This window comes from Salvelinus namaycush, chromosome 38 (assembly GCF_016432855.1).
Source record: "Salvelinus namaycush isolate Seneca chromosome 38, SaNama_1.0, whole genome shotgun sequence".
NCBI classification, from domain to species: domain Eukaryota; kingdom Metazoa; phylum Chordata; class Actinopteri; order Salmoniformes; family Salmonidae; genus Salvelinus; species Salvelinus namaycush.
This window is the reverse complement of record NC_052344.1, coordinates 17,505,786-17,649,964: the sequence shown is the minus strand read 5'-3', so window position 1 is coordinate 17,649,964 and position 144,179 is coordinate 17,505,786. Positions and strand designations below refer to the sequence as shown.

The window sequence follows — 144,179 nt, the reverse complement described above, 5'->3', positions numbered from 1 at the left end:
ATAAAACTGGCCTCTTTTAGACTAGTTGAGTATCTGGAGCATCAGCATTTGTGGGTTCGATTACAGGCTCAAAATGGCCAGAAACAAATACTTTTTTGTGAAACTCGTCAGTCTAATTCTTGTTCTGAGAAATGAAGGCTATTCCATGCGAGAAAATGCCAAGAAACTGAAGATCTCGTACAATGCTGTGTACTCCCTTCACAAAACAGCGCAAACTGTCTCTAACCAGAATAGAAACAGGAGTGGGAGGCCCCGGTGCACAACTGAGCAAGAGAACAAGTACATTAGAGTGTCTAGTTTGAGAAACAGACACCTCACGAGTCCTCAACTGGCAGCTTCATTAAATAGTACCCGCAAAACACCAGTCTCAACGTCAACAGTGAGGAGGCGACTCTGGGATGCTGGCCTTCTAGGCAGAGTTGCAAAGAAAAGGCCATATCTCAGACTGGCCAATAAAAAGAAAAGATTAAGATGGGCAAAATAACACAGACACTGGACAGAGAAACTCTGCCTAGAAGGCCAGCATCCTGGAGTCACCTCCTCACTTTTTACATTGAGACTGGTGTTTTGCGGGTAAATTTCCAATCAATTGAATTTACCACAGATGGACTCCAATTAAGCTGTAGAAACATCTATAAGATGATCAATGGAAACAAGATGCACTAAGCAAAATTTCAAGTCTCATAGTAAAGGGTCTGAATACTTAAGCAAATAAGATATTTCTATTTATTTGTAAAAATGTCTAAAAACCTGTTTTTGCTTTGTCATTATGGGGTATTGTGTGTAGATAGTTAAGGACATTTTATATTTAATCCATTTTAGAATAAGGCTGTAACGTAAACAAAATGTGGAAAAAGTAAAGGGGTCTGAATACTTTCCGATGGCACTGGGTACTGAATATTTACTGTCATAGAATAATGAGTTGATTTTTGTCAGGGACACTCTGAGGTCACATATAGATGTGTTTACTAACAGTACAGGGAGTACAATGCCTTCCCCACTAACATCTGAGTAGCAGAAGGACCACTGTGTGATGAGTGATCGCACCACCAGGCATGTACTGTACAGCTTTCTCTGGATGGTCTATCTCAGTGAAGACAGAGGACTATTTGCCTTAGCACATAACCCTCCCTGGAAAAATGCATATAGACCCAGAGGGACCAGATAAAACAAAGCAATGGGGGGAAACCCTGAGCACTCGGCCCCAGGGCCTCTTTTTTTGTCACTCCTTCTCTCTCTCTCTCTCTCTCTCTCTCTCTCTCTGTCTCGCTCTCTCTCGTTTTCTCTCTCTTTCTATCACTCTTTTCTCTCTCTTGTTTTCTATCACTCTTTCTCTCTCTCTCTTGCTCTCGCTTGTTTCAATTACCCCCCCTTTCTCTCTCACTTTTCTCTCTCCCTCGCTCCCTCACAAAACCTCAAACGGGGCCCAGTAATAGACCAATTTCAGCTCTGCCTGGAGCAAACCAATCCCTTTATTCATGTACCGGGCCTATTCCCGCACAGTGAGATTGCCCCCTTCACACTGAGATGAGTGGGAAGACGCCTCCCCGGTGGGGCGCGATGAACGGCCATGAGCCATGGGGTGGCCGGGACAGGGAACATTCACCACTACCACATTACAGATGGTTATAGGCTGTTTGTATGCAGGGGCGGACTGCGCAAAAAATGTATTCAGCCCTGGCACTTCAGTCACACCAGCCCACATCACCGCTACTTACACACACAGACAGTAATGCTACTGACACATAATGTAGGCAACTATAGTACAACCTTTACTGTACCAGTGACCGGTGGAACATAGTCCTTCTTTTTTAACCAGCTCTTTCCAGGTCATGTTTAAGACAAATGTAACATGTAAAAACAACACTGGAGTTACAACTCAACAATATAACTGTGCCTCTGTTGCCTCCCGGTTGTGCAATCTGTCTCTGCATATTCTCTGTCACTTTGTTTGTCTGTTTGTGATTCTCTTTGTTCGCCTTTGTTGTCACTCTGACTTTGCTTCTGCTTGTGCTCCTCTGTCTTCACTCTGTACATCTGTCTGTGTCTGTTACTCTGTCTGTCACTCCTAAGTGTTAATTGCTATTACATATACAGCAGAGTCAACATATTAAGGAACTGGAAGTACATCTGTGTCTCTCTGTTTTCTTCCTACTTCCACTGCACTCACCTCTGAGCTGTCTCTGCTCAGCCTAGCATCCTTTCCCTCAGCACTGGTACCAGCAGGCCAGGGGACCACAGCAACATCTTAGATGTGAATGAATAAACACATTTATTAGAAGAAGAAAGATTACTGAATAAATGCCTAAAAGATGGCCATTGGCCTATACAGTAATATCTTATGAAAGCCTAACTACTGTACTTATGTAACGGATGTGAAATGGCTAGTTAGTTAGCGGTGGTGCGTGCTAATAGCGTTTCAATCGGTTACGTCACTCGCTTTGAGACCTTGAAGTAGTGGTTCCCCTTGCTCTGCAAGAGCCGCGGCTTTTGTGGAGCGATGGGTAACGATGCTTCGTGGATGACTGTTGTTGATGTGTGCAGAGGGTCCCTAGTTCGCGCCCGTGTCGGGGCGAGGGGACGGACGTAAAGTTATACTGTTACATTGATGCTGTTGACCCGGATCACTGGTTGCTGCGGAAAAGGAGGAGGTCGAAAGGGGGGTGAGTGTAACGGATGTGAAATGGCTAGCTAGTTAGCGGTGGTGCGCGCTAATAGCGTTTCAACCGGTTACGTCACTCGCTTTGAGACCTTGAAGTAGTGGTTCCTCTTGCTCTGCAAGAGCCGCGGCTTTTGTGGAGCGATGGGTAACGATGCTTCGTGGGTGACTGTTGTTGATGTGTGCAGAGGGTCCCTGGTTCGCGCCCGTGTCGGGGCGAGGGGACGGACTAAAGTTATACTGTTACACTTATACTGCATATGTAATTGCCTGGCTATCATACATGCCCCCCCTCCCCCATCCTAAGTGTTAATTACTATGACATATACAGTGTTCATATAGAGCCAAAATATCACAAAACTGGCAGTACATGTGTCCGTGTCTCTCTCTCTCACTCTGTCTCTGTCTCTGTCTCTCTGTCTGTGTTTTCTACCTACGTCCACAACACTTGACTGCTGTAGCAGCAGCTGAGATGTCCACACTGCCTGTGCTGGGCCCAGATACCCACTAGGATAACACTTTATTTTAAGGGTCCATAATAAACCATTTATAAGGCATTTGATCATTACTCCCACATTTGTAAATGTTAGTAAGCTAGTTATTCACACACGTGTATATATATTTCCTTAAACATCCGGTGTTGTGTGCTTGTTCTTTTACCAGGTACAGCAGGAATGTCCACCATCTTTTTGTGAGAAATTACACTGGTCCCTCAAAACATTTCTAAAGTATTTATAGAGTACATAGCACTCACTTTAGGGACTGTGAAAATCCTTTACTAATGATTAGTAAATGGTTTATTAATGTGGGAGTAATGATTATTAATAAATAGTCAACACACAATTTATATATGCCTTATAAATGGTGTATTACGGCCCCTTAAAATAAAATGTTACCGATCCTCGTTGTGAATGAATAAACACATATATTAGACAAAATAAGAAAATCCCTGAATAAATGCCTTATAGATGACCATTGGCTTAAATAATACCTTATGACAGCCTAACTAGATATTTCAAATGAGTGCATGTCAAGTGTTCCCCCCTGCCCACTTTAGATAAGTGTTTAAATATTAGGCTACATGTAATCCATTAAATAGAAGAAAACAGAGAAGGAGAGAGAGAGAGAGAGAGAGACTGCCAGTTCCTTAATGTTTTGGTTGTAACCAATGGCTACATTAAGTAAATGGCAGTCTCTCTCTCTCCCTCTCTCTCTCTGTTTTCTTCTATTTAATTAAATATACATCCTTCTGTGTTTGTCAAAGAACGATGCCGGGACTAGTTTATGTGGATGCGGATACATTTCCTGTGATGTGTTACGTTTGACAGTGCCACGCGCTTATGCTTGTATCTTTCTGCCAAGAAGTGACGGGCCTATCAGTGAATTAAATAAGCGGGAGATAGGTGGGACTTTCCAGCCTTCAGTGAGGTGGCTAAGTAATATAATCTGACACCAGAGTCACTCGTTACTACAGCTCGTAAACTCACTCGCTGGGCTGAGATTCAGAAACAAATAAACATTGATTAAACAATTAAAATACCCAGTCCCCGAATTGACCTTCATGGTAATACACCAGTGGTTCCCAACCAGGGGCACTAGGACCTCTGGGGGTACCTGACCTATCCACAGGGGGTACTTGAAAAGACTCATGAGACCATAGGTCTACTGGTAAAATGCAAATGAGGGGGTACTTCAGAGCAAAATTCAGTTTGTGGGACGGTAACCGGAAAACGTTAGGAACCACTGTAATGCATGATGACTTGTGTTTAGTAAAAAGCACTGTATAAATGTGTGGTAGATGGCTATTGCCTTACCTATGTGTTATAAAAGCCAATCTAATAGCACAAAAGTCATTAAAAAAACAGGCTCATGTGCTGCCGGCCGTGTCCATTATATGTTTTTGTATTTATATCAATATTTTTTTATCCATTTGGACAAGCCCACCATGATAAAATATGGTTTGGTCCTCCGGCATTTGCCAGAATTGTCAGACGGCCAATCCGCCCATGTTTGTACCCCGCCTTCCTGTGTCCAACTGGCCGTATGTGTCCTGTGAAGTGGAACATGACCATGGGCAGGTTGCAGAGTAGTGTGAACTCCCCTGGGTCTGGGTGAGACTGGGAGTGTATTCTGTCTGACTGTCGTCAGCGGGTGTCCTGTATGTCTGTGTGATGTGATTTGACCATAACCGGACACGACCATAGCCGGAGCTCCAGAGTCTAAATGGGATGCTATTAAATCCAAAATGGCCCGCTGTGGATAAATGGCCCCCCTCCCTCCCACTGTTTACCATAGAGGAGCATTATCGTAGCAGTCCACCCAGACTCACATTGTTATATCCAATCATTCAAATTTCTGAATGGCACTAAGGCTTGCTTAATTAATTAAAAGGCTAATTTAAATTTCCCACTGTTTGGCTTGGTGGAAGACATTTAGAAATATCAGAGCGGAAAGCTGCTAATGTGCAGACTGTAAAAAGAGAGAGAGGGAGAGAGGTTAATGTGCAGACTGTAAAAAGAGAGAGAGGGAGAGAGGTTAATGTGCAGACTGTAAAAAGAGAGAGAGGGAGAGGGAGAGAGGTTAATGTGCAGACTGTAAAAAGAGAGAGAGGGAGAGAGGTTAATGTGCAGACTGTAAAAAGAGAGAGAGGGAGAGAGGTTAATGTGCAGACTGTAAAAAGAGAGAGAGGGAGAGGGAGAGAGGTTAATGTGCAGACTGTAAAAAGAGAGAGAGGGAGAGGGAGAGAGGTTAATGTGCAGACTGTAACAAGAGAGAGAGGGAGAGGGAGAGAGGTTAATGTGCAGACTGTAAAAAGAGAGAGAGGGAGAGGGAGAGAGGTTAATGTGCTTAATGTGCAGACTGTAAAAAGAGAGAGAGAGAGAGGGAGAGAGGTTAATGTGCAGACTGTAAAAAGAGAGCGGGAAAGAGGTGGTTAAGCCTCCTTTTCTTATGATTCATTTGTTTAACGTTAGTGTGCGGATCTATTCAGAAGAGTGACACGTTGAAAACACTCGGGTGGGTTGCCAATGGACCTTCACTCCATATCAGGTTTGAGTCTCCTCATCTGGCCCTGCTCTGCTGTGCATGGGGATGCCAGGTGCGGAGGTCAATGCTGAGAGCCTGAGGAGGTTAACAGCATCAGTGTGGGAGACTAAAGTCAGTGAAGGTTTCTGCTAGTGGTACTACCCACCCCTGACACGCTATCCTCCATAAGGGGTGAGTAATTGGCCTGTGAGACGTCTCTCACCATGGTGACCCCATCCCCTTGCTCAGTTTAAGACTATGTGATGTGGCCACCAATCTCCAACCTCAGTGTCAGACCCTGTGATGTGGCCCCCAACCATGAACAAAATGCAATGCTTCTATTGCTCATCTCTTTCCCCCTCCTCTCTTCCTAAAGGAGGGAGTCTAAGCAACATTAGTCAGCTCTCATCAGGCATACACTCTTAGAATAAAGAGATCCAAAGGGGTACTTTGCAGAGGGACAGGGTTCTACCAAGAACCGTTTTGCTCGGAAGAATCCTTTTTGGAAGACAGGGTCCTTAGATGATTCTTTGGAGGGCAAGAAGGATTCTTTGTAAGACAAGAATGATTCTACATAGAACCATATATAATATTTCCCAGCATGCTCTATTGCATGGAGATTTTCAGAATTGTTTGTTTTACTGTAATATTTGTGTTTTTGCAAGTACATTGATAGGTTGATTTTCATTTTATGTTACAGAAAGATAAATAACATAGACTTTTCTAAACTAATCGAATCTGTTAGTAACTGTATTTATTGCACCCGTTACTGAGATGGTTGTTCCAGTTTAGATGATTGAGGTCGTCTCAGTGTTCAATCTTACCTGCCTGTGACGTCTGCTTCCAATTTACACTCTCAAACGGATAGATCCCCTGAACGCAGCTCACTCTCCAGATCCCAATCACCTGAATTCTGACCACCTGTTCACACACCTGTATGTCATTATCACACACTATTTAGTTCAGTTCTTTGCACCCCATAATTGCGAGGTATTGTTTGTTTTGTGACACACTTCTAGTCGGAGCTCTGTTTTTCCCGTAATTTAATCCTCCTGTGTATGATAGTTTTTGCCTGCCTCACTAACGATGCCTTTTTGCCTATTCCCTGCATGTACCTTGGCCTATTGGATTTCCTGTTATCAACCTATTGCCTGATCTCCCGGATGACGTTACTATCCTTTTCCCTGCCTGTACTGTTGCCTTGTTGGACCCCCCTGTGTACGGCCTGCCCCTGGACCCAGCTACCTCCTGTGGTCCTTTACAAATAAACACCTTCTGCGCCCTTCACTTGAAACCAGCTCTCTGTCTCCCATCGTGTTCATTACACTACCTTGGCAGTTATTCTGAATGCAGGTTGCGGGTGATTAACAATTCCACTTGTTGGTTATCGTAACTCTGGCTGGTTTCCAATAAGAATTATACATCACTTTGCAAACCAGCATAATGTGACTTGCAGGCCTGAGTTTTTAAAATGGCACCGGAAGAAATGGCAGCAGTTTTACGGGCGGCCAACCAATTGTGTTATTACGTGTTTTTTTCGCATTATTTGTAACTTATTTTGTACATAATGTTTCTGCAACCGTATCTTATGGCAAAAAAGAGCTTCTGGATATCAGGACAGCGATCACTCACCTCGGATTAGACTGAGCTTCTGGATATCAGGACAGTGATCCCTCACCTCGGATTAGACTGAGCTTCTGGATATCAGGACAGTGATCCCTCACCTCAGATTAGACTGAGCTTCTGGATATCAGGACAGCGATCACTCACCTCAGATTAGACTGAGCTTCTGGATATCAGGACAGCGATCACTCACCTCGGATTAGACTGAGCTTCTGGATATCAGGACAGAGATCACTCACCTCGGATTAGACAAAGATGTTTTCTACAGCAAGGAGGACATTCTCCAAACACCCCACAGGACCAACATCACCGTTATTTGCAAGAGGAAGCGATGCAGGTACAGAGGATAAATAGCCGGATGCCTTGTCAGGACCCAGAGAAAGCGAGTGGGAAAGCTGCCGTTATCGTCAATACTACTCGCCAACGTGCAATCATTGGACAATAAATTAGACGAGGTACGATCACGAATATCCTACCAACGGGACATCAAAAACTGTAATATCCTATGTTTCACGGAATCGTGGCTGAATGACGACATGGATATTCAGCTAGCGGGATATACGCTGCACCGGCAAGATAGAACAGCACATTAAGACGAGGGGGGGCGGTCTGTGCATATTTGTAAACAACAGCTGGTGCACGAAATCTCTAGATTTTGCTCGGCTGAAGTAGAGTATATTGTGATAAATTGCAGGCCACACTACTTGCCTAGAGAGTTTTCAGCTATACTTTTCGTGGCTGTTTATTTACCACCACAGACATATGCTGGCACTAAAACCGCACTCAGTCAGCTGTATAAGGAAATAAGCAAACAGGAAACCACTCACCCAGAGGCGGCGCTCCTAGTGGCCGGAGACTTTAATGCAGGGAAACTGAAAGCAGTTCTACCAAATTTCTATCAATATGTTAAATGTAAAACCAGAGGGAAAAAAATTCTAGATCACCTGTACTCCACACACAGAGACGTGTACAAAGCTCTCCCTCGCCCTCCATTTGGTAAATCTGACCACAACTCTATCCTCCTGATTCCTGCTTACAAGCAAAAATTAAAGCAGGAAGCACCAGTGACTCAGTCTATAAAAAAAGTGGTCAGATGAAGCAGATGCTAAACTACAGGACTGTTTTGCTATCACAGACTGGAACATGTTCCGGGATTCTTCCGATGGCATTGAGGAGTACACCACATCAGTCACTGGCTTTATCAATAAGTGCATCGAGGACGTCATCCCCACAGTGACTTTACGTACATACCCCAACCAGAAGCCATGGATTACAGGCAACATTCGCACTGAGCTAAAGGGTAGAGCTGCCACTTTCAAGGTGCGGGACACTAACCCGGAAGCTTACAAGAAATCCTGCTATGCCCTGTGACGAACATCAAACAGGCAAAGCGTCAATACAGGGCTAAGATTGAATCACACTACACCGGCTCCGACGCTCGTCTTATGTGGCAGGGCTTGCAAACTATTACAGACTACAAAGGGAAGCACAGCCGCGAGCTGCCCAGTGACACGAGCCTACCAGACGAGCTAAATCACTTTAGCAATACTGAGGCATGCATGAGAGCATCAGCTGTTCCGGGCGACTGTGTGATCACGCTTTCCGTAGCCGACGTGAGTAAGACCTTTAAACAGGTCAACATACACAAGGCTGCGGGGCCAGACGGATTACCAGGACGTGTGCTCCGGGCATGTGCTGACTAACTGGCAGGTGTCTTCACTGACAATTTCAACATGTCCCTGATTGAGTCTGTAATACCAACATGTTTCAAGCAGACCACCATAGTCCCTGTGCCCAAGAACACAAAGGCAACCTGCCTAAATGACTACAGACCCGTAGCACTCACGTCCGTAGCCATGAAGTGCTTTGAAAGGTTGGTAATGGCTCACATCAACACCATTATCCCAGAAACCCTAGACTCACTCCAATTTGCATACCGCCCTAACAGACCCACAGATGATGCAATCTCTATTGCACTCCACACTGCCCTTTCCCACCTGGACAAAAGGAACACTTATGTGAGAATGCTATTCATTGACTACAGCTCAGCGTTCAACACCATAGTACCCTCAAAGCTCATCACTAAGCTAAGGATCCTGGGACTAAAACACCTCCCTCTGCAACTGGATCCTGGACTTCATGACGGGTTGCCCCCAGGTGGTGAGGGTAGGTAGCAACACATCTGCCATGCTGATCTTCAACACTGGAGCTCCCCAGGGGTGCGTGCTCAGTCCCCTCCTGTACTCCCTGTTCACCCACGACTGCATCCAACACCATCATTAAGTTTGCAGATGACACATCAGTGGTAGGCCTGATCCCCGACAACGATGAGACAGGCTATAGGGAGGAGGTCAGAGATCTGGCCGGGTGGTGCCAGAATAACAACCTATCCCTCAACGTAACCAAGACTAAAGAGATGATTGTGGACTACAGGAAAAGGAGGACCGAGCACGCCCCCATTCTCATCGACGGGGCTGTAATGGAGCAGGTTGAGAGCTTCAAGTTCCTTGGTGTCCACATCAACAACAAACTAGAATGGTCCAAACACACCAAGACAGTTGTGAAGAGGGCACGACAAAGCCTATTCCCCCTCAGGAAACTAAAAAGATTTGGCATGGGTCCTGAGATCCTCAAAAGGTTCTACAGCTGCAACATCAAGAGCATCCTGACTGGTTGCATCACTGCCTGGTACGGCAATTGCTCGGCCTCTGACCGCATGGCACTACAGAGGGTAGTGCGCACGACCCAGTACATCACTAGGGCTAAGCTGCCTGCCATCCAGGACCTCTACACCAGGCGGTGTCAGACTAAGGCCCTAAAAATTGTCAAAGACCCCAGCCACCCCAGTCATAGACTGTTCTCTCTACTACCGCATGGCAAGCGGTACCGGAGTGCCAAGTCTAGGACAAAAAGGCTTCTCAACAGTTTTCACCCCCAAGCCATAAGACTCCTGAACAGGTAATCAAATGGCTACCCAGACTATTTGCATTGTGTGCCCCCCCAACCCCTCTTTTTACGCTGCTGCTACTCTCTATTTATCATATATGCATAGTCACTTTAACTATACATTCAGGTACATACTACCTCAATTGGGCCAAACAACCAGTGCTCCCACACATACACTACTGCTACTCTCTGTTCATCATATACGCATAGTCACTTTATCCATATCTACATGTACATACTACCTCAATCAGCCTGACTAACCGGTGTCTGTATGTAGCGCCGCTACTTTTATAGCCTCGATTCTGTATATAGCCTGTCTTTTTACTGTTTATTTCTTTACTCACCTATTATTCCCCTAATACATATTTTGCACTATTGGTTAGAGCCTGTAAGTAAGCATTTCACTGTAAGGTCTACACCTGTTGTATTCGGCGCACGTGACAAATTTGATTTGATGTGGCCTGTTAATCAGGAGATTCCTAACACACGACTGTCTTAGGTTATAACTAGGCCCTCAAAGAAAGACCTTATGATATATGTAATATATTGTCATAAATGATTGCATTTTAAAGGCTAATAAGGCTGCTGGAACCATTCATAAAGGGTTCTAGGAAGAACCCTCCAAAAATAAAAGGGTTCTCGGTTGAACCCTTCATAGATGATTCTAAGAAGAACCTAGATAAAATTATTATTACCTAGAACCCTCAATGAAGGGTTCTAGGTAATAATAATTTTATCTGTAACCATATACAGGGGGGTTCTTTGAAGAACCCTGTATAGAGGGTTCTAGATAGACCATCAAAAAGTGTTCCCCTATGGCAACAACCCAAAGAACCCTGTATGGCTCTACTTAGCAACTTTTTTCCTAAGAGTGTAGTATTAGTCATCAACATGATGAAAGCCTTCATTGCCAAACAGACGTTCTGCATCCGTATGAGCAAACGCTTGATTCGACACCCATGCTTGAAATTAAGTCTTGATAGAGCTGCTTAGCGAGGCGATCCAGAGCAGTAAATCAGGAAGCTTACCACAAAGTGGCTTATAGGAGAGGAGTTTAGGAGCCCTCTTGAAATGAAGACATCCAGTAAAAGTGGATGTGTTGGAGCCTAAGTGTGAGCCACTGTGGCATACTGTAGCCTAGGGATCATCAAGATGGTCGAGGGCCCGGAACATAATTACATTTCATTTGTAGATGGCAAATTGACCTCAAGAAGCCAAACACATATAATATTTGACTAAAACATAATTTCAAGCCTTGAAAAACCCAGCAGCGTTGCAGTTCCTGACACAAACCAGTGCGCCTGGCACCTACAACCATACACCGCACCAAAGGCGCTTAAATCATTTGTCTTGCCCATTCACCCTCTGAATGGCACACATACATTACACAATCCATGTCTCAATTGTTTTAAGGCTTAAAAATCATTATTTAACCTGTCTCCTCCCCTTTATCTATACTGATTGATGAACGAGAAAGAAAGGCATTTCACTGTACTTGTGCATGTGACTTTAAAAAGCTTGAAACTTGATTGAAGTTGTTGTGTCTTTGGCTATACCGGATTAAGTGATATGACATGCTATTCTATAAAATCATTTCTCTGTAATTAATATTACCTGATTAAGCTAATCAGGTAGATAATTAACTAGAAAGTCGGGGCACCACGAAAGCATGTTTATAGAGCTGTTATCTTCCGAATAAACTCTTAAAGACCTGGTAATCTTTTACATCAATAGCAGTCAATATTTAATCGTCACCTTGTTAAGTCTCATCTGAAAGTTGTAAATTCTTGGTTATCTTCACGAACCCTGGCTAACAAGTTGAATCAGCCATACAAAGTTGGGTTTAATTATTTATTTACTAAATACCTAACTAATCACACAGAATTACATGTTCACAGAATGAATCATACATTGATTACAAATTATGTCATAAAGGAAAACGTCCCTAGCGGATGGAACAGATATGACGACTGGTTACACAAAGAGAGGGGGTTGGGTTTGAATGAAAGAGCGGGAAGACTGAGGAACAAAGGGAGAAGCTATGTCTCTATCGGGCCGTAGGCAGCTATGCTATCGTAAATACAGTATCTTATGCATTCTAAATAACCGCCCATTTGAAAAAGGAAAATGCAATAAATATTTACTCTGAGCTGCGCTTCGGTAGGTTGGCGGTAGATGCTGGCCGTGTTGCCCAACAGAAAGCTTCCTTGTCCTCTGAAGAATGTCTCTGGTGGTAAACTGGATACTTGGTAGTATTGTTGTTTGTTAGAACAGGCCCTTTGTCTGTCCTTTCCTAGCCCACGTTTACAGCTGCTGTTGCTAACTCAACGGCTAGGATGTCTCACTTCTTTAGTGAATAAGAGTTCAAAGTTCATACCATTCGCAACCAAAGCTCACGCTGAGGTTGGCTTAGTTCTGTAGTTGACATGTTAGTCCTTTTAACGTGGAAACGTCATCCTCACGTCCTCGGAACAGCTTATTATCTGAACCTTTTAACATAGGACGGTCGCCCTAATGTCCTCGGAACAGAAAGTTACATTTTCGTCAAGGGCTTTATATAGGAGGGGAGAGAAGGGAGTGTTTCATAGTTTATAACCAATGTCTGTTCACATGTGCAGGGCCACTGAGTTGAGCATAGTTCACTCATGAAAACCCAATTCTCTCATTTGGAAGCTAAAATTACATTTAATCTTTTCACAAATAGTTTCATATTTAAACATTTCAATTGCACAACAATAGACTTTCCAAGCTACAGTTCATGTCATCCTATCATTAGTAATAATGTCTCAGATGACAACTGATCTGTCATCATATTCTTTAAGTACCAACGCATATTATCAGCTGGTTGGATTACCGAAATGTGGTTCCTTTCCCCACCCTTTTGATTTTATAAGACTCTCTCTATGTTAACAAAGGACTTTCCAAGAGTCAGTCTGTAGAGTAGGGAGAGAGAAAAGGGGAAAGGTATTTATGGGGGTCATAAACCTCCCCCATCAGGCCAACATCATGACAAAGTGGATTTAACAAGTGACATCAATAAGGGATCATAGCTTTCACCTGGATTCACCTGATCAGTCTATGTTATGGAAAGACCAGGTGTTCATAATGTTTTGTACACTCAGTGTACATCAGTATACCATTGATAATGTCTAACTCTACTTCTCTCAAAAACACAGCCTGAACATATCGCTTCCAAGTGATTCTGCAGCGTATCACAGTTATCGATGCGCTATAGCCTTAGTTATGCCAGCATTGATGCTACTCCACCACTGGCTCTGTCACAGCCAAAGCCTGTCATTAACAGTGTTGAGGCAGGGGTGGGAGCGTTGCCTCTGTGTTGTGCCTGAGGTGCCACAGAAGCAGATGTCAAGGTTTGGAACTGTACTCCCTCTCCCAGCGTCTGGCGTTAATGTAATCATGATTATGATCCTGAAGCCAATTAATAGGACCTGTGTCAGGGCCAGTCAAGTAACTGTAGTGGGGCTGAGGAGGGCTGTGTTGTGACTGGGGTGAGGTGGGCGGTGGGGTGAGTGGGGAAGGTGGAGTGAGTGGGGAATGGTTGGGTGAGGATGACGGTGGGGTGAGGGAGACAGTGGGGTGATGGTGGGGTGAGGGGTGATGGTGGGTGGTGGGGTGAGGGGGATGTTGGGGTGATGGTGGGCGGTGAGGTGAGGGGGGCGGTGGGGTGATGGTGGGGTGGGAGGGGCATTGGGGGGGCGGGGGGGAACGCTAATTTAGCCTGATTTAGACCTGGACTCCTCCCAGAATGCAACAACATGATTACTCACAACTGTTTTTGTCGTTTTTGTTTCTTGGCCAGCAGAACACATTGTTCATAGGTCGGGAGACAGAAAGAGAGTGAACGACAAGGAAATTGTGAGAGAGAAAGAGGGGAGCGAAGGAGCTGGAAGGGAGAGAAAGAGATCTGGGAGAGAGAGATAGACTGAGAGAGGGGTAAAGGGAGCTGGAAGGGAGAGAAAGAGAGAGGGGGAGCTGGGAGAGAGAAGGTGAACGAGGGAGTAGTAGGAGAGGGAGAGAGCTGTTACAGAGCTGTTACATGAGAGAGCTGTTACATGCAGCCAGAAGAGGTTAGAAGACATCACTCAATGTTATTTTGCTGTCCGTTCAGATCAGGGAAGAAGAGGATCTGAGACAAAGAATATTCATCATGGTGTTATAGACTACAGGAGAATAGACTTTAGCATCTGCCTGTCTGTATGGAGAGGACCACTGCACTGTCCCACTTTGAAACCCATCAACCAAACCCATCTTGGTTCTACATCTCTATCTCGCCATTACAATGTGGAGTATATTATTCAACAGCAATTTCAACCCAAGTCCCAGCTGTGCCTACCCACTGTGCACACACTGGTTGAGTCAACATTGTTTCCATGTCATTTCAATGAAATTACGTTGAACCAACGTGGAATAGACGTTGAATTGACGTCTGTGCCACGTGGGTACAGCCCACTGTTTGATCTGACAATTTGATGGTAATATTTTGGGTTGGTAGTAGTAGCGGTAACTTTAATATTCTTTGATGCTTTCCAGAGTGAAAGTAGGTTCCATTGGTTCCCAGTAAAGGACCGCATGCCTAATCATGGAATTACACATAGAACCCCTATTAATTCAAATGGATCTCTGTGTGCCTAGACCTAAAGATGTGCCATCTAACTTGTAAAATGTATTACCTTTATCATCTGATTGTCAATCACTTCAAAGGTCTCCTTTACTAGGCTAGCCGCTCACGTTCATCCACTCGCAACATTTAGTATTTCCAGCCTTCAAACAGGCGGGAAAAGAGACAGAATTTATGCGTCCACTGCTGTCGGTGTTCGCCACTCATCTCTGCCTTGGCAAAATGTCAGTGTTCTTGTCTAACCACATGGCATTTTGGAGCGTAGGCTATACCACCTGTTTTCATGTCCATTTGCAAATTGTTCATGCCTCTGACATGCGGTAATGATAAATAATTGTGTAAAAGCTTACAGTTTTATTGACATTTTGTTTGAATTATTATGGTAGGCTCATGTTCCACAGGTACGGCGTATCCCCACTATTTATTTTTCCAGGACGCCATACCGGACCGTACCGACTTACTTTCACTCCTGATGATTTCTACTTTGGTTGTGTTGAGTATGTATGGAAAGTACTGTGTACTGCTTCTTTTTGTCACGGATGCCATGTCATTTGTCAAATATTTCCCCTCGCTCTCCCTATCTATCTATCTCTCGCTCGGTCTCCCTCTTTCTGTCTCCCTTTCTCATGCTCCCTCTCTCTCATCCTCCGGAGATTTGTCTAACCTTAGGGCTGCGGTGATAACAACAGCTCGCTTTGCAAATGAGAAAAACCTCCCCCATATGAGAGCATCTAAACTCATATTAATGCAGTGTCAGGGGCGCCTGATGGTGCCCGATAAGCAGCTGAACGATTGTCGCTCTCCTCGCTACTTTATTTCAATGTCACCCACAATGTTATCTACCCAGCCGCTGCCACACACTGAGAGTTTAGAGCTTCACAGTAATGCTCCCATCGGGTTACGATGCCACAGCACTCTGAGAAAAAATACCTTCTTACTGGCATCTGTGTCACCTACTACAGTATGGGCATTATCTCTTACCTCTTGAGTCGGGGTTTTCTGAAAACTTCAGTGTCCCTGCTTGGAACAAAAGGATAGTTTATAATCGAACAGTTATGAAGATGGGAATTCAATGCAATAGCATGATGAGTCTGTGGATTTACTGTGGATGATGAGGATCTGTAATGGATCCTCAGTATACAGTAGGAGAAACATCATGTAACATCAGGTAACATGTTAGATCCTCAGTAAACAGTAGGAGAAACATCATGTAACATCAGGTAACATGTTAGATCCTCAGTATACAGTAGGAGAAACATCATGTAACGTTAGATCCTCAGTATACAGTAGGAGAAACATCATGTAACATCAGGTAACATGTTAGATCCTCAGTATACAGTAGGAGAAACATCATGTAACATCAGGTAACATGTTAGATCCTCAGTATACAGTAGGAGAAACATCATGTAACATCATGTAATGTTAGATCCTCAGAGTACAGTAGGAGAAACATCATGTAACATCAGGTAACATGTTAGATCCTCAGAATACAGTAGGAGAAACATCATGTAACATCAGGTAACATGTTAGATCAGACATGGGCAAACTATGGCCCGCGGGCCACATACGGCCCGTTAGGCTTTTTAATCCGGCCCGCCGAACTTGTCCAAATTATAGTAAAAACCTCCTTTTTTTCCCCTTTCCCTGCAATGCCCACGTTTCCCCAATAGATGGCGCACTCAAAACACATTGACCGTTGTTGGAGTGGCGCGTATTTCTCTTTATTTCACTTTAATTTTCACTTCGTTTCACGTCACCATTAAGCCCTTCTGTGAAAATGAGCGGACCAAAGAGAAGGAAAGTGGACAGCGAATGCCGAGTGTTTAATAAGGAGTGGACAACAAAATACTTCTTCACTGAAGTCCGATCAACGGCTGTATGTCTGATATGCCAAGAAGCTGTTGCGGTTTTCAAAGAGTACAATATCAGCCGTCACTTTGCCACGAAGCATGCAAACTATGCTAGCAAGCAGTCAACACAAGAACGGGCGGCTACTGCTCAGAGGTTGGCAGCTAATTTACAGAGTCAACAGAACTTTTTTCACCGACAAACTGCAATTCAAGAGTCAAGTACCAAGGCAAGTTATTTGCTGGCATTCAAATTAGCAAAGGCTAGCAAGCCTTTCTCCGAAGGCGAGTTTTTGAAAGAGTGCATGGTATCGACCTACGTGTGTGAGCAGACGTTTAGCGTCATGAAAATCAACAAAGCCCATCACAGATCCAAGTTAACTGACCAACACCTCAGATCTGTCCTGAGAATTGCCACAACAAAACTAACTCCAGACTTTGATGCACTGGCAAAAAAGGGAGACCAACAACACTGTTCCCACTGAAATGGTGAGTTTTTCTGCTGTGTTATGAAAAAATGCATATGGAAAGTTTGGAAGTGCGTCTTTTAATTAAGAGCAATGCGCATTTACGCACAGCAGCGGTACAGTAGCTTTATTAACACGCCGCACATCGCTCTTAATTTAAATTTAAATTTTCAGCTGCAGGTAGGATATTTAATACAGCCTATGTCTGTGTGCTTGGCAACGATACACGTGTACTGTTTGCGCGTGAAGGCGAGGGCGTCCGTGGCGAGTTTGTAGAGCGCGCGGTCAGGACAATCCATCCATGATTTTGCGGAGTTTAACACAAGTAGATATTATTGAGCTTGAGTATTTCGTTGTGTAATAATATGTTTTGAATGTTGAAAGTGATTCAATTTTTCAATAAATGTTGATTTCTTTAACTTTGCACCTTCGATTGAAACTTATTAAAAACAGACGCAATCTTGATAAATCACAGTGCGTATGTTATTTTAATCTATTTACATTTCCTCATCCCGGTATCTGCGAAATAGTATGTAAATGCCATATCTTGCATATTCCTTGAGACAAATGTATTAACTGATAAGGGCTATTTTTCACATTTGAAAGACAGTTAATAAATTGGGTTGTAGTGTTCTTACTGTGCTATGAGGTTTGCACACACTACATTTAATGCTTTAGTATATCCGGCCCAAACACTCCCTCCAAATGCTCCTGGCCCGGCCCCTCTGTCAAATTTTAGAACCCATTGTGGCCCGCGAGTCAAAAAGTTTGCCCACCCCTGTGTTAGATCCTCAGAATACAGTAGGAGAAACATCAGGTAACATGTTAGATCCTCAGTATACAGTAGGAGAAACATCATGTAACATCAGGTAATGTTAGATCCTCAGAGTAAAGTAGGAGAAACATCATGTAACATCAGGTAACATGTTAGATCCTCAGTATACAGTAGGAGAAACATCATGTAACATCATGTAATGTTAGATCCTCAGAGTACAGTAGGAGAAACATCATGTAACATCAGGTAACATGTTAGATCCTCAGAATACAGTAGGAGAAACATCAGGTAACATGTTAGATCCTCAGAATACAGTAGGAGAAACATCAGGTAACATGTTAGATCCTCAGAATACAGTAGGAGAAACATCATGTAACGTTAGATCCTCAGAATACAGTAGGAGAAACATCAGGTAACATGTTAGATCCTCAGAATACAGTAGGAGAAACATCAGGTAACATGTTAGATCCTCAGAGTACTGTAGGAGAAACATCATGTAACATCAGGTAACATGTTAGATCCTCAGTAAACAGTAGGAGAAACATCATGTAACATCAGGTAATGTTAGATCCTCAGAGTAAAGTAGGAGAAACATCATGTAACATCAGGTAACATGTTAGATCCTCAGTATACAGTAGGAGAAACATCATGTAACATCATGTAATGTTAGATCCTCAGAGTACAGTAGGAGAAACATCATGTAACATCAGGTAACATGTTAGATCCTCAGAATACAGTAGGAGAAACATCAGGTAACATGTTAGATCCTCAGAATACAGTAGGAGAAACATCAGGTAACATGTTAGATCCTCAGAATACAGTAGGAGAAACATCATGTAACGTTAGATCCTCAGAATACAGTAGGAGAAACATCAGGTAACATGTTAGATCCTCAGAATACAGTAGGAGAAACATCAGGTAACATGTTAGATCCTCAGAGTACTGTAGGAGAAACATCATGTAACATCAGGTAACATGTTAGATCCTCAGTAAACAGTAGGAGAAGCATCATGTAACATCAGGTAACGTTAAATCCTCAGAATACAGTAGGAGAAACATCAGGTAACGTTAAATCCTCAGAATACAGTAGGAGAAACATCAGGTAACGTTAAATCCTCAGAATACAGAAGGAGAAACATCATGTAACATCAGGTAACATGTTAGATCCTCAGAATACAGTTGGAGAAACATCAGGTAACGTTAAATCCTCAGTATACAGTAGGAGAAACATCATGTAACATGTTAGATCCTCAGTATACAGTAGGAGAAGCATCATGTAACATCAGGTAACATGTTAGATCCTCAGAATACAGTAGGAGAAACATCAGGTAACGTTAAATCCTCAGTATACAGTAGGAGAAACATCATGTAACATCAGGTAATGTTAGATCCTCAGAATACAGTAGGAGAAACATCATGTAACATCAGGTAACATGTTAGATCCTCAGAATACAGTAGGAGAAGCATCATGTAACATCAGGTAACATGTTAGATCCTCAGTATATGGTAGGAGAAGCATCACGTAACATCAGGTAACATGTTAGATCCTCAGTATACAGTAGGAGAAACATCATGTAACATGTTAGATCCTCAGAGTACAGTAGGAGAAACATCATGTAACATAAGGTAACATGTTAGATCCTCAGAATACAGTAGGAGAAACATCATGTAACATGTTAGATCCTCAGAATACAGTAGGAGAAACATCATGTAACATCAGGTAACATGTTAGATCCTCAGAATACAGTAGGAGAAGCATCATGTAACATCAGGTAACATGTTAGATCCTCAGTATATGGTAGGAGAAGCATCACGTAACATCAGGTAACATGTTAGATCCTCAGTATACAGTAGGAGAAACATTATGTAACATGTTAGATCCTCAGAGTACAGTAGGAGAAACATCATGTAACATAAGGTAACATGTTAGATCCTCAGAATACAGTAGGAGAAACATCATGTAACATGTTAGATCCTCAGAATACAATAGGAGAAACATCATGTAACATGTTTGGATAATGGGAGGAAGAGAGAGGAAGATTGAGAGAAAGAGAGAGGGAAATTGAGAGAGAGTGAGGGGGATTGAGATAAAGTGATAGGGAGAGGGAGATTGAGAGAAAGAGACGGAGATTGAGAGAAAGAGAGAGGGGGGTTGAGAGAGAGAGAGAGGGGGGGGGTTGAGAGAAAGAGAGAGGGAGATTGAGAGAGAGGGAAATAGAGGGAGTGCGTTAGGGATAGAAAGAGAGGGTAAGGCGAAGACAGATGCAGGTAGAGATTGAGTGAAAGAGTGCCACACCGGCTGATAAAAGGAACGTTGAATCCTCAGGCAAGATCCAGCAGCACACTGCATCACTCCTGACATGTGCCCATAAAAATCAGAGGACTGGAGAGAGAGCCACCAGAAGGAATGCCAATGACCAATCCAGCCATCTTCCTCTCACCTTCTGTTCCTTTCTTATACCGTACCTTCCCCCATATGTCTTTCACCTTCTTTACCTTTCTCTCCTTGCTTCTATTATCTTGTCCCTTTCTCCACCTTCTCTCTCCCTCCTTCCCTCCCTCATTGCTAATCTAACCCATCCTTCATGAGAAAGCACACCACAAAATGTCAGATCAGTGACACATTTGAGGATCAGATCAGGGTGTTATTTGTCATCACCTAATCACCCCCTTCGCACTGTAGCTCTGTTGATGATGGGTGGACAGGCTGTCAAAGGCATGCACAGTGACAGGACAGCTGTATGACGCTCACATTTTCCATGGAGGAAATGATGTGGCGCCGTGGAGGAAGTAAGGTGGAGGGAAGGGGGGGGGGGGGGGGGCATATGTTTGGGAGGTCTGGTGGGGAGGGGACGTCAATTCAGAATGGCAGTCCGTCAAGCCAGCCTCTTCATAAGTGTCAATTAGATTCAGGGACCGTGGGAGGACAGGAAAAAAGCAATGTCCCTCTAAATGTATATCTAACGGCGTTGGACAGATGATGTTTAACAACCCTGCTCAGACACGTAGGCATGCACACACAAACACACACATGTGCAGGCATACACACAAACACACTCATTACACACATATAAGCACACACAGGCACACACATAGACTTGCATGCGCACACACACACACTGAGAGCACTCACACAGGCTCACGTACAAACAATTACGTGTGTGTGTGTGTGTGTGTGTGTGTGTGTGTGTGTGTGTGTGTGTGTGTGTGTGTGTGTGTGTGTGTGTGTGTGTGTGTGTGTGTGTGTGTGTGTGTGTGTGTGTGTGTGTGTGTGTGTGTGTGTGTGTGTGTGTACCGAGAGTAGGTGAGGAAGGGAGCTTAAAGGGGTGTCTGTTTGTGAGCAAAATCAACAGCTCGGATGACATCTCTCTTGACACGGGCACCACGGAAAATGACAAACAACACACTGTCAACAAGTTCTCGCCACCGGTGGCCAGGCAGGCCATGTCTCAAAGTAACTTTTGGGGAACCGTTCGTTCCACCTGGTGCCTGATTTGTAGCTAATGGAACAATGTGGTGTGGGTGACTTTCTGTAAAAGCCCGATTGGTTGACAGTATCCATGACTGGGTGCAGTACCATGGGTGTGAAGTTTCTATCCTGCGTCACTGCTTGTGTAAGCCGAAGTCAGACAGTGTGAGAACTGGGAATAGGGAATGTCTCTAGGCGGCAGTTCAGCTCCGACTCAATGCATTTAGACCTCAGGGCTGAGGAACTGGGCCCGTATCCACACAGCATCTCACAGTAGGAGTGCTGATCTAGAATATGTCCATATAATATTATTCATTATGATTGAAAAGGCTAAACTGATCATAGATCATCACTCCTACTCTGAGATGCTTTGTGGATACATGCCCTGACCTGACTGCAACTAACAAGTCTGAAATCCCCCAATGGTGTGTGCGTGTGCGTGTGTTCCTCTCACAAATGTAACAGTGTTGAGCTTCTTATACCATGCCTGAGTTGGTGTTTGGGTCATTGGGTTCCCTCTACCTACAAATCTGTTTGATTCACCGTGTTTTATTATGTAACATGTTCTTCCTGATCACGCTTTGCTAGATCTTGTCACTTGTGATCTCTGTGGCTGAGCCTTGTGGGAGTCTGGGTACGGCGGGGGAAGTGAGAGGGAGGAGAGGGAGGGAATTACGTTAGCTATTGCTTCCCTCTCTCACTTTCTTCTCTCTCTCTGTCTTTCTCTTTTTTCTCTTTCACATCCAGATTCAGTCACTTCCGTCCACCTGCAAAAATAGAACATAACTTGAGGAATCTCTCTGCACAGAAAAAAATACAGTTTTTAGATTATTGTAGTCAAAAAATAGAGAGTGAACAAAAGTTAACGATCAAAATATAAAATCCTCCTCCAGGTCATGCCCTCTCAGACACCCCATGAAGTCCATCACGCCTGCCCCCTCTCTCAAACCTCCGGCTGGAACTCCTCCAGAGGGGTCAGTCTAACTCCTTGACCATTAGAGTCCTGTCAATATCTCCCCACTTCTCTTCTATTCTCTCACCGTGTCACGCCTCCAATGGTCTTTGGTCGCCGGGCAGATTTCCCAGTGGGGTGCTCTCGGCCCGGGCAGTGTTCTGAGCAAATAGCCCCCTCTTGACCGCATGACTCACCTGTCTGCATGCAGTCCCTTACCCCATGTCCCTCTCCCCTCCCTTCCTCCCACATCAGCCTGATTCCAACAGACACCGTTCTCCACAGGGGTTGTCTATATTAACCCGGGTCCCCAAACACCCCCAGCCGCCTCCTCCCACCACCCAGCAAGCCTCGCATGCAACCAGGGGTAGTAGGGGGTAGCATTGAGGGGGAGGACATACTGGGTCTGTCCTGTGTCTCCTATAGAGGAGAGTTATTCATTCTTCCAGACAACTCATCATCTCTTCCTTCTGTTCTATATGAAAGCGTAGTAGCGAGGGTGGACAACCCAAAAACAATGGGCTGTCCCGGTTTTAAAAGCAGAGTGTGAGTAATTGAGCCTAATGGTCCAAAATGAGATACACCAGACACACGCTCTAACACTGTTGAGCATTTAGGAGTATTACAGCGCAATACACCATGCTATGTTGCTGTATGGGGCCATTTTTCCTGTGAAAGCCCTGTTCGAAAACATACAACTAATGGGTTGGTAGACCACTAGCAGGGAACTGGGAAGGTTTGAAAAAAGTAATCTGTCTGTAGAGAAAGGACAGAGGAGAGGTGTGAATCCCCCAGTTCTAAGAGCTCTACTCTCACAGCTGGAGAGGAAGGAAGGTAATGAGACCCTAGGGGTGGTAACCACTAACATCACTGCTGCTCTGTGACTGAGCTCAGCACAGGGAGATATGTGCAAGCTGGAGTGGTCGTATCATTAGCCAATTAGCCCTGGAAACCTCCAGATTGTCCCAGAAAACCAACATCGTAAAGGGCTGATATTGACATCTGGTGGCTCTACCCAAACACCTAAGTCCATCCAAGCTTGGCTAGACTCCTAGATCCCCCCCAGGGCTCTGCTCCTCACCCAAACCCCATGAGGATTCAGAGCCCTGCTTAGCCCCTAGCTGACAGGCTCATGTTTCAGGGTGCAGGAGACACAGACATTCCAATATTAGTGAGATGAATAGGACCAGGGGGGTGACTGGGAGGAACTGGATTGGAAGATAAGAGGGAGGTTTTGAGGCCAACTAAAACCCTTCTCCGTCAGGTTCTGACTAACACGGCTGCCTTATTTCTCCTTCATAGACCTTTCCTCTGTGCCTTTGCAAGCAGTAATTGAAAACGAGGGATCTTTCTGCATTGGCTTAATAGAGCTGTCCCTGCCTCGCCGCAAAGCGGGGTTAATCACTTTTTCCAGTTCCATTACCCCTAGAGATTGCCTGCAGATGAGTAAAGACCCATGCAGGACAGGGGGGGAGCTGGGCTCTGGGCTTTCTACTCACACTGCTCATATCGCCCCTTGCTGCAGGCTGAATCATTTGCACCGCTATTACATACACAAGAAACTCTCAGAGTGCGTCTGTGTGTGTGTATGTGTGCGCGCGCACCAGTGTGTGTGATTGTGGGTGTGCATGTGTGTGCACGCGCGCATGCATGTGTGTGTGTGCGCACTAGTGTGTGTGTGTGTTTGGGTGTGCGTATGCGTGTGTGTGCGCTAGTGTGTGTGTGCGTGCTAGTGTGTGTGTGTGTGTGTGTGTGTGTGTGTGTGTGTGTGGGTGTGGGTGTGCGTGTGTGTGCGGAAATGTCTGAAACTGTTTGAAAGGCAAATAGCATAATCCAAGATACACACTTTTCATGCAATTATCTAATGATGAAACACTAGTAAGGATATTCACCATTAATATTTAGTACATGGCCATGTTATGTTTCCCGTTCACTCAGCTCAAGTGATAGTGAATACAGTACCTGTATCTAAAGAATGGAGGGGGGAAATGTACGGCACATTGAATCAAAGTGAGCAGTAATCTGTTGTTTATACTTTCTTGTATTTTCAAAGCTTCCTCTCTAGGTGGTAATGAAGCCTTTGGATGAAGTAGAACTCTGAAATACACAACATTTTGTTACGCCCCCGTTTCCTTGAAGATAGCACTAAAACCATTATGTTGTTTGATCATGCAGGCGAGCTATCCACACATTAATGGAATGGGTTTTGAAGCAGGGGCATTACTTTAATATTTTTAATTGGTATGTTTCAGATGAATATCTCCCTGGTTTAAATATAGTGAACTTAATTGTTTTATGTTGCGCCACCTGTCTCAACCCTATTTATGCACGCAAACACAGGCTTTCATTTGGTTTATTTCATTTCATTTAATTTATTGTAATTACACTGTTAGTGTTCCGTTAGTGTTCCCCTCAGATCAAAACCAGTGTTCTCACTCTGATTATTAGTTTATCCGTGTCTGTAAAGCAATTGCAAGTGTCTCGCCGAGGATTACTTTAAATGGTCGGAATGTCCTGAGCATTCAAATGTAATCAAAACGGGAATTAATTTGAAACCACCAAGCACCTGTTGATAGCAGCGGAATGATGGACGGCTGCCAATTCGCAGTTGGACTTTAGTTATTGGGTGTTAAGAAGCGCTGTAATAGATGGTAAAGTGGATTCATACAGTAGCCATCAGAGTTGTATAAAGTGAGTCTGTTGGAGCCACTCTTTTTGTCACTTCCTCCACCATAACAGACAGACATCAGACTTTTTTTATTTATTTATTTAACCTTTATTTAACCAGGTAGGCAAATTGAGAACACGTTCTCATTTACAATTGCGACCTGGCCAAGATAAAGCAAAGCAGTTCGACACATACAACAACACATAGTTACACATGGAGTAAAAACAAACATATAGTCAATAATACAGTGAAAAAAAATAAGTCTATATACAATGTGAGCAAGTGAGGTGAGATAAGGGAGGTGAAGGCAAACAGATATATATATAAATAAATAAAAATATAAAAAGGCCATGGAGGCGAAGTGAGTACAACACAGCAAGTAAAATAAAAACTAAAAAAACACTGGAATGGTTGGTTTGCATTGGAAGAAAGTGCAAAGTAGAGATAGAAATAATGGGGTGCAAAGGAGCAAAATAAATTAATAAATAAATACAGTAGGTAAAGAGGTAGTTGTTTGGGCTAAATTGTAGATGGGTTATGTACAGGTGCAGTAATCTATGAGCTGCTCTGACAGCTGGTGCTTAAAGCTAGTGAGGGAGATAGGTGTTTCCAGTTTCAGAGATTTTTGTAGTTCGTTCCAGTCATTGGCAGCAGAGAACTGGAAGGAGAGGCGTCCAAAGGAAGAATTGGTTTTGGGGGTGACTAGAGAGATATACCTGCTGGAGCGCGTGCTACAGGTAGGTGCTGCTATGGTGACCAGCGAGCTGAGATAAGGGGGGACTTTACCTAGCAGGGTCTTGTAGATGACCTGGAACCAGTGGGTTTGGCGACGAGTATGAAGCGAGGGCCAGCCAACGAGAGTGTACAGGTCGCAGTGGTGGGTAGTATATGGGGCTTTGGTGACAAAACGGATGGCACTGTGATAGACTGCATCCAATTTATTGAGTAGGGTTTTGGAGGCTATTTTGTAAATGACATCACCGAAGTCGAGGATTGGTAGGATGGTCAGTTTTACAAGGGTATGTTTGGCAGCATGAGTAAAGGATGCTTTGTTGCGGAATAGGAAGCCAATTCTAGATTTGACTTTGGATTGGAGATGTTTGATGTGGGTCTGGAAGGAGAGTTTACAGTCTAACCAGACACCTAGGTATTTGTAGTTGTCCACATATTCTAAGTCAGAGCCGTCCAAAGTAGTGATGTTGGACAGGCGGGCAGGAGCAGGCAGCGATCGGTTGAAGAGCATGCATTTGGTTTTACTTGTATTTAAGAGCAGTTGGAGGCCACGGAAGGAGAGTTGTATGGCATTGAAGCTCGCCTGGAGGGTTGTTAACACAGTGTCAAAAGAAGGGCCAGAAGTATACAGAATAGTGTCGTCTGCGTAGAGGTGGATCAGAGAATCACCAGCAGCAAGAGCGACATCATTGATGTAAACAGAGAACAGAGTCGGTCCAAGAATTGAACCCTGTGGCACCCCCATAGAGACTGCCAGAGGCCCGGACAACAGACCCTCCGATTTGACACACTGAACTCTATCAGAGAAGTAGTTGGTGAACCAGGCGAGGCAATCATTAGAGAAACCAAGGCTGTCGAGTCTGCCAATGAGGATGTGGTGATTGACAGAGTCAAAAGCCTTGGCCAGGTCAATGAATACGGCTGCACAGTATTGTTTCCTATCGATGGCGGTTACGATATCGTTTATGACCTTGAGCGTGGCTGAGGTGCACCCATGACCAGCTCTGAAACCAGATTGCATAGCGGAGAAGGTGTGGTGTGATTCGAAATGGTCGGTAATCTGTTTGTTGACTTGGCTTTCGAAGACCTTAGAAAGGCAGGGTAGGATAGATATAGGTCTGTAGCAGTTAGGGTCAAGGGTGTCCCCCCCTTTGAAGAGGGGGATAACCGCAGCTGCTTTCCAATCTTTGGGGATCTCAGACGACACGAAAGAGAGGTTGAAGAGGCTAGTAATAGGGGTGGCAACAATTTCAGCAGATAGTTTTAGAAAGAAAGGGTCCAGATTATCTAGCCCGGCTGATTTGTAAGGGTCCAGATTTTGCAGCTCATTAAGAACATCAGCTGACTGTATTTGGGAGAAAGATAAATGGGGAAGGCTTGGGCGAGTAGCAGAGGGGAGGGCAGTGCTGTTGTCCGGGGTAGGGGTAGCCAGGTGGAAAGCATGGCCAGCCATAGAAAAATGCTTATTGAAATTCTCAATTATAGTGGATTTGTCGGTGGTGACAGTGTTTCCTATCTTCAGAGCGGTTGGAAGCTGGGAGGAGGTGTTCTTATTCTCCATGGACTTTACGGTGTCCCAGAACTTTTTTGAATTTGTGTTGCAGGAAGCAAATTTCTGCTTGAAAAAGCTAGCCTTGGCTGTTCTAACTGCCTGTGTATATTGGTTTCTGGCTTCCCTGAAAAGTTGCATATCACGGGGGCTGTTCGATGCTAATGCAGAACGCCATAGGATGTTTTTCTGTTGGTTAAGGGCAGTCAGGTCAGGAGAGAACCAAGGGCTATATCTGTTCCTGGTTCTAAATTTCTTGAATGGGGCATGCTTATTCAAGATGGTGAGGAAGGCATTTTTAAAAAATGACCAGGCATCCTCTACTGACGGGATGAGATCAATATCCTTCCAGGATACCCCGGCCAGGTCGATTAGGAAGGCCTGCTCGCTGAAGTGTTTCAGGGAGCGTTTGACAGTGATGAGTGGAGGTCGTTTGACCGCTGACCCATTACGGATGCAGGCAATGAGGCAGTGATCGCTGAGATCTTGGTTGAAAACAGCAGAGGTGTATTTGGAGGGCAAGTTTGTTAGGATGATATCTATGAGGGTACCCGTGTTTACGGAATTGGGGTGGTACCTGGTAGGTTCATTGATAATTTGTGTGAGATTGAGGGCATCAAGCTTAGATTGTAGGGTGGCTGGGGTGTTGAGCATGTTCAAATTTAGGTCGCCTAGCAGCACGAGCTCTGAAGATAGATGGGGGGCAATCAGTTCACATATAGTGTCCAGAGCACAGCTGGGGGCAGAGGGTGGTCTATAGCAGGCGGCAACGGTGAGAGACTTGTTTTTAGAGAGGTGGATTTTTAAAAGTAGAAGTTCAAATTGTTTGGGAACAGACCTGGATAGTATAACAGAACTCTGCAGGCAGTCTTTGCAGTAGATTGCAACACCGCCCCCTTTGGCCGTTCTATCTTGTCTGAAAATATTGTAATTGGGGATAAAAATGTCTGAATTTTTGGTGGTCTTTCTAAGCCAGGATTCAGACACGGCTAAAACATCCGGGTTGGTAGAGTGTGCTAAAGCAGTGAACAAAACAAACTTAGGGAGGAGGCTTCTAATGTTAACATGCATGAAGCCAAGGCTATTACGGTTACAGAAGTCATCAAAAGAGAGCGCCTGGGGAATAGGAGTGGAGCCAGGTACTGCAGGGCCTGGATTCACCTCTACATCACCAGAGGAACAGAGGAGAAGTAGGATAAGGGTACGGCTAAAAGCTATGAGAATTGGTCGCCTAGAGCTATTAGAGCAGAGAGTAAAAGGAAGTTTCTGGGGGCGATAAAATAGTTTAAAGGAATAATGTACAGACAAAGGTATGGTAGGATGTGAATACAGTGGAGGTAAACCTAGGTATTGAGTGATGATGAGAGAGATCTTGTCTCTAGAAACATCATTGAAACCAGGTGATGTCATCGCATATGTGGGTGGTGGAACTGAGAGGTTGGATATGGTATAGAGAGCAGGGCTAGAATCTCTACAGTGAAATAAGCCAATAAACACTAACCAGAACAGCAATGGACAAGGCATATTTACATTAAGGAGAGGCATGCTTAATCGAGTGATCAATAAGGGTCCAGTGAGTAGAGGTTGGTTGGGGTCGTGGCGATCCAGACAGCTGGCCGGGTATATGGCTATCGGTAGCAGCATAGGATGGAGGTCTGTTTGTAGATACCTCGTGCGTTTCCGTCGGTAGGTTCCGTGTAGTGGGGTTTTGTTCAGATAGCAGCCGATAAGACAGCTAACGATTAGCGGGCCTCAGATGAGCGTTCAGGTAACGTCGGGACGGAGGTGCCGGTTGGATAAATCCCTCGGGCAGATAACGTCGGCAGTCAGTCGTGAAGGCCCGGTGGGGTTCCGTATCTGCAAGACTGAAGAGCCCTGAGCCCCTCTGTATTGGTGTGTAGTAAAAGCACTTTCTCCCATTGATTCAGACTATCGATCCCGGCAGGAGCATTTATCCCAAACACTCGCTCTCTCTCTCTTTCTCTCTCTCATCTGTTCTTTGACAAAACAATTACAACATTATTATTACCTTCCTGCTTACCAACAGGCTCCTAGACAGCTTCTACCCCTAAGCCATAAGACTGCTAAATAGTCAATGAATGGTACCTGAACTATCTGCACTCTCTATCTTGCACTGACCCTATGTACACTCACTAGACTATATATACACAACATACTGTATACACACTCACTAGAGTATATATACACACCATATACACACTCACTAGACTATATATACACAACATACTGTATACACACTCACTAGAGTATATATACACACCATACTGTATACACACTCACTAGAGTATATATACACACCATACTGTATACACACTCACTAGACTATATATACACACCATACTGTATACACACTCACTAGAGTATATATACACACCATACTGTATACACACTCACTAGACTATATATACACACTATACTGTATACACACTCACTAGAGTATATATACACACCATACTGTATACACACTCACTAGACTATATATACACACCATACTGTATACACACTCACTAGACTATATATACACACCATGTACACACTCACTAGACTATATATACACACCATACTGTATACACACTCACTAGACTATATATACACACCATATACACACTCACTAGACTATATATACACACCATACTGTATACACACTCACTAGACTATATATACACACCATAATGTATACACACTCACTAGACTATATATACACACCATATATACACTCACTAGACTATATATACACACCATACTGTATACACACTCACTAGACTATATATACACACCATACTGTATACACACTCACTAGACTATATATACACACCATACTGTATACACACTCACTAGAGTATATATACACACCATACTGTATACACACTCACTAGACTATATATACACACCATACTGTATACACACTCACTAGACTATATATACACACCATGTACACACTCACTAGACTATATATACACACCATACTGTATACACACTCACTAGACTATATATACACACCATATACACACTCACTAGACTATATATACACACCATACTGTATACACACTCACTAGACTATATATACACACCATAATGTATACACACTCACTAGACTATATATACACACCATATATACACTCACTAGACTATATATACACAACATACTGTATACACACTCACTAGACTATATGTACCAGTGTTTCCCAAACTTGGTGTCGGGGTCCCCTGAAATTGAAATGAGGTCTTATCAAACAAATACAAATACAAATATTCAAATGAGTATAAAATACAACCTTTTCGTGTCAACTAAAAGTGCAGTAAAGGGCCTCTGGTACTGGTACTCCCTGTATATAGCTTCATTATTGATCTGGTACTGGTACTCCCTGTATATAGCTCCATTATTGATCTGGTAGTGGTACTCCCTGTATATAGCTCCACATTGATTTGGTCGTGGTACTCCAGGTATATAGCTCCATTATTGATCTGGTAGTGGTACTCCGTGTATACAGCTCCATTATTGATCTGGTACTGGTACTCCCTGTATACAGCTCCATTATTGATCTGGTACTGGTATTCCCTGTATATAGATCCATTATTGATCAGGTACTGGTACTCCCTGTATATAGCTCCATTATTGATCTGGTACTGGTACTCCCTGTATATAGATCCATTATTGATCTGGTACTGGTACTCCCTGTATATAGATCCATTATTGATCTGGTACTGGTACTCCCTGTATATAGATCCATTATTGATCTGGTACTGGTACTCTCTGTATGTAGCTCCACATTGATCTGGTAGTGGTACTCCCTGTATATAGCGCCACATTGATCTGGTACTAATACTCCCTGTATATAGCTCCATTATTGATCTGGTACTGGTACTCCCTGTATATAGCTCCATTATTGATCTGGTAAAGGTACTCCCTGTATATAGATCCATTATTGATCTGGTAAAGGTACTCCCTGTATATAGATCCATTATTGATCTGGTACTGGTACTCCCTGTATATAGCTCCACATTGATCTGGTGCTGGTACTCCCTGTATATAACACAATTATTGATCTGGTAGTGGTCCTCCCTGTATACAGCTCCATTATTGATCTGGTACTGGTAATCCCTGTATATAGCTCCACATTGATCTGGTACTGGTACTCCAGGTATATAGCTCCATTATTGATCTGGTACTGGTACTCCCTGTATACAGCTCTATTATTGATCTAGTATTGGTACTCCCTGTATATAGCTCCATTATTGATCTGGTACTGGTACTCCCTGTATATAGCTCCATTATTGATCTGGTACTGGTACTCCCTGTATATAGCTTCATTATTGATCTGGTACTGGTACTCCCTGTATATAGCTCCATTATTGATCTGGTACTGGTACTCCCTGTATATAGCTCCATTATTTATCTGGTACTGGTACTCCCTGTATATAGCTTCATTATTGATCTGGTACTGGTACTCCCTGTATATAGCTCCATTATTGATCTGGTACTGGTACTCCCTGTATATAGCTTCATTATTGATCTGGTACTGGTACTCCCTGTATATAGCTCCATTATTTATCTGGTACTGGTACTCCCTGTATTTTGCTCCACATGGATCTGGTACTGGTACTCCCTGTATTTTGCTCCACATGGATCTGGTACTGGTACTCCCTGTATTTTGCTCCACATGGATCTGGTACTGGTACTCCCTGTATATAGCTCCACATGGATCTGGTACTGGTACTCCCTGTATATAGCTCCACATTGATCTGGTACTGGTACTCCCTGTATTTTGCTCCACATGGATCTGGTACTGGTACTCCCTGTATATAGCTCCACATTGATCTGGTACTGGTACTCCCTGTATTTTGCTCCACATGGATCTGGTACTGGTACTCCCTGTATATAGCTCCATTATTGATCTGGTACTGGTACTCCCTGTATATAGCTCAACATTGATCTGGTAGTGGTACTCCAGGTATATAGATCCATTATTGATCTGGTAGTGGTACTCCCTGTATATAGCTCCATTATTGATCTGGTACTGGTACTCCCTGTATACAGCTCTATTATTGATCTGGTACTGGTACTCCCTGTATATAGCTCCATTATTGATCTGGTACTGGTACTCCCTGTATATAGCTCCATTATTGATCTGGTACTGGTACTCCCTGTATACAGCTCCATTATTGATCTGGTACTGGTACTCCCTGTATATAGCTCCATTATTGATCTGGTACTGGTACTCTCTGTATATAGCTCCATTATTTATCTGGTACTGGTACTCCCTGTATATAGCTTCATTATTTATCTGGTACTGGTACTCCCTGTATATAGCTCCATTATTGATCTGGTACTGGTACTCCCTGTATATAGCTCCATTATTGATCTGGTACTGGTACTCCCTGTATTTTGCTCCACATGGATCTGGTACTGGTACTCCCTGTATACAGCTCCACATGGATCTGGTACTGGTACTCCCTGTATTTTGCTCCACATGGATCTGGTACTGGTACTCCCTGTATTTTGCTCCACATGGATCTGGTACTGGTACTCCCTGTATACAGCTCCACATGGATTTGGTACTGGTACTCCCTGTATTTTGCTCCACATTGATCTGGTACTGGTACTCCCTGTATACAGCTCCATTATTGATCTGGTACTGGTACTCCCTGTATATAGCTCCACATGGATCTGGTACTGGTACTCCCTGTATATAGCTCCACATGGATCTGGTACTGGTACTCCCTGTATATAGCTCCACATGGATCTGGTACAGGTACTCCCTGTATATAGCTCCATTATTGATCTGGTACTGGTACTCCCTGTATACAGCTCCATTATTGATCTGGTACTGGTACTCCCTGTATATAGCTCCACATGGATCTGGTACTGGTACTCCCTGTATATAGCTCCACATGGATCTGGTACTGGTACTCCCTGTATATAGCTCCACATGGATCTGGTACTGGTACTCCCTGTATTTTGCTCCACATGGATCTGGTACTGGTACTCCCTGTATTTTGCTCCACATGGATCTGGTACTGGTACTCCCTGTATTTTGCTCCACATGGATCTGGTACTGGTACTCCCTGTATTTTGCTCCACATTGATCTGGCACTGGTACTCCCTGTATATAGCTCCACATGGATCTGGTACTGGTACTCCCTGTATATAGCTCCACATGGATCTGGTACTGGTACTCCCTGTATATAGCTCCACATGGATCTGGTACTGGTACTCGCTGTATATAGCTCCATTATGGATCTGGTACTGGTACTCCCTGTATATAGCTCCATTATGGATCTGGTACAGGTACTCCCTGTATATACGTAGCTCCATTCTTGCGTATTTTATTTTTTTCCTTGTGTTACTATTTTATTTCGATTATTATTTTTCAACTCTGCATCATAGGGAAAAGCTCGTAAGCAAGAATTTCACGGTAAAGTCTACACCAGTTGTATTTGGCGCATGTGCCAAATAACATTTGATTTGATTTACAACCTAAGTAAAGCAGTCATTTTGGTCAAGTGCTCTCTCCATCTCCAGTGGATGATAGGTTTCAGACAACTTTCAATTTAATGATTCAACTTCAAATTGTTTATTGTCGTCCTTCGTCTTTCAATACATTTAAGTTCCTTCATTCTTGGATATGGCACAACATTTTACATTTTGCAATCCAGCGTTTGGATGTCGTTCTAAAATGGCTTCCCTATACATGCACCTCAAATACTGAGTGAGTGGTTTCAAGCCACTCTTTTTGGGAATTCAATCTGAAGCAGGTTTTTAATCTGCAATGGGGATGGATGACAGTAGTCCTTCAGTTAGAGTGTCTCTCTTTCTTCCTTTACAAGAGGTTATTAAGTTAACCTTACAAGCCTCTGCCTACAGCAAAATGACTTTATCCCATCAAGTCACAAAGAAAAATACATTTGGTATATGGTCCGAAGTAAGATCACTTGACTCAATCTTTCAATGTATTCAGTGATTGCAATTAGATTGACTACAATGACATGTAGAGGCTGCTGAATCGTTTGTGACAATTAGCAGTTGACATTTAACTCTTTGCTAAATGGACATAATTAAACATTAACTGGCTAGTTAACTCATGGATTCTACACATAAGGTGTACTGTCATTGGATATTCCTCCCATTCTTTTTTATGTCCTTCACATGAAAGTAAACTTTTTGATTCCTCTCTAATGAAATTGACTGCAATACTCATCACTCTGGCTTCCCTGGCTTCAGCTTTCCCTCTCATCTCCAATGGATTTAGAGCCCGGCTGATTTGACAGCCTTGTAATTTCCTCAAACAGCACGGTCCAAAACACTCTGCCCGCTGAGAGTCCTGGCAAAAATGTGAAAACCTGCAGGAGAACAGGCCCAGAATGAAAGCAGCATCCTTTCCAAACCTAACCTTGATGGTAGCTTAAAGAACATGTTTCTAGTAGTAATAATACGGCAGTATCTCCATATCTATCTTTCTCAACCAATATACTGGGAGAGAGAAAGACGAAGAGATAAACATGGCCAGTGTTGCGCCTGGGAAGGGGCAGAGTAGGGGTTTTGGGCATGGAGGGAGGGAGCTGACCCAGTTAGAGTTGGGATGGGTTGTGATGAGGAGTTGGTCTGGTCTGGGGCGCTGCCAGCCAGGCACAGGGTGTGATGGAGGCCCTGCTAAACCATCTGGCCGTCCTGTAATTGGGCAGGGCTTTTACACCTGCATGACACACCTCGGGAGGGATGAGCGTTTGAGATGGAAGAGGGGAAGTAGAAACTCAGACTTTCTGTGCTTCCTCAGGTGTGCTTAGAGGAAACCGACTGAAAGCGAAAAGCAACTGGTCTTGTTTTAATCTGTCCGTTATCCTGAATCCATTATCCTCCATCTTTGTTTGGCATGTTGATTTGAGAGATTTCCAGGCTTTGGTGTCCTGATATTTTAGCTGGCCTTGTATCTCCCTTGTATCTCACAGACTAGGTACATTTGACGTGTTGCCTCAGCAGTGGAACATACTGTAGTGGGTGTGCTGGTGCATGACTGTGAGAGGAAGTGCTCTCATTATAACAAAGTTGACGCTTTGTGTTAAAAGGGCATTTCTTAATTTTATCGGCATGCATCATTAAACATGCTCTCTGTGATGTATTATTTAGCTTTGACTTGAAGTTGGTTTATAATAAAGGCAATTGAAAGGGCAGGTATTGACTTACTGTTGAAATTGAGATATGATCGCTATGGCGATGACAGCCCATGGAAAGGGGAAAAGGTCATAGAGGCAAATTAGCTGCCATCCAGCCAGAACAGAATGCTACTCCATGTTCAAGTCAGTCACCTGCCATACAAGGGTCTTCAGCCTCTATACGAGACTTGTTTATACAAGAAAACATAGAATTTGAGACAGAATAACCCTCTAATATTCTGGGATGATCGTGAGAAGCATCACTGTCTCCGTGGGTGGTCTCCAACTCACAGTAGGCCTGAGAACATTCTCTGTCCAAGCATAATGCATTTGACAGTGATGCCACAATGATCCAAGGTGTTTTACACTTCATATGTGACCACCTGCTCAAAGAGAACATTAAAATGGCCGCCTTGAACCAGGCCCAAGTTAGTAAATCCTTTAAGCATTTGATGATAATTTGTTTATGAACGTCTTTCTATAACGCAGCTCTGGTGATGCATTAATACAACAGTGATATCAACCCCTGTACTATATAGTGACCACATCATGTAGCCTATAGCCACTCATTCTCCCAGAGCAATGTCTATAGGCACAGAGCCAATAGCATCCATCACTTGGTGCTTAAGCCTATAGCCACTCATTCTCCCAGAGCAATGTCTATAGGCACAGAGCCAATAGCATCCATCACTTGGTGCTTTGACCTTGAGAGAGGAACAAAACTATCTGATCACGTCTCTGCGTCTCGACATCAGCCGCTGCGTCTCTTTGAATAATTGGGCGTATGAATAAGAAATGCACTGAGAGCAAATAGATAAATGACTTGTTTCAGCTCTGTCACTTTAGCTTAGAATCTAGGCCTAGGTTCTTTGTGCTGAGGACAAAGTGGCTCTATGGGTCATTCACCTGGTAGGTGGGTTTGTACTGTTCACGAGGGCCCAACAGGGGGGCGCCATCAAACACCAGGGCATGTTACAAAGATCTCCCTACTGGTCCAGGGTGTCAGATGTTCTCTTTAATGATGGCCCCGTCGTGCTGATCTGGCCTCAAAGTGGATAGATTGTCTCTCTTGTTCCCACAATGCAAATGTGTTCCTAAATGGGGCTGTTTTCTGCTCAGGGTTTCTTGTAATTACAGCCCTTTGGTGGAGCTCCTTTGTTCAGCCTCTGTCTCTGACTCACTCACGTCTGTCAGGAGAGCGGGAAACTCTAGCAGGTGTGCATTAGCGCCCTTCGGATTGGAGTCTGACGTGGACCAACATGAAAACATCATGCCTGAGGCCTACAATACAATACATGCCCTCCATTCCCTTCCCACGGGATCAATCCTATCTGCTATAGAAGAGAAGATGCCTCCTCCCACATAGCCTACTCTCACCTGAGAGCGGCATTATATTCCGAAAGTCCTCTCCCTGCCTGCACTGAAGTGTCTCTGTCGTGGCCCGTCATGCCTCTCCACGGCTCAGCCCCCACACTAACCTCGATGCTGCCTTTCAAAGGAAGACAAGGGAAAGCAGAGAGAACATGAAGGTGTAGGTGGAACCTTGAACTAGAGGGGAAATTCAAAGGGCTTACAGAAGCACTGATTGCTGTGTTCATTCATAGCAATTAGCAAAAATTTCAGGGAGGGGTTTCAAGGCAAGCTAGAACCTGCGTTAGAACACATCAATGCAATTGTATACCCTTTAGATAGTAGTCTATAGGTGTATATTATGGTAAATTGTCATTATCGTTGCTTGTGTTCGACACCCTGAAGCATGTCTTTGTCAGATCTGCCAGGGTCATTAAATACGTGTTGACAACACAGCTGGAGAACACAGTCCTCTCGTGCGTTCACAGCGTGTTCCCATACAACAGCTGGCAAACCCAAAGTGAGTGAACAACAGCACCTCATGCTAACAGGCTTGCCAATGCCTGCAAAGTGAGTGAACAACACCACACTCTGCTAACAGGCTTGCCAATGCCTATAAAGTGAGTTAGCAACAGCTAACACTCTTATCCTGTGAATACACTGCACTCTAAATTGGATTATATGTTTTCTCCCATAAACACACTCAGTAAACCTACAAGGCAATCGGATCACCTTGCCATCTAGTGACTCATAGAGTGTCTATACATTCTTCCATCTACGGGATTCTGAATGTAGTATCATGAAACAGGGCACGTTGGAAATTCGTTTTGTTTCACAACCTCATTATAGTTTTTATACACTGTAGTAGTATGGGGCAATATATAAATATACAGTTGAAGTAGGAAGTTTACATACACTTAGGTTGGAGTCATTAAAACTCGTTTTTCAACCACTCCACAAAATTCTTGTTAACAAACTATAGTTTTGGCAATGACACAAGTAATTTTTCCAACAATTGTTTACAGACAGATTATTTCCCTTATAATTCACTGTATCACAATTCCAGTGGGTCAGAAGTTTACATACACTAAGTTGACTGTGCCTTTCAACAGCTTGGAAAATTCCAGAAAATGATGTAATGGCTTTAGAAGCTTCTGATAGGCTAATTGACATCATTTGAGTCAATTGGAGGTGTACCTGTGGATGTATTTCAAAGTCTACCTTCAAACTCAGTGCCTCTTTGCTTGACATTATGGGAAAATCAAAAGAAATCAGCCAAGTCCTCAGAAAATAATTGTAGACCTCAACAAGTCTGGTTCATGCTTGAGAGCAATTTCCAAACGCCTGAAAGTACCACGTTCATCTGTACAAACAATAGTACTCAAGTATAAACACCATGGGACCACGCAGCCATCATACCGCTCAAGAAGGAGACGCGTTCTGTCTCCTAGAGATGAACGTACTTTGGTGCAAAAGGTGCAAATCAATCCCAGAACAACTGCAAAGGACCTTGTGAAGATGCTGGAGGAAACAGGTACAAAAGTATCTATATCCACAGTAAAACGAGTCCTATATCGACATAACCTGAAAGGCCGCTCAGCAAGAAAGAAGCCGTTGCTCTAAAACTGACATAAAAAAGCCAGACTATGGTTTGCAACTGCACATGGGGACAAAGATTGCACTTTTTGGAGAAATATCCTCTGGTCTGATGAAACAAAAATAGAACTGTTTGGCCATAATGACCATCGTTATGTTTGGAGGAAAAAGGGGGAGGCTTGCAAGCCGAAGAACACCATCTCAACCGTGAAGCACGGGGGTGGCAGCATCATGTTGTGGGGGTGCTTTGCTGCAGGAGGGACTGGTGCACTTCACAAAATAGATGGCTTCATGAGGAGGGGAAACTATGTGGATATATTGAAGCAACATCTCAAGACATCAGTCAGGAAGTTAAAGCTTTGTCGCAAATGGGTCTTCCAAATGGACAATGACCACCAGCATACTTCCAAAGTTATGGCAAAATGGCTTAAGGACAGCAAAGTCAAGGTATTGGAGTGGCCATCACAAAGCCCTGACCTCAATCGCGTAGAAAATTTGTGGGCAGAACTGAAAAAGCGTGTGCGAGCAAGGAGGCCTTCAAACCTGACTCAGTTACACCAGCTCTATCAGGAGTAATGGGCCAAAATTCACCCAACTTATTGTGGGAAGCTTGTGGAAAGCTACCTGAAACATTTGACCCAAGTTAAACAATTTAAAGGCAATGCTACCAAATACTAATTGAGTGTATGTAAACTTCTGACGCACTGGGAATGTGATGAAAGAAATAAAAGCTGAGATAAAAAAATCTCTACTTTTATTCTAGCATTTCACATTAAAGTGGTGATCCTAACTGACCTAAGACAGGGATTTTTTACTAGGATTAAATGTCAAGAATTGTGAAAAACTGAGTTTAAATGTATTTGGCTAAGGTGTATGTAAACTTCCAACTTCAACCGTATAAATCAAATCAAATCAAATGTTATTTGTCACATGCGCCGAATACAACAGGTGTAGATCTTACAGTGAAATGCTTACTTACAAGCTCTTAACCAAAAATGCAGTTTTAAGAAAATACTTATATATAAAAATAAATAAAAATAAAGATAAAATAAATAAAAAAATAACAAGTAATTAAAGAGCAGCAGTAAAATAACAATAGCGGGGCTATATACAGGGGGTACTGGTACAGAGTCAATGTGCGGGGGCACTGGTGTCGAGGTAATTTAGGTAATATGTACATGTGGGTAGAGTTATTAAAGTGACTATGCATAGACAGAGAGTAGCAGCAGCATAGAAGGGGGAGTGGGGGGCAATGCAAATGGTCTGGGTAGCTATTTTATTAGATGTTACGGAGTCTTATTGCTTGGGGGTAGAAGCTGTTTAGAAGCCTCTTGGACCTAGACTAGGCGCTCTGGTACCGCTTACCGTGCGGTAGCAGAGAGAACAGTCTATGACTAGGGTGGCTGGAGTCTTTGACAATTTTCAGGGCCTTCCTCTGACATCGCCTGGTATATAGGTCCTGGATGGCAGGAAGCTTGACCCCGGTGATGTACTAGGCCGTACGCACTACCCTCTGTAGTGCCTTGCGGTCGGAGGCCGAGCAGTTGCCATACCAGGCAGTGATGCAACCCATCAGGATGCTCTCGATGCTGCAGGTGTAAAACCTTTTGAGGATCTGAGGACCAATGCCAAATCTTTTTAGTCTCCTGAGGGGGAATAGGTTTTGTCGTGGCCTCTTCATGACTGTCTTGTTGTGCTTGGACCATGTTAGTTTGTTGGAGATGTGGACGCCAAGGAAGTTGAAACTCTCAGCCTGCTTCACTACAGCCTTGTCAATGAGAATGGATATATGTATCCATATATCCAACATCTGGGCCATTTACTCTGCCGTCGCCCTGGTGACAGCAGCGGCTGGTGACAATCTGCCCAGCACCTCTTAGCAAACAGACACCCACACACATGAAACTATTGTAAAATTGCTGTTCCTGTGACAGAGACATGAATCCAAAGTAAACACACCTGGCTTCCTGCTGGTTGTTTATATGAAGTGCACAGTGGGGTAATAGTGGGTTATCCCTATGTCTTGCACGCTATAAAGTTTAGCAATACTATATTTGTTATCAATCCAATCACATGCCTGGGAATCCATTTGCATGACTAGAATAGAACAGCATAAAAAGTCCATACTTAAAGTAGAAAGTGGAGTTGTTAGAGCCTTTGAGAACGTCCCAAATGCCACACTGTTCCCAACATTTGGGACACAGCCTTTGTGTGGTGTGAAAGCCAGCTTCATCTGCCTGGGGCTGCTGGTAGAACCCTGCAGGATCATTGTGGGATCCAGGTGTGTTTACTCAGGCTGAGCCAGCAAATGGTCACACAGACGGAGCTCCACTCACTCATCTATAGCAGGGCCAGAGAAAACTGTCCCTGGCAGACATCTGTCACAACCAGCTAATCTTACCTGACTCTCTCTTTCTTTGTCTTTCTTTCTCACTCTGTCTCTGTCTCTCTTTCTCTCTCGCTCTACCTTCGATCTGCCTCTCTCTCTGTATCTATTTATTCTATGTATAGTGGAAGCAATATTAAATTAGGTGTGTTAAACTCAACTCTTTCTCCCTCTCTCCTCCAGCTTCTGCCTGGCTGCCCAGCACCACCATGGCTGAGAGTCGAAGGGAAGCCCTGGCAGCGGCCCCGATGTCCACCACTGCCTCCACGGTCGGTGCCAACGCTACCGACATCTCCGGCACCGGATCCAGCGAGGACTTCTCCAAGCTCAAGAACAAGTTCATGAATGAGCTCAACAAAATCCCACGTGAGTCATGTTAGTGGTTGGTGTCCCTTAACCTGCCCGGTGACAGAGTGGTAATTGGTTGAGTAGCTACTTCCTATAGACGTCTCACAAATTCCTCAAAGCACCCTTGGATCTGTTCTTTAGAGACTAATTGCAATCAACAAAGTACAAGTGGTCATTATCACTGATTGTGGATAGGGACTAGTGGTGTTACTCAGAAGTACCGTGACTACTTTTAGAAACCCATTTGGCATTTGAGGTGACAAGAAAACAAACAGCATTGATTTTAAAGTTTTGTTTGGAAAGTATGTCTAATTTCCAAGATTGTTGGTTTTCTCAAAGCAAATTCACTTTTTCAATCTCCAAGGTTGTCTGTATTGCTGGGCACCCTGTGTTTCTTCCCTCCATCAATACCCTCCCCCGACAGGAGACACGACTACAGCATATTGAAATCCTGACCAACTCTCAACCCATCACTCCTATACAAATGTTCCACCCAGTGATTCCGGAGGAGACACTTGTCTTTGCCTGTAATGTCTGTGGAACAGTAGCAGTTAGTTTGGGACAGCAGAATCCTTTGTTTATCCCAAACCCCAACCTACTTATCCAGTGGAAGTTGTTGTGTTCAACCCCCCAAGTCCTAAATATAGACATATCCACCGGCTCATGTGGAAGTAATTCTCGTGTCAGGAAACGGCTCCCGTGAAAAAGAGAGGTTCTATTGCTTTAGCTCCAACGTGAATGACGCCACTTGTTTTATTATGCTGTCCTAGATTAATAGCGCAGGGAGCCTGATTAGAGATTTATCCTGCGTCTGGGGAGGCTAATTTAAAACTAACAACATATTTGCTTTTGCGAAATAAAGCCGTAGAAGCTTTAGACAGTAGTCCGTGGTCAGTACAGTATGTGCTGGACTTTACCCCATCAGACCAGAGATGGACTTTCATTGATTGACAAGCGACAAACACTTCCTAGTAGTGTGTTGGAGCCGTTGGGTGCTCCAATGAAATTAGCACCACTGAGGGGCATATGGAAGCCGTAATGAAGACACTGTGAAGGGGGGTGACTCTGATGTCCCCTGCGCCTCAGAGTAATGGTCCCTCATATCAGAACTGTTTCACCGTGAGAGGGCTTGAAGATATACCACCTGCCACATCTAGCAACTAAACCACATCCCCCATCCTAGCCAGCAACAGCTAACCTGGTGCCTCAGCACTCTCACAATGGAGTTGTGTTACCCTTCCAAAACACCCGGACTTTCTCTCTTTTCGCTGTCTGTATTTGGCAATGACACGGTGGCAACCAGCCCATTAGGCTTTGTAACAACCCATGTACCACCTCTCTCCCTAATTATCACATTGTGTGATGTGGACAACGACTAAATAAGGGGTTGTTGGGTGTGCCTCAGACAGAGATGCTATCTGAAAGCAGCCCCCGAAAAAGCCACTCCATTATAGTAGAGTTTAAATTACAGTTTTTGCTCCAGCACTCAGTCAGAACTAGAAAACGAGCGGCTCCGCGCCGAACGCTGCCAGCCTGATGAATGCCCACCGACTTGTTTGTGCCAGGGAATATCGATACATCTACTCCCAGGTTGGGGACAGGGCATTAATGAATAAGACAGAATCAGTTCATTGCCATAGCAAATTATTCATTGTGGGTATTTCTACATAGAAATAGATGGTTATCTATAAGACTTGGCTCCTGGAGGGAAAGCTGAATGCATGGTGTTGTCAGAGTTGGGCATCTTGTGCTGTATCTCTGGTATAACTCAGAGGAATGCCTTGTGACATTAACAAAGAGTCAATCTCCAAGCCAGAAGCTCCTCTTACATTTACATTTACACTCTTCAGCCCCATCTGTTGGCTGATGCTGCTAGAAGTGGCTGCTAGAAGTGGCTGTTTTCAAATGGAGTTGAATTTCATTCCTACAAAAATCTTCAGTGTTTTCTTGATACATTTTCCCTTCTCAAAAGTATTTTAAACCACCAAACCTGGTTTAAAAAAAACAATTTAGCAACACCACAAGGAACAACGCCTCTCCCCCATGTGACCTACTTGTTGTGTGTAAGTACTGACATGTATGTGTAACTGATAGATGCACACACACATACATTTCAAAACATGAACATGTAGTGTATGGAAATTGTAAAGTCTTTTGTCTGTAATGTATTTTTCGTCACGTGCCCAGTAAGACTAGCTGTTGCCATTGGCGTCAGCTAATGGGGATTCTAATAAATCAAATCAAATCATTTCTCATTCGCTGTCTCAAAACTATTTCACACCAAGGAGGACCTACAACAAAGACGATGTTATTAAAAGCATTACTTTCTCCATTACCTGCTGTAGTTCCATCCGCAATCCCGGCATGCATTGCAACCACAAGGATGTTTGTTGCGATTAATGCAGACTGTCCCACTTTTCTCTCTTTCAAGTTTACCACTAAAGGTTTATGGTCAGACTACTGACGGTATTGGCTTGCATGAAGTAATGTGTATGGAGAACGCCATGTCATGCCATAGCGAGCGCCACATAAAGCCAACGGCCACACTCAGAGGGGTGTATGCGCTGCAGCTGTCTGTTTGTGTTGGGCCGCACCACACCATGCTCAGGGCCTTGTGGCCTCAGAGGGAGGCACTGTAATGAATTCTCCAGCACTCCCTCTAAACACCAAAGGGTTTTTGTTTTCAGTGACAATAATGAACCTCTCAGTGTTAGAAATGCTTTGATCTATAACTGCTGTCTCCACACTCGCCGCCATTACTCTAAATAACACAGACAAACATATTGAAAATGACATTTCTAAAAACATGTATTTTCTAAGGCTGTCGATATTAGTGTTTTTTTCAGAGCTGTTTCTGTGGGTATTACACTAAAAGCTATACATACTCATTACAAAATTGACTGCTTTGGATTTTAAAAGAAATTAGATGTACAGGTGACTGAAAACTCTAACATTTCAAAAAAAGAATTTAGAATAATTACTGAGTAGTTTATTTCACTTAGATTCTGCTCAGAAATGACAGCACCCTTTGAGGATTAGACTGGTGGTAGATCAGCAAATACAAACTTCTCTCCCTCTCTGTCTGGCTCTAGTCCCGGTCCTCTCCTGGGCCTTGGACTGAGCCAGTAGGCCTGCCATGAGGCAGCAGGAGGGGGCTGGGGGACCAGAACTTAGAGCTAGCAGCTTACAGACGGGAAGAACAGCCCTCCTCGGACCAAACTTCTTGCCCCCCCCCGCCCAACCGAGCCCATGTCAGGAGGGCGCTCCATGGAGTGCAGGGGGAGATGCTTGACCCTTTTGAGATTCCCAGTACGCTACCTCCCACCTCACCCACCCCCAGAGTAGCCTTTTAAAGAAGGGAATCAGAGGCCTGGTCCGAAACTCAATCACTTTCTTCCTCATTAGTTTTACATAAATCTTGTGTAGCTAGTTATTTTTTCTGTCACATATTCATCCTACCCCGTTTGCAGCTATTGTTGCACTGTCATTGTTGTTGTTCCCACAGTGGGAAAGGGCAAGGACTGGGGGTGCTGCTCTTGTTGGCATAACAACATGTAATGTCAAGGTTAATTGACCAACAGTGTGCTGTCACAATATATTAGTTTGTGTTGCCATGCCTATTACCCTGATACATCATCACCCCCCCCCCCCCCCGCCCACTACTGTTGCCAGTCTATTGGATCCTTTGTATAAAGATGTAAGGAGGCCTCCCCAGAGGACCATGGGTAATGTGATGACAAGCAGGAAGCTCCCCCTGTGCCCCGAGGCAGACCGCAAGTGACTGATTACTATGCGCCCGTCCCATCAACCTCACCCGTCGTGGAAAATCTAACCGCTCCAACTCCCTCAGACTGCCTCTGCCCCGTGGCCGGAAACATTGAGATAGTATGGAAATCTGCCCCAATACTAGACAATGAAATAGAGCCCTTTAGCTTCCATGATTCCTATTCTGTGTCTCAACGATTTGACTGATCCTGCTCTATCTATTGCCACACTGACAGTGGTTGTGTCTCTCAGTTGAGCATCACTTCAATAGACATCAATGCACATCAATGTACACTATACACAATAATATACACAATATACTGTACATCAATGTTACTTTTTAACTCTGCATATTTGGGTAAGGGCTCGTAAGTAAGGGCTCATAAGTAAGAGTTTCACGGTAAAGTCTACACCTGCTCTTGTCAGCACATGTGACAAATACAATTTGATTTGAACAATACCCATCAATATACACTATAAACATCAATAATATGCATCAATATTACATGAATATTCACATCAAAACACTAAAAGCAAAACACAATCATAGAAAACAAACATTATTCAGTAAAAAGGTCCTCAAGCAGCGTTTTGAATTGTCCCAGTGGCACCAATTCATCCAATTTTAGAGAGCCTTGGAGATTATTCCACTAAGGTGAAAAAAACAGATTTACCTACCTGTATCTCAGTGGAGATTATTGTGATCTCCAGAGTTAGCCATCCCTAAGACCAGGTCTGGTATCTTGTACGTCTATAAGTTAACAATTAAGTAACAATGAAGTTAACAATGAAGATACAGAATGCAGTGGTGTACTGAACGAATCGTCTATAATAAGCACAATGATAAACTGCATCCAAAGGCTTAAATACAGTGGCAGCTGCTTTCATATAGGCAATATCCCCATAGTCTATAATCCAGAATGAATGTTGACTGAATTATTTGTTTTCTGCTATTTAACTAAAGTCATGACAGATTCCTTTAAATAAGGAGTTGTTAAATAGAGCCAAGAGTCTCTTACAGATGAAGTTCAGTAAAATGGCGGACTTTGTGAGAGGATTACCTTTCAGTTACTGTAACCTTTTCTTCTCCATCCACAGAGAGTATGTCTGAAAAGATGTGTTAGAACCAAAAGGCCCTCATCCTATTTGCATTGTTCCATGTGTCAAGAGTTCCATAGCCTTTGGCAGACTGCAAGGTTTTGTTAAAAAAACCCTGTCTGATAACTCAGCTGTCATATTTCAATGGTCCCCATTCCAGCCGGTTATCAGATCAATTCTGTCTGGAAGAAAAAAAACATACGTTTGATAAGAAAGCGGGGTACTCGGAGCGCCTGACAAATGCAGCTGGAGCCTCCTGGTTCGGAGCGAATGAGCCAAAAGGCCCTGCTGTGTCCTTGAAGGCATCCGGAGGACGTTGATATTCACAGCTAAAAGCCGAGGAGACGTCTCATTGTGTGGCGTCGAGGCACATTGGCTGCCGCTGACTGGATGGTTTTTGACTACGGCGGCAGAAATGTGATTTGCGCCTCTCCTCCGGAGCTGTGAACATCGAACACGCATTCCATCATCCAGCGCCTGCACCATTTTCCGTTCGCGGTTGTGTGTGGCGGAATGAGAGATAACTACTGCTTAAAGTTGAAGTGCGGTGCACCCGCTAGCGTCGCGGTCTCAAGAGAGAATAGACACACCATGTAGTTAATTAGGGAATGCTTTTATTGCTTTCGGGGACTCAGGTTATTTTAATTAAGCAACACAAAAGTGTCTTTCAGTATTAGACACATGCCCAATTAAATAGATAAATAAGGCCTGGGTTATTGCATTGGATTTCACAGCAATGGGCTGTGCATTATAACAGTTGTGTACCACTGATGTTAACATATTGTAAATAACCACAGAGGGTGGCAGTACCATTTAAACATATTATATTTCATGATGTACAACGGAATCCAATTGCAGTGCAGTCTGCCTCGTAAAAATAATGCCACATTTCACTGTTATATCAGTTCATTTAATTTAGACTCCTGCAGTGTCATTGATATTAGAAATTATTTGAAAAAGTGTCACAGCTTTGCGGTTCCTTCAGTGGGACGGTGACTTACCATCCCAGCTTTCAGGCCTGAAATAGGATCCTGCGATATCTCCGACACTTCCATTAAAAGATAGTCTGCCAGGCTGTGTGGAAAAAATGGCCAGTCAAACACTGGAACGCGTGGTGGTATACCAAAGGTATCAGTCTCAGACCGCTGCCCCTGCTTTGGCCAAGGAGCAGAGAGGTTTTAACTCAGCCCTAAACCTCTGACTTTAGAGTTGACCGAGGATGCAAGAAGAAATGGAGTCAGTGACGGATAGTGAGGTGTTCTATTATATAAAGGTATCGATAATTACCATACTAATGCAAAGTGACGTAGTTTTACCACTAAAACAATTATAACAAACAAGTTTCAAAACAATATTTCGTATTTTTCAAATGTTTTCTTCAACAACTTTGTGAGCAGCAGAAAACCAGTTTTTCAGAGATCACAGCTCAAGAGGGCGAATTCAAAATGGTGTGGATCGGGGGAGATTGTCCCTGCCATTAGCACACCACTGTGGCAAGGCCAAGGCTGTAGATCCCAAAGATATTTTAGAGCATCACTCAATGTTTTTCCTTAAAGGAGAGTGCTTATCGATTTTGTCAACAGCGCATTGATTTTGTTCTCTCCCCTTCCCTCCTCTCTGATGGCGAGGCGGTGAGGGAAATTCAGTGAAGCGCTGGCGAGCCAAAGCCCCAGGGAGAATAGACCGTCATATATATCTCCTGTGATGGTTCTTTCTAGTGGCCCGCAGATATAGAGTCTTCAAAGTAGCACTGAAAGGTGACAAGCGTTGGATTTACAATGAAGCCAATTGGCTCCCAGTGTTCCATACGGATAGAGTTAGTAGTACCACAACAGGTTTCTGAGTAGTGTACAGAGAGGAAATGTACTATGTAATCTTTTCTATGGTCGTAATTATTCTGTAATTATACTGAACAAAAATATAAACGCAATATGCAACCATTTCAACGATTTTACTAAGTTGCAGTTCATATAAGGAAATCAGTCAATTGAAATAAATACATTTGGCCCTAATCTATGGATTAAACGACTGGGTAGGGGAGCAGCCATGAGATGGCATAGGCCCACCCACTTTGGAGCCAGGCCCACCCACTGGGGAGCCAGACCCAGCCAATTAGAATTAGTTTTTCCACACAAAAAGGCTTTATTACAGACAGAAATACTCCTCAGTCTCATCAGCTTTCCGGGTGGCTGGTCTCAGATGATCCCCAGGTGAAGAAGCCAGATGTGGAGGTCCTGCGCTGGCGTGGTTACACATGGTCTGCAGTTGTGAGGCCGGTTGGACGTACTGCCAAATTCTCTAAAATGACATTGGAGGTGGCTCATGGTAGAGAAATTAACATTCAATTCTTTGGCAACAGCTGTGGTGGACATTCCTGCAGTCAGCATGCCAATTGCACGCTCCCTCTAAACTTGTTTGACAGAACTGCACATTTTAGAGTGGCCTTTTATTGTCCGCAGCACAATGTGCACCTGCGTAATGATCATGCTGTTCATTCAGCTTCTTGATATGCCACATCTGTCAGGTGGATGGATTATCTTGGCAAAGTTGAATGCTCACAAACAGGGATGTAAACAAATACGCTTTTTGTGCGTATGGAACGTTTCTGGGATCTTTATTTTCAGCTCATGAATCATTGGACCAACACTTACATGTTGCGTTTATATTTTTGTTCAGTGTAGCGTGGTGGAATTTATTCAGGTGGGAAAACTGTTCAATTATCAGATCCTTCAGTGATAAAGTAAATCAAACCAGCTTGAATCTACCACACGGTCTCCATCTTGGTAAATATTGACAAAGACATAGTTTGTTTGCTGATGGGCCTGTTGGTGGCCCTCTCTGTTGCTGATGGGCCTGTTGGTGGCCCTCTCTGTTGCTGATGGGACTGTTGGTGGCCCTCTCTGTTGCTGATGGGCCTGTTGGTGGCCCTCTCAGTTGCTGATGGGACTGTTGGTGGCCCTCTCTGTTGCTGATGGGCCTGTTGGTGGCCCTCTCAGTTGCTGATGGGACTGTTGGTGGCCCTCTCTGTTGCTGATGGGTCTGTTGGTGGCCCTCTCTGTTGCTGATGGGCCTGTTGGTGGCCCTCTCTGTTGCTGATGGGACTGTTGGTGGCCCTCTCTGTTGCTGATGGGTCTGTTGGTGGCCCTCTCTGTTGCTGATGTGCCTGTTGGTGGCCCTCTCTGTTGCTGATGGGTCTGTTGGTGGCCCTCTCTGTTGCTGATGGGACTGTTGGTGGCCCTCTCTGTTGCTGATGGGCCTGTTGGTGGCCCTCTCTGTTGCTGATGGGACTGTTGGTGGCCCTCTCTGTTGCAGATGGGTCTGTTGGTGGCCCTCTCTGTTGCTGATGGGCCTGTTGGTGGCCCTCTCAGTTGCTGATGGGTCTGTTGGTGGCCCTCTCTGTTGCTGATGGGCCTGTTGGTGGCCCTCTCTGTTGCTGATGTGCCTGTTGGTGGCCCTCTCTGTTGCAGATGGGTCTGTTGGTGGCCCTCTCTGTTGCTGATGGGACTGTTGGTGGCCCTCTCTGTTGCTGATGGGTCTGTTGGTGGCCCTCTCTGTTGCTGATGGGACTGTTGGTGGCCCTCTCTGTTGCTGATGGGCCTGTTGGTGGCCCTCTCTGTTGCTGATGGGCCTGTTGGTGGCCCTCTCTGTTGCTGATGGGTCTGTTGGTGGCCCTCTCTGTTGCTGATGGGTCTGTTGGTGGCCCTCTCTGTTGCTGATGGGCCTGTTGGTGGCCCTCTCTGTTGCAGATGGGTCTGTTGGTGGCCCTCTCTGTTGCAGATGGGTCTGTTGGTGGCCCTCTCTGTTGCAGATGGGTCTGTTGGTGGCCCTCTCTGTTGAAATGAGGTGTGGGTTGCAAGGTGTTTGATGTTTGTGAGCAGAAGCTGTAATTATCCCTCCAGGATGGAGGAGCCTGACACTGTGTTTCTGTCCTCATTATTTACAGCACGTCTGGCCACTCTGATACTTTTAACAACCCACTTTTGTGCCGTGCATAGATGGTGGCTGTGTGTGTGTGTGTTCTGTCGGGGAGAACTGCCTGACTCCTGTTGTTTAGATGGGCGTCCCTGTTTGTCAGCAGGCGGTTAGAGTGATCACCGTGCTGTGGTGCTGAGCGGCTCCCTGTCTGCCTGTGACAGCCCTGACTGGACCTTTCAGCTGGACTGTTAAGTCCATTCAGCCTTATCTAAAATTGGGCCTACAGTGGGGAGGAAAAAAACACGTCATTACATTCTCAATTAAAGTAACATAACGGTCCATGGCTGTTTTAGTATCCTTTGCCGAGTAGGTCACATCCACGAGCAATGCTAAGAAATTGACTGGCAACTTGACAAAAGCTCTCAAAGAAAGTTCTCAGAAACTGGCTAGTATGAGATGAATCTGAGACAAACGTGTGAATAGGAACTCTCTTTGAGAGAGAAGTGTCAAAAACCCATGAACATGATGAGTGGTCATGCAATCACTGACTCGACACGGTCACGCTACAGTTGGTAACTCGCTCTCCAACAGGCCCTGCAAATGACCTCTACACCCTGACCCGTGTGCCCGTGATTGGTGTGAAAGTATCAGTTGTCAGAGAGAAATGTTTTGTTTAAATGGCAAGTGGAAAATACCAACCTCTGTTATTTCCACTAAATTGGCCGAGGATGCTCAGTGAACCATCGGGACGCTTAAAACGTCTCTCTTCGAGGGCAATCATTAGGAGTCCATGTCTAGACTGCAGATCGGGGACGCTGCCACCCACCACTGTTGATCAAAGTCTTCCGTCTGCACATTACCTTTACATTTGAGTCATTTAGCAGACACTCTTATCCAGAGTGACTTACAGGAGCAATTAAGGTTAAGTGCCTTGCTCAAGGGCACATCAGCAGATTTTTCATCTAGTCGGCTCGGGATTCGAATCAGCGACCTTACGGTTACTGGCCCAACGCTCTTAACCGCTAGGCGACCTGCCATCCCACATCCTTATGTCTTTCTCTATGTCCTCATTCACTCCAGCTGCTGCTGCAGCCGCTCTCTTCAACAAGTAGTCTCGACGTCCCGCCATCAGAGTCATTTGTTAGATGCAGGGAGATGGTGACCAGGCATTTCTGGTCAGCTCGTGCCTTGTTTGAAACAGACAATGGTGCCATATTCTCGACGAGGCACTTTTGGTTGTTTGAGAAAAGAAGAGTGAGAGCAATGGTGTGGTTTTCTTCATCCAGGTATGGCCCCATCGTTGACATATAGTTGTCTAACCTGTGTCCCTGTGTGTCCCTCTCCAGTGCCAAATTGGGCCATCGTCTCCATCGCCTTCGTGGCCGTGGTCCTGGTCCTCTCCTGCTGCTTCTGCATCTGCAAGAAGTGGATATTCAAGAAGAAGAACAAAAAGAAGGGCAAAGACAAGGGCAAGAATGCCATCAACATGATGGACGTGAACGACGGTGCGAAAACCGAGGTAAAGACTTTGTACTACTGCCATTGAACGTTATTGATTAGAGTTAATCGTTTGTTAGTCAACAGTAGTATTTGATATTGCCAAGTTGTTTTGTATTTTCTACTGCATCATATATACTGTATATAACTTACCTTTTACTTCAAGGTAAAAAAAAAAAAAAAATGTTATATACATTTTTATACATTGCGAGTCTCTTTCATTTGATCTGTGACTGACTGTAGCCAGAAATGACATCACTGACTTTTATTACACTTAACCGGCACCTGGCATACATTGATGATTGAAACCTATAAATAAATGCATATACAGTATATTTCAGAATAATAATCTTCACATAACAAAGCGATTTCACTATACAATTTATCAGACATACATATAGTTTAGGCCAGGGGTGGGCAGTCGTTTTGGCTCGAGGGCCAAAATTCAACGGAGGGCCGCACAGATTTTTTTTAGATACTTTGTATCTAGTTTTAAAAGTTCAAGTGCGGCCTGGAGTTTTTTTTTATAACCAAAAATAATTGAATGGACCCGCGTGCCGTAGTTTGACCCGTACCTGGTTTAGGCCAAACTCTCCCCCATGAAGACCAGTGGACACACATGACACACGACTTGTGTTGACATTGTTGCGTCTGCGATGACTCCTCCCCATCCACTCTGATTGCAGGACTGTTAAGGAAGCCTGCCGTTTATAATAGCCTCAGAGAGAGAATTCAATCTCTCTTTCTGTTCCTCTCAGTATTTTAATGTGTTAAGAACAATGAGCGCTGAGTACGGTATGCTGTATTGCCAGTGGTATCAACCCAGAGAAATGACAATAGCTAATTACCAGCGAGGGGAGTGAATTACTTCCGCCCTCCCTCTCCAACGCACACAGAGAGAATAGGGAACACACAGCTCTTTAACCCCAGTTAGAATGCTAATTGCATTAACGAAGGTTCTCAATTCCCCCCCCCCCCCCCCTTGACAAAGTCTGTTTAATTTGCAGTCTGTCCACGCCAACACCGCTCACATCATCAATCAGGGACATTGAATTGGGGTGGAGGACAAAGCCCTGTGAGATGATGTAGGAGTAGGGAATTGAATAGCTACACAGGCCAGAGATGCAGAGGTGTTACACAGTCTGATAAGGAGTGAGCTCCACAAGTTTCATCTGATTCATACCAAAGAGCTTATTGTTGAAATGCTTACAATTCTTTGATTTGTAGAGGCCTCTGCCTTGTGTCCTTGTTCCTAGTGACAGTAAGCTTTATAATAACACTGATTTATCTTAAACTTATACCCATAGAATTACTATGACTTCAATCTAGAATGAATTCTATTTGGATAGACCACTTTTCCTGTACTGATTAAGGAGCTGCTACGACTTTCACGTCAAGCATTAGGCTACGCACTGCCAATACAACACCCCTATCGGTTACTTATGCAACACACCTATTGGTTAGACATTCTAGAGGCGGGGCCATGGGCTCCCGAGCGGTCATTTCTCCTGGTGTGCCTAGACTCTTGTGTTAACTCCTGTGTGTGGTTGTTTTAATGTGTGTTTCTTCCTTCTATGTCCTCCTTATCTGTGTTGTGTCTGATGACTGTGCGGGATTGTCACTGGCGGTAGGTTCCCAATTGTTGTTGGATCCTCCTTAAGCCTGCTGCTCTGATGTTTTGATAGCCTCTTGACAACAACTTACTCCTATAGAACCAAATATATGTAACTATGCATACAGTACATGTATATCTGCTCTATATATGTGCGTAGTCTTGCACATGCACATATATATGTATGAAAGAAGCACTGGGCGCGCTTTAACAAGGTTGAACCACATTGATTCTCCATCTGGCGCCTTTTCAATCTTTGCTTTGCATTTCAAAACAAGATGTGCCCATGATCTAAAGTAGAATGGTTAAGTTGCTAGGTTACTGCTTTTGAAACCTGTAGTAAGGTTTAGACATACAGTAGCTTTACGTTTCACATACATTCACCTGAAGTCAACAGGCAGATTGACTTGACTTTGACTTAACCCAGTAAAATACCTAATACACATTGTGGGTGTTGAACACGCCTGTCTATTCTGCTATACTCCTCTCCTCTCTGTGTGCAAGCAATAACGAACAAATAATTACATTTTTTATAGTTTTGCTTAGGGAAAAATTGACAATAGGTTTGCTTGCACCAGGAGGGGACTCAGATGGGCCGTACAAATTCCAAACAAATCAATGTTGTTCAGCCTTGATGCTTTCACACCAGCAACCTGACCACTAATAGGGCAGGCCCCCATCACCATGACAACATCTCTTACCAACACCTACCTACCTACTGCTGGCATGATGCTTATAGCTTCCATCGGCGTGGGGGTAACACATGCAGCTGAGGGTTATGACAATGCGATTGTGTCTCCTGATGGGTGAATGATAAGTCAACTGAGAATGTGGGGTTCACAACCAGAGTACTGTTCTGTTTACTGAGAATGCCCTGCATGCAACAATGACAGTCTGACAATGTCTGACCTTTTGGAAGGCAACTTTGACACTGAATGTACTAGTTTTTGCCTCTTTAATCGCATGCTTATCAATAACAAACTGACTGCACCCCTGCCTCGAACCCGCCTCTCCCCCACCACTACCAGCATCCCTTCAGAACCAGGCTAGCAAAGGAAAACTCACTCTTCATCTTCTTCCTCTTCTTCCTCTTCTTCTTCTTCTTCTTCTTCACTCTCGCCATCTCTTGACATTTCCCTGTTGATTTGTTTTGCACCACAGACTGATCTTCTTGAAATAACATCAGGGGAATTGTCAGTTGTGGTTTGCAGAAGCGCTCTCTCTCTCTCCCTCTCTCCCTCTCCTTTTCTCTCTCTCTCTCTTCCTCTCCCTCCCTCCCTCCTCTGCCTGCCCATTACTCTCATCTTTTGGCTCTATCATTTGATCTCTCTCCCCCCTCGCCCCCTCAGACCAAAACACCCACAGATTGATTGAACCGCATCAGGGGTCTAGCGCATCACCGAGCATGTCCTGGTGTTAACAGCTGTGGTGTTTTAGTGCTTGCTCCCCTCATTATAATCCCCCCAAAGAGAGGCAGCTTTTTTCAGGAGACGGGCCCGCTGGCACACCCGCTGGCAGGCCCGGGGCGGGGCAGGGCAACAGCCGTCTAAGAGGCTGGCACAGGCGGCATACGGAGGGCACTGACTGTTGGTGGGTGTCTCCTTCAGGCCTTGAAGGATGAGGATGACGCTGAGACAGGCCTGACCGATACAGAGAAAGACCCCGAGCCCAAGGAGGAAGAGAAACTGGGCAAATTACAGTTCAGCCTGGATTACAATTTCACCGAGAATACGGTAAGGGTCCGCCTCTGATATCCACTCTCACTGTCGTTGTCGTTGTTGTCCGAAACGTCTCTCCTTCGTAAGTATGGTCACCCCCATCTTCCTCTGTGGTTGGTCCATCGACTCATCAATCCATTTGAAAAAACACTGAGAAAATGTTGCCTACCCAGGTAATGCAGAACATACTCCTACTATTCATTGTTGTATCACCACTGTTTATTATTAATGCCTATAACTGCAGCATGCTAACCGGAGCTCTACAGATACACCTCACCAGAGGATCACGGTGGTTGGGTTGGTTTGTGAATGAATCACTCCTCCTCTCGCAAACAATCCCATCTTGGGATTTCGGTATTTCTGGGTATACTGTTTTTTTTTTGTAAAAGTGCCTTCTTTCGGCCTTGACGGGAACACAGTCCCCTCTGGAATCCATCTGCTGTATTTTTCCCTCCGTCTGGGTTTTAAAAAGCAGAGCGACTTGAGGAGCAGACCAACTTCCAGATGTTGTGTGACAGATCATAGAGGAGGGTGGAAGGCAGCGTGGAGAGGAAGCTCTGCTGTCCTTCACTGGGGCCCTGCTAACTCCCTGTCATTAACAGAGCCGATGGACAGCCTGAGATTAGCCACTCACACTAATCTGTCACTCTGTCTCATCCACGTGGCCGGGAGTTTTCAATGGCTCACTGGGTTAGAGCATGGTGCTAGCAACACCAGGGTTGTGGGTTCAATTCCCACATGAGTTGAATGGATAGTATGTTGACAGTTCTCAGTGGATTGCTTTGTCACTTTGGGTGAAAGTGTTCGCTGACCCGCCATATTATATTATCCACACTTTCGGAACATTAGAGATTCTACACATGCATCACAACTTTCCCCTGAAAGACCCTCAAGCACTCTGTTTGTCCTTAAATGAAAATGCTTTAGCGAAATCTAGTGATGGAAAAAGACAGTAATGATGCTAATCATGAGGATTAATAATCACAATAATCCCTCACGCACTCAGTTGTAATGGCCATAATAGTCATGGTCATTATCATAATATCAGTCAAATTTATTCTGATAAAGAGCCTTATTACCATTTAAGACTAATGCACTAACTGAATACTAGCCACATTACTTATTTTATATATTGCGTCCAATATAGCTATCTACATTCCCAGTAGTTTACTGAGCTGTCATGCAGTGTAAAACCATACCAGCCTGTTCTGTGAGACTGTGATTACAGTGGTCCATTAATAATAAGCACCGTAATTCCATAATGGATCCATAATGAATGGATGGCAGTTGTCACTGTGTGTGTGACAGAAACCTGGAGCATTGGGCCCGGCGCTCACTGACAGTACCCAGCTCTGAGGCTGAGAGACAAGCCAGGGAACCAGGGACTATTGTCAGTCTGACCCACTTTCAGTTCAGCAGCAGCCACAGCAGAGAGCCACAGAGCCCCCTACCCACTCAGCTCCTGTGTCTTCAGTTCAGGTCCACAGAGTAGATGCAATCACAGTGAAAAGACTGCCCTAGTCTGAGGAAGAGTGGCTGGCACAGGTGATTGTTCCACTAGTTGTTCTCTTGTCCTCTGCTGAGGACTTTGAGGTGGGAGGAGGAGGAGGGGGTGGAGGAGGAGGGGGGACAGGAGGGCTCTCATTTTGTTTAAAGGTAATCTGCCCTTCTCAGCTCAGTAGAGCAGGGCCTCTCTCTGAATGGAGGAAAGAGAAAGACCTATGTGGTCAAATGTCTCCACCTGTTTCTGTTAGTTAAGCACCAGTGATGGCTACTGGCCCAGGCCTCTATTAGAATGGGGGTTTGGGGGTTTAATGAGAGCACAGGTTAGTAAAAGATTCGGTACCCAGAGTACAGTGGCCATATAAAGCAGCTCCACCACAAATGATCCACAAAGGAGCCAGAAAGGGAGACATAATATGCTATTTCCCTCTTTCAACATCATATTAATGTCCCTTTTAATGGGTCGAAAGGAGACCCTCTGGATTCATAACAGAGAGTTTACCGTCTCCATTATATTGGGTAGGAATAATTAAAACCAGAGCTTTTCCCCATTACCTTTCTCTGTCTCTCCAAATGTACTTCTACCATTGACCTCTGAAAGAGAATACGTTCTCAGAGGTTCCTGCAAAAAGCAAGAGAAGACAGGAGGAATATGACAGCTCCTTTCACATCCCCTTGGGGCTTTCGCCTTCTCCTTTGAAGTGTGCAGTGTTTGTGTGGCTATGTGGAGCCGTAGGGAGGGACGTAGGGAGGGAGTATCGGAACAACTCCTTTCAGGACGTGCTGCCCGGGGCTTAGTCACAATTGCAGGTGCACACCGTTCTCCAGCCTCCCGTCAGCGGCCAATATCACACATACAGGGAAGGGTTACGACCCGGCAGGCCCTTCTCTGTGACAGGACGCTGCCCCTCCGTTAAACACACACAGGTTTACAGACCTGGGGAATGTGAAAGAAGCCAGATCAGATGTTCAGTATCGTGAGGATCATATAACACAAACACAGATTGGAATAGTACCCTTTAAATAAACCAGTTTAGTAGTACCTTTTAATAAACCAGTTTAGTAGTACCCTTTAATAATCAAGTTTCAGTGGTGGAAAAAGTACCTAATTGTCATACTTGAGTAAAAGTAAAGATACATTAATAGAAAATGACTCAAGTAAAAGTGAAAGTCACCCAGTAAAATACTACTTGAGTAAAAGTCCAAAAGTATTTGGTTTTAAATATACTTAAGTATCAAAAGTAAATGTAATTGCAAACATATACTTAAGTGTCAAAAGTAAAAGTATAAATCATTTCAAATTACTTCTATTAGGCAATCTAAACAGCACAATTTCTTGTTTCTTTTAATTACGGATAGTCAAAGGCAAACTCCAACACTCAGACATAATTTACAAATGAAGCATTTGTGTTTAGTGAGTCTGCCAGATCAGAGGCAGTAGGGTGACCAGGGATGTTCTCTTGATAAGTGTGTGATTTGGAGCATTTTCCTGTCCTGTTAAGCATTCAAAATGTAACGAGTACTTTTGGGTGTCAGGGAAAATCTATGGAGTAAAAAGTCCATTATTATTATTCTTTAGGAATGTAGTGGAGTAAAAGTTGTCAAAAATATAAATATTAAAGTAAAGTACAGTTACCTCAAAAAACTCCTTAAGTAGTACTTTAAAGTAATTTTACTTAAGTACTTTATACCACTGTCCAGTTTAGTAGTACCCTTTAATAATCCAGTTTAATAGTACATTTTAATAATCCAGTTTAGAAGTACCCTTTAATAATCCACTTCAGTGTAGCTGTTGGCCCCCTTGTACACTTGACTCAACTGGTCCCTCTGAGAATATTCAAATATGATGAAATATTCAGCTAGTCTGAATATGACTGTTTAACTCTTGACTGTGGACATTGGTCCTGTACGTGTTGTATTAATCAATGGAGGTGGTTTCACAGCAGAATATCTGATTTGAGTTTTGTAATAGTTAAAACCTAGTAAGCAAACGGTCTTCGTCACAGACCTCCAGTCCCATCATCCTCTTAGAGATGATGGAGATGAGTTCAGGTGAGTGGAGGCTCACAGTAAATGCAGTGTGACACTGAGTAGCAGGACACCTGACACTGCTTCTCTCTGGACAACTGTAGGGAAATCTAATGGACAGCATGTCAGGATTAATCGACACACTTGCATAGAGATGTCTGCTGGTTAACATTTTGAGCTCTGCGGGCATTTTTTTGATATCATCACAGTGAGGTCGTTGGTAAGTGACAGGCAGGATAATTGTACATACAGTGCCTTTAGAAAGTATTCACACCCCAGAAACAGAGTTTAATGGCTGTAATAGGGGAAAACTGAGGATAGATCAACAACATTGTTTAACCTAAATGACAGAGTGAAAAGAAAGAAGCCTGTACAGAATAAAAAATATTCCAAAACATGCATCCTGTTTGCAAAAAAAAATAACTTAATGTCCTGAGTACAAAGTGCTATGTTTGGGGCAAATCTAACACATCACTGAGTGCCACTCCTCATATATTCAACCATGGTGATGGCTGCATCATGTTATGCTTGTCATTGTCCAGGATTAAGGAGTTTTTTAAGATGAAAAGAAACGGAATAGAGCTAAGCACAGGCAAAATCCTAGAGGGAAAGCCTGGTTCCGTTTGCTTTCCAACAGACACTGGGAGGCAACTTCCTCTTTCAGCAGGACAATAACCTAAAACACAAGACCAAATGTACACTGGAGTTGCTTACCAAGACGACATTGATTGTTTCTGAGGGGTCCAGTTACAGTTTTGACTTAAATTGTCTTGAAAATCTATGGCAAGACTTGAAAATGGCTGTCTAGCAATGATCAACAACTAACTTGACAGAGCTTGAAGATTTTTACAATCCAGGTGTGCAAAGCTCTTAGAGATGTACTTAGAGTGACTCACAGCTGTAAACACTGACAAAGGTGATTCTAGCATGCATTCACTCAGGAGTGTGAATACTTATGCACATGACATATTTCTGTGTTTAATTTTCATACATTTGCTAACTTTTCTAAAAACATGTTTTCACTTTGTCATTATGGGGTATTGTGTGTAGATGGGTGAGAGAACAAAATATATTTAATACATTTTGAAGAACATACATGTACAGTATCTTAGTTGTTCCCTTTGGGTTGCTTTAACTTTATGTTCAAACTACACTGAGTGTACAACATATTAGGAACACCTGCTCTTTCCATGACATAGACTGACCAGGTGTATCCAGCTGAAAGATATGATCCCTTATTGATGTTACCAGCTAAATTCAGCTCAATCAGTATAAATGGAGGAGGAGACAGGTTAAAGAAGGATTTTTAAGCCTTGAGACTATTGCGACATTGATTGTGTATGTGTGCCATTCTGAGGGTGAATTGGCAAGACAAAAGATTTAAGTTCCTTTGAATGGGGTATAGCAGTAGGCGCCAGGTGCACTGGTTTGAGTGTGTCAAGAACTGCAACGCTGCTGGGTTTTTCACGCTCAACAGTTTCCCGTGTATATCAATAATGGTCCACCACCCAATGGGCATCCAGCCAACGGCAGGCCAGTGGTCAAAAACGGGTCATTGATGAAAGAGGACAAAGGAGGCTGACATGAATTGTGCAGAGCAACAGACGGGCTACAGTTAGTCAACTGACAGTCCAGTACAACAGTGGTGCCTAAAGACCCATAAAAGAATACGCAACTCGTCTTACCTTGACATGAATGGGGTATGTCAGCGGACGTCTTTTCTGCGGTTGCAGTGGGCTAAGGAATGAAAACACTGGACACTGGAGAATTGTAAAATCATTGCCTGGTCTGATGAATCCCGGTTCCTGCTGTTTCACGCAGATAGGAGGACTAGGGTATGGGTACATACATCCATCATGCCACGTGTTAACATTGCAGGATGGTGGTGGTGGTGTGATAGTGTGGGGTGTGTATTCATGGCACACATTGGGCCCCTTGATAAAAGTGGAGCAACATTTGAATGCCGCAGGATATCTGAACATCATTGCCAATCAGGTGCATCCCTTCATGGCATCAGTGTATCCATCTGCAAATAGATTTTTTTCTGCAGGATAATGCCCCATGCCATAAGGCTAGGATTGTATAGGAATGGATCCACGGACATGACAGTGAATTCAGCTGACTGCAGTGGCCTGCCCAATCACCAGATCTCAATCCACTTGAGCATCTGTGGGATGAGATGGAACAAGCTGTTCGAGGTAGAGAGCCACTACCAGCCAACTTGACACAACTGTGGAAAGCATTGTAGTCCATTTTTTGTTGGACTGGAAAAAATGCCTGGAATGTAAAATAATGCTATTAACCAGTTACCATGCTTTTAAAATAATGGTTCTGTTCCGGAACAGTATAGATCACTTTCGTTCTTGGTTCTGGTTCTGGTTCTGTTCCTCGAAAAATGTAATTATTTTCCAGATTTTGGTTCTGTTCCCTGAACCGGTTCCAACCTCTGCTCAGTGTATATAACAAGAGTATAATTTATTTTGTGTTACAACAATGTTGTGAGAATGTTATGCATTAACATGGGTGCATTTTGGCACAATATCACCCCCATTGATGGAGGGGGTTCCATCTATGTTCCTTCCATGTTGCGTTCCTGTGCAGTGTACTTGTGCTGTGCGTGGACAGTGGGCTGTGTGTGGAGAATTTGCTTTGGCCTCTGTATCGTATCATCACACAGTCACCTCCACTCCCATCATCATCCTCCCATCATTTAAAAAAAGATGTATTTAACTAGGCAAGTCAGTTAAATAACACATTCTTATTTACAATGACAGCCTATCCCAGATGACACAGGGACAATTGTGCGCCACCCTATCCCGGCCGGTTGTGATTCAGCTTGGAATCAAACCAGGGTCTGTAGTGACACCTCTAGCACTGAGATGCAGTGCCTTAGACCACTGTGCCACCCAGGAGCCATTCCTACAGCTGGAGCCCCATCACCATCTCCCCTGAGCCTTGCTTTAGCACTCTGATCTGAACTGCGAAAACACGAGTCACAAAATATGAAGCGATCCAGCATCCGTTGCTACGCCGATCCATGCGTTTTGATGGCAGAGGGTGGCCTTATTTCTCACGCTCCAATAATCCATGCTGGCTGGCTCTGACAACTGCTGGAGAGCTCCATGGCTGAGTGCCCTGGTCCCCCTCCAGATTGCCGGTTGATGCCTGACAGGAAGTTGATTGACTGACTAGGAGGCCCCAATAGGCCTTGGAGGAAGCAGCACAGACTGGCAGGTCAATCAGCCTCCCCTGCCCCCCAGCATGGTTATCAATTATCAGTCTGATGTGGTGGAGAACAGGCCAATCACTGCAGAGCTCTGACAGGTTCTGACCTCGACTGCTCACCGCTTTAATACTGCTTTGGCTTAAACCACCGTGACTTTCACAGGAGCATTACTTTTAATATCACCTATGGCCTGCCTCCATGATTTAAAATGTAAAGAGCTACAGATGAGAAGGTCTGGATATAGGTATGGATCCCTTTGTAGGAGATTACCGACGGGCCTCTTTCTCATAATTAAATCTAAACTATAGAGGCTCTTGACTTCAATTCTGCTGGTGATCGTTTTGAACCCATGACATGTAGCGTCTCTCCCTCCTAGCGTTTTGCACCAGTGATGAGACCGGGGTTTATTCCAATTGAACCACAGCTTGGTGCTCTGTTAAAATGGTGGTGGGATGACAGTCATATCAAGGCTCTGGTATTGCTGTGGGTGGGACTGTAGTGCTGACCAGTCTCTGTTGTCTCCCCTCCACCCTTCCTCTCCACAGCTCATAGTAGGGATCATCCAAGCAGCGGACCTTCCAGCCATGGACATGGGCGGCACCTCGGACCCCTATGTCAAGGTCTACCTGCTACCTGACAAGAAGAAGAAGTTTGAGACCAAGGTCCACCGGAAGACCCTAAACCCCACCTTCAACGAGCAGTTCCAATTCAAGGTACTTATTCAAGGTATAAGAGTAGACTAGACAATACTTCACCCATGCAACTCTCAAACCTTGGCTTGTGCAGTAGTAGTAGTAGTAGTAGTTGCTGTTGTTGTAGTAGTATTAGTTGTAGTAGTAGTAGTAGTAGCAGTAGTAAACGTTGTTATCCATAATAGCAACAATAGACATTTCTCAAGGAATAGGACAAATACACAATACACAAACCACACAGTAGTTTAAGCAGGTTCTGTTTGTTCGTTCTATGACAGTCATTTGCATGCTGTGGTGTGTTCGCTCGGGTAAGGTGTGTAGACATGGAGCAGCTGGGCCAGTAACAAGCTGCTGACAGACAGCCTCCTGGTTCTCACAGCTGGCCCAGTAACAAGCTGCTGACAGACTGCCTCCTGGTCCACACAGCTGGCCCAGTAACAAGCTGCTGACAGACAGCCTCCTGGTTCTCACAGCTGGGCCAGTAACAAGCTGCTGACAGACAGCCTCCTGGTTCTCACAGCTGGCCCAGTAACAAGCTGCTGACAGACTGCCTCCTGGTCCACACAGCTGGCCCAGTAACAAGCTGCTGACAGACTGCCTCCTGGTTCTCACAGCTGGGCCAGTAACAAGCTGCTGACAGACAGCCTCCTGGTTCTCACAGCTGGCCCAGTAACAAGCTGCTGACAGACTGCCTCCTGGTTCTCACAGCTGGCCCAGTAACAAGCTGCTGACAGACAGCCTCCTGGTTCTCACAACTGGCCCAGTAACAAGCTGCTGACAGACTGCCTCCTGGTTCTCACAGCTGGCCCAGTAACAAGCTGCTGACAGACTGCCTCCTGGTTCTCACAGCTGGCCCAGTAACAAGCTGCTGACAGACAGCCTCCTGGTTCTCACAGCTGGCCCAGTAACAAGCTGCTGACAGACTGCCTCCTGGTCCACACAACTGGCCCAGTAACAAGCTGCTGACAGACTGCCGCCTGGTCCACACAACTGGCCCAGTAACAAGCTGCTGACAGACTGCCTCCTGGTCCACACAGCTGGCCCAGTAACAAGCTGCTGACAGACTGCCTCCTGGTCCACACAGCTGGCCCAGTAATAAGCTGCTGACAGACTGCCTCCTGGTCCACACAACTGGCCCAGTAACAAGCTGCTGACAGTCTACCTCCTGGTCCACACAGCTGGCCCAGTAACAAGCTGCTGACAGACTGCCTCCTGGTCCACACAACTGGCCCAGTAATAAGCTGCTGACAGACTGTCCTCCTGGTCCACACAACTGGCCCAGTAATAACCTGCTGACAGACAGCCTCCTGGTCCACACAACTGGCCCAGTAACAAGCTGCTGACAGACAGCCTCCTGGTCCACACAACTGGCCCAGTAACAAGCTGCTGACAGACAGCCTCCTGGTCCACACAACTGGCCCAGTAACAAGCTGCTGACAGACAGCCTCCTGGTCCACACAACTGGCCCAGTAATAAGTTGCTGACAGACTGTCCTCCTGGTCCACACAACTGGCCCAGTAATAACCTGCTGACAGACTGCCTCCTGGTCCACACAACTGGCCCAGTAACAAGCTGCTGACAGACAGCCTCCTGGTCCACACAACTGGCCCAGTAACAAGCTGCTGACAGACAGCCTCCTGGTCCACACAACTGGTCCAGTAACAAGCTGCTGACAGACAGCCTCCTGGTCCACACAACTGGCCCAGTAACAAGCTGCTGACAGACAGCCTCCTGGTCCACACAACTGGCCCAGTAACAAGCTGCTGACAGACTGCCTCCTGGTCCACACAGCTGGCCCAGTAACAAGCTGCTGACAGACTGCCTCCTGGTCCACACAACTGGCCCAGTAACAAGCTGCTGACAGACAGCCTCCTGGTCCACACAACTGGTCCAGTAACAAGCTGCTGACAGACTGCCGCCTGGTCCACACAACTGGTCCAGTAATAACCTGCTGACAGACAGCCTCCTGGTCCACACAACTGGCCCAGTAACAAGCTGCTGACAGACTGCCTCCTGGTCCACACAACTGGCCCAGTAACAAGCTGCTGACAGACAGCCTCCTGGTCCACACAACTGGTCCAGTAACAAGCTGCTGACAGACTGCCGCCTGGTGCACACAACTGGTCCAGTAATAAGCTGCTGACAGACTGCCTCCTGGTCCACACAACTGGTCCAGTAACAAGCTGCTGACAGACTGCCTCCTGGTCCACACAACTGGCCCAGTAACAAGCTGCTGACAGACTGCCTCCAGGTCCACACAACTGGCCCAGTAACAAGCTGCTGACAGACTGTCCTCCTGGTCCACACAACTGGCCCAGTAATAACCTGCTGACAGACAGCCTCCTGGTCCACACAACTGGCCCAGTAACAAGCTGCTGACAGACTGCCGCCTGGTCCACACAACTGGTCCAGTAACAAGCTGCTGACAGACTGCCTCCTGGTCCACACAACTGGCCCAGTAACAAGCTGCTGACAGACAGCCTCCTGGTCCACACAACTGGCCCAGTAACAAGCTGCTGACAGACTGCCTCCTGGTCCACACAACTGGCCCAGTAACAAGCTGCTGACAGACAGCCTCCTGGTCCACACAGCTGGCCCAGTAACAAGCTGCTGACAGACTGCCTCCTGGTCCACACAACTGGCCCAGTAATAAGCTGCTGACAGACTGCCTCCTGGTCCACACAACTGGCCCAGTAACAAGCTGCTGACAGACTGTCCTCCTGGTCCACACAACTGGCCCAGTAATAACCTGCTGACAGACAGCCTCCTGGTCCACACAACTGGCCCAGTAACAAGCTGCTGACAGACTGCCTCCTGGTCCACACAGCTGGCCCAGTAATAAGCTGCTGACAGACTGTCCTCCTGGTCCACACAACTGGCCCAGTAATAACCTGCTGACAGACAGCCTCCTGGTCCACACAACTGGCCCAGTAACAAGCTGCTGACAGACTGCCTCCTGGTCCACACAACTGGCCCAGTAACAAGCTGCTGACAGACTGCCTCCTGGTCCACACAACTGGCCCAGTAACAAGCTGCTGACAGACTGCCGCCTGGTCCACACAACTGGTCCAGTAACAAGCTGCTGACAGACTGCCGCCTGGTCCACACAACTGGCCCAGTAACAAGCTGCTGACAGACTGCCTCCTGGTCCACACAACTGGCCCAGTAACAAGCTGCTGACAGACTGCCTCCTGGTCCACACAACTGGCCCAGTAACAAGCTGCTGACAGACTGCCTCCTGGTCCACACAGCTGTCCCAGTAACAAGCTGCTGACAGACTGTCCTCCTGGTCCACACAGCTGGCCCAGTAACAAGCTGCTGACAGACAGCCTCCTGGTCCACACAACTGGCCCAGTAACAAGCTCCTGACAGACTGCCTCCTGGTCCACACAGCTGGCCCAGTAACAAGCTGCTGACAGACTGCCGCCTGGTCCACACAACTGGCCCAGTAATAACCTGCTGACAGACAGCCTCCTGGTCCACACAACTGACCCAGTAACAAGCTGCTGACAGACTGCCGCCTGGTCCACACAACTGGCCCAGTAACAAGCTGCTGACAGACAGCCTCCTGGTCCACACAACTGGCCCAGTAACAAGCTGCTGACAGACTGCCGCCTGGTCCACACAACTGGCCCAGTAATAAGCTGCTGACAGACTGCCTCCTGGTCCACACAACTGGCCCAGTAACAAGCTGCTGACAGACAGCCTCCTGGTCCACACAACTGGTCCAGTAACAAGCTGCTGACAGACTGCCGCCTGGTCCACACAACTGGCCGAGTAATAAGCTGCTGACAGACTGCCTCCTGGTCCACACAACTGGCCCAGTAACAAGCTGCTGACAGACAGCCTCCTGGTCCACACAACTGGCCCAGTAACAAGCTGCTGACAGACTGCCTCCTGGTCCACACAGCTGTCCCAGTAACAAGCTGCTGACAGACTGTCCTCCTGGTCCACACAGCTGGCCCAGTAACAAGCTGCTGACAGACTGCCTCCTGGTCCACACAACTGGCCCAGTAACAAGCTGCTGACAGACTGCCTCCTGGTCCACACAACTGGCCCAGTAACAAGCTGCTGACAGACTGCCTCCTGGTCCACACAACTGGCCCAGTAACAAGCTGCTGACAGTCTACCTCCTGGTCCACACAACTGGTCCAGTAATAAGCTGCTGACAGACAGCCTCCTGGTCCACACAACTGGCCCAGTAACAAGCTGCTGACAGACTGCCGCCTGGTCCACACAACTGGCCCAGTAACAAGCTGCTGACAGACTGCCTCCTGGTCCACACAACTGGCCCAGTAACAAGCTGCTGACAGACTGCCTCCTGGTCCACACAACTGGCCCAGTAACAAGCTGCTGACAGACTGCCTCCTGGTCCACACAGCTGTCCCAGTAACAAGCTGCTGACAGACTGTCCTCCTGGTCCACACAGCTGGCCCAGTAACAAGCTGCTGACAGACAGCCTCCTGGTCCACACAACTGGCCCAGTAACAAGCTCCTGACAGACTGCCTCCTGGTCCACACAGCTGGCCCAGTAACAAGCTGCTGACAGACTGCCGCCTGGTCCACACAACTGGTCCAGTAACAAGCTGCTGACAGACAGCCTCCTGGTCCACACAACTGACCCAGTAACAAGCTGCTGACAGACTGCCGCCTGGTCCACACAACTGGCCCAGTAACAAGCTGCTGACAGACAGCCTCCTGGTCCACACAACTGGCCCAGTAACAAGCTGCTGACAGACTGCCGCCTGGTCCACACAACTGGCCCAGTAATAAGCTGCTGACAGACTGCCTCCTGGTCCACACAACTGGCCCAGTAACAAGCTGCTGACAGACAGCCTCCTGGTCCACACAACTGGTCCAGTAACAAGCTGCTGACAGACTGCCGCCTGGTCCACACAACTGGCCGAGTAATAAGCTGCTGACAGACTGCCTCCTGGTCCACACAACTGGCCCAGTAACAAGCTGCTGACAGACTGCCTCCTGGTCCACACAACTGGCCCAGTAACAAGCTGCTGACAGACTGCCTCCTGGTCCACACAACTGGCCCAGTAACAAGCTGCTGACAGACTGCCTCCTGGTCCACACAACTGGCCCAGTAACAAGCTGCTGACAGACTGCCGCCTGGTCCACACAACTGGCCCAGTAATAACCTGCTGACAGACTGCCTCCTGGTCCACACAACTGGCCCAGTAACAAGCTGCTGACAGACTGCCGCCTGGTCCACACAACTGGCCCAGTAACAAGCTGCTGACAGACTGCCGCCTGGTCCACACAACTGGCCCAGTAACAAGCTGCTGACAGACTGCCGCCTGGTCCACACAACTGGCCCAGTAATAACCTGCTGACAGACTGCCTCCTGGTCCACACAACTGGCCCAGTAACAAGCTGCTGACAGACTGCCTCCTGGTCCACACAACTGGCCCAGTAACAAGCTGCTGACAGACTGCCTCCTGGTCCACACAACTGGCCCAGTAACAAGCTGCTGACAGACTGCCGCCTGGTCCACACAACTGGTCCAGTAATAAGCTGCTGACAGACAGCCTCCTGGTCCACACAACTGGCCCAGTAACAAGCTGCTGACAGACTGCCTCCTGGTCCACACAACTGGTCCAGTAACAAGCTGCTGACAGTCTACCTCCTGGTCCACACAGCTGTCCCAGTAACAAGCTGCTGACAGTCTACCTCCTGGTCCACACAGCCTCTGTCTGATCAGGATTCACACAGGCAGATGCAAACTTCCATCTCTCCTTATTCTCTCTCTCTTTCTTGTTTTGATTTGGCCAAAATTTGAGCAAAACTTTCTCAGTTTCGAAAATGTGATTATAGCTACAGTATCTCATCTGTGGAGGAAGAGTTGTTGTATTCATCCAGCAGTAAAAAAAGCACAGGTATTTGTCTGCAGCGAGAAATACGTAGCATATGTGGGGGGCTGGGGGGATGCCGGTTGCCAGATTGGTTAAATACCAGTAGCATATTTATTTTGGTATTCAGAAAACATGGTAGATCTGTGAAGCTTTATTTATCCCACCGGCGCCTACTTGTAATCACAAGTGGCTCCATTATTGAAATGAAGGAGCTAGGAGTGTTCTTTGGTCGTGGTGGTGATAGTGTCAAGGACAAACTTCGGGAGTCTTATCTCTTTTCTAGCCAATCAGACAGTTTGTCACCGTGTTGTAACAAGTCCCCGTGTATAATGAGCTTTGTCTGGAAAACAGCTCAATTGGAGGCAATCAAGAATCAAATCCCAGACACCACCCTCATCTCCTCTTCACATCCCCTCCACCAGCACCCCTTCCTTCCATCTTTGGCAGATAAGACTGCCTGCCGCCTGTCCGTCACAGACAGGACTCACGACGACTCCTCTCTATTCCTTGACAAGTAATACCAGTGCCTGGGAGTAGCTTTGATGCAGCGTGCCAATCTGGTGGCCATTTTGTAAAGCACCACTATCACCACTATGCTACTACAGGTGTCAACAATAGACTACTTCAATTTCATCCTTAGTTTGAGATCAGTAAGTTCCACCAGAAGACACTTAGATAGGTTTCATGTTCGGACTCTCTTCTAGTGGTTACATGGTTCTCCCCAGGTGCCCTACGTCGAGCTGGGAGGCAAGACGCTGATGATGACGGTGTACGACTTTGACCGTTTCTCCAAGCACGACGCCATCGGAGACGTGAAGCTGCCCATGAACAAGATTGACTTTAGTCACGTGACAGAGGAGTGGCGGGATCTTGTGAGCGCCGAGAAGGAGGAGGTAAATAATATAATACATATACAGCATATATAATGTATTAACTCCAAGTTTCACATCAGAAACTCCTAATATTTCCTTCCCCAAAGTTACGACAGTTGACTACCAGTCTGCATGGAGTGTTGTCACCAAGGTAACAGTTCATTTCTAGAAAATCCACGATCAGACATTTTAAATTACACATTTTACCACATGACAATCGTATGACTATGTTAAAAATGTTTTACCTGGGATTGAAGAGTGAGCTCAGTGCCATACAGTAGTCGAGGGTATTCCATCTCTCTTGAAAAATGTAACTTAATCATCCCTCCATGCTTCTCATTCTATTAATAAAAGTGAGCAGGAGATACAATGTTCAACGTAAATGTTATGGCGTACAGCATTTAAACATGGGTTGCTAGGGGACCTTGTTTTTAGCAGCACGCTTGGTTTGTGTAAAGGTTCATTTTCACACCTGTGGTGCCAGAGAGTTCCAGAACCAGACAAGCTGCACCTGATCATTTCACGCAAGGCTTGAGACACTGTCTTAATGCCCTTAAAGTGGTAGTCGCTCACTTGAGTGGGCTTTCGCTGAAGGACCTTGAAACGTTTTGATTTGATTTGAAATGGCCACTTTCACCATCGTGAGCACCATCTTAAACACTATATGATTATACAAATGTTGAAATGGGATCATTATGCGAAGACTTTAAGGATAATGTGACACACCAAGCAGTGTGTCACACTAGTAAACAGTGGATGTTGAACACATTTCTACCTGCAAATGAACACATTTGTAGCGGCAAATGTGTTAAATTATAGCCATGGTATAAAAGGGATAATCAACTTTGATAATCATCTGTTCTCTGGAAAATAATACAACTCTGTGGAAGGTGAGTTCCACGTCGTTCATTATTTTCCACAGAATGCATAGCCCCTTGTTGATTATCCACTACATATACAATAGGTCTGTGGTAAAGATAACATGGTGGCATTCTGTTCACATAATTTTAAAATGAAGTCAAACACTGCCAGAATAACAGATGGATTCCAGATGAATTCAGGAGGAATCCAATCTTTTTTAAGCGACACATGATCAACATATCAGGGGGTTTCATAATTTGTTTGTTTCCACCGTGCGTTCTTCTAGAAACAAAGGTTACTTACGACGGCGTCTGTTGTCGAGAAGAAAAGTGATGCGGTGACAATTGGATTTACCTGCGAACGTGCTTTGAAATAACACACCCGTATTGACTGAGGGAACAACGGACCATGCATTTTATTAGCTACAAAATGTTAGACTCTTCCTCGTCGGTTGTGTAACAGTGTTTACATAGCGAAAACATCCTCCTCAACCTGGCGGGTCAAACATGAAGCGTTCTCGGCAGGAGAGGGTCTAGCAGCTCAAAAGGCAGTGCTGGCCTTTCCCAGATATTTCTGGAATATATTAGACCATGATGGCTTCAGACAAGCATGATTTATATCTGTGTTTTTTCCTCTCAGTCTCTCTGCCCACGTCTCCCCGGGAGGAGTGTGTATTTATGTTGATGAAGCTGGAGCCTCTGTCATTAAAGTGAGAGTCTATTTAGTCCCGTCGGCTCTGGGCTGAGTGTACAGGCCAGGCACAGCTAGATGCACTGACTGAGTAATGGCAACCCAGGCTGAGAATAAACCTGCCCCATATACAACTCACATCTGGCAACCGTATTATATTCTCATCACATATATTTAGTATTAGGGAATCGGTCTTGATTGTAATTTGATGAAAGACCTCTGGTATATAAAACAAAAATGAATCTTCCGTCCTCCTTGGCCCTTGATTTATGAGGTCTATTCATAATGGCTGTTTCCGATCATGTGTAATTCGAGTTGGACCTGGGACACTTATTGAGCATCAGTCTATTCCACTTGTTAACATGCGTAATGCCAGAAATATAAATCCCATTTTGAGTCTGTTCACTCTGTGACTACGATTGTTTATTTCGATGTTGATGTGTATGACACAAGGGAACGATTGATGACGTTCTGTCTCTCGGAACATAATTACAAATAATTTGTCAAATTGACCACAAGAAGCCCAAACAGATATGATATTTGACTAAAACATAAGAATTTCTAACCTTTATTACATTGGGATATGATAACATATGTATCTCTATTATGCGTGGGAATACTTGGGGACAGATTTACTAAATTAAAAACTCTTGGAGCTGAATTCCTGTTGTTTTGTTACATTATTTTATGTCCCCCCCAAAACAAAATTGCTCAGAAAACTTGGGGGGCGAAGTAAATTCACCCAAGGGCCAAATTCAGCCCGCGCCCTACAAAGATCCAAGAAAACACAAATGGGAAAACAGAAACCATGTGAAAGCATTTACGCTTTTAGACAGACAAGACTACACTCCCAAACCATGTGTCACTTCAGCAGACAACTTCATCCTTATTCCTAGCTGTGGTCATGACTCCTCTCTCTCTCTCCTCTCACAGCAAGAGAAGCTGGGTGATATCTGCTTCTCCCTGCGATACGTGCCCACCGCCGGCAAGCTGACCGTGGTCATCCTGGAGGCCAAGAACCTGAAGAAGATGGACGTGGGAGGCTTGTCAGGTGAGCAGAGCAGAGCTGAGGGCCACAACAGATGCCTGAGGGCCACAACAGATGCCTGAGGGCCACAACAAGGATGGCCAGGCAAGATGATTGACAGCCAGGAGGCCTAAGAGGCATTTTACCTCCAGACCTGCTCTTACCTGTGTCATGTCCACTCAAGAGGAGGGGCTGTCATTTTGAAACCCTCAGTCAAAGCCACTCTCTCTCTCTGGTAATGAACGCTCTCAGGGTGTTACAGTATGTATTAGAAACCATTGTTTTGCCCTCTCCCCTCTCTGTGCTGTTCTAGGGGTTTTGCTGAAGGCTTGGTGAGTTATTGTGGGGCCCATTGTTTTGTCAGGTTGGACTTTGGGAAATTGGTGTCTGTTGGAGACTTTGAGCTCTGATTATGCGCCGCTTTCACTCCCCGCTGGCTTTCCACACGACAGGCTCATCTTTTGTCTAAGAAAACGCATCTTCGGCAGCAATCACTTCAGTGTCTCCTATTTTCCTGCAGCTATTTCTCTCAAACAACAACAGTCCCCTACCAATCATTGCCCACCATTATATCGGCAGGAGATAACAGATAGCATCTGAAGTGACTAATGTATATCTAAACTCTACCTACAAAATGTGGACAGCAATAGAAATGGCATTTTGTCCTCCAGAACAATGCCAATGTGATGCCAACAGAACACGTGGTTAGACCCAGGTACTCCAGGGATCAGGGGTGTGGGTGGTGGTTACTGGGCTCCACTGTGCAGACCTGCTGTTGCGTGGGAGAAAATACACATGGACAGTAATGATCGCAGTGGGCACTTATGAACACCCTGCTTTATGTTGGTGGGAGAGCCTATAGGGACTACACTGTAGTAAAGCTTTGGAAAGTCACCTGGCCATTGCGGCCATGGATCACTAATGCACCTGTAGAGGCTCATAGATAGAACACATTTCTAATGAATTGACCAACTCTGAAAAGCGAGCCTGACGCCATGGTAACAGAATGTTCCATTTGCGATAGTGACCACGCATGCACGCGCACACACACACACACACAAACACACACACACAACACATGGCACACATGTGTGTGCACTGCAGAGAGTGTGTGTACTGAGTAATCCATCTAGTGTTGAGCAGCTTCCCATCCATCAGTGAGCAGGGGGAAGAAGTCTCCCTGCGAGCCAGAGAACACCATAATGGATACCAGACACTCTCCCATGATGCTCCCCACGGGAACATCACACCATCACACCACCAATACTGTTCTACATGGAAAGTTGGACAGGAGAAAGTGGACAGGAGAAAGTTTTTGTTGATGCTCCGCTCAGAGATAAGCAAAGAAATCTAATTTTCTAAATCGCTGTTCTTTCTTCTGGGAAGGAGGGCTATGTTGGCGCGGGCCCCTTCTAGCAAGCAGAGCCAGCTGTGTGTTTTTCCTGTATGGTCCTGGCGATATGGGACATTCAGAAGCTAGAAATAAGAGCCCACCTGAACCATTCATCACTCCACCCCCACAAAGAGCCCCCAGCCCCCAAATCCCCCCTTCAACAGCTGGGTCCTCCCCTCCCCTCTCCCTGGCGCTCTCCTATCCATTCCTTGGACCATTTCTAATCCCCTATCCTCCTCTTCCTCCCTGTCCTTCCTGTCCTCTCCAGGCTGCAGTTACCATGCATCTAGTCCGTTCTCCCTCCCCGTGCCTCACAGCCTAGCAGGCCATCAGTACAAAACACTCTCGCCTGGGTTTTTACTGGAATGAGAATTATAGGAGATATTGTTTGACTTTCATGTTCCCCATTGAAGTCCCAAACAGTAGGCTAGATAACAGGCGTCTTGTTTCACTCACATAGCTTATTTCGACGTGTTTTTTCGACATGTTTTTGATGTCAACCAAACAATGAACAAGGTAGTGAAGCTGAACACAATGACAGCAATTTTACCTTTTTTAAATGTTAGCAGAAAATTGAATTGAAGAATAGCTTGTGCTTGTTTTGTTCAAGTTTTGAAAGAGAGTGTTGTCGTTCCTTTTGAAAGGAGCCAATACTCTGGTATCTCTCGCTCTCTCTCCGCCTCTGGGTTTGACTAACCAAATAAACAAATACCAAGCAAGCATAATTCCCGTACACGCTTTAGGACAGAAAATATTGTTTTGGACACCTGTACCTGACAAAATGTTGTTCCAATTTAGTTTTTCTAACAAGATATCGCAGAGTAGTATATCTCAGTTAGCCCATTGTTTGAAGAGTCAACTTCTCCAGAAGTGTCTTTTTGCCAGGAGAAAAGATGTCAAAGCCTGGCAGATAGATGCAATAACACGCATGTATATAATAACAATAATTAGTAACTATCTCACGTCGTGACACAGCCAGAACTAGAGGAGGAGGACGAGTAATGGATGGTCTGGGATTGGTCCTTTTCTCCGCTGCTGTCCTATTTATCGAGCCTAATTACTGCTCAGCAAACGAGACAACGCTATTTTCATTAAAATATGTATAATTATTCATAATTCTTCTGATTGCCCCAAATAACCGTAACAGCCAGAGTCGCTGTATCATGCTGTGCAGCAAAACTTGTTTCAAACCGTTTTAAAAGAGCACCTAATCTAATCATTGATAGAAGTTCTCAGCTGAGCCACTCCTGAATCACAGTGGAGGTTTATTTTTTGTTAACAACCTCCTTCTTTATCGTAACAGAACTATTTCCCTGGAGGGACTCTTATAATACAGTATATACCATACAATGCATTGCAGGCAAGATACGTGTGTCTTTCTCATAATCTTTGCTGAAGATGTACAGGTAACCTGTATTATAGACTCAAGGTGAGTCCCTATATTTAAGTACAGTATATATTGTGACAATGGAACAACTCTCACTGGTATGACTCACCACAGGAGAGAGCTTCAGTACCCGTGGAATTAAAATAGTTGTCACTTCTTAAGGCCGCAGGGCTCTTCACTGGCTGTGTGCAGCAATGTGATAACGGCCTATTTCTATGGGTGTATGTATGCTTGGAGGCACATAGACCATGTCCCCTCACATAAAAGGTGTGTAGAGAATATAAGAGAACTCAGCACTAATGCTGACAACCTACGTACAGTGAAGTTTGTAAAGCCCGGAGGCACTATCAAGTACCAATCAAATCAGCTGTGTTAAATAATATAGTGCTATAGAATAGTATCAGTGTGTTACGTACAGAAGCACATTGGATGTTACTGGAGGATGAGTACATGCTTGTTAAGATAATGGATGTACTGTTTGCACTGTGCCACCTCTCTCCCTCTCTCTCTCAAGCCTCTCGTCTGGAGACCATATTATTTGTTTTGATTCTCATGCATACTGCCCGGCTGTTTAAAGGAGCTCCAGGTTCGCAGCCCCACTCCAGTCATTTACACTGCCAAGGTGTGGAAAGCAATGAGGCCAGGTGCTAGTATAATGATGAATGAATGGAAAACCAATTTGGCGGTGATTAGGGAAATGCAGAAGTTTGGAAGTGTGTGTGTGTGTGTGTGTGTGTGTGTGTGTGTGTGTGTGTGTGTGTGTGTGTGTGTGTGTGTGTGTGTGTGTGTGTGTGTGTGTGTGTGTGTGTGTGTGTGTGTGTGTGTGTGCACGTGTGTGTGCGGCATGTGTGGGTTTTTCCGTGCTCTGTGGTGTGTGTGTGCCGTAGCTTAGTTGCGTGCGAATGATTCATGTCAAATCCAAGTGTGTAAAACCGAGATGACAGTGGGGCCCTGCGTGCCCCTCCTCCATGGCCCATCCAGAACGATGGGAGGGAAACTAAGATGACAGCTGAGCTATATTTAACCTGCTTGTGTTGACGTTCGTTCAACATCTCGTACACAGCCCCCGCAAGCCAACACACAGCACACTCGAGTAAGCAGCCAACGTGCTGTTTTTACCGTTTGGTCTTCATACGCTCAGTAGACTAATTATGATTGGCATTGATAGCTATTCTCTTTCACTTAGGCCTATAATCCTAAATATACAGCAATGGCTAGTTATCGACAAGCTTAAAGCCTGGATCTTAGAGATTCTGTTGAATCCGACGGGTGAACACACAGTAACGCTGAAATAGGCTCGTAACGGTAGGGAATTAATATAATGTATTTGTTTTGGATGTACACACTGTCATGTTAAAAGGCTGTCTGTCATCTGTTTGACACAGAGCCAGCTGGGATAGAAACGGTCCTGTTATGGCTGCTGCTCTGACAGATCGCATGGGACAGGTGCCTGCATCGTCTCCTCCACAAACACCTTCAGCCCGACGTCGCTCATGTCCTCCCCGTTAGTCACTTCTACACACTCCTGCTGCTTCCTGTTCACTGGGAAGGGAGGGGGGCTCTTTATAAATGGGCACAGCATATTTTCATTATAACCCGGCCCATTGCCAGTGATCCAGATGAGTGACCTTCACGCATGCTAAAGTGTCCATATACTAAAGTGTAGACAGACACAAGGAACGGTGACGTCTCTCTCTCTCTCTCTCTCTCTTTGCGACAGGCGCCTCACATCAGCTGCCACGGCCACTCATCCACAAAATGGGCAGAGATTAGAGCTGTCTGGGACGAGACGCCGAAATGAGCCGGATATGAGTTGGGGTGCGTCGCCCGTCCAAAACCCAATAATGCTGGCGGCGAGATAAGAAGAGTCTGGGTAGAATAGGGCTGAAAGCCATGGGACACCACAGGTGTTTTTCTGACGGTGGAGGGATAGGTTATCTGTGATAACCCTGCCTGGATGTTGTTGCTGTGTGTATTCAGCCTCAGTCTCTGAGGATAGCGGGATTCATTTATCCAGTGCCGGTCATTCAGGCCCAGGCCTGTGTGGATGGTCAAGATGAGGCAGAGGCAGCCAGATACAGGGTTGGAATGGGAAGGAGTTGGAATGTATTTATACGGTTGTGAATGTGAGGTCTTTTTTTATACAGAGATAAAAGATTTTGGCACAGGTCCAAGACTGTTCCAAATGATGACCGTGAGCAGGGGTGAAGAAATACCATTAAACAGAATTGCGTGTGTGTGAATGCCTGTGTGAGTTACAGGATCTGGATCTGAAGCAGCCTCTGTTATCGGTCTGGTGTGACAGTTCCAACCAAGGGGATTGAGCCTAACCTCCACAGAGACCTTGGGGACTGTACTTAGTTCGTCCACAAACTTCCCTCCATTAACCTCCAATCATTACCTATTAGAAAAGCAGCAAAGGTGTAGAAGTCTGATTGTTTGTAATCGGCTCTCTCATGACGCATCTTTAGTTTCCTACAGGGACGTTAGTAGAACCTATAAAGAAGGGAACTCAGCTGAAGAGAATTCACTGCAACACAACAAAAAAGAAAGAGAAAAAAACAATAAAGGGGTTGTTGATGGAAGAGTCTGATAGAAAGTGGTGATACGGCCGTGTGGTGCTCACAGTCCGACACTGGAGAAGATTCCCATTTAGATACTGCTGGGCCTATTCACTAACACACACCTCTCATCCACTGTCTCTTTTATCTTCGCACAGCCCTCACCGCACCGCAGGAGAGTAATAAACGTCACAATGGACACCCGCTCTCGAGGCTGCATTCTCTCTCTCTCTCTCTTTCTCTCTCTATTTCTCTCTTTTTGTTCGAGCTGTTCTCTCCATTCTGTCCACTCAGTTCTCTCTGTCTTTCTCCCGCTGTCACTCTTTGTCAACGTCCTTTCTTTTTCTCTCTTTCCCTCTGTCCATTGCCTTTCTTTCTCTCTGTTCTGCTTGTCTTTTTCTCCGTCTCTCAATGTACACTGTCCACACAGCTATGGGATGAACCTGCCAGTGACCAATCAGCTCTTACAGATGTAGGATCTTCATTTGAGACAGTTTACTACAGCAGGAAAATATGCCTGCAGCAACAGGAAATGTAAATTATTATGTGAATTATAATGAATCTACATTCTTGTAGGGGTTGATACATTTCTTCATTAAGGCAAATCAAGTATGAACATTCACAGGTAACTTAGCCTAGTGTTTAGAGCGTTGGGCCTGCAATCAGAAGGTTGCTGGGTCAAATCCCTGAGCTGACAAGGTAAAAATCTGTCGTTCTACCCCTGAGCAAGGCAGTTAACCCACTGTTCCCCGGGCGCTGTGGATGTTGATCAAGGCAGCCCCCCTCACCTCTCTGATTCAGTGGAAGACCCATTTCAGTTGAATACATTCAGTTGGACAACTGACTAGATATCCTCCTTTCCCTCTAAGTTGGATAACAAATGTTTGCCATTGCTAGGAGTTCCACAGTCAAAACTGTATTTTCCAGCCCTACTCCATGAGCATCAAAGACATCCTAATAAAGGCATTTGGGAGCCACAGATACATCTAGATTATGAGAACCAGCAGTATTTTAGAACAAGAGAGCATTATGAGGATTGATACTGATGCCTTGCTTCATTGATGCATTACCATGCTGGTGCTCAATTGTAACTGCCACCCTTTCCATTAATGTTATTGGTCATTTAGCCCAATTACCATGCCATATCCTATCCTATTTAGTTGTGTTTGTTGATCCTAGAACCAACAAACGCTGTCTCGTCTTGAAAGATAAATGGCGTGACCTGTTTTCATTAAGATAAGTCTGTGTCCACTATCTAGCTCGAATTGGTTTCAATGGCAGTCCATTACCAAGGCTCATTAGTTCTCCAAAACTCAAGTGTCTTGTCTCAAACAGGGTGCCACTCCACTCCACTCCTTCCTCTCCCCCCTCTACTTCCTGCTAAAAAAATCAGGGTTGCTAGCCATGCTAGTCCAACATCTTGATTGCCAATGATAAAGCAGGAAGGCTGATGGGTGAGTCTGCATCTTTTACTGGTCCTCTTGACCTGATTACCAGAGAGAGGGGGGCCACAGGGCCGGCCACAGCAGGCCTACTCTGGAGAGGCTTCAGTCGTCATTACTGGAGAACGGAAATGAGGCCCTCCAGTGAAAGTGGCGAAAACATGAGCCACTTCAAAAAGCAGCGAAATTCTATTCATAGAAATTGTGCGCAAATCTTGTTCTCTCGCATATGATTTGAAATGGGTTCGTAAGTACGGTGAATGTTATCAGATTGTGTGATTCATCTCCGTGTTGATATATCCAAATAAAGGGACGGACAAGGTGTGACCAAAACATATGAGTGTATATACACTAGAAAGGGAGGGTGTATATGCCTTGTGGCAGTAGGTTCTAACCTGGCCCTCTCGACTTTCCTCAGATCCATACGTGAAGATCCACCTGATGCAGTAGGTTCTAACCTGGCCCTCTCTTCTTTCCTCAGATCCATACGTGAAGATCCACCTGATGCAGTGGGTTCTAACCTGGGCCTCTCTTCTTTCCTCAGATCCATACGTGAAGATCCACCTGATGCAGTGGGTTCTAACCTGGGCCTCTCTTCTTTCCTCAGATCCATACGTGAAGATCCACCTGATGCAGTGGGTTCTAACCTGGCCCTCTCTTCTTTCCTCAGATCCCTACGTGAAGATCCACCTGATGCAGTGGGTTCTAACCTGGGCCTCTCTTCTTTCCTCAGATCCATACGTGAAGATCCACCTGATGCAGTAGGTTCTAACCTGGCCCTCTCTTCTTTCCTCAGATCCATACGTGAAGATCCACCTGATGCAGTGGGTTCTAACCTGGCCCTCTCTTCTTTCCTCAGATCCCTACGTGAAGATCCACCTGATGCAGAACGGGAAGAGGCTGAAGAAGAAGAAGACGACAATCAAGAAGAACACCCTCAACCCTTACTACAACGAGTCCTTCAGCTTTGAAGTGCCATTCGAACAAATCCAGGTAATGGTGTTGTACATCCCCATGCACATCTTGGGAGTTCTCCATGTTGTTGAAGCTTTAAGACTAGATCTAATTGATCTCAGTCATAAACCACTAAGTCAAGTTTTTTTAAAGAATACTTCAAAAGAAGACGTTGAGCCAACACTGAGACAAATGACAAGGAGAATGTGTTCAAAACTTGTGGCTACTGAGAGTGATTTGGTGGCTTAAAATTAGCGTGTGAATGTGTGGTCCTTAGCCTGTACAGGATAATCGGTTTCAGGCTCTATTCATCATGGGCCCGATTCAGGCTTAGTAAATGTACGCCTTCCTATGCGCTTCTCAGTAGTTGGTATTCAGACTTAATGCAGGCGTGTAATGCATTAGTGTACCTTTAATTCTTATACATCGAATAATAATAATAATATATACATCGAAGGAACGGGCTCAGAATATAGGGAACAATGAAAGAAAGCCATCTACAGTTGAAGTCGTAAGTTTACATACACTTAGATTGGAGTCATTAAAACTTGTTTTTTAACCACTCCACAAATTTCTTGTTAACATACGATAGTTTTGGCAAGTTGGTTAGGACATCTACTTTCTGCATGACACGAGTAATTTTTCCAAGAATTGTTTACAGACAGATTATTTCACTTATAATTCATTGTATCACAATTCCAGTGGGTCAGAAGTTTACATACACTAAGTTCACTGTGCCTTTAAACAGCTTGGAAAAATCCAGAATGATGTCATGGATTTAGAAGCTTCTGATAGGCTAATTGACATCATTTGAGTCAATTGGAGGTGTACCTGTGGATGTATTTCAAGGCATGCCTTCAAACTCAGTGCCTCTTTGCTTGACATCATGGGAAAATCTTGGCCATTAATAACAGTAGTCCTAGAAATCTACCCTGATCCTCACTAATCATGGAACTGTATGACAACGGTCCAGTCATTGTGAACCATGCACCAGGTTCCAGGTTTAAACTGCTACGTGTGGTCTGAGTTCCATAATGATCCAAGTAGGCTACATGTCCCAAATTATTGCACAATGTTAGCCTATTATGATCCACTAATGCTAGCGACACTTAGGAACAACTACACGGACATGACAGAGGAAAGAAAAGTAAACGCAATGGAATTGAATCATTCAAAATGTAGGCAGCAAATTTAAGAAAACTAAAGGAAACTACAGTTACAAATGTGCAAAAAGCCTGGGTATATAATTAAAACCTTCTAAAGCACATACATCAAATTGGCAGATTCAGCCCTACAGAAAGCCTATAGCCTGGGTCTCCAAATTGTATCCATGCAAATTATGAGGGCATACAAATAAAATCAGATTAACGGCACGACTATTTACAGCCTACTTCACTGTGGAAAAGGGGCCGCAATACATATCATATTGATTTGATTTTCAGTTTGCTTCCATATGACTGGTTTAACATTCGTCTCCATGGATCATAAGGAGAAAAATAAATAATAATCTATGTATTTACAATCCTCTTCTCCAAATGGATTCCTCATTTACCTAGCTCTTATCAATAGCTCTTATCAATTTATAAATGACTGTGCATGGAGAATGCTGTTATTTCTATCAGAAAAAAGAAAGTACATGCTTTTCCCAGTTTGTACCGGCAGGTTCGCTCAACCTTATTCATGGTTTCTTCAGAATGCAGTGTATTTGTAGACACACCTCTGCCACACCTTCATTTCGTTGATCTCCACCCCAAACAAATAGCGTGTGAACAGAATGCTGTTCTCATGCTCAAGTTCAAGGTCAGAATATTCATAGAGAGAAAAGTGCATAAAAAGGGAATTATGTTTCTATTTACACATCCTTAACTCGGGTCGGAATTCCCCCCCATCTGATTTCTCATTAAATGCCTTAATTTCTCAAGTTTACAAGACAATTGCACAGGGGAGTGGTGAGAAGTAATGCCATTCTCAACATATCACTGATTACATGCCTTCGGCATGTATGATTACATTTGAACATTCAAATATCTCTTCTTCACGGTGCAATTCAGTTATCCAGTGCAATGAAATGTGTATATAGAGTACGGTTTAGTATGGCGCTCGCAGTGTTTGAGGACAAATGGCTTCATGAGAAAGCACTTTAAAGCTACTAGACCCAGAGAATTAAAGAAGATAAAGTGCATGCAAATTGGACCAAGGGGGAATTATCTGTGAGCAGGCGTCAACACGCCAGGCATAAGAAAGTAATTGCCTCAAATTGATTTAGCACTTCACAAACCACGAGTTTGGTTCCACGTGTCTCTGTTTCATTTCGCAGCCTAACCCCTCCTAGCCTGTGCGGATGCCAATCAGAACATTCCATACACACTCATTAGAGAGAGGAAGACAGTAGAAAAAGCCTATACTGCTAAGTACACTCCCGCCTCCACAGAGTGTCCTTCTCTTTAAAGGGATAGAACAACCCAAATACATGTGTGTCTGTCGTTGTTATACCTCAAAAGGGATTTGAGGGGGTCAACTATCTCTTTAAAAGCTACTTGACCCCAACTGACAGTCTGAGAGACTTGGTGCAGCGTTTCATTACATGCTTTGGGAGAACAGTGACCTACACAGGTAGAGCAGCTCCTCTCTCCTCTCTCATGTGGATCGAAACTTAATCAGAGCTCTTAGTGTGCTGATTCATATTCCCTTCCAGCAGATGACACACGGATCACCCCTCATTGCTGAGACACTTTGAATAAACACATGCTGTGGCTGAATGGTTGACCTCTGAGTAAGCTTACAATCTGTTGTGTGTTTGGCTCTGGAAAGATTCAGGACCAGTCTTCAAATGGTGTATACTGCTAATAAGCACTTAGGACTGGCTCTTCAAGGGAGGATATCACTCTTCACTCAAGTAGGCCACTCTGTTAGTCAGGCGCATTAGACAGAGTGGAGGTTACACCCACTTGTCTTCTAATTGTACTGCTTTTGGAATTTGAGAAATTAGCCAACGTAGGTCGCCGAGCAGAGCCTTCATCCTTGTGCTCAATAGAGGAAGTAGGCTGTCTGGGGACTTGAGACAATATTATTATTCTCTGTTACTTTGGGTGAATACTGAGTGCTCAAGAAAACTTCTCAGCACTAAACAAATCATAAAACGTCCATGACTATAGTCTGTGAGCTTTAAATCTTACCACTACATTACTTTAGTTACGTGTATAGTGTGTGTATCCCACAAACTCATCATTTCTTCCAATGTCTTCCCCCTTACAGAAAGTTCAAGTTGTTGTAACTGTTCTGGACTATGACAAGATCGGCAAGAACGATGCCATCGGCAAGGTCTTTGTGGGCCTCAACAGCTCGGGGACGGAGCTGCGCCACTGGTCGGATATGCTCGCCAACCCCAGGAGACCCATCGCCCAGTGGCATGTGCTGAAGGTGGAGGAGGAGGTGGACGCTCAGCTCTCCACAAGAAAATAGGCAGGGCCCTTTCAGCTCCTGCCCCATAGTGTTCTTTAGCCAGTATGTGTAAATACCTCAGTGATATATGGGTCCATCCACCATCAAACCAATCCAGTCAACACCCATCCTTCCCACCAACTCCATACTACTTGTCTTATCGCCTTCTTTTGTAATTGTTAATGGTTCTTTCAAAACCCTAGGCCCTGATGTTCAGATTTGTGTTTCTATTTGTCAGGTTGGGAGTCCCCGCCCCTGACTATGTTGTCCATCTCTACGCTCTGATTCCCCCTAACCAAATGCCCCCTTTTAAGCAATATGATCTGTATAGATAGCGCATGACTGAAAGACATTTATTGTACGACAGTTGTATATATCAGTCTGCAGACAAAAATTATTTCTAATTTGTTGGTATGTTGTTACCCGTTTCCTAATCGATGTATATCTGGATGTTTTTAATAAGATGTTCTATTTTAAATTATGTAAATGCAGATATAGGAGAGACGATATTATATATTACAGGATAAAAAAATTCGACCTTATTGCATTCCAGAGGAAGAAGAAAGCAATTCCAACCTGCAAGATGCTAGTGGAAGTATAGTCACATTGTAAAGGACGGTGTCTGGCTTTATGTTTACTAATGAACCGTTGCAGAGACAAGTTGAAATACACAGAAAACTAGGCCGTTAACTACTATGGTTTCATGGGAAAATATATGCTGCTGGATAGTATACAAGCACATGGTTTCTTCTACGCCTTTTTATACACATTTCTCCATCAGAGGACCTACTTGTTTTGCTTGAAACACAATGTTCTAGACTAGAGGATCTCTCAAATCGATGCAAACCGGTTAGCCTTTTTCCTTTTCCTTAAGCAGGGCATCACCTTGTGACACAGTCAGTTACTTTAAAGTGAAATAGGTCCTCATTTGAAAGGGCATCTTTTCTTTTTTTCTTTTTTTTTACAGACCGGTCCTCTTAAACCCAAACGACTATTCCGCCAACCCCCCTCAGAAACTGACCCCATATGAAATAGAATCAAGCAGTAGCCATTGTGTCCTTAAGCTTGTTGAACAATATTTACTTTCAATAGCCTTGTTGTTGGAAACTGATTATGTTCAGGACATTGGAGTCTCAAGGTCTCCAAAGATGGAAAAAATAGTTTTGACTCTAAGCTTTTAGATGACAATTCTTTTGATAAATTCAGCTGATTTTTTTGTAAACTGCATGATTTTTTAAACAATATTTGCTAAAGGCTGGGACGGGGGGAGATCTACCAACACCATGGGGCCATCTCTTATGATAACATCCCCTCGCCTTCAATCTATTTCATCTAGATTAAAGCTGAAATGAGTGATTTGATGGATCAGTATATGATTATTATATTGACTGGAAGTAAAGTGAGTTTCTAAACACTGCCATTTTCAGGGAGGTGACACATGTATACTAACCTTCTCTCCATGCACACTCCCACTAGGTAGTGGTCGTAGCTTTGGTTTATCGGGAACAATGTATTTGGCTGCACATGGTGCCCTAAATAGCAGTCTTTGCTTTGTGTTGCCTTCTCACAGTGGCAATGGAGCTAGCCATGTTATACTGCCAATTTTACTTTCTATACGGCTACTGTTTTGCACTGTATGTCTTTGAACCGGCAATAGCTTGTTGACTTCTTTACACTATGTTGACGGGCCTTATTTAAGGACGCTCAATGCGCAGGGGAGCTTCTGTCCAGGAGCCCAACTGGTTCTTGGTATTTACTTAAAGGAACAGTACATGAAAGCAACAACCATATACTGTATCTCTCCGTTCAGTAAACTGTAGTTAGCCAGTTTTCTATTGCTGGCTCTCAGTACAACACCAAGAGAACAATGGGATATAAACAATAACTGTAAAAGTTAATGGTCTGCATAGGTGATAATATTTGTTTATATGTCCTTTACTACGGGTCCAATAAGAGGAATATGTAAGACGTTTGAATCCATGAAATCCATGAAGTCTCTTATCTTGGAGGAACCTCCATGCATATACTGGATGCTAGCTTCAGGAGTAGTTTCTAAATGTTTTCAATGTTATTGTGTAGTTGATAGCACTATTATGAAAAAGCTATTTGTCATTCCATAGGTGTCTTTGCAGACAGCTTTGTGTATCACTGTGACTGCCGTGCGTGCTTAGAGGTGTAGACTTTATCAATAGCGACAAGTTTGTTCTGTAGTGACGTTGTACTGCCATTTCCCTTCCACATGCTGAGAGAGTGCGTGGCATCGTCAGTTCTAATAACTGTGCAGCAGCTGGTTGGTTGATTGACAGGGCTACACACAGGAGTTATAGAACATTTTATGGGAGAGCGAGAGTGGTTGGATTCACACAGCATTTCGTTGAGCACTGTGCAATACTTGTATGTTCATCCCATAGTGTTTTTTATTTTTAAGTTGACTCCTATCAAGTCAGACGTGTTCCTCTCCAGTGAGATGGTTAGGACACAGCACATGTAGATTCTGTGGTGGTTGGAGTCTGATATCTAAAATCCTTCTGTTAAGGGTTCCCTCCTATCCAGTTAGTTTTTTCTTGCACACAGATCCAGCATCAGAAATTTCAGGACATATTGGGATTGGGAAATACCCAAATATGACACACACACACACACACACACACACACACATGAAAACATTTAAATGACCCCTCACCCTCTGAAAGTGCATATGTACATATTTTCATCATTTTCCAAAAAGTAATTTATTTATCATATTGAAATGGTCATGATTATTACTGAAACGTATCACATTTTGTCATGATAACTTCATCCATCGTTGTATCAACCTGATCTACTATACTATATCTAATTATGATTCTTTTTTATTAATATGTTATGTTTACAACCCTGTTGAAAATACTTTTATATTTGAAATGAAAACTCTGAATGTAAAGTATGGACTGTGTGTTTGTGGTGATTAACTGTGGGATTCGTAGTTGCCACTTTTCTTTCATTGTTGCAAAAATATGTTGATTTGTGTGTGTTTTTATTTATTTATTTAAATACCCTTTTGGGTAGACATTCCCCGGATAAACAATACATTCCAGAAACGTTGAACATACATTTAATCACAGCAGAATGTGCTCTAATGAATTACATTCCCTCTTGATCTATATATTTTTTCATTTAACATATTTATTATGCATCCCTTAAATCATGAATTACAAAAAAACACTTGTTTAAATAAAACAAGGATAAAACGTAGGCTCGGTATTTTAATGGAATGAGCAACTCCGTAGGGGTACGACTAAATCACTAAAGAAAGGCTGTAATCAGTATTTAAATGGGAAGGAAATCAAAATGCTTCAACAAAAGAAAAGTAAAGCGTCAAACACTTGAGGGGCGGACACCACAATAAGAGGCAGCATTACAGGATCAGATTGTGAGGTGTGTAACTTACCACAAGAAAAGCCATTAGCTGCAATTTAATGCTACTTTTACTGGTCCCCCCTACTAAATCATGGAAGCAAAACCCCTTACATCCTATTCAAGAAAAGCCCATACATCTCACTGTGTGACCAGAAACATACACGATTCTCTAAAATGACAACAACAAAAAGCCACTCTAACCTTTCAAGACGAAGCTGTGTAAAGTATTAGAGTCTGATGCTGTAGAAAGATCCTAGTTGCCTTTGTGTATATCAACTGCCTGCTTGAGTATTTCTGTGTTGACATTTTCTCTGTAATCTTGTACAACTGTTTGGGCTGTTTTTCCTGCCATATCACTCGCGGTGACAGCGAGCTGACAGATACTGTATATTGCTGTGTATACCTTCATTTTTGATGAGGTGTTTTACAGTTTTGTTTCACTTTGTGTAGTGATTCACTCTGTGGAGTTTTTGACTGTTGTTATATAACTTCATATACACAAATGATCAATAAAATGTTTTATTTCCTGTTGATACAGAACCTTTTCAAGTGCTTCTTTTTTTCCGGATGCTGGTTTGGTTCACTTACCAACTTTTAATGTGAATTTTGATGTGTGAGCAGATAAAACTGACATTTACATTTTAGACAACATGCCTTCATCAGCATAAGAATAAGAAGCATTAAGTGAATTGAATAATAAACATTGAGTGCTTATAAAGCCTAGATTTATTTTCATAATGAGCCAAATCTATGAAATGCTGTAATCTGTTTAATAAAGAGAGACCAGAAAAAATGTATAATAGAGTGTGGCAGTATAGCAGCAACAGCAGCATCTAGTGGTCAAAACCTGGTAAATTCACACTAAATAATCCAAGTGATTTAAATTACTAATTTTTTTATGAGGGGAAAAAAACATCTCCAGATTCACAGGGAATACATTACATAGTATGGATAAGCAATACTACAAGCCACAGCTTCATACTACTTGTCAAACATAGAGAACTGATACTGTATACTGGTTGTTGGGGGTAGCAGGCGTGGGGTATGGGGGGTCCGTGGGTGGCTTTTTGACCATTCGTTTGGATTCCTCATGTCTAACTCATTGCTAGAAAGGATGTTAGCTACTATATTTAGTGAATATTATATGAACCCTATTTAAATGGTCAATTTGGATGCAATCAATTAGCTTAATTTCTCATCTATCCAATTATATTTCAACAAAATAATTTTGCATGAATGCTAATCTTATATTTTTATAACAACATAAATTATTTCAGAACAATCTGAGATGGTGGGTGTCAAAATCCTTTCTAGTGCTTTTTGAGATGGAATGACCCTACAATCATTCAGACATTATCAAATGACTAACAAAGAGAAAGTGAATGGGTACACACAGTGTGAAAGGAAGTAACACATACCTTCTGAGTATTCATCCAGTATACTTGATACATTAGTAAAATTCGTAGCAGTTCACATGTTTATTGCCCGGACAATGGCGATCGAGCCCATATTTGCTGATCTGAACATCTGCAAAACTTACCGTCAACGTTATCCAACAGGAGATCTGAAAGTACATACTATCCACTTAAGATTATTTGAATATAGCCCAGGAATACTCTCGGATGACTTAAGAGAGTTTAACTTTCCCTCTGAATTGGTGATAGAAATCAAATGCATCGAATGAACCTGGGTTTGGTGTGGTTGAAATGGTTTTATTCTATAAACATATAATGATTTGGTAACTTTCAGACTATTATTTAAGGATATCTTCTCTTTGCATTGGATTTGAACCAGCAGTAGAAATGTGGAACTGACCTCTTAGGGATACTGTATATGACATTCTAATGTTTTTATTTTTTATGAACACTTCCACCGGAGGACAAATATAGTTTTTGTTTTTTTACAGCTTTTCTGCTACATATACTGTACATACATTTTGCATATACATTTTACATACTGTACATGTTACCTTTATATAAAGCAGTCACATAACAATAATATATTACCAAACATAAGCTATTTTTTTTAACCATACCTGAACCTGTGACCAGAAACAAGCTACGTAGGGGCAATACCAGAATAAATGATCTAGTGATTCTGTCTCTTCGCAGCAAAATCTACAGAGCTGAGATTGTTTTATGTCCCATATATATAGCATTCTGTTGGTGGCAAGAATTGTATATAATAATTTCTTTTTTGTACCAGTTCATGTGCCATGGAATCGGTACATCGAAAATCTCTTCCCATTTATTTTTCAACCTGTACGGCGCAGCTGTCAAACATGTTTTATCTTCAAATGAAACTCGGCCAATTTGTATCTTTAATATTTGGCAGGAAAATAAGTTCCCTACCTTCTCCCTTTTATACTTGCCATTTTTGTGGTAATGCTGCAATCAGTTGGCTGTAAATTTTGATTGAGCAGATATTCCCATATATTTTCGATAGCTGCATATGTGACATAACACCTCCGTTTCTATTCATAATATCATTAATAAATATAATACAACTATTTTTTTAAATCCATAAAGATTGTTTTTTTTAATTAATCAGTATATTGGAGTTTAACTATAACATTTGTTGTAATATTTGTTTGACCTTTTCTGGAGGATTTAAATTGTAACCAGCTTTGTATGGCTTGTTTAAGAAAGGGCCATACTTTAAACAAAATGTCATTTTAAATTAGTCGGAAATGAGAAGTTGTAATCTGTATAAAGGCAAAAAGGCCATTTTTGAACAAAGGATGAGCCTTTCTTAATAATCTACTGGAGAACCATTTCGGGTTTAAGTATAATTTATGTATGAGTGAAGCTTTTAGTGAGAGGTTTAAAGCTTTAATATTTAATAATTTTAGCCCCCCCCCAAACTCATATTCATTATATAAATAGGCACGTTTAATTTTGTCTGGCTTAGCATTCCAAATAAAATGAAATATTTTTTAATATTACAATTTTAAAAACTATTCATCTGGAGTAGGCAGTGCCATTAGTAAGTAAGTAGACTGTGATAGGACCAAAGAGTTAATCAATGTGTTAATCAATGATTTCTCCATAAACCACAGGGTAGTGTAAACACTGTGTCTTTTAACTATCCAATACATAATATGGTACACCGGTCATAATTAGGTTTTAGTCCAGAGAGGCTAGAAAAGTGATCAAGATCTTCAATAAGATGGGGCAGGAATCCAGATTGAGGACTTAAGAAAAAACTTGAGTCATCGGCATACATTGACACTTTTGTTTTTATCCCCTGGATTTCTAACCCCTTGATGTTCTTGTTGGATCTAATTTTTATAGCTAGCATTTTAATGGCCATAATAAATAGATATGGAGACAACGGACAGCTTTGTTTTACTCCTCTTAAAAGCTCAATAGTTTCTGAGAAGTAACCATTATTTACTATTTGACATCTGGGGTTGCTTTACATTTCTTTAACCCGTTGTATAAGATATTCACCAAAATGAAAGTAATCCAGGCATTTATATATAAATTCTAGTCGTACTTTAACAAAATCTGCTATGAAGACCAGGCCTGGTATCTTTGATGTTTCATAATGTTCAATTGTTTCAAGTAATTGTTGTATATTATTATAAAGAAAACATATGCTTAAAATATTTTGCTTCTTCTTTCAAAATGTAATTTGGTGAATCATGGATGACTCCATCATTGATAACGAGTTTCTGTACATTATTTTTGGTAGCATTTCTATGTTGAAGTTTCAAGAACAATTCTTAACAATGCTTTTCTTAACAACCATTGCCATTCTAGCGAAGGTTCGTGTCATATTGCTTAGTTCAGAGCATGCACAGACCAGCTGGCTCTAGTGTTTATGGACCTTTTCATACTCTCCCTATCCCAGTCTGTCGTCCCCACTTGTTTCAAGATGACCACCATCGTTCCTGTACCCAAGCAAGCTAAGATAACTGAACTAAATGACTATAGCCCCGTAGCACTCACTTCTGTCATCATGAATTGCTTTGAAAGTCAAGGACCATGTCCCCTCCACCATATCCTACACCCTTGATGCAGTACAATTTGCATACCACCCCTCACGGACGACACGATCTTTGTTGGACTGCACACCGCCCTATCCCACCTGGACCAGAGGAATACCTATGTGAGAAGGCAGCTCAGCGTTCAACAACATAGCACTCGAAGTTTGTCACTAAGCTCAGAGTCTGAACTCTCTGTGCAACTGGGTCCTATATTTCCTGACGGGCCGACTCCAGGTGGTGAGGGTAGGCAACAATCCCACCGCCACACAGATCCTCTACACGGGCCCCCCCCTCCAGGGGTGTGTACCCAGCACCTTCCTGTACTCCCTGTTCACCCAGTGTTGAATTCAAGTGTTGTTGCAATTTGCCTAGTTTCTGAGAAGGGAAGCAATGGAGTCAACATGCAATTCAATATTAGGAAGGTGTTCTTAATGTTTTGTACACTCAGTGTAACTCAACTGTAATAAGTCAACTATAATAAACCTGGGACACAAGCCTTAACCTCTGAGCCACTCTAGTCTACTCCTCTGTAGTTGGCAAAAACGCAGAGTATATTCTTGGCTCCTGCCGTCAGGGTTTTTTAGGTAATCTGATTACATTTTTAAAAAATGTAATCAGTTAGGTTACCAACTAAAATATTGTAATCAGATTAGAGATACTTTAGAAAAACTAGATGAGTACTTCTTAGAACACTTTTAAATTCAGAAAGGATGTTTACAAAGAGAAAATAAAAAATACATTATTACACCTTTCTGTTTTCTCAATGACATTCAATTCAACATTGAAAAAAGGCACAAGTTTGTTCCACCTGAGCGAATCTGACCACAAGTCAGCGACCACTATGATGACTCTCCAAATGCGTTTGATGGATAATTTTTTTCTTCTAATGCCTCTTAAGGGTAAAATAATCCAGAAGTTACTGAGAGTAATCAGATAACGTTACTGTGTTTGAGTAATCCTAAAGTTATGTTACTAATGACAATTTTGGACATGTAACTAGTAACTGTAATGGATTACATTTAGAAAGTAATCTACCCAACCCTGCGAAGACTTTGCATGTCACAGCTCTCTCCACAAGATGGAGACACAAGACCGTTTTTATACAATGATTTCTGCATGATATTCTTCACTACGAAGACTTGGGCATTTGGAGTGAAGTATGAATGTTGTTTACTGCTGTCCCTCTGTTAGAATGGTGGCTTGTCCATCAAAGTATCAGGTAACACGTACTATTTCATTCAAACAATTCAATTAAAACCTTTATTAGTGTACTATTTATCATAATTTACTTGCATAGTTTTTCTAAATGCATGAGGTGCACTCTATATCAGCCCAGGCCATCCATTGACTTTTAAAGTGCCTGATATACACGAGTCTTTGCTGCCATGTACTGGACTGGACTAATATATCAATTGGCTCCATACATATCTGTAGGATAGATTCATTAGAAATTTCTATCAAATTAATCAACATAGCTTTTCAACCTCATTTTCATTATCTCCAGCACAATACCAGTGCCGAAATATGTGAAAGCAGTACATTTCTATGTTCTGTAGAAAAAAACAAGTTAAAAGTTCTACCAGATGACATAAACAAAAGTTAAAACATTTTTAAAACACTGATTTCAAACACTATGAGATTCGTGGTGACTTGGGGAGAAAGAAAATACCCTCTCTGGCTAGAAACTCGTTGCAGGTCTTGAAAGATCGCCGTTTCTTTTTCACTTTTAATCCTACACGGTGATGTCACCGAGAAGCATTTCTTAGGACCTTTGTTCTTATCTTTTTAACATGACAGATCATAGAAACGCGCTGTTTTCACATATGCAGGTCTAGTTTGGTGCTGAAGATAACGCATACAAGGTTGAAAAGTGGCGGAATTGCCATTTACAATGGCTATTCAGCATCAAACGCGACTTCATTCATTGTAACCAGACAGGCATGATCAAAGCAGTTTTCATGCAAAGTCATGGGGCGTGCATGGACTCTTATTTTGAAAAGCGTGTTTAGAACTGCAGAAATTGAGCGCTAATTACTTATGACGTGTTCAAAACAACTGTGAACTTGTGCCGCGTTCAAAACATCTGGGAACTCAAAAGTCTCCGACTTACGACTTCAGTGGGTTCAAGACAACTGGAAATTTGCGTTTAAAAAAAATTCAGAGTGGGGAAAAACAGTTTTGATCGGTCATACAACTCGGAATTCGGGCCTCTTTCTTGAACTCCGGCTTTCCGACCTGAAGATCACCTACGTCATGATTTGACCTCGTATTTTTTTGAGTTCCGAGCTGCCTTGAAAGCACCCCAGTCAGTACTTTGACAGTGCGACAGTTTGTCCTCCGAGAACAGACTTTTCGCTGTTGCCTTGTTAGGTGCCAAAAAACAAGATGCTCTCTTACATCATTGGGGTAAGTATAGTTGCCAGCTAGCTAAATATTATATATATTTTTTACATTGCTTAGGCTCAGCTACAGTTGTGCGATTTGACAGCGAACAGTAGGCACGTTAGCTAGTAGTTATGGTTGGCTAACTAGTACTGTAGCTAGTAACATATCTTCGTCGTGAACCATCAAGTTTGTAATCCATCGTAACTGTAGTAAGTCATGGTATATAGTAAACTGTCATCATAACTAACTAACTTGTTAAGAGGCAAAGCAAAAGCTTTGGTTATTGAGACGTTTGGGCGTTTAGCTAGAAGCTAGCTTGTCATGCAACTTGCCAACTAACCCTCTCTATTCGCTGTGGTTTATTTGTTATGGAGTTAGGAAGTTAGTTACCTAGTTTACGTGATTGACACTCGGGTTCATTTCTGATCAAAATAGCAAGCATGGAGATCTCTGCACATTTTGTCAAAGGAGTGCACGCCACTGTTAGCTACAAGCTATCGAACAGCGGTGAGCGCAGCAGTTTGGTCCAATTATTTTTTTATTTAACCTTTTTAACTAGGCAAGTCAGTTAAGAACAAATTCTTATTTACAATGAAGGCCAAACCCGGACGACACTCGGCCAATTGTGCGCAGGGCTATGGGACTCCCAATCACGGTCGGATGTGATACAGCCTGGAATCGAACCAGGATTCGAGATGCATCGCCTTAGACGGCTGCGCCACTCGGGAGCACCAGGGTAGATTGATTATGTAAAGTTAGGTGTAATTGCACACTGACTGATGCATTGCATATCAGTACAAAAATAAGGTATATCCTAGTGACTGTTAAACACCTGTTTTTGATGACATGTTATGGTCTGTAATTTTACCCTCCCAATCATGGCAGCAGTCTTTGCAATGTTCAACATTGTAAAGATCGACATCCTTATTTCCACAATAACTTCAACTGAAAAGGCAAACCTTCCTTTCCCATCTCCGCAGCTCATTCGGAGCAGTATCGACAACATCATCAACCTCATCCTGAGCCTCTTCCTCTCAAAGAAGAAACCTGCCATCACCCTAGAGGACCCCAACATCAAATATGCATTAAAGCTGATAGATAAAGAGGTAATAATTCTGTGTTGTGATCAGCTTATTATTACTTTGCTGTGGTGAAACCATGTACACATTATTAATATAATAGAGTGAATGAAACATTGGACTAAGAAATAATGAGTAACAATTGTGACTAGATAAGACATGTTGGATCTGGGATGCCCAGTGCTGTTCTAGGAAGACTTAGGGCAATTCCATGAAACAGAGTGATACTCGGACTCAGATTTTTCACCTAAACATTTATGTAAAATTAAAAACCAATGATTGCAAAGTTAAACAAACCATACAACTATGCACACTGACTACTTTTAACAAGTTCCACACGCAAAAAACAAATTGACTTGATCAGTGCAGATGCAATGTTTGGTAACAATGATCGCACTAACCATCATTCTGTTACCAAACGTTGAATCTGCACTGAGTTCTATGCTTTGCTTAACTTTGTAATTGTTGTTGTTTTGTTTGAGTCTCAGCATCACTCTGTTACTGTGGAAATGCCCCTTACCATTACTGGAACTGCACAAAGACCCAACAAATAAGTAATGCTGTTCTGTGTTCATAAGCCCTTCAGAATTTGGGCTAGGCAGATGCTGCATTGCTACAGACTGGTTTCTCCATTTAGTGCAGAGGTCAATATGCAAACAGTCGATTATAGTTTGAAGTCATTGTTCTTGTACAGACTGCTACTGTGGATCAAGGCTAACCAGTCAGTCAACAGTGTGTGTGGTTTATCTCTCAGGGTAATCAAATGTTTTTGGTCACATATACATGGTTAGCAGATGTTAATGCGAGTATAGTGAAATGCTTGTGCTTCTAGTTCCGACCATGCAGTAATATCTAACAATTTCACATCAACTACCTTATACACACAAATGTAAATGAATGAATAAGAATATATAAATATATGGATGAGAGATGGCCGAACGGCATAGGCAAGATGCAGTAGATGGTAGAGGTCGACCGGTTATGATTTTTCAACGCCGATACCGATTTATTGGAGGACCAAAAAAAGCCGATGCCGTTCGGCCATCTTTTTTAAAATTTTTTGTAATAATGACAATTACAACAATACTGAATGAACACTTATTTTAACTTAATATAATACATCAATAAAATCAATTTAGCCTCAAATAAATAATGAAACATGTTCAATTTGGTTTAAATAATGCAAAAACAGTGTTGGAGAAAAGTAAAAGTGCAATATGTGCCATGTAAGAAAGCTAATGTTTAAGTTCCTTGCTCAGAACATGAGAACATATGAAAACTGATGGTTCCTTTTAACATGAGTCTTCAATATTCCCAGGTAAGAAGTTTTAGGTTGTAGTTATTATAGGACTTTCTCTCTATAGTTTCATTAACCTTTGACTATTTGATGTTCTTATAGGCACTTTAGTATTGCCAGTGTAACAGTATAGCTTCCGTCCCTCTCTTCGCTCCTACCTGGGCTCGAACCAGGAACACATCGACAACAGCCACCCTCGAAGCAGCGTTACCCATGCAGAGCAAGGGGAACAACTACTCCAAGTCTCAGAGCGAGTGACGTTTGAAACGCTATTAGCGCGCACCCCGCTAACTAGCTAGCCATTTCACATCGGTTACACCAGCCTAATCTCGGGAGTTGATAGGCTTGAAGTCATAAATAGTGCAATGCTTGAAGCACAACGAAGAGCTGCTGGCAAAACGCACGAAAGTGCTGTTTGAATGAATGCTTACAAGCCTGCTGCTGCCTACCACCGCTCAGTCAGACTGCTCTATCAAATCATAGACTTAGTTATAACATAATAACACACAGAAATACGAGCCTTAGGTCATTAATATGGTCAAATCTGGAAACTATCATCTCGAAAACAAGACGTTTATTCTTTCAGTGAAATACGGAACCGTTCCGTATTTTATCTAACGGGTGGCATCCATAAGTCTAAATATTCCTGTTACATTGCACAACCTTCAATGTTATGTCATAATTACGTAAGATTCTGGCAAATTAGGCAGCCCAAACTGTTGCATATACACTGACTCTGCATGCAATGAACGCAAGAGAAGTGACAATTTCACCTGGTTAATATTGCCTGCTAACCTCTTTCTTTTAGCTAAATATGCAGGTTTAAAAATATATACTTCTGTGTATTGATTTTAAGAAAGGCATTGATGTTTAGGTACACATTGGAGCAACGATACGCACCGCATCGATTATATGCAACGCAGGACACGCTAGATAAACTAGTAATATCATCAACCATGTGTAGTTAACTAGTGATTATGATTGTTTTTTATAAGATAAGTTTAATGCTAGCTAGCAACTTACCTTAGCTTACTGCATTCGCGTAACAGGCAGGCTCCTCGTGGAGTGCAATGTAATCAGGTGGTTAGAGCGTTGGACTAGTTAACTGTAAGGTTGCAAGATTGAATCCCCCAAGCTGACAAGTTAAAAATCTGTCGTTCTGCCCCTGAACGAGGCAGTTAACCTGTCTGGCTCTGGGGTTCCGCTAGCGGAACTCCTCCCACATTCCACTGAAAAGGCAGAGCGCGAAATTCAAAAGATATTTTTTAGAAATATTTAACTTTCACACATTAACAAGTCCAATAAAGCAAATGAAAGATACACATCTTGTGAATCCAGTCAACATGTCTGATTTTTAAAATGTTTTACAGCGAAAACACCACATATATTTATGTTAGCTCACCACCAAATACAAAAAAGGACAGACATTTTTCACAGCACAGGTAGCATGCACAAAGCCAACCTAACTAACCAAGAACCAACCAAACTAACCAAGAAACAACTTCATCAGATGACAGTCTTATAACATGTTATACAATAAATCTATGTTTTGTTCGAAAAATGTGCATATTTGAGGTATAAATCAGTTTTACATTGCAGCTACCATCACAGCTACCGTCACAAATAGGACCGAAGCAGCCAGAGTAATTAGACACCAACGTCAAATACCTAAATACTCATCATAAAACATTTCTGAAAAATCGATGGTGTACAGCAAATTAAAGACAAAAATCTTGTGAATCCAGCCAATATTTCCGATTTTTTTAAGTGTTTTACAGCGAAAACACAATATAGCATTATATTAGCTTACTACAATAGCCTACCACACTACCACATTCATTCATCAAGGCACGTTAGCGATAGCAATAGGCACGTTAGCGATAGCGAATAAACCAGCAAAAGATAGTTTTTGACTAACCTTGATAAGCTTCATCAGATGACAGTCCTATAACATCAGGTTATACATACACTTGTTTTGTTCGAAAATGGGCATATTTAGAGCTGAAATCAGTGGTTATACATTGTGCTAACGTAGCATCTTTTTCCCACAACGTCCGGATATTTTTCTGACACTTTTTCTGACACATATTCTGACCAAATAACTATTCATAAACATAACTAAAAAATACATGTTGTATAGGAAATTATAGATACACTAGTTCTTAATGCAATCGCCGTGTTAGAATTCTAAAAATAACTTCATTACGACATCCAGCTTAGGTATAGCGAGAGAGTGCCCAAACTCTGGGCGCAAACGACTAGTTCACATGTACGACAGATATATGAAATAACATCATAGAATGGGTCCTACTTTTGCTGATCTTCCATCAGAATGTTGTACAAGGGGTGCTTTGTCCAGAACAATCGTTGTTTGGTTTTAGAACGGCCTTTTTCCCTCTCGATTTAGCAAGCACACTTGCCAAGTGGCGCGTATCTCTCCATCGTCAACAAACTCAGAGAACGGAACACGGCAAAACTCCCGAAAAAATGTCGATAATCTGATTAAACTATATTGAAAAAACATACTTTACGATGATATTGTCACATGTATCAAATAAAATCAAAGCCGGAGATATTAGTCGTCCATAACGACAGCTTATCAGAAGGCAAATCCAGGTCCCTTCTCGCGCTCTCCAGAAAACAGGAAACTGGTGACACATCATGCCAAGAGCTATTATTCGAGCCCAGATCAAGTTACACACTCAATTTCTTCTCACTGCTTGTCGACATCTAGTGGAAGACGTATGAAGTGCATCTAAACTAATAAATATCAAGGACTTTAATAGGCAGCCCCTAGAACAGTGCATCGATTTCAGATCTTCCACTTCCTGTCAGGAAGTTTGCTGCAAAAGGAGTTCTGTTTTACTCACAGATATAATTCAAACGGTTTTAGAAACTAGTGTTTTCTATCCAATAGTAATAATAATATGCATATTGTACGAGCAAGAATTGAGTACGAGGCCGTTTAAATTGGGCACGATTTTCCCCCAAAGTGAAAACAGCGCCCTCTGTCCTCAACAGGTTAATCCACCGTTCCTAGGCCGTCATTGAAAATAAGAATGTGTTCTTAACTGACTCCTAGTTAAATAAAGATTAAATAAATCAAATAATAATTAAAAAATATATATATATATATATAAAAATAAATCTGCCAAATCAGTGTCCAAAAATACCGATTTCCGATTGTTATGAGAACTTGAAATCGGCCCTAATTAATCGGCCATTCCGATTAATCGGTCGACCTCTAGTAGATGGTATAGAGTACAGTATATACATGAGATGAGTAATGTAGGGTATGTAAACATTATATAAAGTGGCATTGTTTAAATTGACTAGTGATACATTTATTACATCCAATCATTAAAGTGGCTAGAGATTTGAGTCAGTATGTTGGCAGCAGCCACTCAATGTTAGTGATGGCTGTTTAACAGTCTGATGGCCTTAAAATAGAAGCTGTTTTTCAGTCTCGGTTCCAGCTTTGATGCACCTGTACTTACCTTGCCTTCTGGATGATAGCGGGGTGAACGGGCAGTGGCTCGGATGGTTATTGTCCTTGATGATCTTTTTGGCCTTCCCGTGACATCGGGTGGTGTAGGTGTCCTGGAGGGCAGGTAGTTTGCCCCCGGTGATGTGTTGTGCAGACCTCACTACCCTTTGGAGAGCCTTACGGTTGTGGTCGGAGCAGTTGCTGTCGGGCGGCGATACAGCCCGACAGGATGCTCTCGATTGTGCATCTGTAAAAGTTTGTTTTTGGTGACAAGCCAAATTTCTTCAGCTTCCTGAGGTTGAAGAGGCGCTGTTGCGCCTTCTTCACCACACTGTCAGTGTGGGTGGACCATTTCAGTTTGTCTGTGATGTGTACGCTGAGGAACATAACTTTCCACCTTCTCCACTACTGTCCCGTTGATGTGGATAGGGGGGTGCTCCCTCTGCTGTTTCCTGAAGTCCACGATCGTTTTGTTGACGTTGAGTGAGGTTGTTTTCCTGACACCACACTCCGAGGGCCCTCACCTCCCTGTAGGCCATTTCATTGTTGTTGGTAATCAAGCCTACCACTGTAGTGTCGTCTGCAAACTTGATGATTGAGTTGGTGTGCATGACCACGGAGTCATGGGTGAACAGGGAGTACAGGAGAGGGCTGAGAACGCACCCTTGTGGGGTCCCAGTGTTGAGGATCAGCAGGGTGGAGAAGTTGTTTCCTACCCTCACCACCTGGGGGCGGCCTGTCAAAGTCCAGGACCCAGTTGCACAGGGTGGGGTTGAGACCCAGGGTCTCTAGCTTAATGACGAGTTTGGTGGGTACTATGGTGTTAAATGCTGAGCTGTAATCGATGAACAGCATTCTTACATAGGTGTTCCTCTTGTCCAGATGGGTTATGGCAGTGTGATTGCATCGTCTGTGGACCTATTGGGGTGGTAGGCAAATTGGAGTGGGTCTAGGGTGTCAGGTAGGGTGGAGGTGATATGATCCTTGACTAGTCTCTCAAAGCACTTCATGATGACGGAAGTGAGTGCTACGGGGCGATAGTCGTTTAGCTCAGTTACCTTAGCTTTCTTGGGAACAGGAACAATTGTGGCCTTCTTGAAGCATGTGGGAACAGCAGACTGTGATAGGCATTGATTGAATATGTCCGTAAACGCCAGCCAGCTGGTCTGCTCATGCTCTGAGGACACAGCTAGGGATGCCGTTTGGGCCGACATTCTTGCGAGGGTTAACACGTTTAAATGTTTTACTCACGTTGGTTGCAGTGAAGGAGAGCCCGCAGGTTTTACTAGCGGGCCGTGTCAGTGGCACTGTATTGTCCTCAAAGCGAGCAAAGATGTTGTTTAGTTTCTGGGAGCAAGACATCGGTGTCCGCGACGGGGCTGTTTTTTTTGTAATTCGTGATTGACTGTAGACCCTGCCACATACGTCTCGTGTCTGAGCCGTTGAATTGCGACTACTTTGTCTCTATACTGACGCTTAGCTTGTTTGATTGCATTTGGAGGGAATTGCTACGCTGTTTGTATTCAGTCATGTTTCCGGTCGCCTTGCCATGATTAAAAGCAGTGGTTCGCGTTTTCAGTTTTACGCGAATGCTGCCATCAATCCACGGTTTCTGGTTGGAAGGTTTTAATAGTCACTGTGGGTACAACATCACCGATGAACTTGCTAATAAACTCGCTCACTGAATCAGCGTATACATCAATGTTATTCTGAGGCTATCGGGAACATATCCCAGTCCATGTGATCGAAGCAATCTTGAAGCGTGGAATCAGATTGGTCGGACCAGCGTTGAACAGACCTGAGCATGGGCGTTTCCTGTTTTAGTTTCAGTCTATAGGCTGGGAGCAACAACATGGAGTCGTGGTCAGATTTGCCAAAAGGAGGGTGCGGGAGGGCTTTGTATGCGTCGCGGAAGTTAGAGTAGCAATGATCCAGAATTTTGCCAGCCTGGGTCGAGCATTCGATATGCTTATAAAATTTAGGGAGCCTTGTTTTCAGATTAGGCTTGTTAAAATCCCCGGCTACAATAAATGCAGAGTCCAATGAAGTTATTTCAAGGCCGTCGAGGTGTCTGCTTGGGGGGGGGGGGGGATATACACAGCTGTGATTATAATCAAAGAGAATTCTCTTGGTAGATAATGCGGTCGGCATTTGATTGTAAGGAATTCTAGGTCAGGTGAACCAAAGGACTTGAGTTACTGTATGTTATGATCACACCACGACTCGTTAATCATAAGACATACACCCCCCGCCCTTCTTCTTACCAGAGAGATGTTTGTTTCTGTCGGCGCGATGCGTGAAGAAACCGGGTGGCTGTACCAACACTAAGGTATCCCAAGTGAGCCATGTTTCTATGAAACAGAGAATGTTACAATCTCTGTCTCTCTGGAAGGCAACCCTTGCTCGAATTTCGTCTACCTTGTTGTCAAGACACTGGACGTTGGCGAGTAGTATACTCGTGAGCGATGTGCCCGTCTACGGAGCCTGACCAGAAGACCGCTCCGTCTGCCCCTTCTGCGGCGCTGTTTTGGGTCGCTTACTGGGATCCGATCCATTGTCCAGGGTGATGATCCAAACAGAGGATCTGCTTCGGGAAAGTCATATTCCTGGTCGTAATGTTAAGTTGACGTTGCTCTTATATCCAATAGTTCCTCCCGGCTGTATGTAATAAGACTTAAGATTTCCTGGGGTAACAATGTAAGAAATAATACATAAAATAAATAAAATACTGCTAGTTTCCTAAGAACGCGAGGCGACCATCACTCTTACCCTATGAGGTCTGGAGCCTGCTGGTTTTCTGTTCTAATTGATGAATAATTGCACACACCTGGTCCCAGGTCTAAATATAGCTCTGATTAGAGGGAAACAATGAAAAAACTCGTAACTGAGGTCCGGAGTTGAGTTTGAGGGATCTATATCATTCATGTCAGTGTTTCTGGAGCTGTGAAATTCTGTGTTGTGGTTCTCACAGATCATCAGTCATGACACAAGGAAATTCCGTTTTGCCCTGCGGGAGAAGGATCATGTCCTTGGGCTACCCATTGGTGAGTACATTCAATTGATGATTTCAGCATTTATATAAAAACACTTAGACTATAGTATAACATTGAATGTAATCCTGGTCTGAATCTGAAATCATACAAAAATGTATTGTATCTGTTGGTAGTGTTGTCTTCGCACTATCACAACTACTCTTCATTTTAGTGGCCACCATACTTTGACTGTTTTCGTTCACAGGGCAACACATATACCTGTCTGCAAAGCCGGATGGAGTCCTGGTGGTCAGACCGTACACACCTGTGTCTAGTGATGACGACGTAGGCTTCGTAGACCTGGTAGTCAAGGTACCCAAATCATCTGAAGTTTTCTCTGTACTAATTCAACCTCCATCTCCTCAACCAGTTTTCCCAACAAATGTTCTTCTTGCTTCCCAGATTTACTACAAGAAAGTTAATCCAAAGTTTCCTGAAGGTGGGAAGATGAGTCAGTACTTGGAGAGCCTCCGGATTGGCGACACCATTGATTTCAGAGGGCCCAGCGGCCTGCTGGTCTACCAAGGAAACGGTGAGTCATCACATTTGCCCGACATTGCCACTGTGTGGTAGATACAAGGACAACAATCACGTAATACCCTGTTATGTATATTTAGGCCTTGGCTGAAAATCTGTTTCTAAAGTGTTTAGTTGTCAATTGTGAAGAAGTGCATGCAAGCCACTTCTTTACTAAGTTGATTTGTTTACTGGGTGTTTCAACAGGGGCTTTTGCCATCAAGGCAGAAAAAAAGTCAGAGCCTGTGATCAAAACTTCCAAGAAAGTGGGCATGATCGCAGGAGGGACCGGTAAAACAAAAACCACCATGCTCAATCTGTACATGGCAGAATAGCCATCTGTGAATGGTTGACATGTCTTCTATTGGATCCTGTTCCCTCAGGAATCACTCCCATGCTGCAGATCATCACAGCTATAATGAAGGATCCCCAGGACCAGACTGTGTGTCACCTGCTCTTCGCCAACCAGGTGAGTTTACGCCACTTTCTTCATCTGGATTGACTCTAATGTTCAAACATGGGCTAGTAGTCCCTAATACCTTCTCTATCCTATTCTCCCTCAGACTGAGAAAGACATCTTGCTTCGACCGGAGTTGGAGGAGATCGCAGCTAATCACCCAACCCGATTCAAGCTATGGTTCACCCTGGACAGGGCGCCTGAGAGTAAGAGATGCCCATAACTTCTATTATGTTTCAATGAACATGATCTGATATAGGCAAATTAATGTTTGTTTGCCCTGTTGAAGTGTCAATAAAAACCATTTAAAGGCCGAACAGAAGGTTCACAAAGATTGAGAAGGCTAAGAAGTAAGAATCTTGTCTGGTCCGGAGTGACTTAAACTTTAACGTCTCTTTGCTCATCAGAGTGGGCGTACAGCCACGGCTTCATCAGTGAAGACATGGTGAGGGACCACCTTCCACCCCCTGGAGATGACACTCTCATCCTCCTGTGTGGACCGCCTCCCATGATCCAGTTTGCCTGTAACCCCAACCTAGACAAAGTGGGCCACGCCAGCAGCCGGAGGTTCACCTTTTAGAAGCCACCCCGGGGGAGGGGTTAAAAAGGGGTTCCCCAGGGCTCAATCAGCCACACCCAACATTTATAAAACACGCTTGATCAGCTATTGAAATCATTTCACTCATCCTTCAGCAGAATTAGCGTGGACCATTTTCTGTAATTTGGTGTGCCTCAATTTCCAAAACAGAATCCTGAAATGAGTGGTGTCCAAAGCATTTTCTGTTGATCAGTGATTTCTGACTAACAGGTTTATCATTCTGAATTGAATCACTGGTAGTTGGGGGAGGAGTAGGAAACATATTTGTTATTTGAACGTTCCTCCTGTCAAACTAATTGTGACAACAGATACTTGTATACTGAACAAAATATAAATGCAACATGCAACAACTTCAAACATTTTACTGAGTTACAGTTCATAGGAGGAAATCAGTTAATTTTAAATTAATTAGGCCCTAATCTATGGATTTCACATGACTGGGCACGGGTGCAAGCACGGGTGGGCCTGGGACGGCAATCAGTGAGTTTTTCCCCAAGAAAGGGCTTTGTTAAAGACATACTCATGGCCTTTTGTCCCAAGCACAAGGTGCACCTATGTAATGTGCATGCTCTTTAATCAGCTTCTTGATATGCCACACCTGTTAGGTGTATGGATTATCTTGGAAAGGAGAAATGCTCACGAACAGGGATGTAAGCAAATTTGTACAGAAAATGAAAATCAGCCTTTTGTGCGACTGGACATTTTCTGTGATCTTTTATTTCAGCTCATGAAACCAACACTTTACATATTGCGTTTTATATTTTTTGTTCAGTATAGTTGTAACTTGACTTGAGTGCCTTCGCAATTGCCATCTTTGGTAAAGTAATTCTTGTTTTTGTATGCACAGCTGAAGACATGACCATAATACTGCTCGCTTTGCATCCACTGCAAATTATTCCATAAAGTGTTATGTATAACTTTGCACATTGATGTACTTATTCCATATTGTTGCAGAAAGATTCTCATTGTGTGACTACTAAAAGGGGGGGATATCTTGAAGCTGTTACTGAAGTCTTTCCATGTGCTTAAATGTGTCATTTGCTTATATGTCCTTACAGCACTTGAATTACGGTTTCATTATGCAACATGTTTGTTATATACATTGAGACCAATAAAATGCAATGCTGTGGTTACCACCGCGCAATGACTCCTCCCACCACTTAAGTCACCAAGTTAGGATCGGCACCTTAGGCTGCGCTTACAGACAGCCCAATTCTGGTGCTTTTGACCAATCACATCTAAGCACAGCCTTGAATGAGACATGGGACTGGCAGATCTCTAGTTGCCGGGTTGAACAAATACAATGTGATGCATTGTTGTGGCTGTATTCAATCAGAAGAGGTTGTGGGTTCAAATCCCATTTTCAGGGGTGCAACTTTCACTGGGGACATGACCCCCCCCTCACATTCTGAAATTGCATTTTTGTATCCCCCCACAGTTTTACAAAACTGTGATACAAAACGAGACTCGGTGTGCTTTAGGACCATAAGGATGCCTCGGAGCAGTCGGCTGGGAAAAAAACAAGTTGTGTCCCCCAAACTTCTAAAACCAAAGTTGTGCCCCTGCCCATTTCTATAACACAATGGCAAAATGCAGAAATAAGTTAGTGTGAAGGGGTCTCTGGCTGGTGGATCTATCCCCATAAGCAAGTGCTCAATAACTCAGTGAGACCTTACCTTGCTCCAGTCAGCTGAAGTGGAATAAATACCTATAAAAATACTTCCACAAGTATTTCAACAATTTGAAAATGTACATAGCTCACCCATCTGTAATAGGCTAGTACAGTGGTTCCCAAACGTTTTATAGTCCCGCACCTCCTCTAGCACTCTGAAATGTTTTTTTTGCAATCATTGTAAGCCTGCCACACTTACCATAGGATACATTTATTAAACATAAGAATGATTGAGTTTGTCACAACCCGGCTCGTGGGAAGTGACAATATAATAAATAATTTTACTCTTACATATAAAACTTTATTTGTTAATTGTGAATAACTCTCCAGTTTAATGAGAATGGTGTGCTTGAAAGGATGCACATAACTCTGCAATGTTGGATTGTATTGGAGTCTGTCTTAAATACTTTCCCAAACAGTCTGTGCCTGTATTTAGTTTTCATGCTAGTGAGGGCCGAGAATCCACTCTCACATAGGTATGTGGTTGCAAAGTCAAGAAACTGAGCGCAACCCTTTCCAGAAATCTGGCAGTGGCTTCTGATTAACTTACAATTTCACAGAACCACTTGTTGCAATTTCGATGAGGCTCTCTTGTTCAGATATCGGTAAGTGGACTGGAGGCAGGGCATGAAAGTGATAAATCAAGTTTGTGTCATCCGTTTCGGGAAAGTACCTGCGTAATTGATTAACTTACATTTTCTATATAACATTTGACATTGTCCATATGCTTGAGTTCATTTGCACACAAAAAAAATCATACAATGATGGAAAGGCCTGTGTGTTGTCCTTGTTAATGCAGACAGAAAAGAGCTTCTTAATCATAGCCTCAATTTTGTCCTGCACATTAAACATAGTTGCGGAGAGTCCCTGTAATCCTAGATTCAGTGAATGTGAAAATGGTCAGTAAAGAAAACTTTAAACTCATCTCTCAATTTAAAGAAAGCATGTCAATACTTTGCCCCTTGATAACCAGCACATGTTCTATATGTTGTAAAAGCTTTAAATGGTATCATTGCATAATGCAGAAAAAAGAGTTCAGGGGCCTTGCTTTAACAAAGTTAACCCTTTTCACTGTAGTGTCCAAAACGTCTTTCAAGCTGTCAGGCATTCCCTTGGCAGCAAGAGCCTCTCGGTGGATGCTGCAGTGTACACAAGTGGCGTCGGGAGCAACTGCTTGCACGTGCGTTACCACTCCACGATGTCTTCCTGTCATGGCCTTTGTGACATCAGTACAGATACCCATACATCTTGACCACCAAAGTCCATTTGATGTCACAAAGCTGTCCAGTATTTAAAAAATATCCTCTCATGTCCTGGTTTCCAGAAGAGGATGTGTTCCTTAATTGACCCCCCATAAATGTAACGGACATATACCAGCTGTGCCAGGCCCGTCACATCTGTTGACTCATCCAGCTGTAATGCATATAATTCACTGGCTGTATGCAAAGCTGTAATTGTTTCAAAACATCTCCTGTCATGTCACTGATGTGTCGGGAAACAATGTTTGATGAAGGCATTGTCCCAGCCATATCCGCAGCAACAGGAAGAATTAAGTCCTCCACAATAGTATGGGGTTTGCCTGTCCTAGCCACTCAGTAGCTCACCATATAAGACGCTTCTAAAATTATTAATGGTATCTGTTGCTTTTATACATGTCTTACTACTCGAAAGTAGTCTTTATTCTCGCTCCATAAACTAATTTGGCTTATTTTGTTTCTAAATGTCTACGCAAGAGTGAAGGTTTCCTGCGAGAGAGTAACGGTTAATCTGATTGGATGTTAATTATTCTACCAGTATTTGACATTGTGTTATTTCGCTGAACACTAGATGGTTTAATTTTATTTTTGGCAGTGAAACGAGGCTACTCAGGCGAGAGAAAAAAAAAACTCACCCAAATGGAAAATAAAAAATAATCAAACAGTACATTTTTAAGAAGTGAATCACATTTTTATTTGGCATTGCGCTACCCCAGCTTGAGAATGCCTGGGCTAGTATACACAGTTATATGTAGCCCATCATTTCTTACCATATTAGTTTTTATTGACAATTCTTACTACTCGAAAGTAGTCTTTATTCTCGCTCCATAAACTAATTTGGCTTATTTTGTTTCTAAATGTCTACGCAAGAGTGAAGGTTTCCTGCGAGAGAGTAACGGTTAATCTGATTGGATGTTAATTATTCTACCAGTATTTGACATTGTGTTATTTCGCTGAACACTAGATGGTTTAATTTTATTTTTGGCAGTGAAACGAGGCTACTCAGGCGAGAGAAAAAAAAAAACTCACCCAAATGGAAAATAAAAAATAATCAAACAGTACATTTTTAAGAAGTGAATCACATTTTTATTTGGCATTGCGCTACCCCAGCTTGAGAATGCCTGGGCTAGTATACACAGTTATATGTAGCCCATCATTTTTTACCATATTAGTTTTTATTGACAATTCTTTACAAAAAAAGATGCATAGAAACAGTACATTGTGTTCCCTGGTATGGTTATGGCTTGCAGAACGATGTCATTGCTTTGTGGTGATGTTTACATTCTAGAACGTTGGGCTTCCATGTAATGTTCCTAAAATTCATGGATATTATGACAAATTCAACAACATGGGAGGACAAACCAAAGTGATAATATTGAAATAATTTGGGACACAAACAAAACATGCAGATAGGAGCATCAAATGAGAGAACAACATGGAGAGGAAAATTATAATTATGGATTAAGCCAGCCTGCAATGTTTTGACTGTGGTCTGACGACAGATCTAAGTATCCCTCTGCCAGCTGACCAAGGTTATATAAATGGCTAATAATTACTTCCAAAAATAAGTCGGGACAAGGGCATACCATGTAAGTACAGGGACTCATTTGTGGATATTCAAACAAATATATAAAAAACAGTTCTGTAATACAATAAAAGTATGAAGTATAAAGTAAATGCTCCTATGTTGAAATCTCAATTCATGCACTACATTTCAACAACTTAAATAAATACACATGTATAACTTCACTTGGGAATGCAGAGAGATCGTAAATTGCTGAAATGACAACAACGTAAGTCTAAGGGCATAAGTGGTCTCACAGGTTGAAGAAGAGAGCCAGTCACAGCGCTTCATTAGGTTTTCATGGCGACGCCAGCAGTGGCCAATGATGTTTATAAAACCTGGATTGCTGATGCTATGTAATGGCCATATTGGTACTCCTCAGAAGGAGCACTCCTCCATAGGAATGAATTGAATTCTACAGCATTTCAATAAAATGTTTAAAGGACAAAATTACATGTATTTAGGTATTTATTCTATTGGGTGTCTAATAGAATATACTTGTCAAAAACAAATGTAGACAATGCTTCCCCCCCCAAAAAATTACAATGGAGGAGTAACAAAATGGCTGTGTGGTGGCTGCAAAACAGCACCCCGTCAGTCATCTAAAGTTAATACATATAATTGGGGGGGACTCTCCCTCACACGTTGGAGTCGTCATCGGTAACACTGGCCTCGGGGGAGCGAGAGGAGACCTCGCTGAAGAACTCATCCTCCTTCAGCATGCTCTGAAACATGCAGGAGAAAACACACTGAAGTCACACAGGAAAACGAGGAGATCAATAACAATGCCAGAAGAGTGCCATGGTTGTTTTGCTAGAGCACAGCTTGCTGAGAGGTTCGTCAAGTGATTTGATGTGTGATCATGTGAGAATTTTTTGGGGGGGGTATTTTACCTCCTTCACACCTGTCTCATCGCTGCAACTCCCCAATGGGCGGCGAAGTTTGAGTCATGTGTCCTCCGAAACATGACCCACCAAACCGCACTTCTTAACACCCACCCGCTTAACCCGGAAGCCAGCCACACCAATGTGTCGGAGGAAACGCTGTTCAACTGACGACCGGGGTCAGCCTGCAGGCACCCGGCCAGCCACAAGGAGTCGCTAGAGCGAAATGAGCCAAGTAAAGCCCCCCTCCTCGGCCAAACTCTCCCCTAACCTAGACGACGCTGGGCCAAATTGTGCGCCGCCCTATGGGACTCCCGGTCACAGCCGGTTGTGATACAACCCGGGATCGAACCCGGGTCTGTCGTGCCTTAGACCGCTGCGCCATTCGGGAGGCCTCATGTGAGCATTTTAATGACTTCTTACCGTCAGGTTGTCGATTTCCTCAGAAAATGCTCCTATCTGCCTCACAGCCCCTTCCGAGTCGTCCATCTAGGAATACAGACAATGTTCAAGAGCACTTCACATGGAATATGAAAAGTAAACAAGCAATCCTCTTGTGGTACCACATTCCAGCCTCATCTGTTCATTGGAGTGCTCTAACCTCACCTAAAGCATGATCATTAATGTTTATTAAATAGTTAGCGCCTCAGTGGAAGGTGCTACAAAAAGCCACACTAAAACACCCATAATAGTACCTATATCCATATATATAACATTCCCTGAAGTAGAAGGGGTTATTAATGGCAGTCCCTTACCTGCTCCAACTGGTATAGGTCGTCCTCGTAGCTCCTCAGGCCCCCCTGGAAGCTGCTGTTCTTGGGCATCTCCACGTCCATGGGGCACACGTACTCCTCGCTGTCCTCCTGGCGCTTCTTACGCAGGGTCCCGAAGCCACCGAACGACAGCCTTCTGGGCTGGAGAAGAGAGGGTGATAGGAGAGTCAGTCAAATGGGGACAAACGGCGGTGTGCCGATAGAGTTAAAAGCCGTCTGTCCTCGTCTCCTTTTCTGACAGGACACAAACCTATCCAGTCCATTCACACATAAGTGGTCATGAGGCCAACTTAGAGTAGTGGGACACAGCCAAGGTCACTGATCAGATCAATAAACCTACACTGATCCCCAAAGCTCTGTATGTCTAACAACAAGCGGATGCCTTACAGACAGCGAGTTGACCCTACCTTGACCTTGGCGGTGGCAGTGAGCAGGGTGTAGTCAGGGTTCTCCAGACACTCCTGTTTGCTGCGCTGGGCCACGGAGCCGATGAGCAGGTGGAAGTGGGTGGCCAGGTGGCGGCGCAGCAGGGTCTTGTTGGGAGGGATGTTGAGGAGGAGGGCTAGGGACTCCACGTTGAAGCGGGGCTCCAGCACCTGAGACAAGGAGAGATGGAAATGAAGAGTGAGACAGACACCGGCAAAAGGCAGTCAGTGTATGTATACACTGATGAAGGTGTGTGTTCCTGAAATGAGTCAGTGGCAAGCCAATTCAAACGGAGACTTTCCCCCCCTTCTCACCATGACCCCCCCGTGCACACCGCTGCCCCTCAGGTTAGGAGCGTACTCAGCCAGGTCCACTGATCTCAGCCACTCCATCACTCTGTGATTGGTCCACTGGGAGATCTCCGCTGGCGTGATGTTATTCTGGGGAGACATTTTTTTTTTATAAGTTGGTGTTAGTAAAACTGATAAGTGTCTCTTTTCCCTATACGAATAACACCACTGAAATGTAACTGAACTGGTGAAGTGAGAGACCATGTGTATGGTGGATATGAAAGCACAGGGAGAGAAAGAGCGAGAGAAAAAGAAGAGGGGTACTTTATTTATTTAGTAGTGTCTAAACCGTACCTCGTCAGACGGCCGTCGGCGGAGGCAGTTGGGCTCGTAGAAGTTGAGCCGGAGGACCTGGATGCCTCTCTTGATGCTGAGGTGGTGGAGAACACTGCCCACTTTTAGAGACAGCAAGTCATCCTGAAGGGGACAAACACATACACTTATCTCTGTCAGGAGAATGACTACTTTCAATCAATTGGAAATAAAAGGACACTAGACATACAACAGATCACACAAAAGCAAGGATTTTTTTATTTAATAGACTTTACTCATCCCCTCTGACATTGATGCTGATTCATTTTAGCCGCATTAGACCGACTACTGCAATTTAAGACTCACCACAGTCATGTAGTGTAGCATTCTCCCATCGACCCTCCCCTCATCAAACTGGCTCTTATACTGCGGCAGACCAATGTCATCAAGCCATCCTGAGAAACACCAAAACAACTCAATAACAAAACAGAAAGGTTATTCAATTCTTCGTAGCTTCATTGATAACTCTGAGGCGGTGGTCAGTGGTCACTCACTGGTCACCCAGTTGTGGTCCAGTTTGGCCTTGCTGACATCCTCCTCTGATCCCAGTGCCTGGAGAGCCAGCTGCAGCTTCTTCCTGTGGAGGGGCTGTTTGATCCCTAACTCCTGTGGCCACAGAAACATGTATGGGTTGTTTAAGACATCTCACATACTGTACAGTTAGGAAGAGAGTGATAGAGAAAATAGATGTTTGTCAGGACACAGGTAGCAAAGTGAACATTAAGCAACTATAAGCTTTAACATTGTGGGTTTCATTAAAATGTCTAGCGACACAGAACCTAAAAACAGGATGTGTGAAACACCTCCTGGATGCTCCACTGAGCCGTCCTACCTTCTCCAGGTCGTGCTGGGAGGCCTGCAGCAGGGTGTATCCTGAGCGGATCCACTGCTGGGCTTGAGCCACATGCAGCCCCAGGCCCTGCTCCTGCAGCCACGCACACACCTGCTCCTTACTCCACTGTGCAAAGGGAGCGTCCACATCACTGAGGGGAGAGAGAGCGAGCACTCACCTTTAACGTGGAGGGTAAACAGTGCATCATTCATTACCATTTGCTCCTCTGACACCACAAAATCCTAAAACTGTGATACTGTAGACTTAGTTCCAATAAACTTTGGATCCCTTCCTCTACGTTTCTAGATACCGATAGACTGTGTCTCTCTGTGTGTGTAAAAGGTGAGCTTCACATACTTGGCGCTGTGCTGCAGGTCACGTGACCAGCCCAGTCGGGGGCCGGCCGTGGCTCTGACTCCTCCTCTCCTGAACTCAGTCTCTGTCTCCTCCAGGTCTAGCGAGGTGGAGTGACTTCTCTTCAGCCTAGAGGGGTCAGAACACAACACGCCTAAATTTCCTGCCATGCTCTGCCCTCGTGTTACAGCAAACCCTCTGCCCTCGTGTTACAGCAAACCCTCTGCCCTCGTGTTACAGCAAACCCTCTGCCCTCGTGTTACAGCAAACCCTCTGCCCTCGTGTTACAGCAAACCCTCTGCCCTCGTGTTACAGCAAACCCTCTGCCCTCGTGTTACAGTTAAAGCAATAGTTTCATTTAAAACCCTGGCTCCATCTTAATTCATCTTTCCCCAATTCCTTGCATACTAACTCACCTCCTAAACTTAGGGAATATATAGAACATTTTGACCCACCTGCCTAAGAACTTCTTAAAGCCTCTGGACTTCTTCTTGGCCTCCGGTGAGGAAGGTAGGGTCTCGCTGCTGTCTCCTCCCTGAGGTTTGTGTGGCGGGGCACCAGCCAAGTCCAAGTGGTCTGTGCCATTACGCTCGGTCTCGGCTGGATTCAAACACACATCTGTTAGATCAACAGCCGACATCTGACAATCCACCCCCACTTAGGAAACTCCGGAGGCCAACACTGTCCAAGGACTACAGCTGTAATGGCCACCACAACCGCTTCTGGACTACATCTGCCACTAAACACCACCACCACTAGGAGTACGCCAAGAACCACTCAAAACACATCAACTCGATCCGCACATGCAAAGGACTGGTTGGCATGAACTGCTGATGCAAATTCATAGACTTCCAACAGTAAAAGACAAATCTCAGAGGCGCATCTTGAAGGACAGCTAGCAGAGTTAAGCCGGCCTCATTGCAGATGGTGTCACGTCATGGATAAGGAACAACTGGATATGATTTAAAAGGGGAAAGAAATCACACTAAAAACCACCCAGCTCACACCAGCGATCAACTCAACTTTTCACTTGCTTGATACAAGTGAAAAATTAAGAGTAGGAAAGATGGAGGTAGGGGCATATGTAGGGATTCTTCACACAACAACTTAACCATTTACCATCTATGACCCAATCAGCCTCAAGAGGGTTCAGAAAAACAGACTGCTGTTTCATTTAGTCTACGATGGGTCTGGTTGTATGGTAGATGGTGATCACATTGTTGCGCTAGTATCCCTGCACACATCCAGCGTTCATCCATACTGCAGGCCTGGCCCGTCTGTGGGGCTCTGCGCTGCAGACTACTGTACCCAACGTAGGTGCACTCGCACTCCGGCTGCGATCTTCACATCACATAGAACCATGGAGAATAGAGAGAGCAAGGACAGAACCATAGTCACTAGTGTGAAGACTACCAGACAGACATAAGAAAACACACATTAAGGTATTGAACTGTGAATGTTTTTCTTACATCATGAACAGAGAGTAGTATTTATTCTTCACACCACCCCGTGCAGAGGAACGAGCACCCTTCTTCCTGTGCCCCCCCCCCCCCCCCCAATGATGAGACTCACCCAGATTTGGGGCACTAGACGTCCTCTTGCCTCCACGCATCTTGAAGAAACCACGTCCAAAGGAGGAGCGGGCCTTCTTGGTCCCAAAGCTTTCATTACTGGTGGGGTTTGATGGGGAGGTGGATGGGGGTCTGGGCTCCTCAGTTGTTGTCTAGAAAAGGGGGGAGGGGTCATTATGAGCACATAAATCTAATAAAATATTTGACATGCCAGTAACAAAGTCAATCTCTTAATAGAACCAGCTCCATAGTTCTACCGCCAGGTGGCAGTAGAGTAACACGGCTGTCAAATACCCATTGCTCAAAACAACCCATTGCTATTATGATTCCATATCATCGAGTCCAGTCAGCTGTCACAGTGGGGCTCAGTGACTCCGCCCTCCATGTGGGGGACATAAGAGATAGAACTATGCCTTCTGTATGACTGGCTCGTTTGGGAGACATGACAGACTCTCCCACGTTGAGAGGTCAAAAGGTCAAAGAGGCTCTAGTGTTCTAATTTGGGTGACAAAAATAGGGGGTAGAGAGATCTGATTTAAGACAGTCAGGCTAAAGCAATGGCTCAGTAACCGAAAGGTTGTTGGTTCTAATACCCGAGCAGACAAGGTGAAAAATCTGTCAATGTGCCCTTGCGCAAGGCACGGAACCCTAATTTGCTCCAGAAGCACTGTACTACTGACCCTGTAAAACAACACATTTCACTGCACCTATCGGGTGTATGTGACAAAATTTTGGGACATCTACTCATTCAAGGCTTTTTCTTTATTTTTACTATTTTCTACATTGTAGAAGAATAGTGAAAACATCAAAACTATGACAAATACACATATGGAATTATGTAGTAACCAAAAAAAGTGTTAAACAAATCAAAATATTTTTTTATATTTGAGATTCTTCAAAGTAGCCACCCTTTGCCTTGATGACAGCCAGTATTTATGCTGCAATAGTTTGTGTGTCGGGCTAGGGTCAGTCTTATATCTGGAGTATTTCTCCTGTGTGAATTTAAGTCTCTCTCTCCCCTCCTTGTCCCTCCGGGTTTCTGTACAGCACTTTGTGACATCGGCTGATATAAAAAGGGCTTTATAAATACATGTGATTGATTGATTGACAAGGTAGGGGTGGTATACAGATAGCCATATTTGGCAAAAGACCAAGTCCAAATTATGTCAAGAACAGCTCAAAAAAAGCAAAGAGAAACGACAGTCCATTATTACTTTAAGGCATGAAGGTCAGTCAATTTGCAAAAACCATCAAGCGCTATGAGACTGGCTCTCATGAGGACCGCCACAGGAAAGGAAGACCCAGAGTTACCTCTGCTTCAGAGGATAAGTTCATTAGAGTTACCAGCCTCAGAAATTGCTGCCCAAATAAAAGCTTCGCAGAGTTCAAATAACAGACATCTCAACCTCAACTGTTCAGAGGAGACAGAGTGAAATCGGGCCCTCGCGGTCGAATTGCTGCCAAGAAACCACTACTTAAGGACACCAATAAGAAGAAGAGACTTGCTTGGGCCAAGAAACATTAGCAATGGACCTTAGACTGGTGGATATCTGTCCTTTGATGAGTCCAAATGAGATTTTTGGATCCAACCGCTGTGTCTTTGTAAGACGCAGGGTAGGTGAACGGATGATCTCCACGTGTGATTCCCACCGTGAAGCATGGAAGAGGTGGTGTGATGGTGCTTTGCTGGTGACACTCAGTGATTTATTTAGAAATCAAGGCATACTTAACCAGCATGGCTACCGCAGCATTCTGCAGCAATACGCCATCCCATCTGGTTTGCGCATAGTGGGACTATCATTTGGTTTTCAACAGGATAATGACCCAAAACACACCTCCAGGCCATTAGGGGCTATTTGACCAAGAAGGAGAGTGATGGAGTGCTGCATCAGATGACCTGGCCTCCACAATCACCCGACCTCAACCGAATTGAGATGGTTTGGGATGAGTTGGACCGCAGAGTGAAGGAAAAGCAGCCAACAAGTGCTCAGTATATGTGGGAACACCTTCAAGACTGTTGGAAAAGCATTCCAGATGAAGCTGGTTGTGAGAATGACAAGAGTGTGCAAAACTGTCATCAAGGCAAAGGGTGGCTACTTAGAAGAATCTAAAATATAACATGACTTTTTTGGTTACTACATGATTCCATATGTGTATTTCATAGTTTTGATGTCTTCACTATTATTCTACAATTTAGAAAACAATTTAAAAAAATAAGAAAAACCCTTGAATGAGTAGGTGTGTCCAAACTTTTGGCTGGTACTGTATATAAACTCCATGATTGCAGCAAGTCAAGGTCTTTCCAGTTAACCCACTATTCACCATCCCCCCAGGAGAGAGGGGACAGTCTTACCTGCTCTGTGTTGCCGTTTACGTGGCCCAAGCTACCTGCTGAATGTGGTGGGACTTCTGGTGGACTGCAAAAAGAAAGGAAAGTTAACCGCCAGTCTAGACCTAGAGATGATGAATATACTGACAAACTAAAACAGTGACCCAATGGGCAAATAGTCCATGGGAGTGCAGTTTGTCCAGGGAAAAGCCAACCTCACCTGTCTGTGTCTGGTTCCTGTATCAGGCTCTCCTGCTCCAGCTCAGAAAACACTGCAATAGATGGAATCTGGGAAGAGAGGGTGAGAGAGGAAGAGAAAGGAAGACAAGAGTCAATGTCACTAAATGAATGTGTCGTCAATGTCGCAAAGCACAGTCGACAGTTTCAAATGGTTAGGTAGTTGCTGTCCAGCTAAACCAATACCCCAAGCCTGTTGGCCCTCACATTCCTAACATTCCGTTTTGGTAAGGAAGTCTAGTCTCGGGTCCATCCTGTGTGTGATACATTGTTATGATAGGGGAGGTTGTTACCTCGTCACAGCTCCTTCCTGTCTCCTCCCCAACCGCCAGTGTGGCCTGGTCTGTATCCATGGCGACCTGAATGGAGGGGGATCTGTCATCCTGGATGTCATCATAATTGTCTTCATTCAGTGTGTCTGGGGGGGAACAGTTATAATTGTAACACAAAATTATCAAGTCCATTATTGTACACTATCAAACATGTGATTGATCTAGTCCGATAAATAGAAATGAATGGACTATTGCAATGATACCGATAAAACAATTCATTACTATTTTCATACTCCTTTAACATAGTTTCACCTTTCATCAAGTCCTGGACCTTCTTGTACCGTGTGATAGACTCCTGAAGCTCCTCGATCCTCCGGTCCTGTGGGTGAAGGATGGTAGATCAGAGTTAGAAAAGCCATTGAGATCCCCATGCGTCAACTACAGCAGCCTTTATGAAACAGTGTAAACAGGAGCTCCAGTACCTTGTCATTGCTAGCTGACATCAGGGACTCCATGGCCCTCTTCATCCTCAGCACATCCACATCTGGAAAACAACAAGCGTGCCCCCACAGGGATCAGAGACAGACACATTGTCTGGTGTCTACTGGTGTCAATCCACACTGGTGGAGTCTATAAAGACATACATGCAAGTCAAGTCCACTTAAGCAACAGGACTTTCAATGGAATAGACTTGAGACAATTACCTTGCAGTATATGGGCCAGGTTCAAGGACAATAAATTCTTAAAGTGAATACATTGCACTCTACATAAATTGCATACCCCTATGGTAAATGGGTGATAAGAGACTCAGCTGTGGGTTGAAAGAGTCAGAGATCATGTCTAAACATGCTTGGTATGAGCCCTGAAGACAGATAAGACAACAGTAAGGTGGAAAGTACAAAATCTCCCTTTCTTCCCCTCAATCTTTCTATCTGTGTGAGATTGAGACAGGATGCTTTGAAAATTGTATTTCAGGGGGAAAGTCCAATGCTCAGGCCATGTCTTGATGGTATCCATCATTACTTAAGGGGACTTAAGGGCAGAAATAACTGCAGACAAATTAGGAAAAGGAATGTTGGAAAAAATTTGCCGTAAATCTGTCAAGGTGCAAGTTAAGCCTATTGAAATATTATGGCTCCTCGTGTGTATGAGGGTGAAGTGAGGTCCCCCTCCCACCCACATGTCTAGTAACAGTACTCCCACCTTTCTCTCCATCTGTTCTGTCTGGGGTCAGGACTCCCTGTGTAGCCTGGTCTCTTAGCCTCCTCAGCTCCTCCAGCTGCCTCTGAAGAGTCTGCAGTTCCTCCTGAATGTGAGAGGATCATGTTCGGGACCATTCTGACCTCATTAAACTACAGATACATATCCAGGCCCATATTCATAAAGTGTCTCAGAGTAGAAGGGTAGACTACAAAGCAGGATCAATGAGCTATCTTGCCTAAATATTCACAAATTACATTTTTTAGAGAGATAAGCTTGAAAATGTGCATGGCCTAATTGACTCAACAACCGAAAACACATATCTAAGTTTAGCTTTCTTAATGAACCAGAAAATCAATAGTTTTTTCTGGTTGTTTATAAAAGTTAGCTGGCTAATCCATTGAACCTGCGTTGTAGTATACCCCTCTGATCTAGGATCAGATCCCCTGTCCATTCAATTTAATCTAAAAGGCAAAACTCCTACTAGAGAAGCACTCTTCGTACGAGACGCTTTATGAATACAGGCCAAGATCTAGATAAGAACCCAGCTAGACAGAGTTTGACCAAACTGAAAGTTAAAACCCAGTCTGATGCCAACTGTGCTGCAGGGCAGTATGACCCAGAATAAGGTTAGAGTGAGGATACATTCTACCAGAGGACTGGTGTCTTTACCAGAGAACCATACAAACACACTGTAAACATGTCAGTTTCTTTCACATTCCACTGAGAAAGAACAGCTCCATTGGGATGTTAATCCCCAGCAGAAGGTCATCCGTGACCGTTCAGTTCCATCCATCAATGTACAGTTAACATAAAATTAAGTGGATTAGGGTAGAAAGTGAAGAAAAACTAGTGTGTTAAGAAATCTGCAACTTATACTTAGCTGGTAGGAGAACTTAGTCAAAGTGGAAGTGTGCTGAAAGTTGGAAAAGCAGATAGGGTCAATGGACAGAGGGAAGGTTGAGAGGCCTATAGGGACAGACAGGGAAAAACAGAGCACTGTGTGTTAACTTCTGCACCACACCTCCAGTGAACTTCAACCTGCCCATGTTCCATTCCTAGGGCTGCACAGGTAAGCACGTTGCAGGGGAGAAGTTAGCCAGGCAGGAGTGAGAGAGGAGGATAGAGGAGACAAAGGGTATAAACCCTGAAGGAAGGTGGTATTAAGAGTGAATGCAGTGATATATAACCAACACACAAGGGAACGATAGATTCAGTACCTACATGATGTAGAAAAAAAGTGTAGAGTGAGTCAAACTTAATCTGTGGACCATATGTCATGCACAATCTAATGTGAGCGGACTGATATAAAGCCTTCATATTGCAGACAGATTCTTAGCCATGCTACTCACTTTGGTGGATTTAAGTTTCTTTTCACACTGCAGTCTTTCATTCTCCATATCGGTCACCCTGAACCGCAGGTCATTGACTTCCTGGTACAACCCCTGGGGAGGTAAAAGACTGCATTACCCACAAGCCCAAGGGGTCAGCTGAGAGTTTGAGCAAACGTTGGGGATGTTTTTGTGGAGTGAAAAATCCCCAATGAGGCACCAAATAGTATTTAGAGAGCGAGAAACAGAGAAGCCCACGCCAACATGGAGACAGATTCTTGATTTCGAAAGGAAGCGTCATGGTCAATTACCATTACAACTGCTTTTATGTCATGGATAATACATACTCCTGTACCTTGGAGCAATTACCATATAGATGGAGCACTCAGGAAATATGCATCGTCATTAAACAAGAATGTGCTACATGATTCACAACGCATACATTTAAACAAGAGTAAAAACCGCAGAGCACCGTGGGTAGGAAAGAAGAAATGGATCAGACTCAGGGGTGTGTGATTTACAGCCGAACAAAGCCCAACATTAAGCATATATGGAAGACATTACCTTTCCACACACCGCTCCCTAAAGGTTATAGTAGTGTCGGAAAACCCACACTCAGGATCCAATATCCTGATTCCTCCAGCCCAGGCCTGCTCAGTGCTCATGGATTCGGTGTATGGAAACCCTGACTGTCAGACTCCCAGCTTCTCTGGAGGGGAGATTAATTATTTTATGAGAGGAAACGGCTGCTGGAGCAAGGGGGTGTTTTGGCACTCCCTGCCAGCCAGTCCACCCGGGCCAGGATCTGCGTGACGGATCAGGGCCCACTCCATCCGACTGAGACGGACCTCTGCATGGTCTCAGTGTGAACTATTAAACGTTTGGGTGACTGCCAAGATTCACATCCTAATATTATAAGATGACTGCCCGCCATTGAACGAAACTCCAAATATCTACCAAAGACACGATCTCTCTGTGTGGGGGAGTCTATTGCCATAATGCATCAGTGTACCTCACTATCCCTGCGATCTCTCGCCACAGTGGTCAGCTTCAGTTTCAGACTGGACACCTCGGTCATCAGCTCCAGCTTCTGGGTCTCCAGGGTCGACCTGGTCAAGAACTCCTGCACAGGACACACAGTCATAGATTCAGTCACAGACGAGTAGGAGCGAAGTGTATTAATCAGTGTTCATTCAGAAAGATCATTTGGATCAAAAGGCTGACCAAAACCTTGAGCCCAAGGTTCTGTCTCATAATAAGACAGAACATCCTGGTAGTAACCATAATACACTGCAGCCCTGCTGGGGCCTCACCTGCTGCAGCGTTTCTTCAGTGGCGTCGAGTTTCTCTCTGTGCTCCTCCAGACACATGTCCAGATCCCTGATCTTCTCCCCCTGCACCTCCACCTGGTCTGAGAGAACACTCACCTGGGGACAGTCATCACTCAATAATACGCCACATGTCATCTATGTGTTGTTTTCAGGGTATAGGTTAGTGATCTAAGAGCATGCTCGGTGATGCAGGTCTTTCACTCACACCATGAATAGGTAAAAACTACTGAATTCAACAGCTACCCATCAAATACACTTTAAACAGAGCACCCTTGCTAATGTACGGTTTGCATGTACAATGTGTTTGCTAATGTACACATTTTCTAAATATGGGGTGGTATTTCCTATTTGTTAAAGCTGGTCTCTGCTTGTTCATGGCCTCGTGACACACACCTGGAGGACGAGACACTCCTTATCGCTCTCCACCCGTGACAGTCGTTCCTGGTAGATCATGGCGGAGCCATGTCCGTTGGTCTGAAATCACAAACAACCAAGGCTACCATCAGACGGCTGATCGCCAAGGGCTTAGAGGCCATAAATATGGTCAGGAATAACCCTTTGCCCTATCACCATACCAGGAAAGACTCCTGACCCTAGGGATAGAGCAGCCTCCAGTCATATGGAAGATGTACCACTCCATCTCAAAGGCCAGCATACATCATTCAGGTGTCATAGCATCCCTACATTGAAAAACATCACATGATTTTTCAGAGAGAGGCCGGTGACACGCGAAATGCATGTTATTTGAGAGACACGTGAGGGTCGATAGGGTACTCACATGCAAGTGCTTTGTGTGTGACTAAAGTGGAAATTGAATCAAAAACTAAACTCCTCTTCTCATATTTCACACAGGGAAAGAAAGGGCTTGAGGGGGGAGGAAAACTGTGCCTCACTGAGGCATCTCCAGTGAAGAGGATGGAAACCATTTCAGACACCGCTCCAGAGACACTTCGTCACGCACAAAGCATGTCATCACACAATAGCCATACAATCAAAGGAATCAAGGTATAAATAACAGGTAAGGGTAAGAAGACACAAAGCAAACCACTGCCCATGCAATCACACAAAAGGAATCTACTCTAAATAAAAGTACTTTGATCTTCATGTGTGGAATACTCGTCAGCAATACATTTTCCATGATTACACTCAAATTCTGAATATCTCAGGCATTAAAGAGATTCTCCAGTACTTCTGTATACTTTTTAGCCAACAGTTCTGAAAGTAGCACTCACGAGCCAAAAGTTTATGTACCACATCATTGCGCTCTCTCTCTGCTGTGTGTGCATCTAACTAGCTGCCACTCAAATGGGCAAGGGGTTGAAGCTAATTGTCTAGAACTGGAATTGCTAGGAGGCTGGCCCATGACGGGGAAAATGATGGGAAAATAGAGCAGCACTCCTTCCCGAAAAACAGTTGCTTTCAAGACAGCTCAATCGGCCATGAAATCCCTAAGAAATTAATTCTGCATGTATGAAGTACACATTTAACAGGTTTAACAAATACTTAGTTCCAGAGCATGTCTTTAACAATAGTAAAAATACTGACTAACATTAACAGTGTTTGCATTTGCAACAGTAAGAGAACAGAGGGAGTTACCTACCAGTTGTCCCTGCTGCAGCCACTCCGCTAGGCTGTCGGCGGTGGTGTCAGGGACCTGGCAGCGGAGGCCCTCCCTCTCATCCTGGTCCATCATCTCCAGCGCCGCCCACAGATCCTCCAGCAGGTGCAGCGCCCGCAGGCTTCCCAGGAAGGGAGAGGTGGGCGACTGGCAGTCAAACAGCCCATTGGAGTAGCCCATGGCCTTGGAACCTGTTGGGGCCAAGGTTAGCAGAGGGGTGGTTAGGAACAAATAAGGAAGTTAGAAGCATAGATATACAGTACCAGTCCAAAGTTTGGACACACCTACTCATTCAAGGGGTTTTATTTATATTGTAGGATAATCGTGAAGATATTAAAACTATGAAATTACACATATGGAATCATGTAGTAACCATGAGATTCTTCAAATAGCCACCCTTTGCCTTGACAGCTTTGCACACTCTTGGCATTCTCTCAACCAGCATCATGAGGTAGTCACCTGTAATGCATTTCAATTAACAGGTGTGCCTTGTTAAAAGTTAAAATTCCTCAAATTCCTTCGAGCCAATTAGTTGTGTTGTGACAAAGTAGGGTTGGTATACAGAAGATAGCCCTATTTGGTAAAAAAACAAGTCCATATTATGGCGAGAACAGTTCAAATAAGCAAAGATGACAGTCCATCATTAGTTAAAGACATGATGGTCAGTCAATCCGGAAAATGTCAAAAATGTCGAAAGTTTCTTCAAGTGTAGTCGCAAAAACCATCAAGCGCTATGATGAAACTGGCTCTCATGAGGACCGCCACAGGAAAGGAAGACCCAGAGTTACCTCTGCTGCAGAGGATAAGTTCATTAGAGTTACCAGCCTCAGAAATTGCAGCCCAAATAAATGCTTCAGAGTTCAAGTAACAGACACATCTCAACATCAACTGTTCAGAGGAGACAGTGTGAATCAGGTCTTCATGGTCGAATTGCTGCAAAGAAACCACTACTAAAGGACACCGATAAGAAGAGAAATCTTTGGGCCAATAAACACGAGCAATGGTCCTTATACCGGTGGAAATCTGTCCTTTGGTCTGATGAGTCCAAATTTGAGATTCTTGGATCCAAACGCTGTCTTTGTGAGACCAGACTAGGTTTTAACGGATGATCTCTGCATGTGTGGTTCCCACCATGAAGCATGGAGATGGTGGTGTGATGGTGCTTTGCTGGTGACACCATCTGTGATTTATTTAGAATTCAAGGCACACTTAACCAGCATGGCTCCCACAGCATTCTGCAGCGATACACCATCCCATCTGTTTTGCGCTTAGTGGGACTATCATTTGTTTTTAAACAGGACAATGACCCAACACACCTCCAGACTGTGTAAGGGCTATTTGACCAAGGAGAGTGATGGGGTGCTGCATCAGATGAGCTGGCCTCCACAATCACCCGACCTCAAACGAATTGAGATGGTTTGGGGTGAGTTGGACCGCAGAGTTAAGGAAAAGCAGCCAACAAGTGCTCAGCATATGTGGGAACTCCCTCAAGACTGTTGGAAAATCATTCCAGATGAAGCTGGTTGTGAGAATGCCAAGAGTGTGCAAAGCTGTTATCAAGGCAAAGGGTGGCTACTTTGAAGAATCTAAAATATAACATGATTTGTTTAACACTTTTTGGTTACTGATTCTATAGGTGTTATTTCATAGTTTTGATGTCTTCTTCTACAATGTAGAAAATAGTAAAAATAAAGAAAAACCCTTGAATGAGTAGGTGTGTCCACACTTCTGACTGGTACATCTTATAGTTTTAGCCCTGTGGTTAGAGGTTTGAGCCTCTCCCATCCTCTCCTAATTCCCTTCAACGAGGAGGATGAAAGGCAGTATCACCAGGTGGGATGTCATAGACCATGTGATGCACTACAGATGTGGATTTCTGAATGTGTCCCTAAAAAAAAAAATAATAATCACATACCACACATTTTAAAAGCAAAGAAAAACAGATTAGATATCGATTCCAAAAGAGGCCTGAGCGGAAGCTTATTTGTTGGACTTGGAAAAGCCATGTTTCCAGCGTGTACTATAATCTGCTCGACAGCATCTGTCAACCGGCTCCAAAAGGTCAACCTTCACATAAATGTAGAAGAGAAAAATAAATATTGGCATAAATAAATAAACAAGTCTCCCCTAAAAAGCAGCCAGGGAGAGAGTGAATGCTGTGGTTTCTGTGGTAACAGGGGCTAGAGGATGTCACGTGATCAGCCATCCCTCTTGGAAAGGTCAATTCTATAAATTACACAAATCAGTGGAAAAGCCTGGGCTCATAAAGCTGTCCCCCCCTGCTCATCTTCCATCAAAAAAATTATAGGTCCAAAACCTCCCTCTGGTGTCTGACTTGTACCATTTTTTTTATTGCTTTAGTGCAATTGTCACTCAGAACGTGGTACTTTCATAACTCTTAGTACAAAACTCGAAACAGAAATCAAAAAGGCAGTTTCAAAACGAAGCACATTTGCAATTGACTAAGTACAAGACACAAGATCATAGACACTTGTGTTTCATCTAAAAAATACATGTTTCATATTGCAATTCATGTTTATTTAACCTGTATTTAACTAGGCACGTCAGTTAAGAACAAATTCTTATTTACTACACCAGCCGAACGACGCTGGGACAATTGTGCGCCGCCCTATAGGACTCCCAATCACAGCCGGTTGTGATACAGCCTGGATTCGAACCAGGGTGTCTGTAGTGACGCCTCATGCAGTGAGATGCAGTGCCTTAGACCACTGCGCCACTCGGGAGCCCATGTTCATTTAAAGTTATTGCCTTTCACAACGCAATGTTCACATTACTTTTGATATGATTCTCTTCTATTTGCTTAAAATACATGTTATAATTACTTAATCTGACTGTCCTTAATTGATGACCACTTAAAGTTTGGTAAAGCTATAGATTTTACATGGTTTGTCAACTACAGAATGTATGTAACAATTTAAAGTTTATTGGTTGCGTACACAGATTAGCAGATGTTACAGCAGGTGCAGTGAAATGCTTGTATTTCTAGCTCCTACAGTACAGAACAAGAAATGCATCCCTTATACAGTAAACATGTATCAAAAATATATTTGCTGGGGTCACACTGCTCTACAAAAAATGCATTGGCCAATACAGTACTGTAATACCGCAGTATACCATTTACATAGCAGACACTTTTATCCAAAGTGACTACAGTTCACATATTTGGTATGTGACCCAAGCAGGAATCGAAACCCACAACTCTTGTGTTGCTAGTGCCGTGCTCTTATGAACTGAGCCACATACATGACCACTACAATAAATACATACAAAACTGTAAAATACAATACAGATGGAAGACGTAGGATTTACATCCCCATGTGCATGCCACCCTCCCTTCAGGCCATGGATGAGGCACGCAATGCCTGTAAATCATACTAGCAGTAGGCCTTGAATAATCATTTGTTTCCATCACTGCTGAAACAATGGAACGTCTTGCGTTCTCATATTGGAAACATCCCAGACCAGTACCACAGCCACATCCTAAGAGCAGCAGCATGGGAACCCTAGTCCTGAGGATAGATATCAGGGGCTTATTTAAGAGGCATTTATGTAAATATTTGAGGGGGATCAGCCCCACAGTTCAAAATGTGAGTGCGAGTGAGTTTTGCACGTTACCTGCTATGATCCCATCCATTTGCTCCAAGGCGGCTGCCAACATCTCGCTGGCGTCAGACATCATCTTCACCCCCCCCCCCCCCCACTGTGAATCTGAAAGAAAACAGAAGTGTCAAGTAAAAGACCAATGATGCCTCAACAGCCATTGCCCAGAAGACTACAGCCATTGCCCAGAAGACTACAGCCATTGCCCAGAAGACTACAGCCATTGCCCAGAAGACTACAGCCATTGCCCAGAAGACTACAGCCATTGCCCAGAAGACTACAGCCATTGCCCAGAAGACTACAGTACAAGTTAGACAATGTGCTTGTAAAATCATCAGTCTGAAAATGTATGGCATTTCAAAAGCTTTTAAAACTTGAGCAGTAAATGACATTAACCCCCTGAGAAGTTCAAGTCTACACATTACACACAGACAGAACTAAAGTGGACAGAGACCACCCAAGAGTCAGGACCCCCTACATTACAACACTAGCAGATTTTACAACTTGTGATAATTACAGTAATATTTGATAAAAGTCGTTTCTATGCACCTTAATTTGTAAGCCACTTCCTGGTAGTAATGATAATGTTCTAGCCTACAGTTAGTTGTAGAATGAAACTGCAAATAAGATGTAGGATTTTCTCCCTCCATGTGAATGGGACATTAGTGAATTCCCATGTCTTGTGTGATCAAGTGTAATTACAATGCATGGCAGAGGAACTGTGGAAAAGGATTGTCTCCATCTGTTTGATAAGCTCGCTAAACAGGAAATTGGAGCCCAATTGTCTGGTATGTTTTTTGTTTGGGGCATTATGGTGTCCCTGGTACATTTGAATGAATATGAAATCATATTCCTCATTTTAAATTTTTTTTTTTTTTTTTTTTTAAATACATCCAATTGAAAGGTTTCTAAAGAATATATTATCCATCATGAATATTCACGGTTGTATGGTGACATTTTAACTGTTGTATTTCTCCCCCGATGCATTGGCTGAATCAAATGTGTCCTAGCCTCCTACCTCAGAGTCAACAACTTTACTCCTACCATACATGCATTCTCCTATACTGTAAATCTGGTGGCGTGAAGTTGTGGGGCATTTTTGTGCCTCACAACTTCCCCATTGATGACCGCATTTAGGACAGACCTCAGCAATTAACTTTAATAACGGGGTCAAGACTCAAGCCCATGACTGGGTGTTTACTTGGAAATAGTTTGGGGCCTACTGGGTGTTTCCATGGAGCAGGTGTTGGGAAACTGGGCCACCTAATGAAGAGAGAGGATAAGGTGATTGTAAACTGCCAGGCTGTTACCCAACATCGGCATATGGAGATTTCCAATGTAGGCCAATGCTCTTAGTTGATATTGACTGTCTAGGTAAAAACAATTGATCAGTGCCACTGGAATCAAAACCAGAAAGGAATCTAGGACCATGGCATTGCGAGTGAAGTGAACTGTAAGTAACCACAACATGTGAGTCAAAAACAAAGAGGAGCTCTGAGGCAAAACCATGACAGAGGGATTTCTCACCCCAGCAAAGATTCCCTGAGACCAGTCATGGGGATTGAGAGTTGGCTCTTATCTGGAATAATGGTGCCATTCTACCAGGGATCTCTCCCCACAGCATGTTGGCTTGACTGGAAATCCAAGCTTCCATAACAAAGTATCACTCCCAGCCTCCTGACCTCAGGATGTCACATGCAGCTCATTCACTTAAATGGACCAGATAACTTCCCTTTCATGGTAGGCCTAACGTTATATTACATATTGAATTCACGAAAACAAATGTACAATCTGAATGAGAAATGTAAAATAGCCTGAGAGGATATGAAATCATCACGATGCAAAGTCAATTGAATTGGAGGGTAATGAGAGCCCTCTCCTTGTCCAGGGCAGAAGGGCAGCATAACTCAGGGTTGGAGGGGGGGGGGGGGGGGCTCTTATAGCCTCATTGGCCTTTATTAGAGGCAGGGAGAGGGAGCCTGCACATTCAACACTGAGGGCATTGTGTCCGGTCACTCACTTCCATCATGGGCCCTTTAGGCTGCATGGGTAATACTCCCTCCGAAATAGGCTCACATTCACCTTGCTATACAGCTGCACTACTCAATAAACAATGATTAATTGTGCCAGCGATGGAAGTGCAACTGAAAAGGGAGTTGCGCAAACAGAAACATTCTCCAGTAGAAAACAATTCCCATTTTATAAAGCTGCCCACATAATTGTCTTGGATGGTTCACACCCTTCAAAAAGCCACATAAAGCAGAATCAATGTTCACTGTACATTCCAACCGAAATAATCTGAACGACGTTATCATCAAGATTAATTATTTGCTGACTTTTTCGGCCGAAAAATACTGCACCAAACATCTTAGTTAGATGTAAAATTGCGCAACTAAGAGCTCTTCGGGAAAAACTTCAAAACTAATGACAGATTTCTTGAGTTCTTACATTAATTCTGATTATTTTGAGGAAGTGTATACTGGCTACAGCATCTCAAAATGGACACTATTGCTGCTCTTTCTTATAAGAGAGTACGCGAGCACACTCATTCGGTTAGCCGGAGTTTGGCTAGGCGCCAGCCGAACTGAAACATGGTGAGGCCTTTAGTACCATTGCTTTTTCCTCCCAAGGCATTTCCTTCTGATGGAGAGCCATCTCACTCTAGGGAGGGAGGCAGCTTTATTTGGTCAGCTGTCTGTCTCACACCCCAAGAGGGAAACCCAAAACGTGGTTGTGTTTCTAACTGAAACACCAATTTAAGAATCCAAACATGAACGTTCCCTCTCTGGAATAGTAAAATTAAACTAATAAGGAGCATAAAAAGAGGGTAGAGGTAAGGCACTAAAGCAGGCAAGCTTTAGTTACTTTAACATAATAATTCAGAAGGTCGAATCCTTCGAGACACAGGATTTTGTACAAAAGTTTATCAAAGATTAAAGGTCAGTAAATTTGCCAAGATATCATATAACTTCTTTAACTTTCATCCTCTTTTACCCCTTCTGCTTCACTCTGACAGCTTGAGGTCACAGTAAATTAAATGGTACATTCTGGATCAGAATATCAGTATTATTCCAGTCTCACATGACTGATAGTTAATAGGGAGAGACCATAACAGTTAACATGTGATGTAAATACAATAAATGGGAAACTGCACTTCTGGATTTGGCCTCATTTTGAAGATTGCTTATAAAAAAAAAGTTTGCGGCCATGACTGAAGCCAAACCAGAGTTGTCTTGTGGGTGTGTTATATTCACATATCGTACCCTGGCAGGTACCGTTTGTCCCTCATGAGTCACCGTAGCAACAACATAGTGATTCTGACTATTTTAACGAAGTAGCTAAGATAAATCAAGAAATCCGTCATTAAGATGTTTGTGCAGAGGAGGTCTTAGTCGCGCAATTTGAAATCTAGCTAGGGTGTTTGGTGCAGTATTTCTCAAGTAAAAAAGTTGCATTAAAAACTAGTCAGTGCATCAAGTCGGGAAAGTCTGGCTGTGTGCTCAGGACTGATTTCTTAGAACAGGTCGACAACGTCCTCATCTGCAAGCTGTCAAACTATCATACGTAAATTTCCATCGAACAGACCCATGAGCACCAACATCTGAAGTTCATAGATGCATATCAAATTGTGTGTCAAATGAAAGCAAAGAGTCTATATTTTTGTGAAATGAAGGAATAAACATTTTCCATCTTAAATTTGGCAAAAGTAAAGTATTTGATTTCTGGATTAACAGATGGAAACATGGTCTTAGAAAACATCTACCAGAAAAAGTCTTAAGGTATCGGAAATGCATCAAAACACAATAATGTTGATGTAAAGTCCCCTGACAACTAATATCAACACATATTTCGTTTTGGCTAAATTTTTTAACTCCAAGTTTAAGAAATATTGTAACTTGCAATTCCTTTAAAAAAAAAATACTCTGATATTTTCAAATCTCTCCCCCTCATGAGGGAGGATAATGAGTTCACAGAAGTAACAAGTAAATGTTAGACCTTCCAATTAGTTAATAATTAAAATTGATATCAGTAAAATCATTAAGTGATTAAAACTCGTAATTCCGACACCAAATTGTTATCGCAATTACCCAAAACAATCTAAGGAATTACTGCAACTGAATTGGCTAAAATTAGAAATTATAAGTCACAAACCACAGTTGGGTCACCTGCTACTGTCCTCCTATTGGCATACTGTTATGTTCAGCTCATAACTGTTTTGTCTTTCTGTTGACTGGTGGTCAAACCAAGACAGTTAAAATAGTCAGTCTGGATAATCTCTCAGTATCCCTCAAACCCTAACCAGGACGACACTGAGCCAATTGTGCGCCGCCATATGACACCTACCTATGAGCTCCCACTCCTTCCATTTACTTTAACCAGGCATCCTCACCCACTGAGCACCGACACCGGACGTCGAAAAATAGTTGATAGTCGGTCAGTCCACCCTGGCCTTGATGTTAACGTCCACAGATGGACCGGACCAAAACTGAACCCATCATAGACATTTGTTTCACAAGTTTGGATAGTACAGTGAGTAGAGTACAGTAAAGTACAATAGTATATTGTATTGAGCTGTACTCTACCTTATTCTACTCTACTGTATTGTACTCAACTGAGCTCCTGTCCAAACCTATGAAACATCAAATTAATTTCCATAATTATGCATTTCCGATGCACGATATATCGGTGAACATATCTGAATCGGACGATATTAGCTAAAAATGCCGGCATCAGCCCAATGTCTAGTTTAACACCGATGTGCATACCTATATAAATGTACACTACCGTTCAAAAGTTTGGGGTCACTTAGAAATGTCCTTGTTTTTGAAAGAAAAGCATACTTTTTGTCCATTAAAATATCATCAAATTGTTCAGAAAGACAGTGTAGACATTGTTAATGTTGTAATATATATATATATATATATTTATCCGTTATTTTACCAGGTAAGTTGACTGAGAACATTCTCATTTACAGCAAATGCCTATTGTAGCAGGAAAATTTTTATGGAATATGTACATTGGCGTACAGAGGCCCATTATCAGCAACCATCACTCCTGTGTTCCAATGGCACATTATGTTAGCTAATCCAAGTTAATCATTTTTTTAAACTAATTGATCATTAGAAAACCCTTTTGCAATGAGTCAGACGCGAGGGATATACTATGGACACCCGACCCGGCCCAGATCCCCGTGATTCGCTGGAAAAGGAAATGTAGGTTTCGCGGAAAGAGATCAGGATGCCATGTGAGGATCAGGTGACAAGTGGCTAAACTCCCCTTGCCTTCCGTACTGCTAGCTAACATTCAATCGCTGGAAAATAAATGGAACGAACTGAAAGCACATATATTATACCAACGGGACATTAAAAACAAATATCTTATGTTTCACCAAGTCGTAGCTGAACGCCGACCTTAAGAACATACAGCTGGCAGGTTATACACTATCGACAGGACAGAACAGCAGCCTCCTGTAAGACACCGGGCGGGGGCCTATGCATATTTGTAAGCAATAGCTGGTGCACGATATCTAAGGGTTTTGCTCGCCAAAAGGTAGAGTATCTCATGATAAGCTGTAGACCACATTATCTACCTGGAGAGTTGTCATCTGCATTTTTCGTAGCGGTCTACATTCCACCACAGCCCGAGGCCGGCACTAAAACTGCACTCAATGAGCTGTATTCAGCCATAAGCAAACAGGAAAACGCTCATCCAGAGACGACGCTCCTAGTGGCAGGGGACTTTAATGCAGGGAAACTTAAATCAGTTTTACCTCATTTCTATCAGCATGTTAAATGTGCAACCAGAGGGGGATTTTTTTTTCTAGACCACCTTTTCTCCACACACAGAGACACGTACAAAACTCTCCCTCGACCTCCATTTGACAAATCTGACTATAACTCTATCCTCCTGATTCCTGCTTACAAGCAAAAATTAAAGCAGGAAGCACTAGTGACTCGGTCTATAAAAAAGTGGTAAGATGAAGCAGATGCTAAACTACAGGACTTGTTTGCTAACACAGACTGGAATATGTTCCGGGATTCATCCAATAGCATTGAGGAGTACACCACATCAGTCACTGGCTTTATCAATAAGTGCATTGAGGACATCGTCCCCACAGTGACTGTACGTACATATCCCAACCAGAAAACATGGATTACAGGCAACATTCGCACTGAGCTAAAGGGTAGCGCTGCCGCTTTCAAGGAGCGGTACTCTAACCCGGAAGCTTATAAGAAGTCCTGCTATGCCCTCCGACAAACCATCAAACAGGCAAAGAGTCAATACAGGACTGCGATCGAATCGTACTACACTGGCTCCGACGCTCGTCGGATGTGGCAGGGTTTGCAAACTATTAGACTACAAAAGGGAAGCACAGCCGAGAGCTGCCCAGTGACACGAACCTACCAGACGAGCAAAATAACTTCTATGCTTGCTTCGAGGCAAGCAACACTGAAACATGCATTAGAGCATCAGCTGTTCCGGACGACTGTGTGATCACGCTCTCCGCAGCCGATGTGAGTAAGACCTTTAAACAGATCAACATTCACAAGGTCGCTGGGCCAGACGGATTACCAGGACCTGTACTCCGAGCATGCGCTGACCAACTGGCAAGTGTCTTCATTGACATTTTCAACCTCTCCCTGTCTGAGTCTGTAATACCAACATGTTTCAAGCAGACCACCATAGTCCCTTTGCCCAAGAACACTAAGGTAACCTGCCTAAATGACTACCGACCAGTAGCACTCACATCTGTAGCCATGAAATGCTTTGAAAGGCTGGTCAAGGCTCACATCAACACCATTATCCCAGAAACCCTAGACCCACTCCAATTTACATACCGCCCTAACAGATCCACAGATGATGCAATCTCTATTGCACTCTACACTGCCCTTTGCCACCTGGACAAAAGGAACACCTATGTGAGAATGCTATTCATTGACTACAGCTCAGCGTTAGTGCCCTCAAAGCTCATCAATACGTTAAGGACCCTGGGACTAAACATCTCCCTCTGCAACTGGATCCTGGACTTCCTGACGGGCCGCCCCCAGGTGGTAAAGGTAGGTAACAACACATCCGCCACGCTGACCCTCAACACGGGGGCCCCTCAGGGGTGCGTGCTCAGTCCCCTCCTTGTTCACTCACAACTGCATTGGTCAGGCACGACTCCAACACCATCATTACGTTTGCTGATGACAACAGTGGTAGGCCTGATCACCGACAACGATGAGACAGCCTATAGGGAGGTCAGAGACCTGGTCGTGTGGTGCCAGGACAACAATCTCTCCATGAACGTGATCAAGACAAAGGAGATGATTGTGGACTACAGGAAAAGCAGGACTAAGCATGCCCCCATTTTCATTGACGGGGCTGTAGTGGAGCAGGTTGAGAGCGTCAAGTTCCTTGGCGTCCACATCACCAACAAACTAACATGGTCCAAACACACCAAGACAGTCGAGAAGAGAGCATGACAAAACCTATTCCCCCTCAGGAGACTGTAAAGATTTGACATGGGTCCTCAGATCCTCAAAAGATTTTACAGCTGCACCATCGAGAGCATCCTGACGGGTTGCATCACTGCCTGGTATGGCAACTGCTCGGCCTCCGACCGCAAGGCACTACAGAGGGTAGTGCGTATGGCCCAGTACATCACCGGGGCCAAGCTCCCTGCCATCCAGGACTTCTATACCAGGCAGTGTCTCTAAAAGTTGTCAAGGACTCCAGCCACCCTAGTCATAGAATGTTCTCTGCTACCGCACGGCAAGCGCTACCGGAGCGCGAAGTCTAGGTCCAAGAGGCTTCTAAACAGCTTCTACCACCAAGCCATAAGACTCCTGAACAGCTAATCAAATGGCTACCCAGACTATTTGCATCTGTACAGTTCCTCCACTAAATTAATTTGTGTACATTTTTCTGTAGAAGTTGTTAAAAGTATTCCTTATGCATAGAGTTGTATGGTTTGTTAACCATTGATTTCAAAGTTTTTCGTTTGTTTCTTTAATTAAAAATGTATGCCAGAGTCAAAGCTTGATTCTGTTACCGTGGAATCGCCCTAAAGAACAAGCTATACGCTGTTTATCAGTGCCCAAAATCACTCGCTAGCTAAGTTTCAACTCTGTGTTTGTCAATGAAGCTACATAACAGGTAGTAGCTAGCAGGTACAGTGAGCCACATTCAGCTTATTAAGTCACTGGCGAGATGTGCGCTCCAGTTCCGTTTAGTTATTTTTAACACCTTTCTCAACATCCATTACCAGAATGTGAGTCTGTCTGGCAGTGTTTCATACGGAATCATGTTTCAAAACAGATCGCACGGCGATACAAGATGCTCGCCAATGGGTTTTGGAATATTGATAATACAATATATCAAGAGTGCTCTGTTAGTCTCAATTCTCATTTTGCCCAAAAAAGTGTCAGACTCGAATGATTGACACCAAACACATCAGCAAGTGGCCACTCCATAAAGGGCTTAGGGCCAAGGGTTATTTAACATAATGTGTGGTCTTATGTAAACCAGTCTGAGGCACTGTGTAGGTCTGTCTCACTGTCTGGAGGTTCTGGTTGCTATGATTGGATAGAGCGTGGGCAGCTGATGGAGCGCAATCAGTACAGCTGCTTCTCTCGTGTTAGTGGGCACTGGGCATGATGATTGCAATCCATACCCAACCCCCTAGTAAGTCGTGAAAAACGAACTTACAAAGTCTCGTACAAAACTGAGTTGACTTAATGACCAAAATTATCCTGTAGTCAATTTCGACACTAGAATTGATGTTCCTGACTCATACCGATGCCACATAGGCTGTTAAAAAACAGATAAGTTGGTTCTAAAGGGGCAGTTTACATTTAAATAATAGCTGAGAACATGGTCTTTATCTAATATTAAAATCTGGACCTAATGAAATCAACTGAAGCATACCTTTTGAAAGTAGAGCGCAATGGACACAATGGATAAACAAGTACAATTGTAATGCGTGTCTTTGCTAAAACGGGTAGTGGGAATTAACACCACATAGCCCATCTACTCACAATGACTCACTGAACCAGTAAAGTACCACTTTATGGTGAAGAGCAAAGAGTTTTCCATTGCTGTTATAACAATCAGTGGCTGGCAGATTCACCCAAACAAGTTTTAAAACCACAGTCTCCACAGAAAAAGTTATTATCTATTCAGCCTTGTAAAGTACTGTCTGCCAGTAGTGGCAACTCGTCGGCTCGAGGCTACACAGACAGTTCTACTGTGGGTAAGGCATTGAAACTGTTTCATTCCAGAGCAGTTCAGCGCTCAGTATGTGTCAGTTCAGTAACCGACACCAGCATCTCTGTGACCTGTATGACCAGCACTCTGTAACACCCTCCCCTGGATTCCTTCAAACCTCCTCCAGATAGATTTTTTCTCTCTCAAAAGTTTGGACAAGTTTTTTTTTGTTTTATTTACATTGTAGAATAATAGTGGAGCTATCAAAACTATGAAAAAAATAAGTGTTAGGCAAAACAATATATATTTGAGATTCTTCAAAGTAGCCACCCTTTTCCTTGATGACACCTTTGTACACTCCTGGCATTCTATCAACCAGTTTCACCTGGAATGCTTTTCAACAGTCTTGAAGGAGTTCCCACATATGATGAGCACTTGTTGTCTGCTTTTCCTTCATGCTGCAGTTCAACTCATCCCAAACCATCTCAATTGAGATGTATTGCTTTTTGTTTGGTATACATTTTAAAGTGAAACATGCGACTGTCAGCGTAATTCTGTTACCGTGGAGTTTCCCCTAATATAATCTCACAGATAACAACCAATCCACTACACTGCACTGGGTATTGTGTGTCAACTCCTCTGAACAACCAGCGGGTTCTTCTTTTTCAAAGCATCAAAGCTTTCCAAGTCCTCAGACAAAACTAAGGTCTACCACTAGAAAAGACATTTCAATCTCTTAGGGAAAAAGGTTCTCTACGTGAATGTTTTCCTAGTAAGGCCTCATTACTGAATGTGTGCATTGTAAGCGAAGGCTAACCCATTTGTCTCAGGTTTGCCTTTGAAATCATTGGGTAGCTGTTATTTTGGTTTATTTACATAGTTTGACAACCAGTAGAGATATGGAGGGGGAGGGGCGACTCTTTCGAAAAGAAAAACACACTGCCTGGCCCATTGACGAGCATCACTCACACACTCGAGAACTCGTACATGCACACACACACATTCTAATAGCTACGTAGCTATAGAGTTCCAGCTGTGCTTCAGAACTAAAGTGACGTATGCACTTGTCTCCCCTTCAGCTGGTGAGCTGTTGTTTAACAGGGGGCTCAAAGTAGGGTAGAGAATTGAAATACCCCATATAGCACAATGATTCAGTCATACAAATGATGAATGTCCTAACAGTAGTACTGGATGTTGGTTTGGTCATACAGCACCTAAAAACACAACATCAGGTGCTTTCAGTCTTCAGTGCCAGGAAGTAAAGCAAAACAAAAACACTAAACGTGCACCAATTCCTGAACAGCACCCAACTACTTCAAACCCCTTGGCTTGTTTGAATGATTATTTTCCTTAGAGGTCTAATGGTCCTTTGTCATGTCTGGAGTGAGGTCAGGTTGCAGTAGTAATAGTAGGCTGGGACTTCACCCCTGTGGTCGTGGTGGCCGTAGACATGGCACACAAACAGCTCTTTGTCCTGCACAGAGTCACATGGAAAGCGAGGGAAAGAGAACAGAAGGTATGGACGTTTTACACATGTCCCAACTAAATTACAGACAAAAACACACTTGGGGGGCAACTAGGCAACATCCCAGGCAGGACAGAGTACAGGGAGAAAATGCTGTGTTGGACATCTTACTACATGTCTGACTGGCCTTATTGTTCTCTTGTTGTGTGTTGTGGTGACTTGTAGGCATCAAAGACCCCTTCCAAACAGACTGGTGTTATTATTCAACACACTGCCATTCTGAACAGAGCAATAAAAACACACCATCACAACTAATAGCCACGCTGAAACTGAATGTCTGTTTAATTATGGATTTCCTATGTATGTCCTGGGGCTAGTCATCATTAGCTGTAGTTATGATGCGCAGATGTTTGACTATCTGCCACTGTAGACTGAATATGAATATGGATTTTGAAGTAGGGCCTGAAAGCTTGGCATGACTGAACACAAATAAGACAGAGGCAATCATCTCTGAAGTTAGACTAGGCTATAAAGTGAACAAGGCTGCTGCCCAAAGCATCCCTGCACTCAGGATGACCTTTGCCTTGTCCTGTTAGGAAGTCCTTCCTGTCACATGCTTGAGAAAGGTCTTACTTCCCCAGCTACTACTCAGGGCTCTACGTTGACCTTTTTACAAGGAGCAAGTGTTCAACTAAGTTGAAAAATGTAGAAGCACACAATGAAATGTAGGAGCACAATTAAAAATAGTTGAGATTTTAAAGCTCGAATCCTTAATTTTTTTAAAAGCCAAAGATCTTGTCAAAGAGGTTTAGTGGGAACAGAAAGCACATTATTCCCGTCAGGAATTTCTTAGGCTACTGTAAATGCAAATATGTGTATAAGAATTCAACAACAAATGAAATGAACGAAACAAAGTCTTCACCTTAAAATGTCAAGTACAAGGATCAGGTCTACCCCAGCAATGGCCCAAACTGTTTCTCAACATTCTGTGCTTGACCAAGAGTTGCGCCTAGGAGCTGTCCAATCACTCAGAATACGCCAACGCAGGAGTAGTCCTCCAGAAGTACGGATGGAATGTCAACGTGTGGGGAAAGTAGGTCTGGATGGTGGAGAACGGCCTCAGGACAAAATCTGGTAGAATGTGTGCAGCTGAAGGGTTTTTTAAGCTAGATGCTAGACATCTATTACTTCACGTAGCTAGGATAGCTGGGTCTGTCAAATAACTCAGTTGAACACTGGATGAAGGAGCTGTAGGCTAAAATACTTTGCTCTCTGCTCTTCACAACAAACTAGGACCAACCCACGCTATATCAATGAACCTCACCTCTGCTGGAATGGACTCAACTCTGCCTGAGGGACAAACAACTGACAGGACACACTGCACGAGGAAATTAAAAATGTCAACAAAACTATTCTGCACATAATGCTGAAATAGACTGACATTTCCTTGAAAACCCTTTGCTTCAAAAAGGAGACACCCGGTTGATTGTTTTCTTGCTACTAGGTTGGAGGGCACAGTTGTCAACATAAGGCTGTCACTATAGCTCTTGGAAGTCTGGCCTTACGGCTGGACCTGGCTTGGACAACAACTTTCAGCTGGACTTGTGGTGAAGAATATGTTGTCTTGCAGCACTGATACAGATTTCAAACGATTATCCTTGCCTGATAATGTTGCAGTCATTGGATACACTACTGTACAATACATGTGACTGCATGCTATCCTTAGGACATTTGTCTTTAAAAAATATATATATATCATCTAAAATACAGTAATTGGTCTGAGCGCAGTAGACTGAACCAAGGTCTTTGTCTGAGAGTAAATCCTTTGTTATGCTTCCTTCCAGCCCCCCCTCCCCCGGAACCCAAGACACCCAATACACAGAGAGATTGCCAAGAGCCAGGACACACACAATATCTCGAGAAGGAGCGCTCTTTCCTGGACAATTTAAGACTACAGAGTAATACCAAATAAAACTATGAGCCCTTAAATAAAAGAACACAATGAATGAATTTGGCAATTTTGGCAAACAATTTTTATTCACCATTCCAACTGTGATGTTTTCGTTGTTGAATTAACTTGGTAGTGTCCATGTCTCCCACAATTGCGAGAATGAATTCCCCCCTTTATGAATAGGCCTACAGTTAATGAAATTACCTGAACTGAAGGTAATGTTGACCTACCTACCTGAGGTGTGCATACCATATGTAGTGGTGGGAAAAGTACCCAATTGTCATACTTGAGTAAAAGTAAAGATACCTTAATAAAAAATTACAAATAAAAGTTTAAGTCACCCAGTAAAATCCCACTTGAGTAAAAGTCTAAAAGTATTGAGTTTTAAACTATATACTTATCAAACGTACGTGTAATTGCTAAAATATACTTAAGTATCAAAGTATAAATCATTTCAAATTCCTTATATTAAGCAAACCAGAAGGCACCATTTTATTTTTTATTTACAGATAGCCAGAAGCACACTAACACTCAGACATCATTTACAAATGAAGCACGTGTTTAGTGAGTCTGCCACATCAGACGCTGTAGAGATGACAGGGATTGTTCTCTTGATAAATGTGTGAATTAGACTATTTTACTGTCCTGCTAAGCATTCAAAATGTAACAAGTACTTTTGGGTGTCAGGGAAAATGTATGAAGTAAAAAAGTATAATTTTCTTTAGGAATGTGGTGAAGTAAAAACGTTGTCAAAAAGATAAATAGTAAAGTACACATACCCCACAAAAAACTTAAGTGGCAACGCTACTTTCAAGTATTTTTACTTAAGTACTTTACACCACTGACCATTATGTAAAAGCTTCAGTGGTATGCAACACTTTTTAATATTAGTGATGTTATTGCTCATTGCTACACTGTAACCATAATCAAGAGTTGTGGTAAGGGTGAAAATGTATCAAACTGTTGCCCATTCATTGTTTTCCTGAGCGTGCCAAAGTTTTCGCAGTCTCATCAACTGATTAACGTACTGATAGCTGTGCACAGCAGTATCCTAAGTCAATGAGAAAATAACTTTCCAAGAAAGTTTGTCTCAAATGTTTTCAATTGTTTTTCAATTTAATAGAAATACTACTCTTATTGGCCATAAATAACCCAATGGCGCAGACTAAATGTAACCCATACAAACCATACAATTCACGGTCAAAGTACAAAAAAAACTGGTCCGTTATGACTGAAATACAAAAAACTAAACAAAAACACTTACCCAATTAAAAAAGGAATAACTTCACAGACGTCGACTCCTTGAAGAGCGACTTTAACGCTACTCCAAAAGTTCACTTTTCAGGGCTCTCTCGCGCCGTACGCAACACCTTTCGATAGAGTTGCATAGCGAAGTTTGCTGTACATCTGCGCATGCGCCAACCAAGGCCAATCAGAGACTACTCTATAGTGTTTGCTATTCAATCCAATTTCAACCCTGTGTAGGCAAAATTACTTTTTGATTTTAATACTAATGGTTTTCATTTTGGAGGGAATAAAATAACTAATGGAAAACTGACCATTATACATGAGACAAATAACATCTATATGGGTGTGAGTTATCTTATTCATGTGTTTTACTTTATGAATATCAATCAGATTGAATACCATATCATACTGATATGAATATTATTTTGTTGCTCCACCAAGCTGTCTGATAATTGTTCGTGAACAGATTGTCTGTCAGGTTTTTACACAACAGCTGTACATTATGAGTGTTGCTCCTTGTCTCAATCTTTGAGCGGCGATGATGTAGGACATCATTTCATCCTTTTAGGTTCTGATGGTCTCTATGCAACGTAACGTAGCTTGGTGAGCATTCTGCTGTAGGCTGATTTGATGGACTGTCTAAAGGCACTTCAGTAATCAGTACAATGAGTTTAGAGTTGGGAAATGATGGAAATTGGGTGCACTCTGACAATAACAGTGGTCAACAGGCAAATTGACACAGGATTAAATCCTAGTTGTATCAAAGGACAAGATGCTACTGGGAAGATGCTACTGGGCTCCCGAGTGGCGCAGCGGTCTAAGGCACTGCATTTCAGTGCTAGAGGTGCCACTACAGACCCTGGTTTGATCCCAGGCTGTATCACAACCGGCAGTGATCGGGAGTACCATAGGGCGGCGCACAATTGGCCCAGCGTCGTCCGAGTTAGGGGAGGGTTTGGCCGAGGTAGGCCGTCATTGTAAATAGAATTTGTTTTTAACTGACTTGCCTTGTTAAATAAGGTTAATAATAATCAAATAAAAACTAATAAACCAACAGCCAGTTGAGCATACCTTTGCTTAGAGTACTAAACTCCATGGTGAAGGAAGTTTCTGATGACTCCACCAACAGAGTGGAGCAGAGACCAGGCTTTGTGGTATCTAGCTCTGACTACATCGATTTGCCCAAGGTCAATACTTCAAAACATTTAAATTGTGAAACACCTATAGTGTACCTACACTTGTCCTCTGTAGTTGCGTGCCTTTATTTGTTTGCTGAAATCCAAATATAACCACCGACTGTTTGCCCATTGCTGTTGCTCTAAGATGGCAACTACGTTATGTTTAAATTGAATCTCAAAAAGGAAACAGTTGGTGGTTCTATTTTATTAACATTTATTGAAAAAGTATGGGTTTCAGCAAAGAAAGGCACACAACTACAGAGGACAAACATAGGTACACAGTAGGCATTTCACAATTAGCATTTTTTTAAGTATTGACCTTGGACGTACTGATGTAGTCAAAGCTGGATTCCACAAAGCCTGGTCTCTGCTCTACTCAGTTGGTGGAGTAACCAGAAACTACCTTCACCCCGGAGTGGAGTATAGTCCACTAACCTTTTCTGGGCATGAAATCAATTCTGACTGCCACTGCTGGAGTAAAGCTAAATGTCTCTCTCTAGTGGTTTCAACAGTCACAGTGCATAATTGATACTGTCAATATATCCAACATAGCCAGCAGCACTGCAAAAACAACACATTCCTGAAACAATGAATTCCTTGTGGCTATCACCTTGGCAACTGGGTGGATCCAGCAATTAGTTTCCTGTCAACTCTATCGTTTACGTATTACATACACATCCTCATGGGAGAATCCATTAAGTCTGGAGGAATGTGAACATATTTTTGTTTATATCTCTTTCTGAAAATCCCCACTTGAATGAACTTTCATTTTCCGGAGGAGGTTACAGTCACAGGTTAAAAATATAAAATATTGAATTATTATAACAAAAGTAGGTAACGTAATTAAATCAGCTGCTGATATTCACTGGCATTAGGCTTACATCAAATCAATTTTATTGGTCACATACACATATTTAGCAGATGCTATTGCTGTGTAGCGGAATGCTTGTCATTGTTGTTGTTTCAGATATGCATGGGTTTAATTCTCTGTTTGCATTCTTTTGCACAAACCAGTGGATTCTCTGGAACAGGTAAGTGTTTGTCCGGGGTAGAGCAAAAGCCTGCACATCCAGTAGCTACCTGAGAACGGCTGACAATGGAGCTCTGATTGACAGAGACTAAAGAACCAGCAGGTGGAGCTGGAGCAGTTCTTACAGCTTAGGGATAGACCTGTAAGGAAATGAGTCACCTGGTCTTGACTTAGATATGATGAATATGCTATAACTACCTACAGTAATAACAGGCAGGTGATAATGGGACACATATTACTGTACTTTACAGGACTACATGGAATTACTGTAAGTATGTCATTACAATTTTTCGACTTCATTGATTGAACCACGTTCAGCATGTCCTTATTATCTCTGAGAACATTAGATGTACATACTTCGCTTGATACAAAGGAAGGTTTGTGTGCTGTGATTACACAGCGATAAGAGCAGCATGCAGCATTGAACTAGCTCTCACACAGTGCTCTAGCTTGACCCTTTATAATGTACAGTTGTGGCCAAAAGTTTTGAGAATGACACAAATATAAATTTTCACAAAGTCTGCTGCCTCAGTTTGTATGATGGCAATTTGCATATACTCCAGAATGTTATGAAGAGTGATCAGATGAATCGTAATTCATTGCAAAGTCCCTCTTTGCCATGCAAATGAACCGAATCCCCCAAAAACATTTCCACTGTATTTCAGCCCTGCCACAAAAGGACCAGCTGACATCATGTCAGTGATTCTCTCATTAACACAGGTGTGAGTGTTGACGAGGACAAGGCTGGAGATCACTCTGTCATGCTGATTGAGTTCGAATAACAGACTGGAAGCTTCAAATGGAGGGTGGTAATTTGAATCATTGTTCTTCCTCTGTCAACCATGGTTACCTGCAAGGAAACACGTGCCGTCATCATTGCTTTGCACAAAAAAGGGCTTCACAGGCAAGGATATTGCTGCCAGTAAGATTGCACCTAAATCAACCATTTATCGGATCCTCAAGAACTTCAAGGAAAGCGGTTCAATTGTTGTGAAGAAGGCTTCAGGGCGCCCAAGAAAGTCCAGCAAGCGCCAGGACCGTCTCCTAAAGTTGATTCAGCTGCGGGATCGGGGCACCACCAGTACAGAGCTTGCTCAGGAATGGCAGCAGGCAGGTGTGAGTGCATCTGCATGCACAGTGAGGCGAAGACTTTTAGAGGATGGACTGGTGTCAAGAAGGGCAGCAAAGAAGCCACTGCTCTCCAGGAAAAATATGAGGGACAGACTGATATTCTGCAAAAGGTACAGGGATTGGACTGCTGAGGACTGGGGTGAAGTCATTTTCTCTGATGAATCCCCTTTCCGATTGTTTGGGGCATCTGGAAAAAAGCTTGTCCGGAGAAGACAAGGTGAGCGCTAACATCAGTCCTGTGTCATGCCAACAGTAAAGCATCCTGAGACCATTCATGTGTGGGGTTGCTTCTCAGCCAAGGGAGTGGGCTCACTCACAATTTTGCCTAAGAACACAGCCATGAATAAAGAATGGTACGAACACATCCTCCGAGAGCAACTTCTCCCAACCATCCAGGAACAGTTTGGTGACGAACAATGCCTTTTCCAGCATGATGGAGCACCTTGCCATAAGGCTAAGGATAACTAAGTGGCTCGGGGAACAAAACATCGATATTTTTGGTCCGTTGCCAGGAATCTCCCCAGACCTTAATCCCATTGAGAACTTGTGGTCAATCCTCAAGAGGCGGGTGGACAAACAAAACCCCACAAATTCTGACAAACTCCAAGCATTGATTATGCAAGAATGGGCTGCCATCAGTCAGGATGTGGCCCAGAAGTTAATTGACAGCATGCCAGGGCAGATTGCAGAGGTCTTGAAAAAGAAGGGTCAACACTGCAAATATTGACTCTTTGAGTCAACTTCATGTAATTGTCAATAAAAGCCTTTGACACTTATGAAATGCTTGTAATTATACTTCAGTATTCCATAGTAACATCTGACAAAAATATCTAAAGACACTGAAGCAGCAAACTTTGTGGAAATTAATATTTGTGTCATTCTCAAAACTTTTGGCCACGACTGTACAATATGTGGTTCTACCCCACAGTGTATGAAAAAACATCTAGTGCCCAGGTCCTCCCACAGTTGTGTATTATGTGACTGGAGTCCTTGCCGTTTGCAGTGAGAAAGCGAGGTCAGTACAAGTCAGTCAGCCATTAGGTCAATGGACCACTTACGGCAACAACAGGACAGACTTACATGTTCTAGAACTTCACATCTTGCCCAAAAGGCAGCCATTATGCTGTTGCCATGCTAACATACCGGAGCCATTAAACTCTCAAATAGACTTCACTCTTATGTGTTGCATCTCATGCCCATCCTCCAGCATCTCACCATCTGGCATACTGTATACCAACATGATCACTGTGCACTAGCAGTAAACACATGTTTTGAAATGCAGATAATCAGAAAATTGCTTCAACGGTCTGTTTAATTCCGATAACCATATGGAATCCTAAGTATGGAGTCATTACGAGGGTACTCATCATGTGAACGTGCTTGGTGCTGACTTTTTGACTGTAGCAATCACACTATGTAAATTAGCATTAGTTTGAAAGTACAGTTTGTGCTAGTACCTTGTGTATATTGCACAGTACGTTGTTGTTCATTCCTAATGAAAACCGTTTACCACCCATATTTGTCTGACCGTACAGTAGATGAATGTATCCTCCTGTATACATTGTATGTATGACGACTGTCTTTAAAGACCATGGCTATAGCAGTTGTGTAAAGAAGATATGACTGATCCATCATAATGGAGATTGACAAGGAAGGGTTTGAGGGTGAATGGGCAGCACCACGGGTATAGACGGTGACACTACCCCTTTGCACTGTAGTGCACAGTAATGGCCTGAGAGCGAATGGATCAAGACTAGGGAGTTTTATGACTCCAATGTCTCATGTACTTGATTGAAGGCACCAATAGGGAGCAAGCTTGAAGCTTTTGTCCACAGAAGCTAAAGGTCAAGTTGATCCACTTAAAGTCGTAGTGGAGCACTAAATTGGACTGGAATGGGGCCATTTCTTGTTTCAGAAGTAAGTAGAGGGCAGGTTGTCCTGACTTTAACACCGTAGAGTTGATGGCCACGCCCTCTGGATTTAATTAGCATAATTTTAAAAATCCCCATCAAAGTCTGTTGGTTTAAGCAACACCCTCAACATGCCCTTATGGTGAATTCAG

General features: G+C 43.6%; 3 protein-coding genes across 4 annotated transcripts; 2 read left to right on the top strand and 1 right to left on the bottom strand.

Moving 5' to 3' along the window:
- Nucleotides 1-41,063: 41,063 nt before the first annotated feature.
- LOC120032323 (synaptotagmin-1-like) lies at nucleotides 41,064-82,769 on the top strand. The gene is made up of 8 exons (XM_038978367.1): nucleotides 41,064-41,220; nucleotides 51,327-51,499; nucleotides 54,697-54,822; nucleotides 62,110-62,277; nucleotides 68,846-69,013; nucleotides 71,477-71,594; nucleotides 79,213-79,346; nucleotides 82,563-82,769. Exons 1-8 carry the CDS (start codon nucleotides 41,064-41,066, stop codon nucleotides 82,767-82,769), a joined length of 1,251 nt encoding a protein of 416 aa, XP_038834295.1.
- Nucleotides 82,770-92,262: 9,493 nt separating this feature from the next.
- On the top strand, nucleotides 92,263-104,129 carry LOC120032066 (NADH-cytochrome b5 reductase 3-like). Its single transcript, XM_038978009.1, has 9 exons — nucleotides 92,263-92,544; nucleotides 93,504-93,629; nucleotides 101,358-101,430; nucleotides 101,624-101,730; nucleotides 101,821-101,950; nucleotides 102,142-102,225; nucleotides 102,318-102,403; nucleotides 102,498-102,597; nucleotides 102,799-104,129. Exons 1-9 carry the CDS (start codon nucleotides 92,524-92,526, stop codon nucleotides 102,969-102,971), a joined length of 900 nt encoding a protein of 299 aa, XP_038833937.1. The 5' UTR covers nucleotides 92,263-92,523; the 3' UTR covers nucleotides 102,972-104,129.
- Nucleotides 104,130-106,976: 2,847 nt separating this feature from the next.
- On the bottom strand, nucleotides 106,977-138,922 carry LOC120031754 (liprin-beta-1-like). Of its 2 annotated transcripts, none has more exons than XM_038977548.1 (25): nucleotides 138,795-138,922; nucleotides 124,938-125,030; nucleotides 121,284-121,492; nucleotides 120,077-120,157; nucleotides 119,666-119,818; nucleotides 119,365-119,475; nucleotides 118,374-118,466; nucleotides 117,025-117,127; nucleotides 116,304-116,365; nucleotides 116,134-116,200; nucleotides 115,843-115,967; nucleotides 115,533-115,600; nucleotides 115,337-115,400; nucleotides 112,985-113,135; nucleotides 111,868-112,012; nucleotides 111,416-111,541; nucleotides 111,059-111,209; nucleotides 110,721-110,832; nucleotides 110,533-110,621; nucleotides 110,209-110,331; nucleotides 109,879-110,004; nucleotides 109,546-109,734; nucleotides 109,121-109,279; nucleotides 108,789-108,854; nucleotides 106,977-108,206 (listed from the first exon to the last, which is right to left on the bottom strand). In XM_038977548.1, the coding sequence occupies exons 2-25, from the start codon at nucleotides 124,999-125,001 to the stop codon at nucleotides 108,120-108,122; spliced, it is 2,724 nt and encodes a 907-aa protein (XP_038833476.1). In that variant the 5' UTR covers nucleotides 125,002-125,030; nucleotides 138,795-138,922; the 3' UTR covers nucleotides 106,977-108,119. The 2 variants fall into 2 exon arrangements, with proteins under 2 accessions (XP_038833476.1, XP_038833477.1); XM_038977549.1 differs by having other exon boundaries at nucleotides 119,666-119,779.
- Between the last annotated feature and the right edge of the window lie 5,257 nt (nucleotides 138,923-144,179).

What these genes read in the sequence shown, in the direction of transcription:
- LOC120032066 (XM_038978009.1), top strand. Translation starts at nt 92,524, where the DNA reads ATGCTCTCTTACATCATTGGG. An exon ending in ACCTGCTCTTCGCCAACCAG is followed by an intron (nt 102,404 to 102,497) that starts GTGAGTTTACGC and finishes ATTCTCCCTCAG; the next exon opens with ACTGAGAAAGACATCTTGCT. An exon ending in CCTGGACAGGGCGCCTGAGA is followed by an intron (nt 102,598 to 102,798) that starts GTAAGAGATGCC and finishes TTTGCTCATCAG; the next exon opens with AGTGGGCGTACAGCCACGGC.
- LOC120031754 (XM_038977548.1), bottom strand. Translation starts at nt 125,001, where the DNA reads ATGATGTCTGACGCCAGCGAGATGTTGGCAGCCGCCTTGGAGCAAATG. An exon ending in TTTAAGAAGTTCTTAGGCAG is followed by an intron (nt 111,542 to 111,867) that starts GTGGGTCAAAAT and finishes TGACCCCTCTAG; the next exon opens with GCTGAAGAGAAGTCACTCCA. An exon ending in CCCAGCACGACCTGGAGAAG is followed by an intron (nt 110,833 to 111,058) that starts GTAGGACGGCTC and finishes CTGTGGCCACAG; the next exon opens with GAGTTAGGGATCAAACAGCC.
- LOC120032323 (XM_038978367.1), top strand. Translation starts at nt 41,064, where the DNA reads ATGGCTGAGAGTCGAAGGGAAGCCCTGGCAGCGGCCCCGATGTCCACC. An exon ending in TGAGCTCAACAAAATCCCAC is followed by an intron (nt 41,221 to 51,326) that starts GTGAGTCATGTT and finishes GTCCCTCTCCAG; the next exon opens with TGCCAAATTGGGCCATCGTC. An exon ending in TGAGCGCCGAGAAGGAGGAG is followed by an intron (nt 69,014 to 71,476) that starts GTAAATAATATA and finishes CTCCTCTCACAG; the next exon opens with CAAGAGAAGCTGGGTGATAT.